General features: G+C 38.7%; 7 protein-coding genes and 5 pseudogenes across 7 annotated transcripts; 2 read left to right on the plus strand and 10 right to left on the minus strand.

The window, feature by feature from the left end:
• The first annotated feature begins 8,966 nt into the window (after positions 1 to 8,966).
• On the plus strand, positions 8,967 to 9,927 carry LOC139187261 (olfactory receptor 8U3-like; annotated as a pseudogene).
• Positions 9,928 to 16,402: 6,475 nt separating this feature from the next.
• LOC139187262 (olfactory receptor 5M9-like) lies at positions 16,403 to 27,621 on the minus strand (annotated as a pseudogene).
• Positions 27,622 to 28,670: 1,049 nt separating this feature from the next.
• On the minus strand, positions 28,671 to 29,603 carry LOC139187204 (olfactory receptor 5M3). The gene has a single exon (XM_070803208.1). The coding sequence runs from the start codon at positions 29,601 to 29,603 to the stop codon at positions 28,671 to 28,673; it is 933 nt and encodes a 310-aa protein (XP_070659309.1).
• A 9,663-nt stretch (positions 29,604 to 39,266) lies between these two features.
• Positions 39,267 to 40,270, minus strand: LOC139187263 (olfactory receptor 5M3-like; annotated as a pseudogene).
• A 12,671-nt stretch (positions 40,271 to 52,941) lies between these two features.
• Positions 52,942 to 53,916, minus strand: LOC139187264 (olfactory receptor 5M11-like). Its single transcript, XM_070803271.1, has one exon. It carries the CDS (start codon positions 53,914 to 53,916, stop codon positions 52,942 to 52,944), a length of 975 nt encoding a protein of 324 aa, XP_070659372.1.
• Positions 53,917 to 62,801: 8,885 nt separating this feature from the next.
• LOC139187265 (olfactory receptor 5M11-like) lies at positions 62,802 to 65,744 on the minus strand (annotated as a pseudogene).
• A 9,967-nt stretch (positions 65,745 to 75,711) lies between these two features.
• LOC139187266 (olfactory receptor 5M5-like) lies at positions 75,712 to 76,647 on the minus strand. Its single transcript, XM_070803272.1, has one exon. It carries the CDS (start codon positions 76,645 to 76,647, stop codon positions 75,712 to 75,714), a length of 936 nt encoding a protein of 311 aa, XP_070659373.1.
• A 13,538-nt stretch (positions 76,648 to 90,185) lies between these two features.
• Positions 90,186 to 91,118, minus strand: LOC139187205 (olfactory receptor 5M10-like). The gene has a single exon (XM_070803209.1). It carries the CDS (start codon positions 91,116 to 91,118, stop codon positions 90,186 to 90,188), a length of 933 nt encoding a protein of 310 aa, XP_070659310.1.
• A 6,521-nt stretch (positions 91,119 to 97,639) lies between these two features.
• Positions 97,640 to 98,536, minus strand: LOC109569133 (olfactory receptor 5AP2-like; annotated as a pseudogene).
• Positions 98,537 to 103,084: 4,548 nt separating this feature from the next.
• LOC139187206 (olfactory receptor 5AP2-like) lies at positions 103,085 to 104,015 on the minus strand. The gene is given in 2 exon segments (XM_070803210.1): positions 103,085 to 103,271; positions 103,273 to 104,015. Coding segments are annotated over 2 exon segments (927 nt in total). The 5' UTR covers positions 104,013 to 104,015.
• An 8,945-nt stretch (positions 104,016 to 112,960) lies between these two features.
• On the plus strand, positions 112,961 to 113,893 carry LOC139187207 (olfactory receptor 5AR1). The gene has a single exon (XM_070803211.1). The coding sequence runs from the start codon at positions 112,961 to 112,963 to the stop codon at positions 113,891 to 113,893; it is 933 nt and encodes a 310-aa protein (XP_070659312.1).
• Positions 113,894 to 127,408: 13,515 nt separating this feature from the next.
• On the minus strand, positions 127,409 to 128,344 carry LOC109569575 (olfactory receptor 2G3-like). Its single transcript, XM_019975070.2, has one exon. It carries the CDS (start codon positions 128,342 to 128,344, stop codon positions 127,409 to 127,411), a length of 936 nt encoding a protein of 311 aa, XP_019830629.2.
• Positions 128,345 to 144,179: the final 15,835 nt, after the last annotated feature.

Consider the following 144,179-nt stretch of genomic DNA (forward strand, 5'->3'; position numbering starts at 1 on the left):
GGAAATTTCACAAACTTTTCTGGGTGTCTAAAAAATAAATAAACATAAAAAAAGAAATTAAGTACAAAAAACTGGGTAAAGAAAATAAGCCTTATGTAACTTGATTTAGGAATTAAAAAACAACAACAAAGAAAACATAACTAAATGGAGTCATTTTTTAGCCACTTTATCTGTAGTTCCTGACACAACTGGGGAGTTGATAAATTATTGTTGAGCAATAAATGAATTTCTCAAAAAGTTTTGGCAGTTTGACTCACAACAATAGCAATCTCATTATTTTCAAAGGATGTTTCCTCTTTTATGTTTATTTTTTTAATTATTAATAAAATTTATATTTTACTAATGATTAACATAAAATTTACTAAAGATTTAATGCTTCCCTTGTGGCTCAGTGATAAAGAATCTGCCTGCCAATGAAGGAGACACGAGTTCAATCCCTGGGTCAGGAAGACCTTCTGTGGAAGGAAATAGCAACCCACTCCATATGCTTATCTGGAAAATCCCATGAACACAGGAGCCTAGTGGGTTACAGTCCTCGGGGTTGAAAAAGAGTTGGAAATGACATAGCAACTAAATAACAACAGTGATTTAATAGGCATAAAAGAGAAAATATTACTTTTAAAGAATGAGCTTGGCAAGTAATAACTATATATATATATATAATTATTAATGTTAGTGCAGAAAAAATGTAAACTGTTACAACTCTGTTGAGAATCTTTATTGAGTCTCCAGTTTGTGTCAACAAATACATATAAAGAGACTGATAAGAGACCAAAACTTCTTCCCACATGATACATAACAGAGAAGACAAAGAAACAAACCAACTAAAAATTTGGTATAATGATAAATGATATTGGGGAAACAAAAGTAAGTTAGGGAAGAGAAGTAATATACTAGCAATTAATGCTGATGTGGCATTTATGATAACACAGACATGATTCTAGATCTTTTACACAATTTACATCCTTCATATTTGCATAGTTTACACACATACATATTTAATCCTCAGAGCCACACCAGAAGCAGTTATTATGTCCATTTTTGTTTCAAAGATGTTGAAAACAAAACACAGGGTGTTATGTGAATAAGTATTGTCACTGCGCATAACAACAAAGCCAGAATTTGGGCCCAGATAATCTAACTTTAGTGTTCTCACATTTCACACTGTGAAAGTATCCAGGGGGTGAAAGATTGAGATGTCAAAGAAAGGTATTCTAGGCAGAGGGAGCAAATGCAAACATGGGGTCTCCCAGGTGGCTTCAGTGGTAAAGAACAAGTTTGCCAATGCAGGAGATATGAGACATAGGTTTGATCCCTGAGTTGGGAAGATTTCCCTGAGGGAGGGCATGACTCATTCCATAGTTCATCAGGCACTCTAATCTATCAGATCTAGGCCCTTAAATCTATTTCTCACTTCCACTGTATAGTCATAAGGGATTTGATTTAGGTCATACCTCGATGGTCTAGTGGTTTTCCCTACTTTCTTCAATTTAAGTCTAAATTTGACAATAAGGAGTTCATGATCTGAGCCACAATTGGCTCCTTGTCTTGTTTTTGCTGACTGTATAGAGCTTCTCCATCTTTGGCTGCAAAGAATATAATCAATCTGATTTCGGTGTTGACCATCCGTTGATGTCCATGTGTAGAGTCTTCTCTTGTGTTGTTGGAAGAGGGTGGTTGTTATGACCAGTGCATTTTCTTGCCAAAACTCTATTAGTCTGTGCCCTGCTTCATTCCGTATTCCAAGGCCAAATTTGCCTGTTACTCCAGGTGTTTCTTGCCTTCCTACTTTTGCATTCCAGTCCCCTATAATGAAAAGGACATCTTTTTTGGATGTTAGTTCTAAAAGATCTTGTAGGTCTTCATAGAACCGTTCAACTTCAGCTTCTTCAGTCTTACTGGCTGGGCATAGACTTGGATTACTGTGATATTGAATGGTTTGCCATGGAAATGAACAGAGATCATTCTGTCATTTTTGAGATTGCATCCAAGTACTGCTTTTCAGACTCTTTTGTTGTCCATGGTGGCTACTCCATTTCTTCTGAGGGATTCCTGCCCACAGTAGTAGATATAATGGTCATCTGAGTTAAATTCACCCATTCCAGTCCATTTCAGTTTGCTGATTCTTAGAATGTCTACATTCACTCTTGCCATCTGTTTGACTACTTCCAATTTGCCTTGATTCATGGACCTGACATTCCAGGTTCCTATGCAATATTGCTTTTTCAGCATTGGACCTTGCTTCTATCACCAGTCACATCCACAGCTGAGTATTCTTTTTGCTTTGGCTCCATCCCTTCATTCCTTCTGGAGTTATTTTTCCACTGATCTCCAGTAGCATATTGGGCACCTACTGACCTGGGGAGTTTCTCTTTCAGTATCCTATCATTTTGCCTTTTCATACTGTTCATGGGGTTCTCAAGGTAAGAATACTGAAGTGGTTTGCCATTCCCTTCTCCAGTGGGCCACATTCTATCATATATTAATGCATATATATGGAATCTAGAAAAATGGTGCTGATGAACCTGACTGCAGGACAGGAATAGAGACACAGACATAGAGAAGGGACTTGTGGACACAGGAGAAGGAGTTGTCAATCAGCCCCTAAACATGTCTGGTTCTTTTCAAACCCATGGACTGCAGCATGCCAGGCTTCCCTGTGTTTCACCATCTCTTGGAGTTTGCTCAAACTCATGTCCATTGAGTCAGTTATGCCATCCAACCATCTCATTCTCTGTCACTCCTTTCTCTTCCAGCCCTCAATCTTTCCCAGCATTGGGGTCTTTTCCAATGAGTCAGTACTTCATATCAGGGGGCCAAATCATTGGAGCTTCTTCATTAGTCCTTCCAATGAATACTCAGTGTTGATTTCCTTTAGGATTGACTGGTTTGATGTTCTTGCAGTCCAAGGACTCTCAATAGTCTTCTGCAGCTCCACAATTGGAAGGCATCAATTATTTAGTGGTCAGCCTTCTTTATGGTTCAACTGTCACATCTTTACATGACTACTGAAAAAATTATAGCTTTGATTATACGGACCTTTGTCAGCAGAGTAATGTCTCTGATTTTTAAGAAGTTGTATAGATTTATTATCTTTTCTTCCAAGGAGCAAACATCTTTTAATTTTGTGGCTACAGTCACAGTCTGCAGAAATTTTGGAGCCCAAGAAAATAAAATCTAGCACTGTTTCCACTTTTTCCCCATCTATTTGCCATGAAGTGATGGGGTTGAATGCCACGACCTTAGTTTTTTGAATGCTGAGTATTAAGCCAGCTTTTTCACTCTCCTCTTTCACCTTCATCAGAAGGTTCCTTAGTTTCTCTTTTCTTTCTGCCATTAGAACAGTGTCCTCTGCATATCCGAGAGAATGGGGCAAATTGAAAGTGGAGCATTGACATGTAAACACCACCATGTGTATAATAGAGACCTAGTGGGAAATTTCTGTAGAGGACAGGGAGCTCATTTGGTGCTCTCTGATGACCTAGAGGATGGGATAGAGTGGGGAACTAGGAGGGAAACTCAAGAGGAGATATATGTCTACTTAAAGATGACTCACATTGTTGTACAGCAGAAATCGACACGACATTGTCAAGCAATTATCTTCCAATTCAAAATTTGAAAAAATTTTAAATTTGAAAAAAACATAAAAAAGAATCTGATTTCTATACTGGGTGAAATGGACAACTATTGGAGGATTCTGGGCCAGGGAATGAAATAACCTAACTTACTTTTTAAATAAATTACTCTGCTTTACTATCGACTGAAGAGAGAAAGGATGGAAACAGGGAACCTAGCTGAAAGGATGATGGATAAAAACATGGAGTAGCATTTTAGCTAGTAAAATAAGTTGGATGCCAGATGAACTGGAAGGTAACACCACTCTGAATTTCTCCAAATCAAGAGTCACTCAAGGTATTTACCTGGAGCAACCATAGGATTCAGAGGACTTAGAGAGGAACAGGCTTGAGAAAGGAAAGGACATGGTATTAGAAACTCAATTATGGACACTAAATCTAAGATACTTAGTGCACTACCAAGTAAAGACATCAATCTGATGTTGAATGTGAGAGTTCAGAATTCAGAATGTACTAAGGTGAAGAGTTACATTGGGAACAATTTGCATATCAGATCAGATCAGTCGCTCAGTCATGTCCAACTCTTTGCAACCCCATGAATCGCAGCACGCCAGACCTCCCTGTCCATCACCAACTCCCGGAGTCCACTCAGACTCATGTCCATCGAGTCAGTGATGCCATCCAGCCATCTCATCCTCTGTTGTCCCCTTCTCCTCTTGCCCCCAATCCCTCCCAAAACATGGTCTTTTCCAATGAGTCGACTCTTCGCATGAGGTGGCCAAAGTACTGGAGTTTCAGCTTTAGCATCATTCCTTCCAAAGAAATCCCAGGGCTGATCTCCTTTAGAACGGACTGGTTGGATCTCCTTGCAGTCCAAGGGACTCTCAAGAGTCTTCTCCAACAACACAGTTCAAAAGCATCAATTCTTCGGCACTCAGCCTTCTTCACAGTCCAACTCTCACATCCATACATGACCACAGGAAAAACCATAGCCTTGACTAGACGAACCTTTGTTGGCAAAGTAACGTCTCTGCTTTTGAATATGCTATCTAGGTTGGTCATAACTTTCCTTCCAAGGAGTAAGCGTCTTTTAATTTCATGGCTACAGTCACCATCTGCAGTGATTTTGGAGCCCAGAAAAATAAAGTCTGACACTGTTTCCACTGTTTCCCCATCTATTTCCCATGAAGTGATGGGACCGGATGCCATGATCTTTGTTTCCTGAATGTTGACCTTTAAGCCAACTTTTTCACTCTCCACTTTCACCTTCATCAAGAGACTTTTTAGTTCCTCTTCACTTTCTGCCATAAGGGTGGTGTCATCTGCATATCTGAGGTTATTGATATTTCTCCCAGCAATCTTGATTCCAGCTTGTGTTTCTTCCAGTCCAGCGTTTCTCATGATGTACTCTGCATGTAAGTTAAATACGCAGGGTGACAATATACAGCCTTGATGTACTCCTTTCCTATTTGGAACCAGTCTGTTGTTCCATGTCCAGTTCTAACTGTTGCTTCCTGACCTGAATACACATTTCTCAAGAGGCAGATCAGGTGGTCTGGTATTCCCATCTCTTTCAGAATTTCCCACAGTTTATTGTGATCCACACAGGCAAAGGCTTTGGCATAGTCAATAAAGCAGAAATAGATGTTTTTCTGGAACTGTCTTGCTTTTTCCATGATCCAGCGAATGTTGGCAATTTGATCTCTGGTTCCTCTGCCTTTTCTAAAACCAGCTTGAACATTAGGAAGTTCACGGTTCACATATTGCTGAAGCCTGGCTTGGAGAATTTTGAGCATTACTTTACTAGCTTGTGAGATGAGTGCAATCGTGCAGTAGTTTGAGTACTCTTTGGCATTGCCTTTCTTTGGGATTGGAATGAAAACTGACCTTTTCGAGTCCTGTGGCCACTGCTGAGTTTTCCAAATTTGCTGGCATATTGAGTGCAGCACTTTCACAGCATCATCTTTCAGGATTTGGAATAGCTCAACTGGAATTCCATCACCTCCACTAGCTTTGTTCGTAGTGATGCTTTCTAAAGCCCACTTGACTTCACATTCCAGGATGTCTGGCTCTAGGTCAGTGATCACACCATCGTGATTATCTGGGTCGTGAAGATCTTTTTTGTACAGTTCTTCTGTGTATTCTTGCCATCTCTTCTTAATATCTTCTGCTTCCGTTAGGTCCATACCATTTCTGTCCTTTATCAAGCCCATCTTTGCATGAAATATTCCTTTGGTATCTCTGATTTTCTTGAAGTGATCTCTAGTCTTTCCCATTATGTTGTTTTCCTCTATTTCTTTGCATTGATCGCTGAGGAAGGCTTTCTTATCTCTTCTTGCTATTCTTTGGAACTCTGCATTCAGATGTTTATATCTTTCCTTTTTTCCTTTGCCTTCGCTTCTCTTCTTTTCACAGCTATTTGTAAGGCCTCCCCAGACAGCCATTTTGCTTTTTTGCATTTCTTTTCCATGGGGATGGTCTTGATCCTTGTCTCCTGTACAGTGTCACGAACCTCATTCCATAGGTCATCAGGCACTCTATCTATCAAATCTAGGCCTTTAAATCTATTTCTCTTCTCACTTCCACTGTATAATCATAAGGGATTTGATTTAGGTCATATGGAATAAGACTGAATGTAATTAACAAGTAAAGGAAAATGTGTAGATATAAACAGATGAAATTTACAAAGACTTGAACTTATGTCTGTCCAACATTTAGAGATCAAGGCAATGAAGAGAAACCAGTAATGAAGCTGAGGATGAACATTCAGGGAAAAAATTCAGGGGGGCATGAAAATTCAAATGTGAGAAAATTCATGAAGGAAGGGAAAACTATGGCAAATATGGGTGATAGTTTAAATAGCATGATCTTCTTAAGTGGACTTTATAGTGAATAATGGGAATAAAAGAGTGACTGGAATGATTTCATGAGGAGTGGGAGGACATACACTAGAGGCAGCATACAAACACAAACAACTTTGCAAAGAACAGCGCTGCTAAAAAGATAATTTTTGCATTAAAATAAGTACAGGGCTATGTTTGTTTGTTTGTTTGTTTGTTTCCAGTTGGAGAAGGCAATGGCACCCCACTCCAGTACTCTTGCATGGAAAATCCCATGGACGGAGGAGCCTGGTAGGCTGCAGTCCATGGGGTCGCTAAGAGTCGGACATGACTGAGCGACTTCACTTTCACTTTGTTTCCAGTAGTCATGTATGGATGAGACGGTTGGACTGTAAAGAAGACTGAGGGTCAAAGAATTTATTCTTTCAAATTGTAATGCTGGAGAAGATTCTTGAGAGTCCTTGGACTGCAGGGAGATCAAACCAATTAATCCTAAAGGAAATTAAACCTGAATATTCATTGGAAGGACTGATGCTGAATCTGAAGTTCCAATACTTTGGCCACCTGATGTGAGAGCCAACTCATTAGAAAAGACCTTGATGCTGAGAAAGTTTGAGGACAGGAGGAGTAGGAGGTGATGGAGGATGAGACAGTTGGATGGCATCACTGACTGAATGTACATGAGTCTGAGCAAACTCTCGGAGATAGTGAAGGACAGGGAAGACTGGCAAGCTGCTTCCATGGAGGTGAAAAGTGATCATGCCATCATGATTATCTGAGTCATGAAGAGCTTTTTTGTATAATGTTTCTGTGTATTCTTGCCACTTCTTCTTAATATCTTTTGCTTCTCTTAGGTTCATACAATTTCTGTCTTTTATTGAGCCCATCTTTATCTAATGCAAAATTAAAACAAATTCTACAACCAGTGGGGTTTGTGTCCCTAATCCTACCCAACTGGTTGTAGAATTTGCTTTAATTTTGCATTAGATATGCAGTTCTTCATCTGAAGAGTCAACCAACTTTGAATAGAGTAGGACTGTAGTAGTATTTATTGAAGAGAAAATGGCATATGAGTGGATCCATGCAGTTCAAACACCTGTTGTTCAGGTGTCAACTATACTTTATTTATGTTCTTAAAAAACATTTTCTTTTCATAAAGTAAAGCATATGTAAAAATGACCTAAAAGTTTTCTAAAACTCTAAACTCATGGATTTTATTGAGATATTTTAGTAAATGAGTTGATACTTTTAAAGTCTTGTTAATTATAAATATAATAAGAAGGAGATAGATTATTTAATTAATAATATTAAGAAAATTAGTTCACAGTGTGGAAAAACAATAGCTTAGATTCTTGCCACAGGTCACACACAAATTAATGCTATGTAATTGTAAAAGCTGAATTTTAATGACATATGATGTAAATAGAGGGTATTTATTGTTCTTAGGTCTACATGTAGCAAAGAATAAAGAAAACAACTTAAGATTTATATTATGGCATCTGGTCCAATCACTTCATGCTAATAGATGGGGAAACAATGGAAACAGTGAGAAACTTTATTTGGGGGGCTCCAAAATCAGTGCAGATAATGACTGCAGCCATGACATTAAAAGACCCTTGCTCCTTGGAAGAAAAGCTATTATCAACCTAGACACCCTATTAAAAAGCAGAAACATTACTTTGCCAACAAAGGTCCTTCTAGTCAAAGCTATGGTTTTTCCAGTAGTCATATATGGATGTGAGAATTGGAATGTAAAGAAAGCTGAGTGCAGAAGAATTGATGTTTTTGAACTTGGACAGCAAGGAGATCCAACCAATCTATCCAAAAAGTAAATCAGTCCTGAATATTCATTGGAAGGACCGATGGTGAAGCTGAAACTCCAGTACTTTGGCCACTTGATGCTAAGACCTGACTCACTAGAAAAGACCCTCATGCTGGGAGAAATTGAAGGCGAGAGGAGAAGGGACCGACAGAGTATCAGATGTTTGGATGGCATTACTGAAGTGATAGACATGAGTTTGAGTAAGCTTCAGGAGTTGGTGATGGATAGGGAAGCCTGGCATCCTGCAGTCCATGGGGCTGCAAAGAGTTGGACATGACTGAGTGACTGAAGTGAACTGAATCAAGGATTAGTGATTTCATGATTACATCATTACAGTTTATTTTTTATATATGTCTGTTAAAACAGATAAAGTATTACATATTAAAATTTTACTCCACTGAGAAGTAAATATTGGGAGCAGGATATTTAACAACATCTTTATTCTCTCCATTATTTAATATAACTAAAAATAATCTAAACCTAAAATATCCCATGTTTTTATAAACATTATTTTTATTAAACCTCAATTTTTGGCTTCAGAAAATTATAAATAGTCAAACAGGAGAGTTTAAGAGGGGATATATTTATTTGTTCTGATATTCTGCTTCAATGAGCAATAATTTCTCAAGTTAAAACATGCACATTTTGGCATCTGATGACAATTCCTCGCTCCTGATAACTTATCTGTCTTTACCTTGTGTCTTTCCCACAGTTCAGAGACTAGAACAAATGATTGAAGAGAATATTACCAGGGTGATGGAATTCATTCTTTTGGGTTTTTCAGTCCAGAGAGAGATTGAAATCCTTCTCTTTCTTCTCATTTTAGTGGTATATTCTCTGACTCTGGTGGGAAACATTGGCCTGATTTCCATAATCTGGTTGGATCCTCACCTTCACACACCCATGTATTTTTTTTTTTCTCAGTAATCTGGCCTTTGTGGACTTTTGTTACTCCTCATCAATAGCCCCAAAGTTCCTGGAGATCCTCCTGACCAAGAACAGGTCCATATCTCTCTATGCATGTGCGACACAGCTGGGCTTTTTCCTAAAATTCTTGGTTTTAGAGATGTTCCTTCTTGCAGTAATGGCTTATGACTGCTATGTGGTCATCTGCAATCCTCTTCTCTACATGGTGATCATGTCCCAAAAGGTGTGCATGCAACTGGTTGCAGGCCCTTACTGATACAGCTTTTTTGTTGCTTTCCTCCACACAGTTGTTACTTTTCGATTGATTTACTGTGGCCCCAATGCTATTAATCACTTCTATTGTGATGATGTCCCTTTGATGGCCCTTGCATGCTCAGACACCAGCCTCAAAGAGATCTTGATTTTTATCTTTGCTGGATTCAACATGATCAGCTCTTTGACCACGGTCCTTATTTCTTACCTATACTTTGTGGCTGCCATCCTGAGAATCCAATCTGCAGAAGGGAGGCGCAAAGCGTCCTCAACCTGTGGTTCTCATCTGACTGTTGTCACTGTATTCTACGGGACTCTGATCTTCATGTATCTGCAGCCCAAATCAAACCATTCCCTTGACACCGACAAAATGGCCTCTGTCTTCTACACAAGAGTCATTCTTATGTTGAACCCCATGATCTACAGCCTGAGGAACCAAGAGGTAAAAAATGCCTTGAGGAAAGCTTTTGAAAAATGTTATTTTCTGTCTCTAATATACATTAGAATGTAACTTGTAACACTGACTGTCTTGGAACTGTACCACATGCCGATATGTTGTTTTTATTATCTTTGATAGGTTAATTTTACCATTTTTGTATGAGCAAAATGACGTTGCACATGTGTTCTATTTTTCATATAATTTATAAGTAAGATAAAAGGTTTAAAAGATTATAATGCACATTTTTAACAAATTGCTATTTGCATATGTGACACTTGATAGTTTTGACCTGGATAGTTTCTATTTAACTGATAGTAAGATTTAGCCACTGCTTTCAAAAATGTTTCTATTTTATACATTGTGGAGACAGAAAAAGGGAGGTGGTAAAGGAAGTTTCTTGTCCATCCCCACGTCATTCCATGCAGCAGCTGTTCCTCAACTGTATCCTGTCTGCTAAAAATCATTCCTCTCTGCTTCTGACCCCCACTAGATTCACTGTTGGTCACTCTCTGTAATTTCTTGGTTCTCATGTTGTTCAAAAAGATGTCATTATTTGCCATGCAGACCTGGGAATCAGGGTCAGCTTTTGGAAAGTCATACTCTCTTTTTCTGTATCAAAACAAAAATGAAGACATAACCCTATATTCCCTCAGCAAAGCTTAAGATCCTTTTATATTTTAGGGATTTGAAGAAATTACAGTGGGTTGAAGGGACAGGAAGCGGTAGTGTAAAACCAAGTTATAAATGTGGTTGCTATGTATACCTGTGGCGGATTCATTTTGATATTTGGCAAAACTAATACAATTATGTAAAGTTTAAAAATAAAATAAAATTAGAGGAAAAAAAAAAAATAAATGTGGTTGCTGTCAGATGTCAGGAATATAGTTTTATGTTGGGGTGGTTGTACAGTGATGTAATCTAAGACCAACTTAAACCGTCAACTGGAATGCTTTTTGTTTTGTTTTTTTAATTTAGATTCAAATATTTGGTGTCTACCATGTGGGTGATATTGTGAGCTATTCTTGTAGGGCAAAATCTAAAACATTCCTGAATATGCTGAACAGCTAGCTATTTTTGGAAATACTGGCAAAAAAAAAAAAAAAAAAAACATGATCATATAAGTTATTCAGAAACATTTTAGCTTATTTTATCCAAGTTATCTTAGTACACATTTCATTGTTAGATTTCAGATTTATGTGAAGACATCAATATTGCCATGTTAAATTATTTATATTAAACTTTATTTTAATATATGCCTCTATTTTAATATATGCCTTTAATATATGCCATTGTTAAAGCAGCAACAAGGTGTTCTAAGTGGAGGTAAATTGTACAAATTCTTAAGAGAAGCAATGAATTATAATCCTGATTTTCAAGTTCTTAAATCAACTTCTTTCAGAGTCAGGGAGCATAGTTGCAGAGAAATCAATCTTGGAAATCATGACTGTCAATTGCCAAAGATAAAACTCAAGAAAAGAGAACATCTTTGTTGTTGCTATATTTTTAATAATTCCAAAAGTATAATTTAAATAGTTAAAAGCACAGCAGCAAGCTTCTATAGTAAACTGCAGAGTAAGGGCTAAACCTGAGATTGGCGATGTGAGAAGGGTTTAAAGGTCAGTGAATCTTTCAAAAGGAACCCGGTGCCCCTTCTGGGTAGCACACTGGATTCAGGGGAGGTTGCTGCAAAACCACACGTTTACCAAAGAAACTTCAGATACAGTTAAAGAGGTCCCAGAGAAGAAAGGATGATAGCCTGGGAGGCTAAAAAAGACTAAAGTAAAACCAAAGTTCTAACATTGAAACAAAACTGTAAAGAAATATATTAGTTTCATCCATCTGCATTAACAAAGTACCACACACTCATTGACTTAGAACAACAAAAATTTATTTTCTTACATTTCTGGAGCCTACAAGTCTGAAGTCAAGGTATTGGCAGAACCAGGCTCTCTATGAAGCTGTAGGGGAGGTTCCTTCCTTGTTTTTTCCAGCTGCTAGTGGTCCCAGGCATTCCTTGGCTTGTAAGCATCTTTCTAGTCTCTGCTGTCTTCTCATGATCATCTTCCCTCTACATCTGTGTCCAGATTCCTTCATTCCTGTAAGGACATCACTCACACTGGATTAACAGTCCACCTTACTTCAGTATGACTTCATATTAATAATTGCATCTTCAACTGCCCTATATCTGAATACTGACCCTATAACCCAATGATCCTATAAACAAACTCTGAAGTTCTTCAGGTTAGGAACTTAACACATCTTTTGGGGGAACAACTGCACTCGTAATAAGTGCATGTAAGTGTGTGCATGCTCAGTTGTGTTCGACTCTGTGTGACCCTATGGACTGTAACCCGCCAGGCTCCTCTGTCCATGGGATTTTCCAGGCAAGAATACTAGAGTGGGTTGCCATTTCCTTCTCCAGGGGATGTTCCCCCAGGGATTGAAACCATGTCTCTTGCCTAGCAGATAATTCTTTACTGCTGAGGCATTGGAGAAGCCCACTAATAAGTAAGGACAGTTAAAGATGTGCTGGCTCAAATGTATGGTGAAAACACACCTTATCTACACCTGCAAGCACAGTGCAGAAAGGAAAAAAAAAAAATAGCTGAGATTTCCTAAGCTTAAGAAAGAGATACGTAAGTACCTAAAAAGGCTAGCAAAATGACCTAGATGACAGGTCAAAAGGGATCCAAAACCATTTAATGTGAAAACTGGAGGTCTTAAGACTTCCCTGCTGGCTTAAAAAGCCCAAGGATTCATCAAGTAGTTAGGACAGAGGGATATATAGCCTAATATCTGAGATAGATCAGAAGTTTGAGTTTTCTCCTTCTGGTTAAGACAGAATACAAGATGACCTTCTCTCAATACCAGAATCGTTTGTGAAGAGACTTGATCATTCTCAGGTAAAAAATCATCCTAGTGAGTGATAAGAGGCAGAGGTTAAGTGCCAAGGATATGTTTATGGAAAGTATTATAAAAGCAAATATAGCACTATAGCTAAGTGAACTCCCAAGATGCAGTGACTTAATAAAGTACTTTATTCCTTTCTCAGGCAACAGTATGAGTTAAGGAGTTTGGGAAGGGCAATTAGACCCTCAATATATGTTTTCCATCTTTATCTAAAAAGTGATCATTTCAGCGGCAACATTTTCAAGTGGGAAGGAAGAGAAAAAAGTCTGTATCTAATGGCTTTAACATACATAAGGTGATCTTTAGGTTCCAGGCATCACTTTCTACTGATGGCTCATTGCCAAGACTTGTCAACATTATGTATCCCACTGACAAGGGGCAATGGGAATGTGGTGAACAGCTGGATGACAAAGGTTTTACTTATAAAATAAAACATCAAATAGTGGACACTGAGGAATATGTCTGCCATAAGCATCACAGAAAATGTGATCTTAAAGGGTAAAATTATAGTGATCTCTGTCAATACGATTGTTTCTTGAGCAGCCTATCGTTTCATACTTGACACCAACTTGTTAGAAGCAAACTTGGGTGATTTGAAAACATTAAAAAACAAAACAAAACTTTGATAATGTAGTTTACAATACTAATCAAATGGTACTCTTTCTTCCTGCTCAGAACCTAAAGTTATGAAAAGGAACTCTCCTCCCACCATTTGCCTTTTCTCAGAACCAATCTGAGGGAATGTGACTTGTGGGCAATTAGTAAATTAGCCTGAGTAACAATATTTTCTGTGCTTAAATGAATACATCTTTCCAGTGATATTACCACAAGTAAATGTTACTTCTCAGAGTCTTTCTACACATGTTCAATTGTCCACCCCTTTTAATTGGATTAGCCCTTAAACAAGAATAAACTCATTCATGAGAAATTACTTCTGCTTCTGATTTGCTTTTATGCTGGTATTATTAGCAAGAGTCAACAAGGACAAAAAATGTATTCCACTTATATTAAGAATGAAGGTAGAATAAGTGGACACCAGTGAACATAAATTGAATAGTAAACTTGTAATCAGATCCCAATGGATACCAGTTTGAGCTGTGCTGATCACATTTTAACACATGTCTAGTGCAATGGCATTCGGTTTTACAGTGATTCTTATCTGGTTGATCCACTCTAGTTATTAAAAGCTTGACTTAGGCAGCTAAACCGGAGAAGGCAATGGCACCACACTCCAGTACCCTGCCTGGAAAATCCCATGGACAGAGAAGCCTGGTAAGCTGCAGTCCATGGGGTCACTAGGAGTCTGACACGACTGAGCGACTTCACTTTCACTTTTCATTTTCATGCATTGGAGAAGGAAATGGCAAGCCACTCCAGTGTTCTTGCCTGGAGAATCCCAGAGACAGGGGAGCCTGGTGGGCTGCCATCTATGGCATCACACAGAGTCAGACACGACTGAAGCAACTTAGCAGTAGCAGCAACAAGCAGCTAAACACAGACCTAAGAATGTAATGTTAGTGATAAGAATTTGGAATCAAACAATAGCTTCATTATAGCAATCAAATGTTTAACAGAACATTCTTCTGATTAAAAGATAGATTTTAAATGACAAAAATCCATATTGCTTCATCTTTTTAAACTATGAGAAGGACATGATAGGCTTTAGTCATAAATATTTCACCTATTTAAATTAATAAAGAGAAAAACAACTAGCCAAAATCCAAATCAAAGAGTAGAATCACAGTGAGTCAACAGATTGTTTGAAACACAAATAGTATTAATTCTAGAGCAATATATACCGAGAATTAATCTTCTGAATTCATGACACTAGTTTTCCAGGGTCCAGTCCCGGTGGATCCAGGGAATTCAAAGGGGAGACAGCTTCGGCGATCAGGATACGATAGAATTTAAGATATAAAGAGTGGTTAAATAAGGATAGCTCAGTGAGAAAATTCAGTGGAGAAAAGAGGCTGAATAACTTGGTTTATGTGGAAAGCTAATAAAATTCCAAGACAAGGAATTTGCGTCACCTACATAGGCCGCAGGCATCCTCCCGTTCTCCCAAAGGAGAGGAGACACTAAGGCCTCCCCAGTCAGATCTTAGAGCCCAGGCATAATTAGTAGGCTTGACGAGCCTCCATTCTCCAGATGGAAATTCAGCCAGAAGGTGAGAGAAAGAGCGACATGGCAAGACCAAGCTTTGGTGAACAAGACCCGCACTTTATTTTCCAAAGTAGCGTTTATACCTTAAGTTGTGCATAGAGGACAATAGGGGAAGGGGTAGAGTCATGCAAGGACAGCAGTCCTTGATCCTTATTGAAGCCAGGCTTTCAAACTTATCATATGCAAAAGTTTAGGTGATTTACATAATCTTCTGGCCAGGAGGCCTGTTAACATTTTATGACCCTTTCTTCAGAAAACTTATTTTTCTCTAAAGGTGATTATTATAAAGTCAGGCGCCACCCTCTGAAAGCATTAGATAAAGTTGCATTCCTATAGGGCAAAGGTGTGGTGGGCTATAACAAGAAAAGAATTAACTCAAGAGTCCAAGGTTACAAACATTAAAGCTACTACTTACATTGCTATATACCAATTATATTAATCAATACACTCCCAGGGACACAGTAGGTAAGGGATATGGAAACTTAGCAGCAAACATTGGCCCAACAAGTGAAAAACCCTTCACCAATACAATTTCTAATCAATCATTTAACTGCTCAGAGGAATCTGTATTTAGACAGTTTAGAACACTCATGCCTTTCATGGTTGGGAGGCTGTAAACAGTTACATGTGTCCAGAAGAACCTATTCAGGCAGGCTAGAGGACTTCCAAAGGAGTTGGTAGGTTGAAACACTCTTGTCATGCCCAGAAACTTTATTAACTGGAGCTGTAAGTTAATTCTTTTTCAGAGAGAGGTGGTGGGGGACAGCCCCCTGTAAAGTCAGAGGTGTAGGTGAGAGCACAAAGCAGTAAAGTAGGCAGACTCTGGTTTTGGGGGTAGGTGCTCGAGAATTTCCAGGGGGACTCCTGAGGCTTGATCCCGCCTTTGCATATGCCGAGCCTCCTTCCTCATGACCTTTGCCAGGGGCAGAGTTCCTCATGCTGACTCCCGGCACTAGTTGAAGATTCTGAATACATTTTTGTTTTCAAAAGTCCATGCATGTATGAATGTTATTGAAAGCTTTCTTGGTAAATGAGAATTCACCAACTTTTGTATTCATGGGAAAGTGATAAAGTCTTAATTTTTCTCATGAACTTATATATTACTTATAAAACAAATGAAGAGCAATTTTATATAGAAAGTATCCTAAGAAATCATATTCAACTCTTACAAAGATACCCTCAAAATTAGCATGTGCTTATCCAAATGTACTTATCAGTTATCTGATGACTACACTTAGCACAATTTTACATACACTGTGACTACCAGTAATAGGTCAGGGTTAGTATGTTTGCACACGTAGATAAAGGAGGCTTAGTCCTGAGAATCCATTCATGGGGTAAACCATCGCTGTGTTAGACTGGACCTCTTAGTATATTTAAGTGTTGCCTGTATACAGTCTATTTTAAACAGGGAATTTATATGCCTGGACATTTATAACAGGAAGTGGCATACACGGAATTATGTACTGCAGGTTTACTGCCTCAAGTTTGCCTTGACGATTGCTTTGTTGACCACCTCTTTCACATCTTTGTTCCTCAAACTGTAGATCATGGGATTCAGCATGGGAATCACTGTGGTGTAAAACATAGCCACCATCTTCCCCTGCTCCACAGACTCTTCAGTGGGCCTCCTGAGATACATGAAGAGGAGAGTCCCATAAAACATTGTAACAGTGGAGAATGCCTTCCTCCTGCCATCGGCAGAGCACATGTGCAGCATGGATGCTCCGCTGAGGGTATAGGAAATGAGAACCACTGAGAGGGAATGTGTGAAATTAATCCCAGCAACAACAATCATGGTGCTTTCTTTGATGTGGACCCCTCCACAAGCAGTCTTGATAGAGGAGGGTCAGCACAGTAGAAGTAGTTGATTTCAAAGTTTCCACAGAAGCACAGGCCATATGTCCACAGTGTGCAGTTTAGGCTGACAGAGAACCCCTAGATGTATGTCAGAAAGATGAGACGATCACAGACAGTCCTGGACATTTTACTGCCATAAAGCAGAGGGTTGCAGATGGCCATGTAGCGATCAAAGGCCATCACAGCCAAGATATATACTTCCACATGGACAAGGGCTATGAAGAAGTAACACTGCACCAAACACCCCACATAGGAAATGGTTTTTGTTTGATAGTAAGTTTTCCAACATCTTCAGAGTGACATTGGAAGAGAACCACACACCCACAAAAAACAAATGACTCAAGAAAAAGTACATGGGGCTCTGAAGCTGGAGGCTGATGTTGATCAAAATAATCATACCAATGTTCCCTATCAGAGTGATCATGTAAACTACTAGAAACACCACAAAAAAGAGAACTTGAAGCTCCTGGTGACTGGTCAACCCCAGAAGAACAAATTCTGTCACATCTGTGAACTTTGGCGTTGCCTTCACTTAGACCCAGTCTGTAGTGCATATGGACAAATTAAAAGAAATGAATGGATTTATTTTATTCTTGAAAATTTTGAGTCATGTTTATTAGTATTCTAGTTCAAATGATATAAAAATCAATGTAGACTTTGCACAAAGTCTAATATAAGACTATATAATCACATTTATTTCCTTTAATAGGCCTTATAGGTAATTATTGCAATATTTATTAGTTTCTTAATTCTAAAAGAGGCAATTACATTCATATACTACTAGTATTAGACACTTATTTTTGCTAAATTATTACAATGATGTTAACCTCATAGAGTTCCAGTAAAAGTAAAGCTAGACTGAGAGTCATTAGAGAAAGACTAAATCCATTTCAACGTATTGTCTTATAGAAAAAGACTTGAGACTCATATTTTAAATATTCAAACAAGGTCAGACAACCACTTTGTGCCGAACAGGGAAGTAAGAAGAGTGAATCATTGAAATTCCATTGAATACTAATTTTGTGTATGATGGTTGCCTCTCATTGTCAGTATTAATACAAATACACATGCAATATTAACTTACTCATTTTCCTTTGACTTGGAAGATATCCTTTTTAAAAAAAAATGTATTTATTTTTGGCTGTGCTTGGCCTCCTCTTGGTTGGGGTGTGTGGGCTTCTCACTGCAGTGGCTTCTCTTGTGGAGCGCTGACTCTAGGTGAGCAGGCTTAAATGGTTATGGCTCACAGGTTCTAGAGCGCAGGCTCAGTAGTTGTGGCACTCGGGCTTAGTTGCTCCATGGCATGTGGAATCTTCCTCCAAGCAGGGATCGAACTTATGTCCCCTATATTGGTAGTCAGATTCTTATCCACTGTGCCACCAGGGAAGTCCAGAAGGTATCTTCTTATCTACACAATTTCACAGGATGATCCTTGGTCTTACAATCTAGTCATTGACATACTTTTCTACACTATGTCAGCTTATGATATCAAAAGCTTTCAACTTATGAAAATCCTAGTCATGTGTTATTTTATTTAGCTATATATTTCACTTGCTTGATTACTGCTGCTTGCAGGATGAGGTAAGAGGTATTTAACAACACGGACCGTATCAGTTTAACAGTTAGAAAAGTAAACTGCAAATGGTTCAATCACCATATCAAAATTATATCAATAGATAAATTCTATATACATATAAAATAAAATTCAGGTGCCATGTTTTTAAAATTACTGTCTTATTTCAGTTTCTACTGCTTTTCAGCAACAATCCATTATTTGTCTAATTATTTATTTTCAAATTTAATGTCATTACAAGGAAAGTGTCCTCAAGGAATATTTTCTCCATTTAATACATTTCCCCAGATAAGTCTTCTGAAAAGTAAACTGCTCTGAGTATTTAGGGATGCATCTGTAGGATTTACATCATCTTTGGAATTCAAGATCCCCATAATAATATTGCTTTAAGAGAATATTATGACATAAAATGGGCTTTAGTTATAATTGCTTATAATAATTTACACACATCAAAACCAACTTTATGTCAAATATATTTGCTATATTATATTTATTATTTATTACTTTAAATCTAGAATTAGTCTAAGTTTTGTAATATGAAATTGAACAAGCTACACGAGATTCTGGTTTGTATCATAATTGTTCAGTCCACTAAGTCGTATTCGGCTATTTGAGACCCCATGGACTGCAGCACACAAGGTTCCTCTGTCCTTCACTATCTCCCAGAGTTTGCTCAGACTCATGTCGTTTAAGTTGGTGATGCCATCTAACCATCTCATCCTCTTATAATTAGTTGTACCAATAATCCAAGTAAAATTTTGTTAATTAGGTAATTATGGATTCACCAAGTAGAGTCAAGAGTTTTTATACATGAAAATTCTTGGTTTTAGCTTTATCTCCCAGTGAAAATCAGCAACTCTCATCTGGCTTAGTATACCCACACTTAGCAGCCGGAATATCTACGATCGTGAAAATATAGGGTACCGGTGAACTCAGACCAGAACTGAAAAATCAGTGCCTATGTTACGTGCCCAAATCGTTTTCTCTATGGTGTATATAATTACCATATGAATCATTTCAGGGGTAGGAAAATACTTCACAGTGATTAATCAAATTCCAAATTGTGAGTTGCTACTAGTTGGAGGGAGACATGAAACAATCACAGAGTTTATACACTTTTTTAAATATTTCCTCTTTTAATTTTTCATATTTTCATTCTCTTTTTCCTCAATATTTTACATGGCTGGCTGCTGCTGCTGTTGCTGCTTCTAAGTCGCTTCAATTGTGTCCAACTCTGTGCGACCCCATAGATGGCAGCTCACCAGGCTCCACCATCCCTGGGATTCTCCAGGCAAGAACACTGGAGTGGGTTGCCATTTCCTTCTCCAACATAGCTGGCTACTGGCACATAACTGAAAAGTCACCTCCTCAAAGAGATCTTTGACCATTCTATGTGCATCCTGCCTCTTCTTATTTCTGTGTTTATCAGCATGCTCTGTTTTTGTCTCACTCCATTCCTTAAATTGCCTCATTTGTATATTTTTCATTCACTCCTTTTCAGTCAGTTCAGTTCAGTCGCTCAGTCATGTCAAACTCTTTGTGACCCCATGAACCGCAGCACGCCAGGCCTCCCTGTCCATCACCAAATCCCGGGGTCCACCCAAGCTCATGTCCATTGAGTCAGTGATGCCATGCAACCATCTCATCCTCTGTAGTCTCCTTCTCCTCATGCCCTCAGTCTTTTCCAGCATCAGGGTCTTTTCCAATGAGTCAGCTCTTCTCATCAAGTTGCTGGAGTATTGGAGTTTCAGCTTCAACATCAGTCCTTCCAATGAACACCAGGATTGATCGCCTTTAGGATGGACTGGTTGGATCTTCTTGCACTCCAAGGGACTCTCAAGAGTCTTCTCCAACACCACAGTTCAAAAGCATCATTTCTTCAGCATTCAGCTTTCTTCACAGTCCAACTTTCACATCCATACATGACCACTGGAAAAACCATAGCCTTGACTATACAGACCTTTGTTGGCAAAGTAATGTCTCTGCTTTTGAACATGCTATCTAGGTTGGTCATAACTTTCCTTCCAAGGAGCAAGCGTCTTTTAATTTCATGGCTGCAATCACTATCTGCAGTGATTTTGGAGCTCTCAAAAATAAAATCTGACACTGTTTCCGCAGTTCCCCACCTATTTCCTATGAAGTGATGGGACCAGATGCCATGATCTTCATTTTCTGAATGTTGAGCTCTAAGCCAACTTTTTCACTCTCCTCTTTCACTTTCATCAAGAAGCTTTTTAGTTCCTCTTCACTTTCTGCCATAAGGGTGGTGTCATCTGCATTCCTGAGGTTATTGATATTTTTCCCAGCAATCTTGACTCCAGCTTGTGCTTCTTTCAGCCCAGTGTTTCTCATGAGGTACTCTGCATATAAGTTAAGTAAGCAGGGTGACAATATACAGCCTTGACGTACTCCTTTTCCTATTTGGAACCAGTCTGTTGTTCCATGTCCAGTTCTAACTGTTTCTTCCTGACCTGCATACAAATTTCTCAAGAGGCAGATCAGGTGGTCTGGTATTCCCATCTCTTTCAGAATTTCCCACAGTTTATTGTGATCCACACAGTCCAGAGTCTCTTGGACTGCAAGGAGATCCAACCAGTCCATTCTAAAAAGATCAGTCCTAATTGTTCTTTGGAAAGAATGATGCTAAAGCTGAAACTCCAGTATCTTGGCCACCTCATGCGAAGAGTTTACTCATTGGAGAAGACTCTGATGCTGGGAGGGATTGGAGGCAGGAGGAGACGGGGACAACAGAGGATGAGATGGCTGGATGGCATCACTGACTCGATGGACATGAGTTTGAGTGAACCCCGGGAGTTGGTGATGGACAGGGAGGCTTGGGGTGCTGTGATTCATGGGATCTCAAGGAGTTGGACATGACTGAGTGACTAAACTGAACTGAACCACACAGTTACACTCATCTCATACACTAGTAAAGTAATGCTCAAAATTCTCCAAGCCAGGCTTTAACAATACATGAACCATGAATTTTGAGAAGTTCAATCTGGATTTAGGAAAGGCAGAGGAACCAGAGATCAAATTGCCATCATCCACTGCATCATGGAAAAAGCAAGAGAATTCCATAAAAGCATTTATTTCTGCTTTATTAACTATGCTAAAGCCTTTGACTGTGTGGATCACAATAAACTGTGGACAATTCTGAAAGAGATGGGAATACCAGATCACCTGACCTGCCTCTTGAGAAACCTATATTCAGGTCAGGAAGCAACCGTTAGAACTGGACATGGAACAACAGACTGGTTCCAAATAGGAAAAGGAGTACATCAAGGCTGTATATTGTCACCCTACTTATTTAACTTCTATGCAGAGTACACCATGAGAAACGCTGGGCTGGAAGAAGCACAAGCTGGAATCAGATTGCTGGGACAAATATCAATAACCTCAGATATGCAGATGCAGTGAAGAGGAACCAAAAAGCTTCTTGATGAAAGTGAAAGAGGAGAGTGAAAAAGTTGGCTTAAAGCTCAACGTTCAGAAAGGAAGATCATGGCATCTTGTCCCATCACCTCATGGGAAATAGATGGGGGAACAGTGGAAACAAGGCTGACTTTATTTTTCTAGGCTCCAAAATCATTGCAGATGGTGATTGCAGCCATGAAATTAAAAGATGCTTACTCCTTGGAAGGAAAGTTATGACCAACCTAGATAGCATATTCAAAAGCAGAGACATTACTTTGCCAATAAAGCTCCGTATAGTAAAGGCTATGGTTTTTCCAGTGGTCATGTATGGATGTGAGAGTTGGACTGTGAAGAAAGCTGAATGCTGAAGAATTGATGCTTTTGAACTGTGGTGTTGGAAAAGACTCTTGGGAGCCCCTTGGAGTGCAAGGAGATCCACCCAGTCCATTCTAAAGGAGACCAGTCCTGGGTGTTCATTGGAAGGACTAATGCCGAGGCTGAAATTCCAATACTTGGGCCACCTAATGTGAAGAGTTGAGTCATTGGAAAAGACCATGATGCTGGGAGGGATTGGGTGCAGTTGGAGAAGGGGACGACAGAGGATGAGATGGCTGGATGTCATCACCGAATTGATGGACATGAGTTTGGGTGAACTCCAAGAGCTGGTGATGGACAGAGATGCCTGGCTTGCTGCAATTTATGGGGTTACAAAGAGTCAGACAGGACTGAGCGACTGAACTGAACTTAGTCATTCAGTTGTATCCAGCTCTTTGTGACCCTGTGAACTTTAGCCCACCAGGCACCTCTGCCCATGGGATTTCCAGGCAAGAAAACTCAAGTTGGTTGCCATTCCCTTCTCCAGGGGGTCTTCCTGACCTAAGGATTTAACCCAGATCTCCTGCATTGCAGACAGATTCTTTACCATTTGAGCCACCAGAGATGCCTCTTCTATTGTATGACTGCTGCTATGTCACTTCCGTTGTGTTCGAGTCTGTGCGACCCCATAGACGGCAGCCCACCAGGCTCCCCTGTTCCTGGGATTCTGCAGGTAAGAACACTGGAATGGGTTTCCATTTCCTTCTCCAATGCATGAAAGTGAAAAGTGAAAGTGAAGTTGCTCAGTCGTGTCTGACTCTTAGTGACCCCATGGACTGAAGTTTACCAGGCTCCTCTGTCCATGGGATTTTCTAGGCAAGAGTACTGAAGGGGGTTGCCATTGCCTTCTCCCTCCACTGCATGAATGGTGTATGCTTAATGCTCTATTATGGTTTTATGTGAGCTTCCCAGGTGGCGCTAGTGGTTAAAACCAAACCAAACAAAAAAACTACCTGTCAATGCAGGACACTTAAGAGATGCTGGGAAGTTAAATCTTTGGGTCAGGAAGACTCCTCTGAGGAGAAGGGAATGGCTACCCAGTCCAGTATTCTTGCCTAGAGAATCCCATGGACAGAGAAGTCAGGCAGGCTACAGTCCAGGTCCATAGGGTCTCAAAGATTCAGACACAACTGAAGTGACTTAGCATGCACGCGTATGGTTATAAGTACTTGGGAAACAAAAATACGTCCTTTGTGGGAATTACCTGGTAGTCCAGTGGTTAAGACTAGGTGCTTTCACTGTCGTGGGCCCAGGTTCCTGGGTGGAGAACTAAAATCATACAGCTTAGCAGCATGCTCCCCACACACAAAAAATGTCTTTTGCACAACTACAAAATCCTTAATAATATTAGTGGTGTATACATTCGATCATTTTAACTCATTGGCCTGGCAATTTATGCCCATCCATCAAACTTGTTTCCTTTCCTCTCCAGATCAGTATACTCATACTGCTTCCCCTTCAGTTCTTATAACAAGAGCCTATTTCTGCTTATGAAGAATTATGAAGGAAATTGCTGATTTTCTTCCAAAGCTATTCTTGATTTTCTGTTGCAATAAACCTTTTATTAGAGAGCCCTGGGCATGACCCTGCCCCAGGACCCATGACACATGGGGCACATGGTAGAAGTGCAAGAAATGTTCATTCAATAAAGAAAACGAGTGATTATCAGACTTTCAAATAGGTGACTGACACAGGTAAGAGAGGCATATATCTAACACTTAGATACACCTCAGGTTAAGGCTGAGAAGCCCTAGTGTTACAATTAAACCATACTTTGGTAATTGGTATAAAATATTTGGTGCGTATAAGTTAGCGCTCTGAGTGGATCTTGAGAGAAAACTTCTAACTTGAGAAAATCCACGTGCTCCCCAGGAATAGGAATCGACTCCTCACAGAAGTTTTGGATCTATTATCTTTCAGAGAAACCTACCTCTGACCCAGGATACTTTTCAACTGCCAATTAATTTTATCACCTTAATGTTTTTCTAAGTTTAATTTTTAAGGCCATCCTCTACAGGACACTAAACAGCCTCATGTGATGCCCTTGGGTTTTATGGTACAAATATGGTTCTCAATATAAGTAACCAGGAGGATCACTCATTTATCACAGAGAAATCTAGGTAGGACAACTCCCTTAGCAAGAGACTGAGTTTCATGATTCTATTCTTCAGGCCCCAAAGATATAGATAAAGCAGAATCTACTTTTGTAATTCATGTAAAAATGACCACCTCTTTCACCACCATTTCCTTGGGGCTACCCACGTAAAGCCTATAACTTCCTCACCTGAATTTCCATGCTGAAAGTGAAAGTGTTAGTTACTCAGTAATGTCCAACTCTTTGCGACCTCATGGACTGTAACCCACCAGGCTCCTCAGTTCAGTTCAGTCACTCAGTTGTGTCCAACTTTTTGCAACCCCATGAACTGCAGCACACCAGACCTCCCTGTCCATCACCAACTCCTGGAGTCTCCAAAAGCATCAATTCTTCAGCATTCAGCTTTCTTCACAGTCCAACTCTCACATCCATACATGACCACTGGAAAAGCCATAGCCTTGACTAGATGGACCTTTGTTGGCAAAGTAATGTCTCCGCCTTTGAATATGCTATCTAGGATGGTCATAACTTTCCTTCCAAGGAGTAAGTGTCTTTTAATTTCATGGCTGCAGTCACCATCTGCAGTGATTTTGGAGCCCCCAAAATAAAGTCTGACACTGTTTCCACTGTTTCCCCATCTATTTCCCATGAAGTGATGGGACCAGATGCCACGATCTTCATTTTCTGAACATTGTTAAGCCAACCTTTTCACTCTCCTCTTTCACTTTCATCAAGAGGCTTCTTAGTTCCTCTTCACTTTCTGCCATGAGGGTGGTTTCATCTGCATATCTGAGGTTATTGATATTTCTCCCAGCAATCTTGATTCCAGCTTGTGCTTCTTCCAGCCCAGAGTTTCTCATGTTCCATGGAATTCTCCAGGCAAGAATATTGGAGTGGGCTGCCATGCCCTTCTCCAGGGGTTCTTCCTGACCTTCTGGATGTCCTGTACCACAGGTAAATTTTTTAGTGTCTAAGCCACATGGGATATTTAGCTCATATTGCTTATACAGTCCTTATTACATTGTATCACATATAATTTCAATTGCCTGATTCATAATGTGAAATTAGAACAATCTGAAAAAATGCACAGTGTTCTATTACTGCACTCTTCATAATTATTTAATACAAAGCATTTGTTAGGTCTTATGAAGGATGCAGGAAGGTGTGTAACATCATATCCTGTTTAAGTGGGGGTAGTGGTAAAGAGTCCTGCAGGAGACACGAGAGACAAGTGTTCAGTCCTTGCTTCAGAAAGATCCCCTGGACAAGGAAATAGCATACCCACTCTGGTAATTTTGTCTGGGAAATTCCATGGACAGAGGAGCCTGGTGGGTTACAGTCCATGGGGTTGCAAAGAGCTGGACATGACTGAGCACGCACACACACACACACACACACACACACACATACACACTTCACACCTATTGAAACACATAGAGACACACTGAACACATACTAGACACACCAAATTCATCCCTACCTATCTTTACCTGGTTTCCCTCGTGGCTCAGCTGGCAAAGAATCCACCTGCAATTTGGGAGACCAGGGTTCAGTCCCTGGGTTGGGAAGGTCCCCTGCAGAAGGGAAAGGCTACCCACCCCAGCATTCTGGCCTGGAGTATTCCATGGACTGTATAGTCCATGAGTCTCAGTCAGACATGACTGAATTTCACTCTCACTTTCCCTTTCTCCCAGAAACTTTGGAGCTTTTTCAACCTAAGAGTATTTGAAATAAATTCTTGGCTTAATATTTTTAAGACAAAATAGCTAATAGAATTTCATGAACCCCTGAGAGCTGAGTTCATGATTGCAATTTCAGTGCCCAAGTATGCAGGAGTCCTCAATTCCTTCTCACTAACTATGGAGAAAATGCATCAGGTAAACTCACTGGCAATAGGTCATTACAATGTAATCTACACTCCCTCAAGGAAATGTAGATTTCAGAAGAAACTGTGGCATTTGTGTGTGTGTGTGTGTGTTAGTGAGGGAGAGATCAAGAAAGAGAGAGGGTGACTGAGAAAGATAAGTACACTTTATCCTGAAGATGCTTAACTATAATGATGTCGGTAAACATAGAAACAAATGTAGCAATGCTGCTGCTGTTGCTAAGTCGCTTCAGTCGTGTCCAACTCTGTGTGACCCCACCAGGCTGCCCCGTCCCTAGGATTCTCCAGGCAAGAACACTGGAGTGGGTTGCCATTTCCTTCTCCAATGCATGAAAGTGAAAGTGAAAGTGAAGTCACTCAGTCATGTCCGACTCTTAGCGACCCTATGGACTGCAGCCTACCAGGCTCCTTTGTCCATGGGATTTTCCAGGCAAGAGTACTGGAGTGGGGTGCCATTGCCTTCTCCGAATGTAGCAATAGCATTCAGTTTTAAAAGCCGTTTTACAAAACTATTCTAAATGAAAACTATCCTTAATTTAAAAGCTTTAAAATTACATTTTAAAATTTATTAGTAATTATCAACTAATTTGGAATGCCAATAGTTTTCCAATAAATGGTGAATAAATAGTCTTACAGACAAAAGGAATTATGTCTAGCTCACCCAAATAGTAACATTAAGTAAGAGCTTAAATTCTTTAGGGAGGTTAAGTTTTGCATTACAGACACAATGATATTATTATAATTTAATCAAAATCCCCAATGTGCTTACATACAAACAGCTTTGAAATGTTGCCCATGATGTATGTGTGAATGAATGGAAATGAGTTTATATGTGCTTCTGCTTTCCCGTGAGGAAAATAAAAACTCACATTGGACAAAGAGGACTTCCCTGGTGGCTCATTGTAAAGAATCCACCTGCCAGTGCAGGAAACATGGGTTGATCCCTGATCCAGGAAGATCCCACCAGCCATGGAGCAGATAAGCCCAAATGCTACAACAGCTGAGCCTGTGCTCTAGAGCCTGGGAGCCACAACTCTTGAGCCCATGTGTCAAAACCATTGAAATCCACATGCTCTAGAACCTGCGCTGGGCAACAGGAGATGCCACTGCAATGAAAAGCACATGAACTGCAACTAGAGATCAGCCTATGCAACTAGAGATACCCTCCACTGGCCACAGCTAGAGAAAAGCCCTCACAGAAATGAAGATCCTACGTATCCAACAATAAATATATGAATATAATAATTAAAAAAGAACACTGGACAAAGAGAAATGTTTGTTCTCCTATACATCATTCTTATTTTATATCTACATCTCTGTAGATAAATTATGAATTTTGTGATGATTTAAATGCATGATCTTAATGTGTGAATGACATTTCAGTGGCTATGTGTTTCTGTGTCGAGATATTAGGATATTTATTTGTTTACCTATATCAGAAGACATAGAAACATTATGGATGTCCAAGTTGTAAACTTGTTGCCTCATCGCTGTACTAGACGAACCGAGCTACAAGAGAGAAGCCAAACTATGTTTACACTATTAAGTCAGGATATGTTATTGTTAAGAAAAAAGAGAGCACCCAAATATTCCTTCTTTCAAGGAAAAAGAATTTAGTATTTGATATAACACTTAGGTCAAAAATGTGCAAAATAATCCACATGAATATTTATTTAATTTGTGAGGAGAAATATGTACCTTTGTACTTGCAAAATGACACTAATTCTGCCTACTTCTGAGTTAGAATGATGGCACTTTGGCTGAGGTACATGACATGTGCACAGTCTGGCTACACAACAACTATTAGAATCAGTAAAAAAGAGACACTTATGCTGTTATGTCTCTTAAATACAAAAACGTTGGAAAAGGATTACATATCATAGTATCTCTATTTTCAAAACAAAGATCTATGAACAAATCTACCTTTCACATTGAAAAAGGCATTAAATATCAGGTTTAAGTTTTTCAGCTACCCAGTGATGTTATTATAATTTGAACAAAATTCCCAATTTGTTTATGGGCAAAGAGCTTTGAAATGTTGCCCATAATGCACGTGTGAGTCAGTGGAGATGAATTCACATGTGCTTCTCGTTTCCCCACAGGAAAATAAAAACCATTAGCAAGACCACCATCTTTATGCACTTACATTAGAGAACTGAATGAAATATGTTGCTATTTCTTCTACCTCAGATTGTAGTCTAGTAGATAAATAGATAAATATTTCCTAAATTCATTACTACATTTTTGAATAATAAAATCAAAATCTTTTTATTCTAACAAGGGATATAAACAATGTCAATACATATACCTGTGAACTTGGGCTGAAATAGTCTTCTCTATTAATTTATTAATTTTAGCTAAGCTTGACTACTTGTATCAATGAGAGAAAATTCACTTTTTCCCTCTGAATTTTAATTTTTTCTTGTTTTTTGTAAAGGGTAAAGTTCTTTTTGTGAATTTTCTAAAGCTGTGTACTAAGCAGTAATCTTTTGACAAATGAGTATTGATGAAATGCAGAGAACAAAAGTAACACAACTTTACTTTGTTAAAATTGTCCTGCTGATCACTTTGTTCATGGCCTCTTTCACATCTCTGTTCCTCAGACTGTAGATCATGGGGTTCAACATGGGGATCACTGTGGTGTAAAACACAGCCACCATCTTCCCCTGCTCCACAGACTCCTCTGTGGGACGTCTGAGATACATGAAAATAAGGGTTCCGTAGAATATGACGACAGCTGTCAAATGGGATCCACAGGTGGAGAAGGCCTTGCGCCTCCCTTCCGCTGAGTTCATCCGTACAATGGCAATGAGGATGAACAGGTAAGATAAGATAACTACAGTTAGAGAATATACGAAGTTAATGCCGGCGAGTATGAGCATTGTATATTCTTTTACAAAGGTTCCAGCACAGGCCATTTTGATGAGAGGTGGGTCTGCACAGTAGAAGTGGTTGATCTCAATCTTCCCACAGAAGTACAAGCCATAGGTCCATAATGTTGCTGCCAGACTAACCAGAAAACCATACACATACGGGAAAGAAATCAGTCGGATACAGACAGTCCTTGACATTTTGCTGCCGTAGAGCAAAGGGTCCCCAATGGCCATGTATCTATCAAAGGCCATCACAGCAAGAATAAAAACCTCTACATGGACGAGAGCAATAAAAAAGAAACACTGTACCAAACAGCCAGCGTATGAAATCGTTTTTGTCTCTGATAACAGGTTTTCCAGCATTTTAGGAGTGACATTGGAGGAAAACCACACATCAACAAATGACAAATGACTCAAAAAAAAGTACATGGGGCTGCTGAGTTGTGGACTGACCTTAATTAACAGGATCATGCAGATATTACCCACCACGGTGATCACGTAGACCAGCAGGAAAATGACGAACAAGAGAACTTGCCATTCCCGACGACTGGTTAGTCCCAAAAGAATAAACTCTGTCACATCCGTGAAGTTGAGCATTTTCTCTGTTCTTGGTCAATATTATTTATAAGCCTCTGTGATAATTAAAATGAAACAAATTTAAAATCAAGTATTTATTACTAATTTATATTTTTATGTCCCCTTTCAATTTTTACTTTATTAAATATCTATGAATGTGTTATTCCATTCTTTTCAACAAATCATGTCTGAACACTTGCCATGTAACAGTCTCTCTGATAATTATGAATACTAGATGGATAAATACACAACTATAATTATATAACAGTTACACAACTCTAATTACATAACAGTTGTATAAAATGTGATTGAACTAGGCTAGTACTAAAATTTGTAACTGGCCAATTGTCCATTAACTACTTTTTAAATATCCCTTGTTTCTAACACTGGTGTATTTGGTAGTCACATATTTTTAAAATATTTATGGAGGGTTAGTTTCTCTTTTAAACACATCACAAATATTACTTTATCTCCTTCTAATTTTAACCATATTATAAATGGAAGCTACTTAATCAGATGTATTATCAGCCCTCAGTTCAGTTCAGTCACTCAGCTGTGTCCGACTCTTTGGGACCCCATGGACTGCTGCATGCCAGGCTTCCCTGTCTATCACTAACTCCTGGAGCTTGCTCAAACTCAACTATCAGCCCTAATTACTAGATAAAAAGTTATCCTTAAACTAAGCCTGCTAGTTGTGCTCATTTAAAGAGAGACAACCTGGTCACAATAGTTATCAAAATAAAGAGGCAAACCTCACATTCAAGCATTATGCATATTCCCTAGCTAAGGACTCTTTCATATCTAACATGCAATTATAATCAACTAGATATCCTCCACAATTATGTGCTGCAGATTAAGAAATAAGTAAGACAAAGAGATTAATGCTAATCTTTAGAGTTGTATTAATGTAATAAAATACTACAATATCATACCTATTCTTCTGCTGCTGCTGCTGCTAAGTCGCTTCAGTCGTGTCTGACTCTGTGCGACCCCATAGACGGCAGCCAATGAGGCTCCCCCGTCCCTGGGATTCTCCAGGCAAGAACACTGGAGTGGGTTGCCGTTTCCTTCTCCAATGCATGAAAGTGAAAAGTGAAAATGAAGTCGCTCAGTTGTGTCTGACCCTCAGCTACCCCATGGACTGCAGCCTTCCAGGCTCCTCTGTCCATAGGATTTTCCAGGCAAAAGTACTGGAGTGGGGTGCCATTGTCTTCTCTGTACCTATCCTAGAGATGATGAATTATACAGGAGGATATACATGGGTTATATGCAAACACTAGGCCATTGTGTAGGAGAGACTTGAATCTCTACAGAGTTTGGTGTCTTGGGGAGAGAAGCAAACCCTGTTGTATACTGAAGGAGGATTGTATCTGTCTCAAATGTGTTCAAGGGTCATTTTGAGCTTCCTGTGAACTTACTTGCCAAACAGGAACAGGAAGAAGAAAATCAGATTACAGATTTACCTGTAAACTGACCAAATAATGCTAGTTTATTAAAAAATTTTAAGATAATGTATTAATTTTTGGAAAAAAAATTGAATACCCTGAACAAGAACACTGGATATTTAGTGTTTGGCAATTTCATAATCAAAGATAAATTGATGAAAATAAGTTGTAGAAACCATCAAAAATAATAGAGGAAACACAAAGGTGAAGGAGAGGTTTCATCCCTGAAAAGGATTGCAAACGTACCTGCAGGGCATCCTGGTATTAAATCAACAGAATGTGCTTGCGGCTGCTAGTGGTGTTCACCCGCATGTGCGACTCACCCTGCAGTGTTCGATCTTCGTTCCCTGAGCAGGGATGTAACCTGTGTCCCCTGAATGGGGAGTGTGGTGTATTAACCACAGGACTGCTAGGGATGTCCCCGCACTAATGCATTTTTAAAGGATAAGCAATAGAGAACAGTTTATTTGGCAAGTCAGATCTAACTGTGTGGTATCAAGGATGATCTAGGGGAAAAAAAAAAGATATGAAAAAACAGTTCAAACCATTCCATCCTAAAGGAAATTAATCTCGAACATTCATTGAATGGACTGATGCTGAAGCTGAAGCTGGACACTTAACTTTGGACACAATGCAAAGAGCCGACTCATTGGAAAAGATCCTGATGCTGGGAAAGGTTGAGCACAGGAGGAGAAGGGGACAACAGAGGATGAGAAGGTTAGATAACATCAGTGATTCAATGGACGTGAATTTGAGCAAACTCTCCAAGAGATAGTGGAGGATTGAGGAGCCTGGCATGCTACAGCCATGGGGTCACAAAGAGTTGGACACAACTTAGCAACAGGAAAAACAAGCAGCAACATGAAAAGGTAGTGGTGTTAGTACTTTGCAAAAGCTAAATACATGAAATTCTGAGTGCTGGTTAGTCTGATAATTGTTACCTTTAGTGAACTCACAGGGAAACTGGAGTGGTCAGATCTGATCTTAGGAGGGATGAGGTTTGGGAAAAAAGTGAAGAGTCTGGGGAACTTAGAAGCGCTTAGATGTTTTTCCTCGCCATCTCCAAGCAAACCTATGGACACAAAACCTCCCATATTGTATTTCTCTGTGTTTCAAATTCAGTTACCTATAAATGTGGATTGTTTTTTCCCCAAGGCCAGGAAAGAGGAAACATTAAGTATTACATTTAAAGAATTCTGTCTCTAAGATTTTTTAATATAAATTTATTTATTTTAATTGGAGGTTAATTACTTTACAATATTGTATTCGTTTTGCCATACATCAACATGAATCTGCCACAGGTATACACGTGTTCCCCATCCTGAATCCCCTTCCCTTATTGTGAGACTTTGAATTTTGGTTCCATGACTTAATTTATGAACTTCGGCAATTTTTATTAATATTGTGTTTTGTCTTTATCTATGTTTAACATGATATAATATTAATATACTGTTAAATTTGTTGTGATATGAAAAGAGACATTGCACATCAATATGTAATAAATACACAAGGCAGAATTACTATTAAATGCACTCCTGTCAATAGTAGCTTCCATCAATAGTTTATAACAGTCAAGTAATCAAACTTCTCCAAAAAATTTCCTATGTCTCTCTCTTTGACAAACATACAAATATACACCTCCAGGCAAGGATAATACATATGGGATAATTAATGTTAATTGATAAATAATAAAAGAAAATAAAAACTAAGGCACAATCCTCCTCTTGCAGCTCTAGATAGATACATTTGTATACCAACCTCAGAATAAAGGGAAGCATTCCCAGTTAAGATGCAGAATTCAAAACAAACTGCTGTATAAGAGATGGCAATATGCAAAAGAGAAACTGGAAATCCACAAGAGAAATTTCCTTTAAATGCTTGCCTTAGGAAAAAAAAAAATGAAGCAATTAAGTTTTCCCTAGAAATTTCCCTAGAAATCTCTGAGGAAGAGTCAGCTCTTGGTTTCCCTACTTTTCATAACAGATTTGAATAATTTTACTTTCCCACAAATCCAAGTTATTTTGAAAGTGTCCTGGGATCAAATAACATACTTTGTTTGGATTTGCATCACACTCAGCTCTGCAATGATGTCGGTCATCCTGCATAAGCCAAGTCCATGCTCTGGGCTGCTTGGTCTGTGCCACTTGAATTTTCCAGTGAAAGATGAAGTGCGTATTACTCCTTATAACCAAAATTATGGCATATAATATAATGTATGAAAAAATTATCTTCAAAATGCATTTTTCAAAGCATGAAGAATGAATCCTTTCCAACTCCCTCATTTTATAAACAAGTAGACCTAGAAACTGAATCACAGCCACAACAAAGCATTTATTACAGTTAGCACATGCCAGACATTATGGTATTTTAATTCTCATAACTACCTCCTGAGGTAATCATTATTATCCATTTTCAGACCAAAAAATTAGTCTTAGAGAAGTTCAGTAACTTGGTCAAGGTCACACTTTCAATGAATCAGGGACAATCCTGATTCCAGAGTTGTGCTGTTAATCATCCCATTCTATTGTCCAATAAATATTAGTAAGTATTAATAGAGCAAAGCAAAACTCAAGTCCTGCCCTTGAAGAGTGTCATTGCCTCTGTATTACTGATGTATTTTCAGTGTTCTACAACAATGTTATGAACTTGGGAAATAAAAATGTGTTCTTTGTACAGCCTAAAAATTATGGATAGTTTTAATGATGCATGCATTTGAGTTGCCTAGGGATTCATGCCCCCCTCTCAAACTTGTTTCCTTTCTTGGCCAGATCAGGATATTGCACTCATACCGCCTCCCCTTCAGTTGCTTCAACAGTAGCCTATTCCAGCTTATGATCTGTGGAGGACATTGCTGCTTGTCCTCCAAACCCGTTCTTCTTCCATTGCAATAAATTTTGATGAGAGGGCCTTGCTCATGGCCCTGCCCCAGGACCTATAACAACACTGGCCACATGGTACATGTACAAGAAATACTTTTTCAGTAAAGCAAATGGGAAATTATCATGTTTTCAATAGGTGAACTATACATGTAAGAAAGGCACATATCTGAGTAATACCTAGATACATCTCAGAATAAGATTGAAAAGCTCCACGCTTACAGTGAAGCCATATTTTGGAATTGAAGAGTGCTCACTAAGCATTTGTGAATCAGTGCTGTATGTGGATCTTCAGAGAAAAAGTGCTGTCTTGAGAGAATCCTTGTGCTCCCCAGGGCTAGGAGTCTACTCCCCATAGAAGTCTGGGGACTAGCATCTTAAACAGTAACCTACCTCAGAGCGCAGAATTTTTATTTCAGTTGCAAATTAACTGTTTATCCCCTCAAATATTTTATTTAGTTTGATTTTTTAAGGCCAGCCTCCATAAGACATGAAATAGCCTCATGGGATTCCTCTGTGTCTTAAGGTACAAACGTGGTTCTCATTGTGAATGACAACCACTCCTTTAACATAGAGAAATCTAGGCAGGGCAACTGCCACAGAGCAAGTCACTGAGTCTTATGATTCTACATCCAGGTCACAAAGATGATGACTTAAGGTGTAGCTATGTGATTCCTGCAAAAACAGCCTTCTCTGTTTCTTTGGGGTTCCCTACATAAAATTAATAATCTCCTCCCCTGAATTTTCTTAGAATTTAGTTCTTGTTGCTTATAGAGTTCTTATTACATTATATCACATGTAAGTGTCTGTTTCAAAACTATGGACAATCTGAGACATGACACAGTGTCTTACTCCTTATTGCATCCTTTATACTCATTTAATACAAAGTGTTTCCCTAGGTCATGTGGGGAGTATCATGTGGAGAATATATAAGGTATATATTCCTATCCTGTTCATTCACATGGGGACACATACCTAGAGACACCCAGAGTATATAATAGATATCCCACATATCCATCTCCACAAATCCCACCCCACATTTCCCCACTCAACTAGCACACACTCCAAAATGCACACGTTCATCCTAGGTGGCAGTGGAACTCAGATTTTGGTTGTGATTCATTTTTTCAGGGGGTTACATCTGTAAGAATTCTTACATATTTTGGATGATGGAATGGACTTCCATTAGAGTATTACATGGGTTTCTACCAGGAAACTTGGAGCCTATTTAGCCTAAGAATACCTTAAATAAAGTCTTATCTTTGTATTTTCAAATAAAATGGCTAATAGAGTTTCAGGAACCTGTGAGAGAAGAGCTGGAGATTATAACTTCAGTGCCCAAGTACCCAGGACTCCTGAGTTTCTTTGCAGTTATTATGGAGAAAGTGACTCATGTCAACACATTTGTACCATGTGTTGTACAATGCAATATGCATTCTCTCAAGAAAAATGTAAATTTGAAAAGAATAAAATGTGATGTGTGTGTATGTGTTTCTGTGTGTTTGTCTGTATTAGAGAAGGAGAGAACAAGGAAGAGAGAGCCAGAGAGAGATAAATACAACTTATATTGGAGAGCTTAACTATAATGAGTTTGATACATGTAGAAATGAATGTAACCATAAGATCTACTTTACAAAGCTATCTCAAATATTCAGCAAGTGGCAAAATTGCTGTAAGTTCTGCTAAAGTATCCAGACTCATGGAAGTTATGATCCAGAAAGATCTTGAGATCAGATGCTACAGTCTACAAATACACTGGATGAACACACAAAAATAAGTGACTCAAAGTGTAAGTTGCTCAGTCATGTCCAACTCTTTGCAACCCCATGGACTATACAGTCCATGGAATTCACCAGGCAATAATACTGGAGTGGGTAGCCTTTCCCTTTACCAGGGGATCTTCCAATCCAGGGATTGAACCCACGTCTCCCGCATTGCGGGCTGATTCTTTACCAGCTGAGCCTCAATGGAAGTCCAAGAATACTGGAGTTGGTAGCCTATCCCTTCTCCAATGGATTAATCTGACCCATGAATTGAACCAGGGTCTCCTGCCTTGCAGGCAGATTCTTTACCAACTGAGCTATCAGGGAGGTGGCTCAATGTTACCCAAAACTTAACTTGAAATTTGCAAAATCAGTAACATTATTTAACATTGACTTTACATCATCATTTTTCATGTAACACTAAACCAACTCTCAAAAGAAAGTAGAGAAAGTGGTACATTTTTGAAAAGAAAAAAAAAAAAAGAGGTAACAAAGGTTATCCAAATCCATTTGCTAATATAGAATTAAAAGGCTTTAATATATATTTTAAAATGTATTCATAATCAGCAACTAATTTGATATATTGAGAGTTTGCAACAAATGATAAACACATGGTCTTACCGCCAAAAGAAATTACTTTTAACTCACTTAGAAAGTAATATTAACTGTGTAAGATCTTAAAATGTTTAAGGGGTTTAAGTTTTCCAACTCTAGACACAGTAATAGTAATATAATTTAATCAAAATTAGCAACGATAGTATGCAAAGAACTTTAAAATCAGATCAGATCAGTCGCTCAGTCATGTCCAACTCTTTGCGACCCCATGAATTGCAGCACGCCAGGCCTCCCTGTCCATCACCAACTCCCTGAGTTCACTGAGACTCATGTCCATCGAGTCAGTGATGCCATCCAGCCATCTCATCCTCTGTCGTCCCCTTCTCCTCCTGCCCCCAATCCCTCCCAGCATCAGAGTCTTTTCCAATGAGTCAACTCTTCGCATGAGGTGGCCAAAGTACTGGAGTTTCAGTTTTAGCATCATTCTTTCCAAAGAAATCCCAGGGCTGATCTCCTTCAGAATGGACTGGTTGGATCTCCTTGCAGTCCAAGGGACTCTCAAGAGTCTTCTCCAACACCACAGTTCAAAAGCATCAATTCTTCGGCACTCAGCCTTCTTCACGGTCCAACTCTCATATCCATACATGACCACAGGAAAAACCATAGCCTTGACTAGATGAACCTTTGTTGGCAAAGTAATGTCTCTGCTTTTGAATATGCTATCTAGGTTGGTCATAACTTTCCTTCCAAGGAGTGTCTTTTAATTTCATGGCTGCAGTCACCATCTGCAGTGATTTTGGAGCCCAGAAAAATAAAGTCTGACACTGTTTCCACTGTTTCCCCATCTATTTCCCATGAAGTGATGGGACCAGATGCCATAATCTTCATTTTCTGAATGTTGAGTTTTAAGTCAACTCTTTCACTCTCCACTTTCACTTTCATCAAGAGGCTTTTGAGTTCCTCTTCACTTTCTGCCATAAGGGTGGTGTCATCTGCATATCTGAGGTTATTGATATTTCTCCCGGCAATCTTGATTCCAGCTTGTGTTTCTTCCAGTCCAGTGTTTCTCATGATGTACTCTGCATAGAAGTTAAATAAACAGGGTGACAATATATAGCCTTGACGAAGTCCTTTTCCTATTTGGAACCAGTCTGTTGTTCCATGTCCAGTTCTAACTGTTGCTTTCTGACCTGCATACAAATTTCTCAAGAGGCAGATCAGGTGGTCTGGTATTCCCATCTCTTTCAGAATTTTCCACAGTTTATTGTGATCCACACAGTCAAAGGCTTTAGCATAGTCAATAAAGCAGAAATAGACGTTTTTCTGGAACTCTCTTGCTTTTTCCATGATCCAGCAGATGTTGGCAATTTGATCTCTGGTTCCTCTGTCTTTTCTAAAACAAGCTTGAACACCAGGAAGTTCACAGTTCACAAATTGCTGAAGCCTGGCTTGGAGAATTTTGAGCATTACTTTACTAGCGTGTGAGATGAGTGCAATTGTGTGGTAGTTTGAGCATTCTTTGGCATTTCCTTTCTTAGGGATTGGAATGAAAACTGATCTTTTCCAAATTTGCTGGCATATTGAGTGCAGCATTTTTACAGCATCATCTTTCAGGATTTGGAATAGCTCAACTGGAATTCTATCACCTCCACTAACTTTGTTCATAGTGATGCTTTCTAAGGCCCACTTGAGTTCACATTGCAGGATGTCTGGCTCTAGGTCAGTGATCACACCATCGTGATTATCTGGGTTGTGAAGATCTTTTTTGTACAGTTTTTCTATGTATTCTTGCCATCTCTTCTTAATACCTTCTGCTTCTGTTAGGTCCATACCATTTCTGTCCTTTACTGAGCTCATCTTTGCATGAAATGTTCCGCACTCATGATATACCTATATCTATGTGGAAATGAATTCATATGCATTTCTGCTTTTCCAGAGGTAAATAAAAATATCCACTTGTACAAAGAAGGTTTATTTTCATAGTGCATCAGTATAATTTTATACTGATATCTTTGCAGCTAATTTTGTGATTAAGTATATAAATTAAATGCACAAATGACATTTCAGTAGGTTTGAATTATGTATTTATTTATATTAGAGGACATAGAAACTTTAGAGAAAACCAAATTTTAAAGTTGTTGCCTCATACTTGTATGACAAAATTTCTCTTGAATTATGAGACAAACTAAATTATGTTAATATTATATGTATGGACATATGTATGGACACACACACACATATATATATATCTCATGTCATTGTTAATAGCAAATAGACAACAACAAATTTTTTATTTCTTTCAATGCAAATAATATTTTAAAATATTTTAAATTTTCAAATAATTATTTGGTCAAAAATAGGCAAAATAATCCACAGGAATATTGATTTAATTTTTTAAGTGGAATCTGGAGAACTGTGCTTTCAGTATGAGAAATTCACTAATTCCGCCCACTTTTCAGTGAGAATGAAGACGCTAGCTGGTGTCCATGAGATGTGTGCGGCCTGGTCCCTGTTGGCCTTAGGTTAGAATATAGAGGTTCTAGGAATCAGTAAAGAGAAACACTTACTCTACTCTGTGTTGTGAACACCAAAAAACTGAAAAAAGATGAAATACAATAGGGTTCCTGTTTTCAAAGCAGAAGTCTCTGAATAGATCCATGTCTCACACTGAAAGTAGCATTAAATATCACACAAGCTCAAAACCATTAGCAAGGCCACAATTTTTACACACTCAGCCTAGAAAACTAAACAAAATGTTATTTTTCTACACCAAATTAACCTCTTAATAGGTGCATTGATAAGCCTTTCCTAAACTCACCCACTGCATTTTTGAATAAAAAAAAATAAAGCAAAATCATCTCATTCTAGCTGAGTGTGAATCACTTCAATGACTAGACCTGTGAACTTAGGCTCAAATAACATATTCTATTAATTTATTTACTAAATTTAAGTCATTTGATTACTTATGTAAGCATGAATCGGTCAATCGACTTCTTTCTCTGAATTTTAGTCTTCCTCTTGATTTTCTTTCTATGCAAGATGTCTTCAGCTATGTACTGAGCAATGATCTGTTGACACATATGAATGAATAGTAGAGGACCGATGTAATACAACTTTATTTTGACTTGTTAAAATTCTTCCAATCACTTTGTTCATGGCCTCTTTCACATCTCTGTTCCTCAGACTGTAGATCATGGGGTTCAACATGGGGATCACTGTGGTGTAAAACACAGCCACCATCTTCCCCTGCTCCACAGACTCCTCTGTGGGACGTCTGAGATACATGAAAATAAGGGTTCCGTAGAATATGACAACAGCTGTCAAATGGGACCCACAGGTGGAAAAGGCCTTGCGCCTACCTTCCGCCGAGTTCATCCGTAGAATGGCAATGAGGATGAACAGGTAAGATAGGATAACTACAATTAGAGAATATGTGAAATCAATGCCAGCTAGTGTGATCATCGTGTATTCTTTTACAAAGGTTCCAGCACAGGCCATTTTGATGAGAGGTGGGTCTGCACAGTAGAAGTGGTTGATCTCAATTTTCCCACAAAAGTACAAGCCATAGGTCGATAATGTTGATACCAGACTAATCAGAAAACCATACACATAAGGGAAAGAAATCAGTCAGATACAGACAACCCTTGACATTTTGCTGCCGTAGAGCAAAGGGTCCCCAATGGCCATGTATCTATCAAAGGCCATCACAGCAAGAATAAAAACCTCTACATGGACGAGAGCAATAAAAAGAAACACTGTACCAAATAGCCAGCGTATGAAATCGTTTTTGTCTCTGATAACAGGTTTTCCAGCATTTTAGGAGTGACATTGGAGGAAAACCACATATCAACAAATGACAAATGACTCAAAAAAAAGTACATGGGGCTGCTGAGTTGTGGACTGACCTTAATTAACAGGATCATGCCGATATTACCCACCACGGTGATCACATAGACCAGCAGGAAAATGACGAACAAGAGAACTTGCCATTCCCGACGACTGGTTAGTCCCAATAGAATAAACTCTGTCACATCCGTGAAGTTGAGCATTTTCTCTTCTCTAAGTCAATATTTGATACAAACTTCTATGATAAGTTTTAGTAAATAAATTTAAAATCAGATGTTGATTATTATCAATTTACATTTTATTCATGCTCTCTTTTATTTTAATTAAATAACTATGACTTCATTTTGACAGTCTTTTTCAGCAATTTTTTTTCTGAGCACCTGCTGTTTAACAAGCTCCCTGAAGGTATCTACATTGACAAATATAATACACTGACCCACTTACATAAGAGTTGTACAAAATGTGATTGAAACATGCTATTCCTAAAAATTGTAATTGTCCAAATGTCCAAGTGTGTATGTGTGTGTGTATTCAGTTGTGTCCGACTCTTTAGGACTCCAGGGACTATAGCCCACCAGAGTCTTTGCAGGCAAAAATACTGGAGTAGATTGCCATTTCCTCCTCAAGGGGATCTTCCCAACCCAGGGCTGAACCGGAGTCTCCTGCATTGGCAGGTGGATTCTTTACCACTTAGCCACCAGGGAAGCTCAAGACTATTTCTTAAATATCCCTTGCTTTCAACTGGCATTTTGGTAATTATTCATTTTAAGATATTTATGGAGGGTAAGATTTCTCTTTTTAATGTCACTCAAAAATAATACTTTTTCTCCATTTTAATATAAGCATGTTCTCCAGGATTATGGGCTTCCCTGGTGGCTCAGACAGTACAGTGTCTTCCTGCAATGTGGGAGACCTGGGTTCAATCCCTGGGTCAGGAAGATCCCCTGGAGAAGGAAATGGCAACACACTCCAGTATTCTTGCCTAGAGAAACCCATGGACAGAGGAGCCTGGTGGGCTGCTGTCCATAGGGTCGCATAGAGTTGGACACAACTGAAGTGACTTAGCATGCATGCATGCATCCAGTACTCTTTCCTGGAAAATTCCATGGATGGAGGAGCCTGGTGGGCTACAGTCCATGGGGTCGCAAAGAGTCAGACAAGACTGAGCGACTTCACTTTCACTTCCAGGATTATAGAGAAAAACCATTTAATCCAATAAACTGTCAGCCCTAAATATCAGATAAAATTTGTTTTTAATCTAACCTCATACTTGGACTCATTTAAAAAGGGACAAACTGTTCCCAGTAATCTTTGAAATAAAGGGTTAAATCACTTACACACTTTCATATATTGTGTGTATTCCCTGGATAAGGACTCTGACAAACCTAGCATGTAATTATAATCTACTAGATACCCTCCACTGTTATGTTCTGCAGATTCAAAGATAAGACCAGATCAGTGTCACTAGTGAGAAGTGGTAGTAATGTAATTAAACCTTGTAAAATCATGATGTATTCCTACAGTGTTATAATATGGGGATACAGCAGGGAATGATTGACTCTTCCGTGGAGATCCAGTGGTCTAAGAAAGCTTCTTGGATAGTTACAAATTTATTTTCAAATACAGATTGTATCATATGAACCTCTCCAGGACAGTACTTCACAAAATATTTTCATGAGAAAATACTAGTGCCTTGCATTCTGTTAATAAGTATTATGGAGGAAAATCCACAAGCGTTTATTCATCAAATAATGAGAAATCTTTGTGTCTTATCCAAATTCTTATAATTATGCAACTTACCTCATAAAATATGCAAAACTGTTTGGGAAAGAATTCTAATACACTTAGTCTAGCTAGCATTTACTTAGCTTTAAATGAGAGAAAGGAGAAAGAGTTAGAGGTGACTTTAAGTATATGAAAGGATGGCATAGGTTTTATGCAATCATGACACCATTGTATACAAGGGACTTGAGTTTCTGCAGATTTGGGGATCCTGGGGGGATAGGGTGGAGGGTGATGCTCTAGAAGCAATCCTTCTGAGATACGAAGGAGAGCCATATTTGTCCTAAATGTGCCACAGTATCATTTTGAGCTGCTTGTGAACCTGCTCAGTCCAAGGGAACCAGAACAAGAAAAATGGAACAAAGAACTGTTTGTAAACCACCCAAACAATGCAACTTAATAAAAAGTTTTAAAAATAGTATGTTATACACAAAAATAAACTCAAAATGGATTAAAGATCTCAACGTAAGACCAGAAACTATAAAACTCCTAGAGGAGAACATAGGCAAAACACTCTCCGACATACATCACAGCAGGATCCTCTATGGCCCACCTCCCAGAATATTGGAAATAAAAGCAAAAATAAACAAATGGGACCTAATTAACCTTAAAAGCTTCTGCACATCAAAGGAAACTATTAGCAAGGTGAAAAGACAGCCTTCAGAATGGGAGAAAATAATAGCAAATGAAGCAACTGACAAACAACTAATCTCAAAAATATACAAGCAACTCCTACAGCTCAACTCCAGAAAAATAAACGACCCAATCAAAAAATGGGCCAAAGAACTAAATAGACATTTCTACAAAGAAGACATACAGATGGCTAACAAACACGTGAAAAGATGCTCAACATCACTCATTATCAGAGAAATGCAAATCAAAACCACTATGAGGTACCATTTTACACCAGTCAGAATGGTTGCGATCCAAAAGTCTACAAATAATAAATGCTGGAGAGGATGTGGAGAAAAGGGAACCCTCTTACACTGTTGGTGGGAATGCAAACTAGTACAGCCACTATGGAGAACAGTGTGGAGATTCCTTAAAAAACTGGAAATAGAACTGCCTTATGATCCAGCAATCCCACTGCTGGGCATACACACTGAGGAAACCAGAAGGGAAAGAGACACGTGTACCCCAATGTTCATCGCAGCACTGTTTATAATAGCCAGGACATGGAAGCAACCTAGATGTCCATCAGCAGATGAATGGATAAGAAAGCAGTGGTACATATACACAATGGAGTATTACTCAGCCATTAAAAAGAATGCATTTGAATCAGTTCTAATGAGGTGGATGAAACTGGAGCCTATTATACAGAGTGAAGTAAGCCAGAAGGAAAAACATAAATACAGTATACTAACACATATGTATGGAATTTAGAAAGATGGTAACAATAACCCGGTGTACGAGACAGCAAAAGAGACACTGATGTATAGAACAGTCTTATGGACTCTGTGGGAGAGGGAGAGGGTGGGAAGATTTGGGAGAATGGCATTGAAACATGTAAAATATCATGTAAGAAACGAGTTGCCAGTCCAGGTTCGATGCACGATACTGGATGCTTGGGGCTAGTGCACTGGGACGACCCAGAGGGATGGTATGGGGAGGGAGGAGGGAGGAGGGTTCAGGATGGGGAACACATGTATACCTGTGGCGGATTCATTTTGATATTTGGCAAAACTAATACAATTATGTAAAGTTTAAAAATAAAATAAAATTAGAAAAAAAAATAGTATGTTAGCTTTTGAATAAGATCAATGCCCTCAACCAAAAAAAAAAAAAAGGATTTTTAAAGATTGAGATATTAATGAAAGATATGTTTTAGACACCATCATAAATGATAGAGAAAATACAAAGATGAAGGAGAGATTCTGAATGTGGAAAGAGATTACAAATATGTTAATAGAGCATGTTGATATTGTGTTAACAAAATGTGCCAGGATTTTGCACTTACTTTTAAAACAGCAGAAGAGGAATTTTTATTTGGAATGTCAGATCTCATTGCATCTAACTGTACCAAGGATGATCCAGAAAGATGATATAAAAGATCAGTGTTGTTAGTACCTCACAAAGGCAAAATAGATGAAAACCTGTGTGGTGGTTAGACAGGTAATTGAGATCTCTGAGGAACTCACAGGGAAAATGGAATAGTCAGGTCTGATCTTAGGAATTATGGAGACTGGAAAAAAGAGAAGGATTTGGAGACAGACAGTTTTGCTCACCATCTTCTTCAGGCAAAAATATGTACAAAAACTACCCATATTGTATCACCCTGGCTTTCAAATTAAGTTACCAGTAATTGTAGATTATTTTCCCCCAGGACCAGAAAAGAGGAAACATTAAGTATTCCAGTTAGAGAATTCTGTTTCTGTTGTAAAGTGGTTTTGAATTCTGGCCCCATGACTTATTTTGTGAACTTAGGCAGGCTTTGCTCTTAGTTTGTTTTGTGTTTCATTTTTCTGTGTCTTAAGATGATGTAACAAGTATTAATTAACAGTATTAACTTCATTGTTTGAGAGTATGAAAAGACATATTCAGATCTCTTGCAACCCCATGGATGGCAGCCCACCAGATTCCTCTGTCCATGGGATTCTCCAGGCAAGAATACTGGAGTAAGTTGCCATTTCCTCCTCCAATAATAAATAAGAAGGTGCAATTATTACTGAATGCACTTGTGGAAACTGTAGCTTCATTAATAGCTTTTAATAATCAAATATTCAAATCTAAATATAAAATTTCTGTCTCTGACAAATAGACACCTCCATACATGGATAATATAAATGGAATAATTAATGAAGAATATAATAAAATAAAATATATAATGAAAGCTTCATCTTCCAGCTCCAGATAGATGTGTTTGTATACCAACCTCTAAATAGAGCAAAGTATTCCCAGGAAGGATGCAGAATGGGAAAGTGAATGTTGTGTAAGAGATGAGATGATGCCAGGTAGAAAAGAAACTGGAAATCCACAAGAGAAGTTTGCCTTATTAAAAAAAAAATTAAGAATCTTCTAGAAATAACCCTGGGGAAAGTATATCTCTAGAGTAAAAGTTGATCACTGAGTTTTTGTTTTGTAACAGATTAGCAAAAAATCCACCTCCCCCATTCAAGTTATTTTGAAAGTATTCTGGGATCAAATAACGTTCTTTGCTTTGGGTTTGCATCACACTAAACTTGGTGATGACGTTCCTCAACATTCATAAGCCCAGCTTGTGTTCTGTGCTTCATGGCTCACAGGACCTTGGCCTCTAGTCCCTTATCATGCCTATGGTCTCATATTCCATTAGTTTTCTCACTGCCCTGGGCTGCAGCCACACTGGCTTCCATTTGTTCTTAAAACTTTCCTTGAACGCTTGCATCTGCCTTTTCCTTAGTTACTCCATCTTCTAAAACACTGCTCCGTAAGGACCTCCATGGCTCATCTCTAAACCACCTTCATGAGATTTTTGTTCAATTATCCTCTTCTCAATGAAATCAACCTTCATTCTCATATCTGAGCCAGAGATCCCCCTTTGCTCCTTTATCTTACAAGATGATTTTTTCCAGATTTTTCTATAACATCACTAATATACTCTAAGATTTATTTATGTATTTTCCTGATGGTTTATGCTTGTTTCACACAAATGGAATATAAGTCTCATGAGATCAAGGATTTCTTTTTCTGTTTTGTTCACTGATAACAAATAACTAAAACAGAGCCTCAAACATAACAGGCACTCAGCTAATATTCGTTGGATAAATAAGTGAATTAATTAATTCAACTGAAGGTTAAAATGCTTAGAAGTAGGCCAAAATAATTATAAATAAGTTTATGTATTTATTATTGGCATTTTAATATGATTAGGGTTAGAGAGACTATTAATTTACTAATGGTAATGTCCTATGAGAATTAGTGTTGGTATCTTGCTTCAGACTGCATGCAAAAACTAAATTGCAAACTATATAAATTAAATATTTAAATATGTGTGTAATGCAATAACTTTTATGTGAATGATTATATAGTTTCTCATAGTACTTAAAATTGCACTAGTTGCATAATTACCTCTGAAATCATATGGCTTTCAAATTGATTAAGTTTTATAATCTAGGGCAAGAATACAGCTAGGTAGAGAAATTAGTTCTGCTGTTGGTAAATTAGGCAGTTTAGAGTTACACACATAAATAGAAGGAGAAAAATAGCATACAAGATTATGTTATTAATGTTGATTATTTTATGTGACAACTAATTTAACCCTGAGGTAAATTCTTAAACAAAATTCCTGGAAAGTATTGATCAAGTTGAATACTCTGGAACATACACATGCACACACATGTGCAAACACACATATAACCTATCTATATATGTGTAACATATATAACATTTATACATACATATATAATGTTGATGGATAATTTTGTTTCATTTGTGGAAATCATTGTGAGGAAAACTTTATTTTTAAAATTTTCTTATAAAATATTGATAAATAAAAGAAAATGAACAGAATTTGAATATTGACAAGAAAGTTTAAGATTCATTCACAATCAAGCAGCTACCTGTGCCTCAAATTTTTCTCATCTTTCAAAAAAAACATTTTGAAAACCAGGCAACAGTATTGCTAAAAACAAAATTCAGGATATCTGCTATATTGATAATGTGTTCATTTTAAAATCAGATATAAAAGAATCACATTACATATGTATGTACTAGGACTAGCAAGTTTTCTGCTAGTTTCTGCTATCACCAACCCCAAAAATATTCTTTAAAAATAAAACAAAATAAGAGTAAATATATTTTTCTATTTTCCAAAAATTGTCTAAAGATAAGTTGTTGAAATATATTTACAGAAACACATTCCAAACTCCAAATCAACAGTGAGATTATATTACCTTCTGATGGTCATTAAAGGTAAGACACAAATGGGCCTTAAATAGAAACCATATAAGTAAAATATGCTTACATATAAATGAGGTTTATTTAATTATTAGTAAACATTTGAAAAATCCAGACTCATCTAGGATACAGTTGCATTGATTAATACTATTGAATGAGGCTTGTAGCATATTTTGAATAAAATATTCCACAATCAGGGATGTTATCTACAATTGTAACAATGAGATACAGTGGAATAACAGTCAATTTAAGCACCTAAAAATAACAGATATTCCAAACCAATATCTATTTTAGGTGCAAGAAAAGACTATTACACTTTCTCTAAAATCAGAATCTAAACAGGGAACACGTGTATACCTGTGGAGGATTCATGTTGATATATGCAAAACCAATAAAATATTGTAGTTAAAAAATAAAATTAAAAAAAAAACAGTGAATTTATAAAAATTGCAAATATTTTACATAAAATTTTTTCCAGTCACACCTACTAAATTTAGATTTCATAGACCCAGAGACTCTTGTTTCAAATGTGCTTATTTTATGTTTACACTATTATTACATTTTCAATTATACATAATCTTCATCTATTCATGGAAAACATAAATGACAAATTTCCTCAAAATTACCCAAAAGAAATGATAACTGTCTACCCCTTCTATTGAACCATGGGTCTCATCATATACTTTAACTTTCCATTTTATTTAGTTAAAGCTGTTCTGCTCCTTCATCTTTGTTGCTGAGACTAAAAATCATAGAGTACAACATTTAGGAATTACTGTGATGTAAAACGTAGCCACCATTTCCCCCTGTTCTACAGACTCTTCAGTTGGACTTCTGAGACACACGAAGAAAAGATTTCCATAAAATATGGGGACCGCTGTCAAGTGGGGTCCACATGTAGAGAAGGTTTTCTTCCTTCTGCTGAGTGCATTCTCAGGACAGCAATAAGGATAAATGTGTTCAGTTCAGTTCAGTTCAGTCACTCAGTCATGTCCAACTCTTTGCAACTCCATGAATCACAGCACGCCAGGCCTCCCTGTCCATCACCAACTCCCGGAGTTCACTCAAACTCACATCCCTCGAGTTGGTGATGGCATCTCATCCTCTGCCGTCCCCTTCTCCTCCTGCTTCCAATCCCTCCCAGCATCAGAGTCTTTTCCAATGATTCAACTCTTCGCATGAGGTGGTCAAAGTACTGGAGTTTCAGCTTCAGCATCATTCCTTCCAAAGAACACCCAGGACTGGTCTCCTTTAGAATGGACTGGTTGGATCTCCTTGCAGTCCAAGGGACTCTCAAGAGTCTTCTCCAACACCACAGTTCAAAAGCATCAATTCTTTGGCACTCAGCTTTCTTCACAGTCCAACTCTCAAATCCATACATGACTACTGGAAAAACCATAGCCTTGACTAGATTAACCTTTGTTAGCAAAGTAATGTCTCTGCTTTTGAATATGCCATCTAGGTTGGTCATAACTTTCCTTCCAAGGAGTAAGCATCTTTCAATTTCATGGCTGCAGTCACCATATGCAGTGATTTTGGAGCCCCCCAAAATAAAGTCTGACACTGTTTCCCCATCTATTTCCCATGAAGTGATGGGACCAGATGCCATGACCTTAGTTTTCTGAATGTTGAGCTTTAAGCCAACTTTTCCACTCTCCTCTTTCACCTTCATCAAGAGGCTTTTTAGTTCCTCTTCACTTTCTGCCATAAGGGTGGTGTTATCTGCAATATCTGAGGTTATTGATATTTCTTCTGGCAATCTTGATTCCAGCTTGTGCTTTTTCCAGCCCAGTGTTTCTTATGATGTACTCTGCATATAAGTTAAATAAGTAGGGTGACAATATACAGCCTTGATGTACTCCTTTTCCTATTTGGAACCAGTCTGTTGTTCTATGTCCAGTTCTAACTGTTGCTGCCTGACCTGCATATGGGTATCTCAAGAGGCAGGTCAGGTGGTCTGGTATTCCCATCTCTTTCAGAATTTTCGAGTTTAATGTGATCCACACAGTCAAAGGCTTTGGCATAGTCAATAAAGCAGAAATAGATGTTTTTCTGGAACTCTCTTGCTTTTTCCATGATCCAGCAGATGTTGGCAATTTGATCTCTGGTTCCTCTGTCTTTTCTAAAACCAGCTTGAACATCTGGAAGTTCACAGTTCACGAATTGCTGAAGCCTGGCTTGGAGAATTTTTAGCATTACTCTACTAGCATGTGAGATGAGTGCAATTGTGTGGTAGTTTGAGCATTTCTTGGCATTGCCTTTCTTCTGGGATTGGAATGAAAACTGATCTTTTCCAGTCCTGTGGCCACTGCTGAGTTTTCAAAATTTGCTGGCATATTGAGTGCAGCACTTTCACAGCATCATCTTTCAGGTTTTGAAATAGCTTAACTAGAATTCCATCACCTCCACTAGCTTTGTTCATAGTGATGCTTTCTTTATAGTCCAACTTTAGTCTCAGCTTTCTTTATAGTCCAACTCTCACATTCGTACATGACAACTGGAAAAACCATAGACTTGACTAGATGGACCTTTGTTGGCAAAGTAATGTCTCTGCTTTTTAATATGGGGTCTAGATTGGTGATAACCTTTCTTCCAAGGAGTAAAGCATCTTCTAATTTCATGGCTACACTCACCATCTGCAGTGATTTTGGAGCCCAAAACAATAAAGTCTGCCACTGTTAGAAATGGACTTGGAACAACAGAATGGTTCCAAATTGGGAAAGAAGTCCATCAAAGCTGTATATTGTCACCCTGCTTATTTAATTTCAATGCAGAGTACATCTTGTGAAGTGCCAGGCTGGATGAAGGACAATCTGGAATCGAGATTTCTGGGAGAAATAACAATATCCTCAAGATGATGACATCACCCTTATGGCAGAAAGAGAAGAACTAAAGAGCTTCTTGATGAAAATTAAAGAGGAGACTGAAAAAGTTGGCTTAAAACTCAGCATTCAGAAAACTGAGATCATGGCATCTGGTCCCATAACTTCACGGAAATAGATGGGGAAGCAATGGAAACAGAGAGATACTTTATTTTGGGGGGAGAGGGCTCCAAAATCACTGCAGATGGTGACTACACCCATGAAATTAAAAGACGCTTGTTCTTTGGAAGAAAAGTTATGACTAGCCTGGACAGCATATTAAAAAACAGAGGCATTACTTTGCCAACAAAATCCATCTAGCCAAAGCTATGGTCTTTCCAGTAGTCATGTATGGATGTGAGAGTTGGATTGGAAAGAAAGCTGAGTGGTGAAGAATTGATGCTTTTGAACTGTGGTGTTGGAGAAGATCCTGAGAATCTCTTGGACTGCAAAGAGATCAATCCAGTCTATCTGAAAGCAAATAAACCCTGAATATTCTTTGGAAGGACTGATGTTGAAGCTGAAGCTCTAATATTTTGGCTACTTTGTGTGAAAAACTGACTCCTTAGAAAAGACCCTGGTGCTGGGAAAGATTGAAGGAGGGAGAGGAATGGATGACAGAGGATGAGATGGTTAGATAGCATCACCGGCTCAATGGACATGAGTTTGAATAAGCTCCAGGAGTTGGTGAAGGACAGGGAAACCTGGCTTGCTGCAGTCCATGGGGTCACAAAGAGTTGGACACAACTTAACCACTGAACTGAACATCACAATGTGGTCAATATGAATAGCACTTCATTTTTCAGCTGCCCAAACCATATAAATGAAACTAATAGACTTATATAATTTGAATAAATGTATAACAATATAGCCAGAAGGCAATGGTGACCCACTCCAGTATTCTTCCATGGAAAAATCCCACAGACGGAGGAGCCTGGTAGGCTGCAGTCCATGGGGTCACGAAGAGTCGGACACGACTGAGCGACTTCACTTTCACTTTTCACTTTCATGCACTGGAGAAGGAAATGGCAACCCACTCCAGTGTTCTTGCCTGGAGAATCCCAGGGATGGTGGAGCCTGGTGGGCTGCCGTCTACGGGGTCGCACAGAGTTGGACACTATTGAAGCAACTCAGCAGCAGCAGCAGCAGCAGCATAACAGTATAGGATGCTTGGGGCTGGTGCACTGGGATGACCCAGAGGCATGGTACAGGGAGGGACGTGGGAGGGGGGTTCAGGATGGGGAACACTTGTACACCCATGGCAGATTCATGTTGATGTATGGCAAAACCAATACAATAGTGAAAAGTAATTAGCCTCCAATTAAAATAAATACATTTATATTAAAAAAATATATAGGGCTTTGATAGTGATTCAGAGGGTAAAGAATTTGCCTGCAGTGCAGGAGACCAGGATTTGATCCCACAGATTGGGAAGAGTACTTGGGGAAAAGAGTGGCAAGGCACTTCAGTATTTGTGCCTGGAGAATTCTTCCATATAGCAATAATAAAAACCCAATTTGTTGGGTTCTTAAAATCCATGCAGCATATTAAAATAGCTTCCTTCATATGTTTGCTTAATTACAGCAATCCTTTGAAATATACACTATACTAACCCATTTTACAATAAAGAAATACAATACAATAAAGAAATTCTTTGGCCTTCTGATTTCAAATCTCATTGTCTTAATTATTAAATATTATGAGGTCTTTGAACAATTGCACTCATCTTGTTAGCATTCAGGTTTATAGTTCACAACATTTTAAGTTACTAAATAAGTTATTCACTCATTTATCTATACACGCTTATCACAAGTTATTATTGTGCATCTTTCAAAACTCAGATGTGATGCTGGAGGCTAGAAGTAAGACGATGGACAAGACAACTGCAAAAGGTTAAGTTAGGTGGATAACCAAGTCCAGAACATTTAACTCTTGGACCCTGGCTCACAGCTCAGTTATAGAAGAACTAGAAGAGGAATCAGATATTATAGTCCCCAGTTTGCTATAGACATCACATACTTCTTTCCTCTGTAACATTCTACCTTCCTAAGGAAGTCCATCTCTTCCTCTCAGTTAAATAGACTGCTTAGGGAAAGACAATATGCTGCCAGAGTGTTAAAATTCAATTTATCTAACACTACTGCCCCCCTGCTGCTGCTGCTAAGTCACTTCAGTCATGTCTGACTCTGTGCAACCCCATAGACGGCAGCCCACCAGACTCCCCCATCCCTGGGATTCTCCAGGCAAGAACACTGGAGTGGGTTGCCATTTCCTTCTCCAATGCATGAAAGTGAAAAGTGAAAGTGAAGTCGTTCAGTTGTGTCTGACCCTTAGCATGGACTGCAGCCTACCAGGCTCCTCCGTCCATGGGATTTTCCAGGCAAGAGTACTGGAGTGGGGTGCCATTGCCTTCTCCGGTTAATTAAGCACTATCATCTAAATAGCACACAAGTTAACAAAGGCACAGAAAAAAATATATATTACAAATTCAGGGATAAAATATAGCAAAGTGAATGACTTTTAGCTCAAGCAATACATATGTGAAATATATAAAGATTTTGCATAAGAAAAGAAACAAGACTCAAAACTATATTTCCAATTTTTGTTAAAAAATCTAGAAAAGAAAGTAAAAGGTAATCCCAAGTAATCTACCTTTTTCAGATCAATGACACAAAAAACATTTTTTCTTTCCCTAGATCTGAGTATGTGTATTCACACTCGCAGATCTGAGGGAGAAAGTAGGTCCCTACAGATCAGAGGCCACAAACCAGATCCACAAACAGCTGTCTAGGAAAAGAATGATTATATTCTTCTCTCTTCTCATTCCAGACTGACCATCAAACAAGTGCATTCATAAGAACCAGAAAGCTATCATGACCCATAGTTCAGTTTTACTTAGTAAGTTAGGGGAAGAGTACAGAAGGTTGGTCTTCTTAAAGATTCATAGCCCCTCAAAATAGATGACAATAAAAAGAAAATAAATTCAAAGAACTGAGCTCACAGCATGTGTATCCTGTTTACTATTATCAGCAGTAAGAGCATACCTGTGCTCCAGGGAATACATAGTAGGAATTTTCACTTAGAGAGGGGCTCCTCAAAATGAAATGACTTCAAAGCACCTAAAATTTCATTCTAAAAGCAGTTCTGAAATAGTTGATCTGAGGTGCAGAACTCTATGCTTCATTTCTAACAATATCCAAGGAGATGTTACTACTGTCAACCCAGGAAAATATATTAAAGGACAGCAGTCTAGACTAAGTACAGCTTATTTATTCTCAGTCCGAAGAACAATTGAAACACAGACACAAAGAATATGAAAACTGATCTTATAAATGTAGAGACATTTGAGCCAAAGATTAAGAGTAACCATTTATTGGAAATTGAGGCATGGCCATCTTAGTGACTATGTTTCTCCTGAGGACTCTCTTCAGTGCTTGTTTTACATATTTGTTCCTCAGAGTGTAGATCAATGGATTAAGTACTGGACTTACAAAGGTGTAGAAAACAGCTATTATCTTGGATTCTTCCACCGTCTTGTCTGTTGGTGGTCTTACATACATGCAGAAGAGTGTCCCATAAAATAGCGTTACAGCCATCATGTGGGAACCACAGGTGGAGAATGCCTTGCGCCTTCCTTCTGCTGATTTGATTCTGAGGATTGCAGTGAGAATTAAGGCGTAAGAAGTCAGGATGATGATGAGGGAGTTGGAGAGATTGAAGCCTGCTGATATCAACATGGCATGCTCTTTGACATAAGTATCAGAGCAAGAAAGCTTGATGAGTGGCGGGTCAGCACAGTAGAAATGGTTGATGATGTTGGATCTACAGAAGGTCAAGTGGAAGGTCAGGATGGCCTGGAAGAGTCCATCTGAGAAGCCATAGACATAAGGAAATGTGGCCAAGCTTATGCAGATGCACCTGGACATCTTCACACTGTAGTGCAGAGGGTTGCATATGGCCACGTAGCGGTCATAGGCCATTGCTGCCAGCATGTAAAACTCAGTGAGGAGAAGTGCTATGAAAAGGTAACATTGTACAAAGCAGCCAGCGAAGCTGATGGTCTTCTTCTGTGATACCAGATTAGTCAGCATCTGTGGGGCTGCAGTAGAGGTATAGCACAAGTCTACAAAGGATAAATGAGTGAGGAAGAAGTACATGGGTGTGTGAAGGTGAGAGTCCAGTCTGATTAACACCATCATGCCCAGGTTGCCTAGGAGGGCGACCAGGTAAATGACCAGAAACAGCATAAAGAGGAGAGGCTGGAGCTCTGGACGATCTGTGAGCCCCAGGAGGATGAATTCTCTTAGTATGGTGTCATTGGTGAAGGGCATTTTCTGCACTTGAAACAGATGGAATCAGAGACATGAAGATGCACTTTTTATTACTATTGAAATGATTTTTATCTATACCTCCAGATCATTCAAAATGAATACTATTGTAAGATGAAGTTTTGCTTCTACTGAGCCATTGTTTCAGCTTCTTTAATACAGAACTATTATTTTATTTCCTTCCTTTATTTCCTTCCTACCTTGTACCTACATCTGTACCTAAAGATAACTATGCTTATAGCTATGTCCATATGTGTAAGTGAACTGCATATTCCGTATCTCCCTGCACTTTCTAAGCTTCTGCATTTTACATACCTTTATAGCCCCAGCTTCAAGGCTGTCCTTTATGAAGTACTTTCACTCCTCTCCCATCATACATAAAACTGAATTACTCCCTTTCTGCTTTTTACTTCCACCACACACCCTATATCCTCTCATTTATTGTTTAGCACATTACATCACTAAAATGGATCCACTTGCTCCTTATATGTTAGTTCTTCAAGGACAGAGTAAATTATTCTTCATTACTGTTCTGTGATTTCTAAGGGCATATTTATATGCTACTTTAATGGCACCCCACTCTACTACTCTTGCCTGGAAAATCCCATGGATAGAGGAGCCTGGTAGGCTGCAGTCCATGGGGTCACTGAGGGTCGGGCATGACTGAGTGATTTCACTTTCACTTTTCATTTTCATTCATTGGAGAAGGCAATGGCAACCCACCCCAGTGTTCTTGCCTGGAGAATCCCAGGGATAGGGGAGCCTGGTGGGCTGCTGTCTATGGTGTCGCACAGAGTTGGACACGACCGAAGTGACTTAGCAGTAGCAGGTAAAATAGAAAAGAAAAAAAAATAGCATGAGCATGAAATACCAAACTACTTGCAATCTTTTATTCTGAATTCCCACAGAATGATTCACAGTGTTATATCTTTCACAGGAAAAACAGGGGCTTACAAACTGACAAAACAATTGCTCCAAGAAGCTTGTTAATCAAGATAATCTACAGAACATCTGTGTCAGAAAGTCTCATGGGACAGTGGAGTCTCACACTTAACATTTATCCCGATGATCCTAACACAGATGTTCCCAGAATCACACTTTAAAAATATAATTACAAACCAAAACACAAAGGCACAGTCACCAGAGTCCTATAAACACATGACAAATCAATGAACAAAGAATTTTTAGATGAAATTAATTCTTACACAGTATTTTGAGGATGGTCTACAACAATGACAGAGTGTTTTCATAAAGAAAAGAAACAAGCTTGGCATAAAAGGTATTTAAGTTATTAAATATGACCTCCATCTATCTAGACATATGACAATTTGTGGCTTACTAGTTCATCGTCACTTCTAAATAAGTACTGAGTCCCCTCTTTTGTACTCCACACATGCTTTTATGTTTTTATTTCTCTCACACTTCATTTTTTTAAACTTGCCCAATTCTTGTCTCATTTCCAAATAAGTCACTAAAATTTACTGTAGTTATAATTTAGAAATACAGTTTTTAAAACGTGCTTTTGTACCTATACCTCCCTTCCATTTTATATTAAGTACTTAATATACATCTATGGAATATGCTAATAGTAGTTACCGATAGTAGATAATGATTCTTACCCGGAAGGCACTTCATTTCCTTATTTTAAATGGAAATAGTAATATCTGTTTTGTTTTACTCTAAAATCTTTACAGAGATCACAGAGTAGTCCAAAAGTATTTATTGATAATTAATACATTATGTATTTATGCACTGTAGATGGAAAAATGAACCAAAGCTTCAAAATCCCTGCCTTTCTGGCATTCACATTCTAGTGGACACAGAAGGATAATGCCACAATAAATCATTAGTGTTTCAGATGACTCTGGCATGGAGGAAAAGAAAGAAAATGAAGGAAAGGTTGTTTAGATTTTAAACAGCAACATTAACAAGGAACTCATGTAAAAGGGACTTTTTAAATAACAATCTGAAAGAGAAAGAAAAATCAATCAGGAATTCAAAGGAGAATATTCTAGGAAGGATAAGGACCAGAGGCAAAGATACCATGTGTGATACATTTGGAAACCTGTAGGTCTATGTGAAGTGGACATGGAACAACACCCTGGATCCAAATCGGGAAAGGAGTATACCAAGGCTGTATATTGTCACCCTGCTTATTTAACTTATATGCAGAGTACATCATGAGAAATGCCAGGCTGGATGAAGCACAAGGTGGAATCAAGATTACTGGGAGATATATTAATAATGTCAGATATTCAGATGACACCATCCTTATGGCAGAAAGTGAAGTAAAACAAAAGAGCATCTTGATGAAAGTGAAAGAGGAGAGTGAAAAAGTTGCCTTTAAACTCAATATTCAGAAAACTAAGATCATGGCATCTGGTCTCATCACTTCATGGCTAATAGATGGGGAAAGAATGGAAACAGCAACAGACTTTATTTTGAGGGGCTCTAAAATCACTGCAGATGGTGACTGCAGCCATGAAATTAAAAGATCCTTGCTCCTTGGAAGAAAAGTTATGACCAACCTAGACAGAATATTAAAAAGCAGAGACATTACTTTGCCAACAAAGGTCCGTCTAGTCAAGGCTGTGGTTTTTCCATTGGTCATGTATGGATGTGAGAGTTGGACTCTAAAGAAAGCTGAGTCATGAAGAATTGATACTTTTGAATTGTGGTGTTGGAGAAGACTCTTGAGAGTCCTTTGGTAAACTAGGAGATCCAACCAGTCCATCCTAAAGGAAATCAGTCCTGAATATTCATTGGAAGGACTGATGCTGAAGCTGAAACTCCAATACTTTGGCCACCTGATGTGAATAACTGGCCTATTGGAAAAGACCCTGATTCTGGGAAACATTGGAAGTGGGAGAAGAGGACTACAAAGGCTGAGATGGTTGTATGGCATCACTGACTCAATGGACATGAGTTTGAGTAAACCCTGGGAGTTCGTGATGGACAGGGAAGCCTGTCTGCTGTGGTTCATGGCATCACAAAGAGTCAGACACGACTGAACAACTGAACTGAACTGCACTGAGGTCTATATGTGCATGTACAGAATTCATACAGAAGAATGCAGAAAGTCAGAGCTGATACCTCCACTAAAGCACAAATGTTTCACTTCACTGAGAGACTGATTTATCTCTGCCTATGAGATTTTATCAAGATACCACAACATTCACTGGAGAAAAAGAAGTTAATTGGTGGTTTATTTCAGCTTTCCTATAAGAAGTGTCTAAAAATGAATAAGCTGAAATCAGGTTATCTGCTTGTATGCCAGCAACAAGGTGGCTTAGGAGATTTTTCATGTTCTTCGACACCCAAGAATACCAGAGAGAGAAGAGGTAGTAGTTATTGGAAGAGAAAATGCTAGAAAGAAAAAGATCAGGATGTAGAAATTTCAGGTTTATTAAGACATGGCAGGAAATTAGACTGAAGGACCACTCCACTATTGCAGAAGGACTTGTTTATTACATGTCACATAATGATTGCTTCTGGGATCTGAAAAGGTCTTGATTCACTGTCTCAGTGACCTGTGTGAATCCAGCCATACCCCGACTGGAGGGCAGCAGGAGTACTGATAGGTGGCGAGATACCAAAACACCTATGGAGAGTAAGAAAGAAAATCACAGCTGACCTGGCTACCTTTTTTAGCCTAGAATGACAGGTGAGCATCTTCTTAATAGGGCATTTGTGGGTTTACTCCCTCACAGCCAAGGAGAGCCTCTCTCTGATGGAGGAAGAGACAGCAAAGGAGCAATTCAAGGACAGTTGCTGCTGCTAAGTAGCTTCAGTCATGTCCGACTCTGTGAGACCCCATAGATGGCAGCCTACCAGGCTCCCCCATCCCTGGGATTCTCCAGGCAAGAACACTGAAGTGGGTTTCCATTTCCTTCTCCAGTGCATGAAAGTGAACGTGAAGTCGTTCAGTCATGTCTGACTCTTAGCAACCCCATGGACTACAGCCTACCAGGCTCCTCCGTCCGTGGGATTTTCCAGGCAAGAGTACTGGAGTGGGGTGTCATTGCCTTCTCTGTCAAGGACAGGAGAAAGCTACAAATTGTTAAACCTGGGTAACTAGGACAATCTACACAATAGACACAATCCAGTAACAGAGAAAATATACAACATCCTTGTTCAAAAATAATTAAGGATTAATTAATTAATTAATTAAGGATAATTAAGACAGTGAGGAAGAACATCATATTTAATCTGTAAAGTTTCTGAAAACAGAGCCCTGTCAACGGCATTAGTTACATGCACATGAAATCAGCCATTCCTACAGCACTCAGGCCAGCAGAACTGACAATAGGGTATATGGAGCAGGAGAGTATCCTGTTCTGCAAAAAAGAAATGGAAGGAAGAAAGAAAGCAAGGTACCAGAGTCCAGGAAGAAGAGTTCAGCTCTGATGAGATCACCCTAGAGAGGAACCCAGCTCAGTGGGCTAGAGCTCGAGATTGAGAACTGGAGGAGAAGGGGGCAACAGAAGAGATGGTTGGATAGCATCACAGACTCAATGAACATGAGTGTGAGCAAACCCCAGGAGATAGTGAATGACAGTGAAGCCTAGTGCACTGCAATCCATGGAGTGGCAAAAAGTCGGACATGATTAGGTGCCTGAACAACAGCTGCTGCTAAGTCACTTCAGTCGTGTCCGACTCTGTGCGACCCCATAGACGGCAGCCCACCAGGCTCCGCTGTCCCTGGGATTCTCCAGGCAAGAACATTGGAGTGGGTTGCCATTGCCTTCTCCAATGCATGAAAGTGAAGGTGAGTCACTCAGTCGTGTCTGACTCTTCGCGATCCCGTGGACTGCAGCCTACCAAGCTCCCCTGTCCATGGGATTTTCCAGACAAGTGAAACATAGAGATTTGCATTTGTATATTTTGGTCAAACAGTGTAAAAGTTGGTGGACCTGCTTGAGATTTTACAACAATCTCCTGTTGACTTAAAAATAAGACAAACAAAGACTTACTTCTGGTTTGGGTATGAACCCATTTTCTCAACGTCTGTTTAGGAAAGTTCATTGATGCCTCTCTAAGCTGAATACCATTGATGTATTTCTAGCAGGATTTGGGAGGTAGGAACCTGTTCTTAAAGCAAATCTCAGAGGTACTTAGCAGCAGCAGAAACAAGTGTGTCATTAGGCATCAGCCCTTCAGGGATTCACTGTAACACTATGGGATCAAAGAGCTAATCATGTGTTTCAGACATATTTTTTCATATTTTCTAAATTATTACTTGCCCTGAGAGTGACATGGAAGGCAAGCAATGATTTCATTTTCACATTTTGAAGATGGTCTTATTTTATGTTTTATTTTTCTTTTATACTGAAACTTCCTCTTCTCCTAAAATCCAGAGCTCTTAGCAATGTCCTTTCTAATGGACATCCATGTCTTGGGCAAGATTAGGCATGAACAGGACTATGAAATAGACTATGAAATTGGCAGTCACCTTATTGAGCACTTCTTGTGTGGAGCACTTTCCCTTGGCAATTTAATTGATTCCTCAAAATGACACTTGGAGGTAGGGACTCCTTCCTGTCATTTCAGCTAAAGAATCAGACCTCCACTAAAGGAAGAGTAAAGCCTATGCCACATGTCTAGACAGTGGCAGGGTAGGTTTTTTTTTTAATTAATTTATTTATTTTACTTTACAATATTGTGTTGGTTTTGCCATACATTGACTTGAATCAGACACGAGTATAGATGTGTTCCCCATCCTGAACCCTCCTCCCACCTCCCTCCGCATCCCATCCCTCTGGGTCATCCCAGTGCACCAGCCCTGAGCACCCTGTATCATGCATCAAACCTGGACTGGTTTAGGTTTTGAATTTCTGCCTTCCTGTACTCAACTGACTAGTTTTTCTTTTTCTTTCTTTTTTTATTTTTTAAGTTATGAAAGTGTGATAACACATATGCAGGAGACTTGGGAAATACAGAATGAAGTGACATATAGTTCCACTATATTTTACAATTATTTTTAAGTATGAAAATAAATTTTTAGTTGAATTTTTAATATCAAACTCTCAAAAATTGATTAAAAAAATACATAGGAACATAGAAGGGTATAGTAGTCCTCAAAACACCCCAAATCAATTCAACATAATTAAGATTTATACAATTTTCACACAACAGTAAGATAAAAATTCTATTCAAGTTCCCACAGAGTATAAACTAAGAGACACTGGAACATATCCAGGGACATAAAAGAGGGTGCAAAATGTTCAGGGTCTGAACGTATTTAAACCATACAGAGTCTGTTCTCTTATTATCACTGGAGAATTATGTTAGAAATTGATATCAAAATATATTTGAAAATAACCCATATATTTTCAAGTGCAATGTGACATTTGCCAAGAGAGGTCTTTGACTTAGCCACTGAAAGCTTCAATAAAGTTAGAAAACTGAAAAAAAGAAAAAGAAAATGGGTGATTGCAGAGAAGAACGCATTTAAATGAGAAATTAATAGCAAACATACTTTCAAAACCACTTTTTCAACTATGGGAAGGGAAGCTGCCTTTCCTTAACGTGAAGTCAGTTTGTCCTTTTTCTCTCACCTTTCTTTAAAATTCTTGTTTCAGTTTCTTTTCAGTCAGTGCTTTCCTTGTTCTCCTCTGGTTCATGTTAATCTTGAAACTAGGAAATGCTTACATGGAAGGATTCTCAGAGGATGCTTTCTTGCCTCCACAGAACTGGGTTTCACCTCCGTCCTCCACTCTGTCTCACCACTTTGCCCCATCCTGGGCTGACACACTCAGTTTTCATCTCCTACTAATATTTCTGTTGCCACCACTACACTGCAATCTCTTATCTGTAAGAACTGTAATCTCCACAGTTTAGCTTGTGCCCTGGAGATTAATACTTGATCAACAAGCACTGATGGGGAGAATCAAGATCCCACATGCCATGTGTCTCATGATGTGGCCCAAAAAAAAAAAAAAAGTTAACAAATATTGATGAATAATTTAAGGAGTGTGTGCAGTGTATAATTCAGCAAATATACTGCACTCCTTGTCTTCTTGTATATTGCTTCCCAGGTATATTTGCATTTATTGAATACACAACCTCATCCCTCATACTTGAAATTCTGTAGGGAGATCATATGGGGTGAGTGACTCTCTTGTTTAACAACTGCAGGGGAAAAAAATGAATGGAAATAATTGATTATGGGTAATAGACATCAAATCCTTAATATGTGTGAGGCATTGACCTCACCACTTTACATGGATTAGTTCAGTCAATCCTCACAAACTCTTTGGGTCATCAGTATTATTATATTCACTTTACAAAAGGGAAACTGAGGACAGTGGAGGATAATTAACTTTCTCTGTCATATTGCTATTAATAAATTTTGAGAAAGGGTTTAAACAGATTAATAGATGGTCTTTAATATCATGTTGTTTAGGAAAGAAATGTGGCAAGCTCACACAGTGCTACATTCTGGGTAGAGGCAATCATTCATTCATTCATTTCTTCATTAATCTATATAGTTAATAAATTTTCAAGGAAAAACTTTTGCTTGCACTTTGCTATGAATATAGAGAGTATAATAGAAACGTAAATGATGATTTGTGTCCTTAAACCATTTCCTTTTCACAGTGGGAAAGGTGAGACATGCATATTTAAAGTCACACAATAGGATTTTAGATTGTTAAGAATTCTTCATGAAGACCATTCTGGAAAGTGGTAGTATGTAGAGATTGCACTTAATTCTCCATAATGAGAAAGGGCTATAATAATAGTTCAAGAAATATTTATTGAGAATCATCTTATTCACAGGTTTTGTGAAAAATGTTCACTTCATTTCAAACAGTGGGCAAAACTACACATGCACCTTGCCTCCATGGAGCTGAGACCTCCAAAGTTATGCTGTTTCTCCTGGTTCATGGACAACATTGAAGGGCAACAGCCTAGACTAATAAGTGTAGTTCATTGTTCCAGACCTGAGTATTTTTTGGTGAAATATTCTTCCATAAAGACATATGTCGGGAGCCGCGTTAGGCATTACTGATAAAATGGAGGTACGGCCCCAACCCCCTCTCCTCATTCCGCAGGCACGGTCCCGGCATGAAGGAGTTAGCTCTTGTGATTCTGACTTGTTTCTTCCTTTCTTTGGTTGAGTTGGCTGGAAAGAATGTTAAGGTGCTTATTGTTCTTGACAGGAGCATGAGAAAGCACAAAGCCTTCTGCAGTTGTGCCCAGAAAATAATCCATAAAGTTAACCACTGACATTTATTCAAGAATCTTTACAAAGAATGTTCCAGGATCAGCACATAGGCCGCAGCTTGAGGCCAGGGGAAGGATTGCTATCTGAGACCTGCTTGTGAGGGGAATGTTTATGGCAAAAGAAGTTTGCTGAGCTTAGGGTTAATTAAGAATAGATAGAAGCCTTTTTAGGAGACAGTGATCTTAAGAAGCCTTTTTAGGAGACAGTAATCTTTAGATACTAGGGGCAAACAGGATCTAGAAAGATAAGAAATAAACTGAGGAATGTAGCATGAGTCACAATGTAATCACAAGTTAAGTATAGGACACATAAGAGGAAGTAGATAGTAAAGCTGATTCTGAGAGAATCGCTGAAGCAGGAACTCTGTTTGTAGGACAACAATGATTTCTGGAGACAATAAATTTGGGTGGGGGAAACTAAAAATGTCAAACCTATGACCTAATGCTTTTGTCAAAGTATAGAAGAAAACCTGAAGCTTGAAATAAACATGTAGTCCTGTACTTTGAGTCAGAGGCTACATCATTGCCCGCCGACACCACTCACCCCTTCAGGCTGATTCCCTGGCTGCTGGAGCTGGACTTCGGCAGATATAGTCATAAAGAACCTGAAAACCCATCACGATAATGCAAAGGCCTTTGAGTCAAAGGTTAAGAGTTACCGTTTATTGGAAATTGGAGGCGTTGCCGTCTGAGTGACCATATTTCTTCGGGATCCTCTTCAATGCTTGTTTTACATTGTTGTTCCACAGGCTGTCAATCAATGGATTAAGTACTGGACGTACAAAGGTGTAGAAAACAGCTATTATCTTGGATCCTTCAGCATTCTTATCTGTTGGTGATCTTAAATATGTGCAGAAGATTGCCCCATAATATAGGGTTACAATCGTCACGTGGGAACCACAGGTGGAGAATGCCTTGTGCCTTCCTTCTGCTGATTTGATCCTGAGGATGACAGCAAGAATGAAAGCATAAGACACAGGATGGTGATGAGGCAGTTGCAGAGGTTGAAGCCTGTTGATATGAGCAAATAAAGCTCTTTGACATGAGTTTAAGACCAAGCAAACTTAATGAGTTGTGGGTCAGCAGAGTAGAAATGGTTGACAACATTTGATCTACAAAAGTTCAAACAAAAAGTCAGGATGGCCTGGAAGAGTCAAGTTTCTGCAGATGCACCTGGACATCTTCACACTGTAGTGCAGAGGGTTGTATATGACCACATAGTGGTCATAGGCCATTGCTGTCAGCATGTAAAACTCAGTGAGGAGAAGTGCTATGAAAAAATAACTGTGCAAAACAACCAGCAAAGCTGATGGTCTTCTTCTGAGATACCAGGTTAGTCAGCATCTGTGGGGCTGCAGTAGAGGTATAGCACAAGTCTACAAGGGATAAATGAGTGAGGAGGAAGTACATGGGCATGTGAAGGTGAGAGTCCAGTCTGATTAAAACCATCATGCTCAGGTTGCCTAGGAGGGTGACCAGGTAAATGACCAGAAACACTCTCTTCTAAACTCTCTTCTAAAAAGAAGAGAGACTGGAGCTTTGGGTGATCCATGAGCCCCAGGAAAATGAATTCTCTTAGTGCAGTGTCATTGGTGAGGGGCATTTTCTACACTTGAAACAAATGCAACCAAAGGAGATAAGAAGGTACACATTTTATTACAATTGAAATGATTTTTCTAATACTCTAGATGTTACTCAAAATGAATATTGTCATACACGGCTGCTTTACTTCTATTAAGCCATTGTTTCAGTTTCTTTCTTTTTTTTAATACTGAACTATTATTTTATTTCCATCTTTTACCTATTCTTGTACCTATAGCTGTATCTATAGGTAACTATACTTCTAACCATAGCTACATTCATGGTCACAAGTGAGGTGCATAATCGTTATCTCCCTGCACTATTTTTTCTTCTGCAACTCTACTTATCTTATAAGGCCAAGTTCAAGGCTAGTCCCTTGTGATGCATTTCTCACTCTTCTGTCATTATACCTGAGATTGAATTTATCCCCTTCTGTTTTATACTTCCCAAATACCCTATAAACTCTAATTTATTCTTCAGCACATTACATCACCAAAGGAGATCCACTTTCTACTCATGTGTTAGTTCTCCAGTTCAGTTCAGTTCAGTTCAGTCACTCAATCGTGTCTGAATTGTTGCAACCCCATGAACTGCAACAGGCCAGGCTTCCCTGTCCATCATCAACTCCCGGAGTTTACCCAAACTCGTGTCCATTGAGTTGGAGAAGACATCCAACCATCTCATCCTCTACCATCCTCTTCTCCTCCTGCCCTCAATCCCTCCCAGCATCAGGATCTTTTCCAATGAGTCAACTCTGCATGAGGTGGCCAAATTACTGGAGTTTCAGCTTCAGCATCAGTCCTTCCAATGAACACTCAGGACTGATCTCCTTTAGGATGGACTGGTTGGATCTCCTTGCAGTCCAAAGGACTCTCAAAAGGCTTATCCAACACCACAGTTCAAAAGTATCAATTCTTCGGCACTCAGCCTTCTTTATAGTCCAACACTCACATCCATATGTGACTACTGGAAAAACCATAGCCTTGACTAGATGGACCTTTATTGACAAAGTAATGTCTCTGCTTTTGAATATGCTATCTAGATTGGTCATAACTTTCCTTCCAAGGAGAAAGCATATTTTAATTTCATGGCTGCAGTCACCATCTGCAGTGATTTTGGACCCCAAAAAATAGTCAGTCACTATTTCCACAGATTCCCCATTGATTTGCCATGAAAAGATGGGACTGGATGCCATAATCTTACTTTTCTGAATGTTGAGCTTTAAGCCAACTTTTTCACTCTCCTCTATCACTTTCATCAAGAAGCTCTTTAGTTTCTCTTCACTTTCTGCCATAAGGGTGGTGTCATCTGCATATCTGAGGTTATTGATATTTCTCCCCACAATCCTGGTTCCAGCTTGTGCTTCATCCAGCCCAAGGTTTCTCATGATATAGTCTGCACATAAGTTAAATAAGCAGGGTGACAATATACAGGCTTGGCTTACTCCTTTTCCTTTTTGGAACCACTCCATTGTTCCATGTCCAGTCCTAACTGTTGCTTCCAGACCTGCATTCAGGTTTGTCAAGAGGCAGGTCAGGTGGTCTGGTATTCCCATCTCTTGAAGAATTTTCCACAGTTTATTGTGATCCACACAGTCACAGGCTTTGGCATAGTCAATAAAGCAAAAATAGATGTTTGGTTTTTTTGTTGTTGTTGTTTTTGAAACTCTTGCTTTTACAATGATCCAGCAGATGGTGGCAATTTGATCTCTGGTTCCTCTGCCTTTTCTAAAACCAGTTTGAAAATCTGAAAGTTCACAGTTCATGTATTGCTGAAGCCTGGCTTGGAGAATTTTGAGCATTACTTTGCTAGTGTGTGAAATGTGTGCAATTGTGTGACAGTTTGAACACTCTTTGATATTGCGTCTTTGGGACCGGAATGAAAATTGACCTTTTTCAGGCCTATAGCCACTGCTGTGTTTTCCATACTTGCTGACATATTGAGTGCATCTTTTTCACAGCATCATCCTTTAGGATTTGAAATAGTTCAGCTGGGAATCTATCACCTCGACTAGCTTTGTTCATAGTGATGATAGTGATACCTCCTGAGGCCCGCTTGACTTCACACTACAGGTTGCTTGAATCCAGGTGAGTGATGATACCATAGTGGTTATCTGGGGCATTAAGGTCTTTTTTGTATAGTTCTTCTGTGTATTCTTGCCACCTCTTCTTAATATCTTCTGCTTTGTTAGGTCCATGCCATTTCTATCCTTTACATAGCCCATCTTTGCATGAACTGCTTCCTTGGTATATCCAATTTGCTTGAGGAATTCTCTAGTCTTTCCTAGTCTATTGTTTTCCATTTCTTTTCACTGATCACTTGGGTTTGCTTTCTTATCTTTCCTTGCTATTCTTCCGAAATCTGTATTCAGATGGATATATCTTTCCTTTTCTCCTTTGCCTTTCACATCTCTTCTTTTCTCAGCTATTTGTAAGGTCTCCTCAGACAACCATTTTGCCTTTTTGTGTTTCTTCTTGGGGATGGTTTTGATCACTGTTCCAGTACAATGTTATGAATCCTCGTCCGTTGTTCCCCAGGCACTCTACCTACCGATTTATTCCCTTGAATCTATTAACCTCAATCAGATCAGATCAGATTAGTCACTCAGTCATGTCCGACTCTTTGTGACACCATGAATCACAGCACGCCAGGCCTCCCTGGTAATCACCAACTCCCGGAGTTCACTGAGAATCATGTCCATCGAGTCAGTGATGCCATCCAGCCATCTCATCCTCTGTTGTCCCATTCTCCTCTTGCCCCCCAGTCCCTCCCAGCATCAGAGTCTTTTCCAATGAGTCAAATCATCGCATGAGGTGGCCAAAGTACTGGAGTTTCAGCTTTAGCATCATTCCTTCCAAAGAAATCCCAGGGCTGCTCTCCTTCAGAATGGACTAGTTGAAACTCCTTGCAGTCCAAGGGACTCTCAAGAGTCTTCTCCAACACCACAGTTCAAAAGCATCAATTCTTCAGCACTCAGCCTTCTTCACAGTCCAACTCTCACATCCATACATGACCACTGGAAAAACCATAGCCTTAAATAGACGGACCTTTGATGGCAAAGTAATGTCTCTGCTTTTCAATATGCTATCTAGGTTGGTCATAACTTTCCTTCCAAGGAATAGGCGTTTTTTAATTTCATGGCTGCAGTCACCATCTGCAGTGATTTTGGAGCCAAAAAAATAAAGTCTGACACTGTTTCCCATCTATTTCCCATGAAGTCATGGGACTGGAAACCACGATCTTCGTTTTCTGAATGTTGAGCTTTAAGCCAACTTTTTCACTCTCCACTTTCACCTTCATCAAGAGGCTTTTGAGTTCCTCTTCACTTTCTGCCATAAGGGTGGTGTCATCTGCATATCTGAGGTTATTGATATTTCTCCCGGCAATCTTAATTCCATCTTGTGTTTCTTCCAGTCCAGCGTTTCTCATGATGTACTCTGCATATAAGTTAAATAAACAGGGTGACAATATATAGCCTTGACGAAGTCCTTTTCCTATTTGGAACCAGTCTGTTGTTCCATGTCCAGTTCTAACTGTTGCTTCCTGACCTGCATATAGGTTTCTCAAGAGGCAGATCAGGTAGTCTGGTATTCCCATCTCTTGAAAAATTTTCCACAGTTTATTATGATCCACACAGCCAAAGGCTTTGGCATAGTCAATAAAGCAGAAATAGATGTTTTTCTGGAACTCTCTTGCTTTTTCCATGATCCAGCGAATGTTGGCAATTTGATCTCTGGTTCCTCTGCCTTTTCTAAAACCAGCTTGAACATCAGGAAGTTCATGGTTCACATATTGCTGAAGCCTGGCTTGGAGAATTTTGAGCATTACTTTACTAGTGTGAGATGAGTGCAATTGTGTGGTAGTTTGAGCATTCCTTGGCATTGCCTTTCTTTGGGACTGGAATGAAAACTGACCTTTTCCAGTCCTGTGACCACTGCTGAGTTTCCCAAATTTGCTGGTATATTGAGTGCAGCACTTTCACAGCATCATCTTTCAGGATTTGAAAGAGCTCAACTGGAATTCCATCATCTCCACTAGCTTTGTTCGTAATGATGCTTTCTAAGGCCCACTTGACTTCACATTCCAGGATGTCTGGCTCTAGGTCAGTGACCACACCATCGTGATTATCTGGGTCGTGAAGATCTGTTTTGTACAGTTCTTCTGTGTATTCTTGCCATCTCTTCTTAATATCTTCTGCTTCTGTTAGGTCCATGCCACTTCTGTCCTTTATTGTGCCCATCTTTGCATGAAATGTTCCCTTGGTATCTCTAATTTTCTTGAAGAGATCTCTAGTCTTTCCCATTCTGTTGTTTTCCTCTATTTCTTTGCATTGATCACTGAGGAAGGCTTTCTGATCTCTTCTTGCTATTCTTTGGAATTCTGCATTCAGATGTTTATATCTTTCCTTTGTTCCTTTGCTTTTCGCTTCTCTTCTTTTCATAGCTATTTGTAAGGCCTCCTCATACAGCCATTTTGGGTTTTTGCATTTATTTTCCATGGGGATGGTCTTGATCCCTGTCTCCTGTACAATGTCACAAACCTCATTCCATAGTTCATCAGGCACTCTAATCTATCAGATCTAGGCCCTTAAATCTATTTCTCACTTCCACTGTATAATCATAAGGGATTTGATTTAGGTCATACCTCGATGGTCTAGTGGTTTTCCCTACTTTCTTCAATTTAAGTCTGAATTTGGCAATAAGGAGTTCATGATCTGAGCCACAATTGGCTCCTTGTCTTGTTTTTGCTGACTGTATAGAGCTTCTCCATCTTTGGCTACAAAGAATATAATCAATCTGATTTCGGTGTTGACCATCTGGTGATGTCCATGTGTAGAGTCTTCTCTTGTGTTTTTGGAAGAGGGTGTTTGTTATGATCAGTGCATTTTCTTGGCAAAACTCTGTACATCTTTGCCCTGCTTCATTCCATATTCCAAGGCCAAATTTGCCTGTTACTCCAGGTGTTTCTCGACTTCCTACTTTTGCATTCCAGTCCTCTATAATGAAAAGGACATCTTTTTTGGGTGTTAGTTCTAAAAGATCTTGTAGGTCTTCATAGAACCATTCAACTTCAGCTTCTTCAGCATTACTGGTTGGAGCATAAATTTGGATTACTGTGATATTGAATGGTTTGCCTTGGAAATGAACAGAGATCATTCTATCGTTTTTGAGATTGCATCCAAGTACTGCATTTCTGACTCTTTTGTTGACCATGATGGCTACTCCATTTCTTCTAAGAGATTCCTGCCTGCAGTAGTAGATATAATGGTCATCTGGGTTAAATTCATCCATTCCAGTCCATTTCAGTTCGCTAATTCCTAGAATGTTGACATTCACTCTTGCCATCTCTTGTTTGTCCACTTCCAATTTGCCTTGATTCATGGACCTGACATTCCAGGTTCCAAAGCAATATTGCTCTTTACAGCATCGGACCTTGCTTCTATCACCAGTCACATCCACAGCTGGGTATTCTTTTTGCTTTGGCTCCATCCCTTCATTCTTTCTGGAGTTATTTCTCCACTGATCTCCAGTAGCATATTGGGCACCTACTGACCTAGGGAGTTCCTCTTTCAGTATCCTATCATTTTGTTTTTTCATACTGTTCATGGGGTTCTCAAGGCAAGAATAATGGTTTGCCATTCCCTTCTCCAGTGGACCACATTCTGTCAGATCTCTCCACCATGACCCGCCCATCTTGGGTTGCCCCACGGGCATGGCTTAGTTTCATTGAGTTAGACAAGGCTGTGGTCCTAGTGTGATTAGATCAACTAGTTTTCTGTGAGTATGGTTTCAGTGTGTCTGCCCTCTGATGCCCTTTTGCAACACCTACCGTCTTACTTGGGTTTCTCTTACCTTGGGCTAAGTATCTCTTCACGGCTACTCCAGCAAAGCGCAGTGGCTGCTCCTAACCTTGGACGAGGGGTATCTCCTCACCGCCACCCTTCCTGACCTTCAACGTGGGATAGCTCTTCTAGGCCCTCCTGTGCCTGTGCAGCCACGGCTCCTTGGACATGGGGTTGGTCCTCCCAGCTGCCACCTCTGGCCTTGGGCGTGTCGGTGTGGGATAGCTCCTCCCAGCCGCTTCCCCTGACCTCAGACGTGGGGTAGCTCCTCCTGGCCACTGCCCCTGACCTCGGACGCCTGGTAGCTCCTCTCGGCCGCCCCCCCAACCTTGGACACAAGGTAGCTCCTCTCGGCCGTTCCTGCGCCATCGCAGCCTGGCACTCTTGGCCTCTGCCCCTGACCTCGGACGTGGGGTAACTCCTCTTGGCCACCGCCCTTCGGGCGTTGTGTCCTCCTGGCTTCTGCCCCTGACCTCAGACGTGGGGTAGCTCCTCTCGGCCACGCTTAGTGCACCGGTCGTCGCAGCCGCCTGCATAGCTGAACAAAAATAAGCCAGAATATAAGACATTTTAAATACTGAAAGCAAGTATCTGTCTTTCTACATTCATACCCAAATAAATTCTCCTCTGAGAATGGACAAGTGATATTCTCAGATAAGTGGATAGAGAGGGACTCTCACTGAAAGAACTGATTAAGGATATATATCACACAGAAGAAAACTAAACCATAAATGAACAATGGGTGCCATATAATGTGAAAGTGAAGTCGCTCAGTCATGTCCAACTCTTTGCAACCCTGTGGACTGTAGCCCACCAGGCTTCTCCTTCCATGGGATTCTCCGGGCAAGAATACTGGAGTGGGTTACTATAATAGTGAGAGAAAAATTGATAAATGTCATGAAAGTTAAAGGAACATGAACATTGAATCACCATTTAATATAACTGTAATCATATACAATAAAGATAATATTTAAAGTTCATTAATAAATGATTTACTATTGATGATTTATTCTATACCTGCAAATGACAGTTTATAAGTTAGAAGCAGGATGAATTCATAATTAAAATATTGTATATTCCTTTTGGGAGAAGGCAATGGCACCCCACTCCAGTACCGTTGCCCAGAAAATCCCATGGACGGAGGAGCCTGGTAGGCTGCAGTCCACGGGGTCGCTAAGAGTCAGACACGACTGAGCGACTTCACTTTCACTTTCCACTTTCATGCATTGCAGAAGGAAATGGCAACCCACTCCAGTGTTCTTGCCTGGAGAATCCCAAGGACGGAGAAGCCTGGTAGGCTGCAGTCCATGGGGTCTCACGGAGTCGGACACGACTGAAGCAACTTAGCAGCAGCAGCATATTCCTTTCATTATTTAATAACAATGTAGATATACTGATTAACGAAGACTAAGTTAAGACAAGTATGCATACACAATTTAAGCGAACTTACTAATAATAGAAAATAGACTGTGTCATAGTCAAACAAGGATTAAAAAGGAAAGAAACTTGCAAAATATGATTTAATTCACAGTAGGTAAAGAGGAGAAAAAGCACAAAAAAGTTTGTGGAAAGCACAAACTAAGTTGTCAGAATTATTCAAAAGTGGCAATATCCACAATAAAATAAGAAATAGTGATCAAAAGGACTCTGGGCCTGAAAATAAAAAGGTAAAAATAAACATACTGGACATAACCAAACAAAAACAAAAAATAACAGTCAAATATATGTGAATATCAGACAAATCAGGCTTTTAGACTTTATACATCATAGAAGGGAAAGAAAGTATAAGTGATAAAAGGAATAATACCAGTTTAGCAGTTGATAAGACCTAATAATATAGTCTAAATAGTTTCAAAAACTACAAAAGAAAATAGGCAAGTCCACATCATCGTTCTCCATTTTCATATCTGAAAATTCAAACACTGAAGATCTGATAAAAAAAATTTACTGGATAGAGTTAATAGGACGCTGCTCTGCTCAGTTCCCATCTCTTCTAAGCATGTTTCAGTGTCATAGTCTTTCCCCCAGATATGCTTCAGGAGGATATGCCAAAGATGAGCCCTAGTGTCCATGACATGGAGAGGTGATGGATCTGAGTTTCTGAAACAATGAAATAAAAGGACCTGCTGTTATAGCACAGGGAGGACTGCTCAATATTCTACAATAATCTAAATGGGTAAACAATTTGAAAAATATAGATTCATGTATAGTTATAACTGAGTCGCTTTGCTGTACACCTGAAAATCACACAACATTGTTAATCAACTATGCTCCAAGATGATAAGAAAGCTGTGGTACATATACACAATGGAGTATTATTCAGCCATTAAAAAGAATACATTTGAATCAGTTCTAATGAGGTGGATGAAACTGGAGCCTATTATACAGAGTGAAGTAAGCCAGAAAGAAAAACACCAGTACAGTATACTAATGCATATGTATGGAATTTAGAAAGATGGTAATAATAATCCTGTATCAGTTCAGTTCAGTCGCTCAGTCATGTCCGACTCTTTTCGACCGCATGAATCGCAGCACGCCAAGCCTCCCTGTCCATCACCAACTCCCGGAGTTCACCCAGACTCACGTCCATCGAGTCCGTGATGCCATCCAGCCATCTCATCCTCTGTCGTCCCCTTCTCCTCCTGCCCCCAATCCCTCCCAGCATCAGAGTCTTTTCCAATGAGTCAACTCTTCGCATCACATGGCCAAAGTACTGGAGTTTCAGCTTTAGCATCATTCCTTCCAAAGAAATCCCAGGGCTGATCTCCTTCAGAATGGACTGGTTGGATCTCCTTGCAGTCCACGGGACTCTCAAGAGTCTTCTCCAACACCACAGTTCAAAAGCATCAGTTCTTTGGCACTCAGCCTTCTTCACAGTCCAACTCTCACATCCATACATGACCACAGGAAACACCATAGCCTTGACTAGACAGACCTTTGTTGGCAAAGTAATGTCTCTGCTTTTCAATATGCCATCTAGATTGGTCATAACTTTCCTTCCAAGGAGTAAGTGTCTTTTAATTTCATGGCTGCAGTCACCATCTGCTGTGATTTTGGAGCCAAAAAAATAAAGTCTGACACTGTTTCCACTTTTCCCCATCTATTTCTCATGAAGTGATGGGACCGGATGCCATAATCTTCATTTTCTGAATGTTGAGCTTTAAGCCAACTTTTTCACTCTCCACTTTCACCTTCATCAAGAGGCTTTCTAGTTCCTCTTCACTTTCTGCCATAAAGATGGTGTCATCTGCATATCTGAGGTTATTACGAGACAGCAAAAGAGACACTGATGTATAGAACAGTCTTTTGAACTCTGTGGGAGAGGGAGAGGGTGGGATTATTTGGGAGAATAGCATTGAAACATGTATAATATCATATATGAAACGAGTCACCAGTCCAGGTTCAATGCACGATACTGGATGCTTGGGGCTGGTGCATTGGGATGACCCAGAGGGATGGTATGGGGAGGGAGGAGGGTTCAGGATGGGGAACACGTGTATACCTGTGGTGGATTCATGTTGATATATGGCAAAACCAATACAATATTGTAAAGTTAAAAATTAAAAAAAATAGAAAAAAATGAAAATGTGGCATTGCGTGATATCCTAACACTGCTAGTTATCCTGACACTGGTAGTCTATACTGCTTTATATTTTGGATGTATGCTGGAAATTGTTCATAACAAAACAAAACAAAAAAATGGAACCTCAAAACTAGTTTTGTGATGGGGATATAGATAGATTAAAACACTTAAAATATATAATAAAAATATTCTGTAGGATATTTAGGATTTACTTCAACAATCTTATGAATGAAGATTCTATTGGACCAGTACTAATAGCTAAAGATATATCTTGGAGTAATAACCTGAGATTCCTAAAGGTTTTCACTTCATATAATTTTAATAAAAAATACAAAAAAAAAAAATCCAACAAGCAAGTTCACATATTTGGTGACTATGGGTAATGTAGATAGAATAATCTGTTTTTTTGCTAATTTTATAGAGCAATGACAATGCTGTTTGGTCTTGTGTCTTAACATATGTGTGGTATTATTTTAATATACTGAGTCAAAACTAACAATTTGATAACATTCTTCCAAGTCTCATAGGTGAATTATAAAAGGAAAAGAATAGTCAATAGGCAAAATGATTTGTTAAATTAAAGTGCTCACTGATTGATCAGAGAATACAGGTATGTTACATGCCAGTGACCAAAATGTCTACACTATTTGGCAAATAGCTTCTCTTGAATTGCTCTTCTTACTGCTTTTTAAACATTTTCTCCACCAGTGGATCTTCCCAACCCAGTTCTGAAACCTGCATTTTCTGAGTCCCCTGAACTGCAAGCAGATCCTTTACCACTGAGCCACTGGAAAAGCCTCTATAACCGTTCTAAAAATTGTAAATCACTATGCTGAACACCAGGCTTTCCTGGTGGCTCGGACTCTAAAGAATCTGCCCGCAATGTGGGAGACCTGGGTTTGATCTCTGAGTTGGGAAGATACCCTAGAGAGGGGCATGTCAACCTACTTGAGTATTCTTGCCTGGAGAATCCCCATGGACAGAGGAGCCTGGCAGGCTACAGTCCATGGGATCACAAAGAGTCCGACATGACTGGGGGACTTTCAAATGTTGTATACCTGAAACTTAAAATTACAAATCAGTTATAAATCAGTTTTTTTTTTTTGTCTTTTACTTTATTTTATTTATTTTTATTTTTTTTCAACTGCACTCACTCTTTTTTTTAACCATAATTCATTTTAATTTTTTAATTTTATTTTATTTTTTAACTTCACAATATTGTATTGGTTTTGCTATATATCAAAATGAATCCGCCACAGGTATACATGTGTTCCCCATCCTGAACCCTCCTCCCTCTTCCCTCTCCATATCCTCCCTCTGGGTCGTCCCAGTGCACAAGCCCCAAGCATCCAGTATCGTACATCGAACCTGGACTGGCGACTAGTTTCATATATGATATTACACGTTTCAATGCCATTCTCCCAAATCATCCCACCCTCTCCTTCTCCCACAGAGTCCAAAAGACTGTTCTATACATCAGTGTCTCTTTTGCTGTCTCATATACAGGGTTAGGGTTAGGGTATTACTCAGCCATTAAAATGAATACATTTGAATCAGTTCTAATGAGGTGGATGAAACTGGAGCCTATTATACGGAGTGAAGTAAGCCAGAAAGAAAAACACCAATACAGTATACTAACGCATATACATGGAATTTAGAAAAATCAGTTTTTTAAAAAATCAACTTGATTTACTTAACAGAACCAAGTTCTGCTCAACTCTCATCTCTTCTGAGTTTTCCAGCATCGTGAGCTTCCCCAACTTGTATGTCCCGGGGGAGACGCCAAAGGTGAGCAGTCAGGTCCATGAAATGGAGATTTGTGCAAATTTGAAATAAGCGTCATTGTGTGAAAACTTAATGATGATTAGTTATGCTTTGAAAAGTGTTCTTTATATCATTCACTATTTTTGTCTGTGAGCTGTTAACAGAGCATAATTTAAAAAAAAAAAAAGTGAAAGCCTAATATAAGTTAGTGCTGGAGGCATATTGGTTAAAAAAAATTTTTAAGAAATAATTTTTAAAAATCTAAAGGAAATTTGGCATTTCTGTCAAACATTTAATCAATGAGGATTCCGTTAGTATAGTTCTTAAGTAATAATTTAAGATACCCAAAGATCTTGGATATATAATGTGAACAAAGGAAAAAACCAACCAACCAAAGAAAAAACTTTCCTCCTTATACGATTGACAAGTTTTGGAAAATAATTTGGAAAATATTAAACCCCTCAAATCAAACAAATTGGCATTGTCTTAGGATCATTGGTAATTCTGCCTTTTATAACTTTCTACCTTTATGAGTACTGTGCACAGAATTATCTGTCCTTTACTAATATTACAAAAATAGCAATGCTGTCTGGTCTTGTCATTGAATTTCCACGTGGTGTTCCTTTTAAATACACTGAAATGACACAAGCTAATGATCTGACAGATTCTTTCACATTTCATAAGTGAATTGCAAAAGGAAAAACTAAGTCAATGACAAAAAGTGACTTATCAATTTAAAATTCTCTCTAATCGGTCAGAAAATACAAATCTATTACATACGTCTGGCCAAATGTGTACCTAATTAAACAAAAATTTTCTCTTGCATTACTCTCCTTATTGCTCTTTTAACATCTTTGTTCCGAAGGCTGTAGATCAAAGGGTTAAGCATAGGACTCAGAAAGATATAAAAAACAGCTGCAATTTTGGTCTGTTCTACAGATGCCTCAGAAGGCGGCCTCAGATACATCCAGAACAGTGTGCCATAAAACATAGTGACAACTGTCAGATGAGACCCACAGGTGGAGAAGGCCTTGTGCCTCCCTTCTGGAGAACACATTTGCAGAATGGCTGTAAAGATGAAAATGTAGGAAATGAGGATGATGGTGAGAGAAAACACGAGATTGGAACCAGCCACCACGAACATGGCAGTTTCATTGACATGAGTGTCTGAGCAGGCCAGGACTAGGAGAGGAGGGTCTGCACAATAAAAGTGGTTGATTTCATTGGGTCCACAGAAGGAGAGGTGGAGCATCAGGATGGTCTGTGCAAGACCGTTTGCAAAGCCGTAAGTATAAGACGTAGCAACGAGAGAGAGGCAGACACCTCGGGACATTTTGCTGCCATATAACAAGGGTTTGCAGATGGCCGTGTAGCGGTCATAAGCCATTGCTGTGAGCATATAGCTATCTGTGAGCCCCAAAGAAATGAAAAAGTCAAACTGTATAAAGCAACCAAGGAAGGAAATAGTTTTTCTCTTGGATAAAAGATTGACCAGCATCTGAGGAGTGACATTGGTGGCATAACAGAGATCTACAAAGGAGAGGTGGCTGAGGAAGAAGTACATTGGAGTCTGAAGCTTTGAGTCAGCTCTGATTAACAAAATCGTGCTCACATTGCCGAAGACTGTGATCAGGTAGATGACTAGGAAGACCACAAAAAGGACAGGCTGCAACTCAACTCGATCTGTCAGTCCCAGGAGGATAAACTCAGTCACTTCTGTGTAATTTTCTCTTAACATTGTGTTTTCTCAGCTTCCAATGATGTCTAAAGTAAATGAAATAAAAATGCATTTGTTTTTTTTTATCATTTTCCATTACTCACATCATCAATGCCTACTTCTTTCAAACTTCTAAACACATATGGCATAAAGAAGTTACATAGAGGACTTTCTAGGTGATCCAGCAGTTAAAACTTCATTTTGCAATGCAGGGAACAAGGATTTGAACCCCTTTTAGGAAACCATGATCCCACATGCCTCATGGCCAAAAAAAAACAAAACATAAAACAGAAGCAATATTATCAGAAATTCGGTAGTCTTTTAAAATGTTCCATATCAAATTTTTCTTTAAATATCCAGAAATAACCTAGTAATCATACACTAGATGCTTCAATATTTAACTTAATATAAAACACAATTACATAGTTTCAAATGCTTTTCTGCAAGTCTTTTCATAGTTGAGAAGCTTAGATCTTTCCTACAAATCATTATCATGAATAGGTCACTTCCAATCCCTTTAAATATTGCTTTTCTTTAAAACTATGATTCTTTGTTTTCAGAATGATTTTGATGTGGTGTCTAAAGAGTCAGTAATTGAAATTCATTTTGTTCCCCCAACAGGTGAATGATTTAGGGAAACAGAACAGATAGATCTTTATAGAACCAGTGTCTGCCTACCTGCCACTCTAACCTCAAGGTTATTTTCAAGCTAGTCCCTCACCCTGTGATGCATGTTCATTTTATCCACACTTGCCTATCTCAGGTTGCCCTTACATTACCAAATCTTACTTCAGTAAGATATCCCAAGCTATCCTTAGCTTTGTATATTTCGGACAATTATTTAGGGCAATAATTGACTTAGCAGCAGCAGCAATTGGCTCATGGGATGCAAAATTAAATTGGTGTTTTTGTATAAATACAGGTAAAAACACAGTACATAAACAATATGTGATTATTTTTATATATCCAGATTTATCAGTGATGTTAAATATTAAAGGAGGGAATAATTGGGATAAAATAATGTATTAAAAATGTCCCCTTGAGGAGAAGACAATTTTTTTAAAAGTGATTGACACACCCATCCCCAAACTGTAATAATTTTGTTGTAGCTTTACCTCATTTTAACTCTTTCATAATGTAAGAATAAGTTGTATGATAGGGATTCAATTTGAGTTCTGTAAATGTCACACTGAGAATAATGATAGTACTTTTTATAAAACTGAGACAGTATGTAATAAATCACAAAGTGCATTTTGCAACTTTTGTACATGATAAAGGAGACCATCTCCTTGGAAGAAAATCTATGATGATCCTAGACAGCATATTAAAAAGCAGAGACATTACTTTGTTGACAAAGGTCTGTCTAGTCTAAGGTATGGATTTTTCAGTAGTCAGGTATGGATGTAAGAGTTGGACCATAAAGAAAGCTGAACACCTAAGAATTGATGTTTTTGAGCTATGGTGTTGGAGAAGACTCTTGAGAGTCCCTTGGACTGCAAGGAGATCCAACCAGTTCATCCTAAAAGAAATCAGTCCTGAACATTCATTGGAAGGACTGATACTGAAGCTGAAGCTCCAATACTTTGGCCACCTGATGCAAAGAACTGACTTGGCAAGGTAGTCTTAGAGAGTAGTGGACAGAAATGGCTTGCGACACTATAAACCTTCCTATTCTTGACAGACGCTCTCGACCTGAGGCTCTGTCTTGTGCCCTTTGATCTCTTTCTTTTTCCATTGTGATACCACTCCATGGTATATTTATAGATATTTGTACTATGAGAAAAATAGAATTTTGCTTAGCTGGTAAAGAATATGCCTGCAATGCAGGAGACCCCGTTTTGATTGCAGGGTCCAGAAGATCCCCTGGAGAAGGGATAGGCTTCCCACTCCAGTATTCTTGGGCTTCCCTGGTGGCTCAGATGGTAAAGCATCAGCCCTCAATGCAGAAGACCTGGGTTTGATCCCTGGATTGGGAAAATCCCCTGGAGGAGGCCGTGGCAACCCACTCCAGTATTCCTGCCTGGAGAATCCTCATGGACAGAGAAGTCTGGTGGGCTACAGTCCATGGGGTCACAAAGAGTCAAACAAGATTGAGTGACTAAGCACACACCACAGCAAACTGTTCAATACCTAGTCCTACCTGAGAAAGAAGGGTGATTTCCCAGTGACAGCACAAATATGAAGTAGCTGAGAAATTTATACCAGAATTGTCACAGAGGGATCAACACCTTAGGGTTCAATTATTTTTCACAGAAAATCATTTAGACTATAAACCACCATGAGTAATTTACTCTTTTTAAAATCTTAAGCCCACTGAGGACATGATTCTTGCCTCTCCCCAGTATCTTCAGGGAATCAAATCTTCTGAAATGGTATACTAATGGGAATCATTTTTTTTAACTTATGCCTAAATGTCTTGATATTTTGAGACTTTACTTGAGTAAGTTATTAAGTTATCATGCAGATAGAAGACTGAATGATATAGGAAAACCATCAGACAGTCAGATAACTTTGGCTGCATTTGAACTACTTATTTACTGATTCTGAACCTTGCTCTTTATATTTTAATTGTTATAATAATAAACACATAGCAAAGGGAACACCATGGATATACAGATAATATAAAAGTGCTAATGATGCTTCTTTTGTCAGTCTAGACCATCTGTACAGTTTACCTTTTTTCTTTTTTTTTTTTTTTTTTTGGTCTACCTGGAGCTTAATCTTTAAATTCCATCAATAGAGCTCCTTGAGTGTCTAGTTTCCATCTGAGTTAGGCCAATGGAAGAAACCAGGAGCATAACAGAAATGAGAGGAAGAGAAAAGTATCCAAATTTCATTTTCTCCCAGTTTCACAATGAAGTGCCAAGGTGGCTGCATCTTTCAAAGAAAATTCCTGCTAAGGTGTGTGTTGAAAAGGTGGCCTGGCATGCTCTTCCTGGATCTTGTGACACTAGAATCCTGACAGAGGCCCTTGTGTTGACTGCTTTGGGACTGGTATGAAAATTGCCTTATGAACTTAGCCTCCAGGTACTTCAAGCTCGTGGACTGATTTAATTAACACTGCCAGTATTCTCCTTATTAAATTAAATTCTTTCCATTAAATTCTCTTCAGTTAAAACATCTGAGTAGGATTTTGTTTTGTCTCACATCCCTGACTCAGACCAGAGGGTTTCACAATAATTACTCAATAAATGTGATTGAAGTGATATTTCTTGCTTCACCATTGCTGGATACTAAAAGGACCATTGAATCATCATCCTTCTGGGTCATGGATCACTTGCAGACTACACACAGGAGTCAGAGATTAAAATTACTAGAATTGTGCTGTACTTATTCACTCAACTAGTCTGACTCTTTGTGACTTCATGGACTGTCAACTACCAGGCACCTCTGTCCATGGGGATTCTCCAGGCAAGAATGTTAGAGTGGGTTGCCATGGCCTCCTCCAGTGGATCTTTCCAATCCAGGGGTTGTACCCGGGTCTTTGCATTGCAGGCAGATTCTTTACTGTCTGAGTCATCAAGGAAGCCCAAGAACACTGGAGTGGGTAGTCTACTCCTTCTGCAGGGGAACTTCCTGACCCAGGAATTGAACCAGGATCTCCTGCATTGCAGGTGGATTCTTTACCAGCCAAAATATCAGCATTATTGGAGATAAAACTGGATATGAGAATGTGGCTTATACATGCTTCTCCACCCCTTTCTTGAGAATTAGAGTCACCTGGGCAAGCAGAATAGTGAGATAATTCTTGCTCCCTCCTCCTCCCCTTTGACATGACCAAGCAGCATCTCTGACTGAGATGGACTGGGTATCAACTACACAGAGCAGAAAAGGACATTTCTATTGATGATAAGACACCTGCAGTTATCTTACATATCTTCATATGTAAAGGACTTATTGTATATGAATACAGTTTTGCTGTTTGTGAGAACATGGATTCACTTGGAGGGCATTAAACTGCTGAAATAATGCCGAAAGAGAAAATACACAAATGTTGTATGATATGGCATGTATGTGGAATAGCAAAAACATAACAAATTTAATAAGTGAACAAAAAAAGAAGCAAACTCACATACATAGAAACCAAACTATGGCTACCAGTGGGGAGAGGGAAGTGGGGAAAGGCAATATAGGGTTAGGGGAAAATTGAGTTATTAGAATATGTAAAATCATGTGTATGAAACTCTTGAAAATTTTAAAACATTGAAGAGTTTTAAAAATCTTTCACTAAACAATGATGGAGGTCCTAAGATGGCAGAGGAATAGGATGGGGAGACCACTTTCTCCCCCACAAATTCATAGAAGGATCATTTGAACGCTGAGCAAATTCCACAAAACAACTTCTGAATGCTGGCAGAGGACACCAGGCACCCAGAAAGGCAACCCATTCTCTTCGAAAGGAGATGTTTTATCATCAGTGTGATATGGATGAAGAAGTCTTGAGGCTACTGTAAGAATAAGACTGAAAACCAGAGGCAGGAGGCTTACATCCAAAATTTGAGAACACCAGAAAACTCCTGACTCCAGGGAACATTAATTGACAAGAGCTAATCCAAAAGCCTCCATACCTACACTGAAACCAAGCCCCACCCAAGAGCCAACAAATTTCAGAGCAAGACATACCAAGCTAATTCTCTAGCAACACAGGAATATAACCCTGAGCATTAATATACAGGTGGCCAAAAGTCACAGCAAACCATAGACACCTCAAAACTCACTACTTAACACTTCATTGCACTCCAGAGAGAAGAGGTCCAGCTTCACCCACCAGAACACCGACGCAAACTTCCCTAACCAGGAACCCTTGACAAGCCACTCATCTAACCCCACCCACAGGGAGGAACCTCCACAATAAAGAGGAACTACGAACTTCCAGCATACAGAAAGGCCACCCCAAACACAACAACCTGAACAAGATGAAAAGGCAGAGAAATATTCAGCAGGTAAAAGAACATGATCATTGCCCACCAAACCAAACAAAAGAGAGGGAGATAGGGAGTCTATCTGAAAAAGAATTCAGAATAATGATAGTAAAAATGACCCCAAATCTTGAAAACAAAATGGAGTTACAGATAAATAGTCTGGAGACAAGGATTGAGAATATGCAAGAAATGTTTCACAAGCACCTGGAAGAAGTAAAAGAGTCAATCAATGATGAATAATGCAATGACAGATCAAAAGCACTCTAGAGAGAACCAACAGTAGAATAACTGAGGCAGAAGATAGGATTAGTGAGGTGGAAGACAGGATGATGGAAATAAATGAAACAGAGAGGAGAAAAGAAAAAATAAATAAATAAAAGAAATGAGGACAACTTCAAAGACCTCTGGGACAGTATCAAATGCCCCAACATTCAAATCATAGGAGTCCCAGAAGAACACAATAAGAAAAGTCATGAGAAATACTTGAGGAGACAATAGTTGAAAAGTTCCCTAAAATGGTGAAGGAAATAGCCATCCGAGTCCAAGAAACCAAGCAAGTCCAAACAGGATAAACCCAAGGAGAAACACACCAAGGCACATATTAATCAAATTAAGATCAAACACAAAGAATGAATATTATCTTTCAATAGAAACTCTTCAGGCCAGAAGGGAATGGCAGGACATACTTAAAGTGATGAAAGAGGAAAGGCTACAACCCAGAATACTGTACTCAGCAAGGATCTCACCCAAATATGAAGGAGAAATCTAAAGCTTTACAGATAAGCAAAAGTTGAGATAATTCAGCAGCACCAAACAAGCTCTCCAACAAACGCTAAAGGATCTTCTCTAGACAGGAAACACAGAAAGGGTGTATAAACTCGAAACCAAAACAACAAAGTAAATTGAAATGGAATCATACTTATTAATAATTACCTTAAATGTAAATGGTTTGAATGCCCTAACCAAAAGACAAAGACTGGCTGAATGGATACAAAAACAAGACCCCTATATATGCTGTCTACAAGAGACCCACCTCAAACCAAGGGACACATACAGACTGAAAGTCAAGGGCTGGAAAAAGATTTCATGCAAGTAGAGACCAAAAGAAAGCAGGAGTAGCAATACTCATATCAGATAAAATAGACTTTGAAATAAAGGCTGTGAAAAAAGACAAAGAAGGACACTACATAATGATCAAAGGATCAATCCAAGAAGAAAATATAACAATTATAAATATATATGCACCCAACACGGATAAGGCAATGGCATCCCACTCCAGTACTCTTGCTTGGAAAATCCCATGGACGGAGGAGCCTGGTAGGCTGCAGTCCATGGGGTCGCTAAGAGTCAGACGCAACTGAGCGACTTCACTTTCACCTTTCACTTTCATGCATTGGAGAAGGAAATGGCAACCCACTCCGGTGTTCTTGCCTGGAGAATCCCAGGGATGGCTGAGCCTGGCGGGCTGCTGTCTATGGGGTCGCACAGGTTTGGACACGACTGAAGCAACTTAGCAGCAGCAGCATGCACCCAACATAGGCACACCACAATATGTAAGGCAAATGCTAACAAGTATGAAAGCAGAAATTAACAGTAACACAATAATAGTGGAAGAGTGTAATACCCCACTTACACCTATGGATAAATCAACAACATAAAACTAGCAAGGAAACACAAACTTTAAATGATACAAGGGACCAGTTAGACCTAATTGATATCTATAGAATGTTTCATCCCCCCAAAAAATGAATTTCACCTTTTTCCCAAGTGCACATGGAACCTTCTCCAGGACAGATCACATCCTGGCCATAAATCTACCCTTGGTAAATTCCAAAAAATGGAAATCATTTCAAGCCTTTTTTCTGATCACAATGTGGTAAGATTAGATGTCAACTACAGGGGGGAAAAAACTATTAAAAATGCAAACACATGGAGGCTAAACAACACACTTCTGAATAACCAACAAATCACAGAAGAAATTTAAAAAAAAGAAATAAAAATATGCATAGAAACTAATTAAAATGAAAACACAACCCAAAACCTATGGGATTCAGTGAAAGCAGTGCTAACGGGAAGGTTCATAGCAATACAAGCTTACTGCAAGAAACAAGATAAAAATCAAATAAAAACCTAACTCTACACATAGATCAACTAGAAAAAGAAGAAATGAAGAACCCCAGGGTTAGTAGAAAGGAAGAACTCATAAAAATTAGGGCAGAAATAAACGGGGAAAAAAAAAAAAAAGAAAGAAAACTATATCTAAAATCAACAAAGCTAAAAGCTGGTTCTTGAGAAGATAAATAAAATAGCCAAACCATTAGACAGACTCATCCAGAAAAAAACGGAGAAGAATCAAATCAACAAAATTAGAAATTAAAATGGAGATATCACAACAGACAACACAGAAATACGAAGGATCATAAGAAACTACTATCAGCAACTATATGCCAATAAAGTGGACAAACCGCAAGAAATGGGCAAATTCTTAGAAAAGTATAACTTTACAAAACTGACCAAGGAAGAAATAGAAAATCTTAACATACCTATCACAAGCACAGAAATTGAAACTATAATCAGAAATCTTCCAACAAACAAAAGCCCAGGACCAGACAGCTTCACAGCTGCATTTTACTGAAAAATTCTACCATTCTACCATTTAGAGAAGAGCTAACACCTATCCTCCTCAAACTCTTCCAGAAAATTGCAGAGGAAGGTAAACTTCCAAACTCATTCTATGAGGCCACCATCACCCTAATACCGAAACCAAATAAAGATGCCACAAAAAAAGAAAACTACAAGCCAATATCACTGATGAACATAGATGCAAAAATCCTTAACAAAAGTCTAGCAAACAGAATCCAACAACACATTAAAAAGATCATACACCATGACCAAGTGGGCTTTATCCCAGGAACGCAAGGATTCTTCAATATTTAAAGATCAATCAATGTGATATACCACATTAACAAATTGAAAGATAAAAACCATATGATTATTTCAATAGATGCTGAGAAATCCTCTGACAAAATTCAACATCCATTTACGATAACAATTCTCCAGAAAGCATTCATAGAAGTAACATACCTCAACATAATAAAAGCAATATATGATAAACCCACAACTAACATTATCCTCAATGGTGAAAGATAGAAAACATTTCCCCTAAAGTCAGGAACAAGACAAGGGTGCCCACTCTCACCACTACTATTCAACATAGTTTTGGAAGTTTTAGCCACAGCAGAAGAAAAGAAATGAAATCCAGATTGGAAAAGAGGTAAAACTCTCCCTGTTTGTAGATGACATGATCCTCTACATAGAAAATCCTAAAGACTCCACCAAAAAATTACTAGAGTTAATCAATGAATATAGTAAAATTGCAGGATATAAAATTAACACACAGAAATCCCTTGCATTCCTATACACTAACAATGAGTAAACAGAAAGAGAAATTAAGGAAACAATTCCATTCACCATTGCAACAAAAAGAATAAAATACTTAGAAGTAAATCTACCTATGGGGGAAAAAAAAAGACCTATATATAGAAAACTATAAAACATTGATGAACAAAATCAAAGATGACACAAATAGATGGAGAAATATACCATGTTCATGGATTGGAAGAATCGATATAGTGAAAATCAGTATACTACCCAAAACAATCTATAGATTCAATGCAATCTGTATCAAGCTACCAACGGTATTTTTCAGAGAACTGGAATAAATAATTTTGCAATTTGTATGGAAATACAAAAACCTTGAATAGTGAAAGCAATCTTGAGAAAGAAGAATGGAACTGGAGGAATCAACCTGCCTAACTTCAGACTATACTACAAAGCTACAGTCATCAAGACAGTATAGCACTGGCACAAAGACAGAAATATAGATCAATGGAACAAAATAGAAAGCCCAGAGATAAATCTACAGATCTTATCTTTGACAAAGTTGGCAAGAATATACAATGAATAAAAAACAATCTGTTTAACAAGTGGTGCTGGGGAAACTGGTCAACTACTTGTTAAAAAAAAAAAAAAAAAGAATGAAACTAGAACACTTTATAACACCATACACAAAAATAAACTCAAAATGGACTAAAGATCTAAATGTAAGACCAGAAACTATAAGACTCCTAGAGGAAAACATAGGCAGAACACTCTGTGACATAAATCACAGCAGGATCCTCTATGACCCACCTCCCAGATTTATGGAAATAAAAGCAAAAATAAACAAGCGGGACCTAATTAAAAGCTTGTGCACAACAAAGGAAGGTGAAAAGATAGCCTTCAGAATGGGAGAAAATAATAGCAAAGGAAGCAACTGACAAAGAATTCATCTCAAAAATATACAAGCAGCTTCTGCAGTTCAATTCTAGAAAAACAAACGACCCAGTTAAGAAATGGACTAAAGAACTAAACAGACATTTCTCCAAAGAAGACATACAGATGGCTAATACACACATGAAAAGATATTCAACATCACTCATTATCAGAGAAATGCAAATCAAAACCACAATGACGTACCATCTCACGTCAGTCAGAATGGCTGCTGTCAAAAAGTCTACAAACAACAAATGCTGAAGAGGGTGCTGAAGAGGGTGCACAGAAAGTGGCAAAGATGATGGATGCCACTTCCATAATTAGGCAATATAAAATTGTGACTTTTGTCTTGCCAGTAGTATCTCTTTCTCTCTGGATTTGAGATAAGCAGATATATTGTGAGTTTCCTTAGGAAGATACCATCGTGACAATGAACTGTGTGTGGACACATTCAGGAGCCATCAAGAAACTGAAGTCAATGAGGTACCATCTCACTCTGGTTAGAATGGCTGCTATCAAAAAGTCTACGAACAATAAATGCTGGAGAGGGTGTAGAGAAAAAGGAAAGCTCTTACACTGTTGGTGGGAATGCAGACTAGTACAGCCACTATAGAGAACACTGTGGAGATTCCTTTAAAAAATGGGAATAGAACTACCAAATGAACCAGTAATCCCATTACTGGGCATACACACCAAGAAAACCAGAACTGAAAGAGACACGTGTACCCTGATGTTCACTGCAGCACTGTTTGCAACAGCCAGGACATGGAAGCAACCTACATGTTCATCGGCAGATGAGTGGATAAGAAAGCTGTGGTACATATACACAATGGAACATTACTCAGCTATTATAAATAATGCATTTGAATCAGTTCTAATGAGGTGGATGAAACTGGAGCCTATTATACAGAGTGAAGTAAGTCCAAAGAAAAACACCAATACAGTATATTAACGCACATATATATGGAATTTAGAAAGATGGTAACCATGACCCTCTGTGCAAGACAGAGACACAGATGTAAAGAACAGACTTTTGAACTCTGTGGTAGAAGGCAAGGGTGGGATGATCTGAGATAATAGCTTTGAAACACGTATATTATTTTTTTTTTTGAATCACGTATATTATTGAAAGGTTGTTATTGACCCACGAAAAGATGCCAGGATTCTTGGCCTCTGGAGGAGAATTCAACCCAGGGCCAGAGACGAGGCTTGATCGCTCAGAGTTTTTGTGTAACAAAGTTTTATTAAAGTATAAAGGAGATAGAGAAAGCTTCTGACACAGGCATCAGAAGGGAGCCAAAAGAGTACCCCCCTGCTAAGTCAGACACAACTGAGCAACTGAACTGAACTGAACTGAGCAGTCTGTTAATGAAAGAAAAGAATGTCTTAAAAGTCAGAATGGCACCAGGCCCCTCATCCATAAGATGCATTTTGGGATAATCTTGGCACCAGAAGATTCATCCTGGGACATAAAACCATTGACTTGAATCTTGTAGAAGGGCAGATTACCATACAAATAGTTTCGTTTACATAGATTCAGTTCATTTCAGTTCAGTCACTCAGTCGTGTCTGACTCTTTGCAACCCCATGAATAGCAGCACGCCAGGCCTCCCTGTCCATCACCAACTCCCGGAGTTCACTCAAACTCATGTCCATTGAGTCGGTGATGCCATCCAGCCATCTCATCCTCTGTCGTCCCCTTCTCCTCCTGCCTCCAATCCCTACCAGCATCAGGGTCTTTTCCAATGAGTCAACTCTTTGCATGAGGTGACCAAAATATTGGAGTTTCAGCTTCAGCATCATTCCTTCCAAAGAACACCCAGGGCTGATCTCCTTCAGAACGGACTGGTTGGATCTCCTTGCAGTCCAAGGGACTCTCAAGAGTCTTCTCCAGCACCACAGCTCAAAAGCATCAATTCTTTGGCACTCAGCTTTCTTCACAGTCAGGGGAACAATATCTGAATATAACATACTGGTTTGTCAAGTAGATTCTGAGCTATTAGGCGGAACCAACTTGAAGACAAAGTCTGGGGTAAATGCATAGTACATTAGCATAGCTTAAGACAAACATTTCCATAAGAAAAATGCATTGGTTAACTCAAGGTTTGAGAATGGTTAACTTCAGGTGAAACCAAATGTCATTAATGGCAACACAGCATTTTAAGAGAAACCTTTTACATTTGTATAGAGAAGGAAAAAAAATATTGCTTGTGTGTTTCCTCCTGCTGCTCAAGAGAGATAAAAATGTCTGACACTTGCAGCCTATTTCCTCCGTTTGGAAACCCCTAGCCTTCCTAATTGTTACCCTCTCATTATCATATGTGAAAGAGATCACCAGTCCAGGTTCAATGCATGAGACAGGGTGCTCAGGGCTGGTGCACTGGGATGACCCAGAGGGATGGGATGGGGAGAGAGGTGGGAGGTGAGTTCAGGATGGGCAACACATGTACACTCATGGCTGATTCATGTCAATGTATGGCAAAACCCACTACAATATTATAAAGTAATTAGCCTCCAATTAAAATAAATTAATTTAAAAATACAGGGAAAATATTACATTTTATATATTTTGGTATTTCTTTGTTTTTCTACAATTAATATGTTCAATTATTTTTGTAACTAAGTTAGTGTGATTTAATTGTTAATATTAACTGCATTAAAAGTGGTGTTCACTGAAAATAGTATCTTTGAAATGTAAACCTTATACTATCAAATGAAACTCAAGATTTATATATAGCACATGATTCCAATTTTTCTTTATCAATTATAATAATATATGTACATAATATTATTGAGAAGCAATATTTAAAAACACAAAGAGAATTCATTCATTGGTTTAGAACACATAACTCATAAAAGTTATTTCTTCACATCTGTTTTTATTTTCTAGTCATTTATAATGAATATGTATGTTTTATAATCTGAAAAATATATTCATAAAATATGGTCAAAATAAATCTTCCACATATCAAAATTGCCTGCTTTACATGGAACAACAAGACAGTTCTATTATATTACCCACAAATTATCCTGAGGACATGTAGAAGAAATTCACATTAGCTGTTATTAGTTATCTTGCTCTCATTACAATCACCATGATCATTTATAGCAATAGACTGGTCAATTCATCACCCCCAACATCCCATCCAGTATTTGTTGTATAATAAGTGGTTTATTAATACACACACAGAGAAGACAAAGAAACATCAATGAAGACATAAACTATATATTTATAGTGAGTAGAAAATATTATTTCTTTTTGTGAGATTATTTTCTGTTTTTAAAACAAGTGTATCAATTACTAAATGAAATTGGCAATAGTTTAAAAAAAAAATAAGCGGTTTAGCTGAGTTCTTCAGGCGGTTCTAGTGCTAAAGGAACCCCCCTGCCAAAGCAGGAGAGGCAAGAGATGCGGCTTTGATCCCTGGGTTAGGAAGGTCCTCTGGAGGAGGCATGGCACCCCACTCCAGTATTCTTGCCTGGAGAATCCCATGGTCAGAGGAGCCTGGTGGGCTACAGTCCACAAGGTCACAAAGAGTCAGACACAACTGAAGTAACTTATCATGCACACAAAAGAGGTGTAGCCACTTCAATATGAATTTGAAAGAGAGAGAATATAAAATCAAATTGCCTTTGTGCTACTAAATGGCTGAATGACTTTGGGTAGACCCTAAGGGTCTCCCTGTGCCTAACAAAGTAAAGCTTATAAATGGAGATGATCATTTTCTCACTAGTTCATTTGTTAGGATTTAATGCATAATGACATAAAAGTGAGAACTCAAATATAATGGTGTTACTTATGATTATTTTCATACATGTTGATGTATACTCTCAAGAATTTCTGAGGTAAGTTTCACACAAAGACTTACAGAGTACGAAAACATAAATCACAAATATAGGTCAATAATTAGAATATTTAAAAATGAGAGACTCCAAATAGGTCAACCATTGGATTAAGAATTGCAAAGACTGAGTTTAAATTTGGGTCCTAAAAGCCACAGTGGTTTTCAAGACTACAAAATTTAGGCAAAATGTTAAGTACTTTACAATGATTTTAAAACACATTTTCAAACTGGATATAAATCTTGACATCAGAATATTCTGTTGGCTAAGGGTGAAACACAGCTCTTTGCTTAACCAAAAGAAGAGATTGCTATATGTCATGTCCCAATGTCTAAATGATTTGATCCTCAAAAAAAAAAAAAAAAAAAGGAACCTGGAGTTCTATCACAGAGTTCTGTGTTACTCATTTCTAATCTCTATAACACAAAGTTGTTATGGACACTTAGTCATATCAAGTGAACAGATGTTTAAACTGCAATTTTATGAAAGATTTCTCTTAATCATTTGCTGCATGGCTTGGATCACATCCTTGTTCCTCATACTGTAGATCAATGGGTTCAACATTGGGCTCAAAAAACTATAAAAGACTGCAAATATTTTAGACTCCTTTACAGACTTCTTAGTTGGAGGCCTCAAGTACATGCAGAAGAGAGTTCCATAAAATAGAGTGACTATTGCCAGGTGGGAACCACAGGTAGAAAAGGCTTTGTGCCTGCCTTCCACAGAATGGATTGCCAGGATAGATGCAATGATGAAAACATAAGACAGGAGAATGATGAACAAAGAGCTCGAGAGAGTGAAACCAGCAACCACAAACATTGCCATCTTTTTGACATAGGTGTCAGAGCAGGCCAACATTATCAGAGGAGGATCAGCACAGTAGAAATGGTTGATCTCAAGGGAGTCACAGAAGGACAAGTGAAAGGTCAGCAGTGCCTGAGAGAGGCCATTGAAGAATCCACAAATATAAGGGACTGTGACTAGAAAGATGCAAACGTCCTTGGACATCCTGGTGCTGTAATATAGAGGGCTGCAGATGGCTACATAGCGGTCCAAGGCCATTGAAGCAAGGAGATAAAACTCAGTGATCACCAGGGCAATGAAGAGAAGGCACTGTGTGAAGCATCCAGCATAGGAGATGGTCTTCTGGTCTGAGAGGAAATTGTGCAGCATATTTGGAGTAACATTGGAGGAATAGCAAAGGTCTACAAAGGAGAGGTGGCTGAGGAAGAAGTACATGGGGGTCTGGAGGTGGGGATTGGTCCTGATCAGCATGATCATGCCCAGATTCCCTGCCAGTGTGACTAGGTAGATCACCAGGAACACCCCAAACAGGGCCTTCTGTAGCACTGGGTCATCTGTGAGTCCCAAGAGAATGAATTCAGTCACTGCAGTGTGGTTAGGGGAAGACATATTCTCATCCCTTAAAAACTGAAAGTGGTAAAGTGAAGAATTCTATCTGATCCTGATTATGCATTTATTCCATTCTTTTGTCATTTACTTTTGACCTATCTCTCTATAAGGAAATTACTCTTCTCAACCAATGCATCAGAGCATCTATGTAAATATTTGCACCTTATCTCTTTGAGATATATTTTTCTATATATATATACTGGAAGCACACACTCACAAACTCACACATTCTCTTTCTCCTTCTTATTTGTAAATCTTGTATACACATATACAATTAAACCTGTTTTCTTGGAAAACTCCATATTCAGTATTTTTTTTTTCAAATTCTGTGAAAAAGAAAGCCAAAAGAATGAAAACCAGGTCTGGAAAGCAGCAGGTCAGTGGCATCATTCAAATGGACAAATGAAGGATGCAGAGTTTCTATGGTCCCTGCACCTCTGATACACTATTGTTTTCGACACACATTAGAAGACATGTTCAATCCAGCATTTTCTCCTGAAACCCATACTTGTCTAGCTTAAATTCATTCAGAAGACATTTAATTAGTAGATGCATCTCTTGACATATGGCTAAGAAGGTACAGAATGAAGAATTGTTCTTTCTGCTTTTTAAATTCACCCACTCATTATTTATGGAGGCTTTTTTTTTTTCTATTCTAGCTTCTGGGGTTACATGAGTGAGCAAATTACCTATCCCGGTGAACCATATATTGTAAGAGAGGTAATAGATATTTAGCACATAGACAAACGTTTACCGCAGTGTGTCACTTAGAAGAAAACACTATGAGGAAAATTAAAGGTGGAGTGCTTTTAGATGGCCATTCAAAGAAAATCTGAGGGGGCAGAATTTGAACAGTAAATAAAGAATTCAAATACCTGAAGAGGAATTTGTTTCCATTATTTTTTAAAACTGACACACCTCTGAATATATTTGTTTAGGAAAACACATCAGGATAATATTTAAATGTAGACTTAGCTCCCAGCTGGAATTATCATTTCTGGTTTTTGTTTTTGTTTTTTTGGGAAAGTAAGATATGACTGGAAGCATTATGCCTCAAGAATCTCACCTTAAGGCTTTTTAAATTTAGTTTTCACATACACATCAGAAGAGCCTGTATATAATACTTGATTTTTCAGAGATGCCATGAAATATTAACATTTGAATAGAAAGTATATATGATGAAAATAATTTTTTCAGTATTGGTGAGAATATTAATTTTCACACAAAATAAAAAACATATTTTTAGTGAACAAATGTAGAAAATGACTTACGTGTAAAACTGAATTACTATATTTTCTAAAACAGGTGGGAAGATTTATAGTGTTTCTTAGGAATATTCCCTAGAGTATTTTTTTTTTAACTCTTATAATCCAATTAAGATAGATTTTGTTCCCTCAAGGGCATAACCTTAATTTCATGTTTTGAGATCTTTAATTTTCCTTCAAGACCAAAATCTGTATGCAACATCTTTGTATGCTGCTTTATACTATGTGGCTGAAATCTTAGGCAAAAATAAAGAAGTTCACCATCACTTTTAATAGTATGAATGGACAAAAATATGGTTGGATGAATTTTGCATTTTTTGTGTCTAAAAGTGACTGAGAACCAGGATCATTCATAAAATTGATGTATCACAAAATTGGTGATTTAGGAGGAAAAGTCAAATATGAGTAAAGAATATCTGAATATTGTTTGATACTGCATTTGTTAGAGAATAAAGGAATCCATAGATGGTCTCAGTAGCCTCTATCTTCCAGGGCATTGATAACTCCAGCCAATTCAATCAAAGGAATTAAAGTAGAGTCTCATTAAGACAAGAGAGGCATCTCTGATTGTTTTAGATTTCCAAATACTGGGTTATAGTCTGAGAAATCAGTCAGTGAAATAAAGCTGTATATCATTATAAAAATGTATATTGTCATCAACTTAGCACATTAGGAGAGATATGAGCATAATGGTGTATTTTTCAGATTGGGGTCAAAAATATTTATTTATCCCAACATTTTCTGTTTTACCTTGATTCCTTGAACAAATTAAATAAAATTTTAAAGTGTAAAATCCTAAATATTCCCATGAAATAAAAGTTTCTTATATGATTGTAAGGCTAATTGTAGGATAGTAGAGCTCTTATTTCCTGACCCCTTAATGTAAAGATTCCTTATCTTGCATAAAGATACCTGAAGGTTTGACCCTTCTTTAAGCTGAATGTCAGCGCTGGTTTCCTAAAGTACTTATATATGTATGTAAGTACATTCTGATATGGGCTTCCCTGGTGGCTCAGATCATAAAGAATCTGCCTGCCAAGCAGGAAACACTGGCTCAAGCCCTGAGTTAGGAAGATCCCCTGGAGAAGGAAATGGCAACCCACTCCAGTGTTCTTGCCTGGAGACTCCCATGGACAGAGGAGCCTGGTGGGCTACAGTCCATGGGCACACAAGAGTTGGACAGGACTCAGTGATTAAACCACCACCACCACTACATCCTGATATACTTTAATATAGAATAATGTTGTAATAATCATAATATTTACAAACAGATTTTTCCAAGAAGAGGTAGGACTAACTCAGTAGCAATTGAACAAGTAAGAAAAAAGTAGTGAATTAACTCTGGAAAGGCAAAATAACAATACTTTTCAGTATGGGATCATTTGATCAAAAGTTCATGCATAAGAAGTAAATGCTTATTTATTTTACATGTATAACAACAAATAATGCTGGAGGGCACAGAATTTACCTATCTACCATTGATACTGGTTAAAAGAAGGATTTTCAGCATTCTTATTTTATTTTCCTAGAAAGCCTTCAGGAGATTCTATTTAATTTATATTTGAAGACACAAATGCCTTAGTTAATATCACTCTGCTTCAATTGCAATGACCAGTTGACACGTGTCTGCTAAAAGAACACATAATTGTTTTAGCTACACAAATGTCAAACAGTCAGATAATTGAAACTATCCCACTGACTCTGCTATTTGTGTTCTTATGATTATTTAATTCACTATATTTTTGGTTATGGCAGATTCAATAATATACTGGAAGTTCTAATCTATGTAATAAAATTGTATTGATTGAAAGGGGAAAAAAATAAAAGCATCCTATTCATAGATCGCTTAATAGTTTATATGCTGCTGCTGCTGCTAAGTCGCTTCAGTCGTGTCTGACTCTGTGTGACCCCAGAGACAGCAGCCCACCAGGTTCCCCCGTCCCTGGGATTCTCCAGGCAAGAACACTGGAGTGGGTTGCCATTTCCTTCTCCAGTGCATGAAAGTGAAAAGTGAAAGTGAAGTCGCTCAGTAGTGTCCGACTCTTAGCGACCCCATGGACTGCAGCCCACCAGGCTCCTCTGTCCATGGAATTCTCCAGGCAAGAGTACTGGAGTGGGGTGCCATTGCCTTCTCCGAATAGTTTATATAGAATCTCCTTTTAAGATACACAAATAAAATGTTAACTAGATTTATTGTGGTGATCATTAAGTTGTACATCCCATTTTTTAATATGCAGAAGAAAAGCTAAGCCTACATAGTGGAAGGTCACAAGGTAAAGATCAATATGCATAGATTATTTATATTGTTATGTAAAAGCCAACCATAACTAGAAAACAAATGCTTCTATATATCACTTGGAGAAGGCAATGGCACCCCACTCCAGTACTCTTGCCTGGAAAATCCCATGGATGGAAGAGCCTGGTACACTGCAGTCCATGGGGTCGCTAAGAGTCGGACACTACTGAGCGACTTCACTTTCACTTTTCACTTTCATGCATTGGAGAAAGAAATGGCAACCCACTCCAGTGTTCTTGCCTGGAGAATCCCAGGGACGGGGGAGCCTGGTGGGTTGCCGTCTATGGGGTCACACAGAGTCGGACACGACTGAAGTGACTTAGCAGCAGCATATATCACTTATAGTAACATCAAAAGAGTAAGCCACTTAAAAATGATTTTTTAATAAAACTTCAAGAGTTACATACTGATAACCACAAAACATTGCATGCATAGAGAAATTAAAGGAGACTTAAATAATGGAGAGATATATCTTCCTTGTGGATTGTAATATTCAGTAGTTTTAAGTCCAATATTTTTAAGTTACCAATTTGTCTAAAATTGATCAATAGTTTTAATGCCAGTTCAGCTTGCTTATTTTTAATAGACAAACTGATTCTAAGGTATATAGTGATTATTAAAAAAAAACATTCTTAAATTATCCAAAACAATTTTGAGACAGAAGAAAAATCTTTAAATGATTTACACTATCTAATTTTAAGAGTTAGTAAGGAACTACAGCACTCAAAACAATAAATTTAGCTACTCTGAACAAGATATTTTCAATATGGGTGAAACAGCTTTATATTGGAAGGAGATGTTATCTAGGACTTCCAAAGCTAAAGAGAAGTCAAAGTTTCAAAGGACAAGGTTTGCCTCACTTCAAACCTTCAAAGGATTGACTGACTCTCTTGTTAGGGGCTAATGTAGCTCAAGGCTTCATTTGAAGCCAATGCTCATTTACCACTTTGAAAATTCTAGGGCCCTTATGAAGTATGCTAAATCTACTCTGCCTCTGCTCTATAAATAAAACAACAGTGTAAGATGATAGCACATCTGCTTACAACATGCTGCTGCTGCTACGTTGCTTCAGTCGTGTCCAACTCTGTGCTACACTATGGACTGTCGCCTGCCAGGCTTCCTCTGTCCATGGGATTCTCCAGGCAGGAATACTGGAGTTGGTTGCCATGCCTACTCCAGGGGAATCTTCCTGACTTAGAGTTTGAACCCACGTCTCTTGTATCTCCTGCATTGACAGGCGAGTTCTTTACCACTAGTGCCGCCTGAGAAGCATGGTTCACTAAATATTTTAAGCTCACTGTTGAGATCTACTGCTCAGAAAAAAATAAAATAAAAGGAAGAAAATGAGATTTCTTTTTAAAGTACTATTACTTATTGACAATGCACCTGTTCACCCAAGAGTTCTAATGGAGATGTACAACAAGATATGTGCTGTTTTTATGCCTGCTAACACAACAGAGCAATCACATTCCCCATCCATTCTGCAGCCTATAGATCAAGATATCATTTCAACTTTCAGATGTTATTATTTTAAAAATATGTTTTGTAAGGCTATGGCTGTTGTAGTTAGTGATTTCTTTGATGTCTGGGCAAAGGAAATTGAAAGCTTCCAGAATGGATTCATTATTGTGAATGCCATTAAGAACATTCATGATCCATTTGGAAGACGTAAAAATACTAACATTAACAGGATTTGGGGTAAGTTGTATCCCACCTTCATGAATGACTTTGAGGAGTTCAAAACTTCAGTGGAGAGAGTAGCTGCAGATGTTGTGGAAATAGTAAGAGAACTTGATTAGAAGTAGAGACTGAAGATGACTGAATTGCTGCAATCTCAGGATAAAACTTTAGTGGATGAGGACTTGCTTCTTGTGGATGTGCAAAGCATATCGTTTCTTGAGATGGAATCACTGCTGGTGAAAAATGTTTTACAGATTGTTGACATGACAACAAAGGATTTAGAATATTACATAAACTTAGTTGATAAAGCAGTGGCAGCCTTTGAGAGTATCAATTTGAGCTTTCAAAGTTCTTCTGTGGGTAAATGCTGTGGAACAGCATTACATGCTACAGGCAAATCTTTTGTGACAATGTCAATTGATGTAGCAAACTTCATTGCTGCATTTTAAGAAATTGTCACCACAACCCACATTTTGAGCAACTGCCACCCTGATCAGTCAGCAGTCATCAGCAGTAAAGCAATATCCTTCACCAGTAAAATGATTGTAACTCACTGAAGACTAGATTTTAATAAAGTATTTTAACTAAAATATATATGCTTTACACATAATGCTGTTGCATACTTGATAGACTATAATATAATATAAATATAACTGTTACATGAGCTGGGAAACCAAAAAATTGTGTAATTTGCTTTATTATGCCATTTATGTATTGCAGTGGTCTAGAACAAAGCCTACACTATATTTTAGGTATGTCTATTTTGGGTTTTATGCTTCTAAATAGGGAGTTGAACTATGATAATTTGTTTTTTCAAGCATATACGTTCTCTGGAATAAATGAGATTTATATAGAGCAATCATATTCCTGAGGATGCTTGGAATATTTGGTCCAATTCCACTAGTAGAAAAAAAAAGCAAAAACAAAACAGGAACCCTCGTGACAGAATGACATGGAGCCAGAGTAAACACATGTGGATTTGACCATTTCTAAGTTCCCTCTGAGCCCTAAAAGCCCACGCTTTGGCAATTCTAAGTACAGAAGCAAAAAGAGAATGTTTTAAAAAGGGCTGGTACACTGGGATGACCCAGGGGGATGGTACGGGGAGGGGGGTTCAGGATTGGGAACACGTGTACACTCATGGCAGATTCATGTTGATGTATGGCAAAACTAATACAATATTGTAAAGTAATTAGCCTCCAATTAAAATATATAAATTTAAATTAAAAAATTTTTTGCCAAAGGAAGTTTTGACCTCCTTATTTCTCAGACTTATCCTCTCAGATGAGAGGATTTAACATGAGGATGACCACCATATAAAACACAGACAGCACTTGGTCTTGAGTATCTGGAGGTCCAGATACTTGAGTATCTGGAGGTCCATTGAGTATCTGGAGCTGGGGTGCAGATACATGAACAGGATTGTGCCAGAGAAGATGGTGACCACCATCAGGTGGGACGCACAGGTGGAGAAGGTTTTGTGCCTCCATCAGCAGAGCGGATCCTCACGACAGCAGTGAGGATGCAGAGATAGGAAGTGAGAATGGTCAGGAGGCAGCTCAGCTCATTAAAACTGGCAAAAGCAAGAATGACAGCTTCATTGACACGAGTGTCTGAACAAGTGAGTTTCAGGAGGGGTGGAATGTCACAGAAAAAGTGGTTGATGACACTGGAGTGGCAGAAAGGCAGCTGGAAGGTGAGGCCATGTGAATGGCAGCATTTATAAAGCCAGTGAGGTATGTGGTCAACACCAGTAGGACATTAAGTTGGGGGGGGACACAGTGGCCGTGTAAAGGCGAGGTTTGCAGATGGCCACATAATGGTCATAGGACATCACGGTCAACAGGAATCCCTCAATGCCAGCAAAAGAACCAAAACAGAAGAACTGAGTGGCACATTCATTGAATGAAATGACTGGGTTCTCTGCCCAGAAATTTATGAGCATTTTAGGGGCAATGACAGAAGAGTAACAGAAGTCAACAAGGGACAGGTTACTGAGGAAAAAATACATTAGCATGTGGAGATGTGAGTCAATCTTGATTAAGAGGATCATGCCAAGATTTCCAAACACAGTGATCATACAGATGACTAGAAATACCATAAAAAGAAGACTGTAGCTCTGGATGATCGCTGAACCCCAGGAGAATAAATTCAGTCACTGTCAAATGGTTGCTCATCCCTTTGTCTCAGAATGGATGATTTGCTTGCTGAGATAAGAAAGAAATTGGTGATATAAATTATGAAAAAAAAAAGAAAATCAAACAGTTTATTCTCTACTGTAGAATTACTTCTAAAATGTCCAAAGAACATGTATATTAACGCTTTTTATTTTTTTAACTGCAGAACAACAAAAAGATTTCTTAAGTGAACTCAGTAACTTTTATTTTAAAATGAGCATTTATCCATGCATGTGTGAAATTGTTGATAATCAGCCCCTGCTTGTCTATATCTTACCTTACCTCCCCAAGTTTTTCACCTCTTCCGTTGACCTTTTTGCCTTCACTGTCTATCATCCAGTTCCTTTACATTCTCTTTGGCAATGAAATGTAAGACATACTTGGATATATAATAAATACTTTCTGAATTCAGTTTGGTTTTTTTCCTGTTTTCTCTTAAGCCCACTCTAATCAAATTTTCACTCCATCACTCCACAGAAATTGTTCTTGTCGAGGTTGTTAGGGTTCTTTATGCTGCTAAATTCAGTGGTCAATTCTCAATCTTCATCTTTTTGATCTATTGATAATATTTGGCAGAGTTAATTGCTAACTACTCCCTGAAAAACTATCATCTCTTGTCTCCCAGGACACACCATTCTGAGTTTTCCTCCTACCATATGGGCTGCTCCTTCTCAGCCTTCTTTGTTTATTCCTCTTTTCTCTGACTGTTAAGATTGGAGTAGCTCAGAACTCATTTTGTGATCTTCTTCTATTTTTTTTTTTTTCCTATTTACACTCTACCTTCATGATCTTATTCAGTCTCATGACTATAAATACTATCTATATATTTACAACTCCTGAATTTATTTCAGCCCCGACCTCTTTCCCAAATCCTAGACTTATAATGCAATCACTTACTCACATTTTCATACTAATATCAAATAATGACTCAACCTAACTCAAAGCTGATTTGCTCATGTCTTCCTTTAATTTTCCCAAACATAACATTGTCTGTCTCAAGTCAGTGACAACTCTCTACTTCCATGTGTTCAAATAAAGAATAAATACAGGCAAATATATATTAAAGAAATTGTTCTTTTCTTTCTCACATACTATGTAACTAGTCTATCAGATAATCATGTTGTCTCTATTTTTGAAATGTCTACGTCAACAAGCCAACTTTATTTATTTCTACCATTAAGGCTCAAGTCAACATCATCTTTCACCTAGATTACTACAATAGTCCTTTAACTGACCGTTCTTTCTCTAAAATCAGTTAAATTCCACCCTATAAAATACCACTTAAAAAAATTCACAGCCATTTTGTAGATCTCTACTTTATACATATAAATATATATACATCTATCTATATGATATAAATTATATCCTATATGACATATATGATCATATATGTGTGTATGTGTTTACATATGTTTATGTATATAGATATATAGATAAAGGCTGACAATTGCAGTAGTTTCTCAAAGTGTGCATATAAGAGCATAAAATAATTTTATTTAATGTACTACACAGTGTATTAAATATGCCAAGTGCCTTGGCACTCTTTCTGCACAAAATTAATTAAATTTCCCTGCTTCATACATGAGAAGGCAATGGCAACCCACTCCAGTGCTCTTGCCTGGAAAATCCCATGGACAGAGGAGCCTAGTGGGCTGCAGTCCCTGGGGTCGCACAGAGTCGGACAAGACTGAAGCGACTTAGCAGCAGCAGCTTCATACACACACAAAAACACACATATATACACAGAGAGATGCATGTGTACATGTGTGTTTGTATGTGTATGCATAGGTTGAATATTCTATAAAGTCCTCATCTCTTATTAGTTGTCCTAAACTTCTTTCTTCTAAAAAAAAAAATTGTGTTAGTTTAGTTGCTAACCTTCAATTCAGTGTTTCAGACACTGCAATTTAGAGACATAGTGTTTTTAACATTTTTATTTATTGATCTTAATTGGAGGATAAGTACTTTACAATATTGTGATGGTTTTTGCCTACATCAATATGAATTTTCCATAGGCACATGTGTGTCCCCTCCATGCTGAGGCTCCCTCCCTGTCAACCCTATCCCTCCAGGTTGTCACAGAGCACTGAGAGGCTTTTGTCTTAATTCCTTGAATGCTTTTTGAATCCTCTTTGAAGCTTTCTATATCTAACCAGTTAGAGATAAATCAAATCATCTTACCTGCTGTCCTTAAGACATACTCACTGAAAGTAGTGGTGTTTATAAGTTTAGTTTTATTTATTGCTTTTTGGAGGAATACAATTTTTTTTCCCCTACAGTGTGAAATTTATAGCTTTGATGAAAATGGAAGTGGCCTAAGGAACTCAGCTGTGACAGACTTAAGATATGGTTAATTAATTCAACAAGGAATATAAGATGCTACTTCTGAATTTGAGGCTGAGGGTCAGATTATTAAGGTTGTGATGATGCTCTTGAGATTTAATCATCTTTGCAAAACACTAAAAAAATGAAAGCCTGAAATATACTAACCCAAAATTAAGACATCCACTTTTTTTTCACTGAGATAATTGAACTATTTTCTCCCCAGGGAGTCACTTATACCTTTGTGAATTAGTTAGGCATTTGAAGTACAAAATGTCTTTTATGGTCTTAAGACTCCATTGTGAATAACACTGAATTAAATTAAATGATATAAAATTTATTAGGTCTTGCCTCAAAAATTCACAATTCCACTGAAAATATAATCCATACTCATATCTATTTTAATAGGCAAGAATACTGGAATGAGTTACCATAATCTACTCCAATTGATCCATCACTCCCGAAACACCTTCCTGAAATTGCAGTTTTTTCTCTCTTTTTATTTGCTTACTCTGTTCCATGTATAATTTGTTCCCTTACTATTCTTTTAACAAACCAAGGAGGATCTCACCTCAGGGCCTTTGATTCACCACAGATATTCATGCAATGTTATTCCTATGCAGGACTTGCTCAAATGTTATTTCCACAGGTTGCTCTACTCCCATACAACCCTTTTCTCTCACTTTAATTTATTTAAAGCACAACTCTTATCCATGTCACACACATGCATCCCACACAAACAGGAGCAAATGCCTGTGCACACATGCATACACACTTTGCTGTTGACAGTAAAGTCTTCCTCACTCAAAAACAAGTTTAATGAAATCAATAATTTTGTTTTCTCACGTGGTGTATCTTCAGCATGTGTTATCTGCTGAATACATTTTTCCACTAATGTCCTTGAGAGAAACGTTGGTTAATAATTAAAAGTGGAATTAACAGGAGATTGGAGGGTTGTTCCTGGGGGATAAGATGAGTTACCTCCTCCTTTGTGGTCTCTAACAAACCTTTTGGGGATGAAGTGGTCTCATTTGGAACATTGGTATTCCACCTTCAGGTCTCTAGTGGAGAGTGGGATGGAAAGACATAGGAAACAGACATTTAGCCGATTTGAAATTATTTCTTCAACATATCATCTCATGAAAGACAGTTTTTTCCCTGTTGTTCCAACATTGACAGCCCTGACCCCACTACAATGAGCAATAAATAAATAATTGTGTTTGATAACTGTTTATTGAAAATTATGTGAAACTTTGGCTGGGCTACAGATAAAAAGTTAGAACACTTTGACTTTGAGATTACTACACTTAAATATTTCAGTTAATTCACAAAGTCAGTAAACTATACCCCCATTATTGCTATGGCACCCTTATTATTAAACAGCTAAGACTTTCTTCTATAGTATTTGGTACTATTGACATCCATGTGAATGGAAGAGTGTTACTATTTACAATAGATGCTGTGATATACTACCCAGATTGGACTTTCAGTATTGAAGTATTTACTTCCCCAGCTTCCTAGGGCATCACAGCTCACACCTCATAGCTGAGCTCTACTCTTGGAATATCCCTGCTGAAAGGCATTGTCATTCTGAAAGTTAGACTGCTTCCAGTGGGTGACCCATATCTAAAGCAGGTTATTATGGAGGTATAAATACCTGTTCAAATTTGAAACATCTCTGAGAAGGATAACCTCAGCTCCAGATCTCCACATGGAACTGGCTGAATACTCTGTTGCAATTTCATCACAAATTAGTTTCTTCTACCCAATCCGTTTTCCCTTACTTCTTTATCAGTATTGTTCCTGGGAACACTCTCCAGTAAATTTCCTAAATACAAATATCTGTCTCAGAGTTTATTTTCCAAGATCCAATCAAAGTCATATATATATATATATATATATATATATATATATATATATATATGACTTATATATGACATATATATATATATAATTAAGAGTGAAAAAGCTCAAATTTGACATTGAGATTTAAATCTAGGCCAGCCAATTCCAAGTATTTTGATATTTTGCCAGACACTGCCTTCCTTCACTGTATTGATTCATACTATAGGCTAATAAATACATATTTAGGACACCAGGAATTTAAGAATGCATCTCATTTTACACAATATACTTTAACACAGAAAAAAAGTTCAAGCAATTAGACAATACAATTAACATGAAAACATTCTTATTCCACATAATAGGGTGATATGTAACATGGCTTCACAGTATCTGTTGCTGTAAGATCTTCTTTAAGGCCCCTTTCACATCCTTATTTTTCAAACTGTAGATGAGGGGATTTAGCATAGTGATCACTACCGTATAAAAGACAGAGACAATCTTGTCCTGCTCCATTGAGTAGCTAGTCTTAGGACGTGAGTACATGAAGAGAATAGTCCCAGAGAATATGGTGAGAGGCACAGGTGGAGAAGGCTCTGTGCCTTCCCTCCAAGGAGGGCATCCTCAAGATGGCAACGAGGATGCATAGGTAGGAAGTGAGGACGATCATAACACAGCCAATGACAGTAACACTGGAGAAAGCCATGATCACGATGCCATTGATGCGGGTATCAGAGCAAGAGAGTTTGAGCAGGGCTGGTGTATCACAGTAGAAATGATTGGTCTTATCTGAGCCACAAAAGGACAACTTGAAAGTCATTCCTGTGTGTATGGCTACATTTCCAAAACCTGCTAGGAATGAGGTAGCTGCTAGCAAGAAGCAAATTCTCCCAGACATGAGAACTGGATACAGCAAAGGGTTCCAAATGGCTACGTAGGGGTCATATGCCATCGTAGCTAACAAGAGGCACTCAGTCCCCAGGAAGGAGCCAAAGAAATAGAACTGGGCAGCACACCCATTAAAAGAAATGGCCTTGCTCTCAGCCACAAGGTTCACCAGCATCTTAGGAGTGACAGAAGAAGAGTAAGAGGCATCAACAAAGGAGAGACTGCTGAGAAAAAAGTACATGGGGGTGTGGAGACAAGGATCCATCTTAATTAACACAATCACCCCCAAATTACCCACCACGGTTGCCATATAGATCAACAGAAATAATCCAAAGAGGATGACCTGTAGCTCTGAATTGTCTGAGAGTCCTAAGAGGATAAATGCTGTCACTTCTGTTTGATTCCTGGTTTGCATCTCTTTCATATATCTGACACGGGCTGCAATAAGAGAAAAGATGGAACATGCTATTTGGTTAGATGAATACACGACTTTTGGGGTTCCCTGCTGGCTCTATGGTAAATGAGCTCGCCAATACAGGAGCTTCAAGTTCGATCCTTGGGTGGGGAAGATCCCCTGGAGAAGGAAATGGCAACCCACCCCAGTATTTTTGCCTAGAACATTCCATGAACAGAGGAGACTCATGGTGAAGCTGAAATGCCAATACTTTGGCCACCTGATGCGAAGAACTGACTCATTGGAAAAGACCCTGAGTCTGGAAAAGATTGAAGGCAGGAGAAGTGGATGAAAGAGGAGGAGATGGTTGGAAGGCATCACCGACTCAATGGGCATGTGTTTGAGCAAGCTCCAGGAGTTGGTGATGGACAGGGAAGCCCGATGTGCTGCAGTCCATGTCACAAACAATCAGACATGACTAAGCGACTGTATGGATGTGAGAGTTGGACTGTGAAGAAAGCTGAGCGCCGAAGAATTGATGCTTTTGAACTATGGTGCTGGAGAAGACTCTTGAGAGTCCCTTGGACTGCAAGGAGATCCAACCAGTCCATTCTAAAGGAGATCAGCCCTGGATGTTCTTTGGAAGGACTGATGCTGAAGCTGAAACTCCAATACTTTGGCCACCTCATGCAAAGAGTTGACTCATTGGAAAAGACCCTGATGCTGGGAGGGACTGGGGGCAGGAGGAAAAGGGGACGACAGAGGATGAGATGGCTGAATGGCATCACCGACTTGATGCACATGAGTTTGGGTGAACTCTGGAAGTTGGTGATGGACAGGGAGGCCTGGTGTGCTGCGATTCATGGGGTTGCAAAGAGTCAGACATGACTGAGCGACTGAACTGAACTGAACGGAAGCGACTGAACTGAATTAATATCAATCTTTTTTTAAAAAAACTTAAAACAGAAGATGAAAGTAACTCAGCACCTGTGCTAATATTGATGTTAAAGGATCTACTGAGCACAGCTTGAGGGAAGGGTGGCAGGATCTGGTTCCATTCTTACAGACACCACTGTACAAGAAGTGCCTAGTCATGCTCAGATCTGCTCAGTTTCCACTGGGACAGGGACTCAATACTCCAATAAGTAAAAAGCCTGGCATTTTTATACAGTACTGTAATTCTTTCAATGTATCACTGCACCCATTATCTTATCTAAACCTCACCACAATTCAGTGAGGGAGATAATCAAGAATAAGCCCATGAGTATTAAGAAGATAATCTTTTTTTTTTTTTAACTTTACATAATTGTATTAGTTTTGCCAAATATCAAAATGAATCCGCCACAGGTATACATGTGTTCCCCATCCTGAACCCTCCTCCCTCCTCCCTCCCCATACCATCCCTCTGAATGGCATTGAAACATGTAAAATATCATGTAAGAAACGAGTTGCCAGTCCAGGTTCGATGCACGATACTGGATGCTTGGGGCTAGTGCACTGGGACGACCCAGAAGATAATCTTTTGTTAGGTGAGGTCAGTGAAGTATAGGAATGTCTCAGCTAATCAGTGGTGAATGCTGGATAGAGCATAGGTCTCTTGATGCCACATTATTTTTTTCCTCAAAACTACACTGCCCCTCTTCTGATTTCACTGGGCAGATATTCAGCCCAGGTCCTTGTCCTTGGACTAAACTTGCTGTTTGAATTTCACAGAAGAGCATCTTCAGCAGGTATTAAAAAGAAGGAAAGGGTCTTTTCCTCTCATCTTCAACATGAAAGCTTCCATGAGAGTACTTTTCCATCAGAAATAGCAGAGAGAATAAAATGCTCTAGAAACTTGTGTGTGTGTTAGGCACATAAAGAAAGGCTACAATGTGTAAAAATAGCAAGTACTAAATTAGGTTACTCATTCCCTATGAGCTGCAAGCTCTGTGTTAAGTATGTTTCCTGCATTATTTTATTTAAATTCTATGAGGTAAGCAGTATTATAGTCCTCTTTTTGCACATGAGAAATGAGAGGTACGAAAGATTGATGACTGCTGCTCAGAGTCCCATAGATCGCCTATGGATGTCTAATTTACATCCAGTCAGTGCAGTTCTCCTTCTCTTAACATTCAAGGTCATTTATAAGGACCTTGTCAATAATAGGTGTGAGCACTAATATACATAGATGTTGATATTGTAATTCTCAGAACTGTATTAATACATTAGAATCCATTTACCTACATTAGGAAAAAAAAGTGTATATCTCCTAAAAACAAAATACAGTGGCTGAAAATTGCCTTTTTCAGAACTCACTCTCATTAATTTGTCTTTTAGCAAAATACCATTTATTTTACATCTAGCATTGTAAATTACATGCCTCATTCTCTCATCTTCCTTAGCAAATACATTTCTTGTTCTTATGAAATATACTCTTTCCCCCAACTGAGAGTTTGCAGTCAACCATTTAGTCCAGAGATTCTTCATCTGGGTTTTCAATTTCTAAGAGTTTGTGAAAATAATAGTAAGATTTCCTTAAAATCTCTGGTGTTTAAAAAAGCATTCAAGTCATATATTATTTATTCTTCTTAGCTTTCTCCTAAAGACTAAGAAATTTTGTGTTGATAAAAATGGACAGAGCAGTTATTTAACATACTTTCTTAGTCATTTAGTATTCTTGGAACCTTGGGTCTGTGGGTAATTGGAGAAATTAACAAGATGGTGAATTTTTCTTGAGATCAGTAAGCTACATGGTACACAACTTTAATATTTTTTTTTCTTACCTTTCTTAATTGGTTGACTTCTACTTGATCCCTTTGCTTGTTCTTATCCAATGCCCAAATTCACCAGAAAAAGAAAATCAGGAGGCAAGAAAACATAAAAACTTTTTAGAAAAGTTTCCTCTAATTGTCCCAGGTTAAACAGTAGACACAGTTGTAAAGGACTTTAGACACCAATCATTACAGAGATGAGAAAACTGAAACACTTATACCTTTCCTGTCATTAGAGAATCTCTCACATTCAGCAGAGACTGAGTCCTCCTTATTTTTACTTTTCCTTTAAGGTAAGAATCCCAATGTGTTAAAATGTAAAATACAATTCAAAATATAGAATACATTGCTGCAGTATATTTGTAATACTGTTTGCAGCTATTTCCAGTTGGAGAGTCCCTAGACCAGAGTCTGGAGTAAGCATCCTGACATTTTAAATAGGATATATTTCTTGTTCTTATGGCTCTGGGGACTGTGTTCCCCATGTCATCTCATTTTAATATACTTGGTTTTTTTTTCCCCTCTGCAACTAAGGGACTCACATGTCTGTTTCATGTTCCTCTCCTTTACCCTTGGGATACCTGGGGCTAAATAGAATGAATTTTCACATGAGTAGTCCTAACCACTGTTTTGATTTTTTTTTTTTTTGATTCATTGCTTCATTGCTATGTCAGACTTTCACTAATTGCCATGAGCAGGGACTGCTCTCTCACTGCAGTACTTCTCATTATGCAGGCTTCTCGTTATTGTGGTCTTTTGTTGCAGCACATGCGCTCTGGTGTGTGGGCTTCAGTAGTTGTAGCTCACAGTCTCCAGGGTGCTGAGTGCTGAGGCATAGGCTTAGTAGCTCCAGCACCAGGTCTTTCTGGCATGTGGGATCTTCCCAGACCAGGGGTCTGAACCCATGTCCCCTACACTGGCAGGCAGATTCCTAATCACTGAAACACCAGGGAAGCCCCGCTAATCACCATTAAACACCCTTTTATTGTCATCCCAACAGTTAGTGGTCTAGTCCCCTTGGGAGCATTACAAGTATCCACAAAAGAGCAGGTTAGTTCAATCTCTGATCTTGCCTTTTATAAGGACTTTGGGTACATAGGGGAAATTATGCTACCTGAATCACTGTAATGGACTAATTGAGGGAGGTAAAGGGATCCATATGCAGAGTATATGCAGAGTACATCATGAGAAACGCTGGACTGGAAGAAACACAAGCTGGAATCAAGATTGCCGGGAGAAATATCAATAACCTCAGATATGCAGATGACACCACCCTTATGGCAGAAAGTGAAGAGGAACTCAAAAGCCTCTTGATGAAATTGAAAGTGGAGAGTGAAAAAGTTGGCTTAAAGCTCAACATTCAGAAAACAAAGATCATGGCATCCAGTCCCATCACTTCATGGGAAATAGATGGGGAAACAGTGGAAACAGTGTCAGACTTTATTTTTGGGGGGCTCCAAAACCACTGCAGATGGTGACTGCAGCCATGAAATTAAAAGACACTTACTCCTTGGAAGAAAAGTTATGACCAACCTAGATAGCATATTGAAAAGCAGAGACATTACATTGCCAACAAAGGTCCGTCTAATCAAGGCTATGGTTTTTCCAGTGGTCATGTATGGATGTGAGAGTTGGACTGTGAAGAAGGCTGAGTGCCGAAGAATTGATGCTTTTGAACTGTGGTGCTGGAGAAGACTCTTGAGAGTCCTTTGGACTGCAAGGAGATCCAACCAGTCCATTCTAAAGGAGATCAGCCCTGGGATTTCTTTGGAAGGAATGATGCTGAAGCTGAAACTCCAGTACTTTGGCCATGTGATGCGAAGAGTTGACTCATTGGAAAAGACTCTGATGCTGGGAGGAATTGGGAGCAGGAGGACCTGCCCCCATCGACCTGACTCGATGGATATGAGTCTGAGTGAACTCTGGGAGACGGTGATGAACAAGGGAGGCCTGGCGTGCTGCGATTCATGGGGTCTCAAAGAGTCGGACATGACTGAGCGACTGAACTGAACTGAACTGAAAGGGAGCCAGCAAGAAAAAGGATTGACCTGACTTTCAGTCGTGGGTATCTATCACTGATTGTGTGATTTTGGATAATGCATCAAACCTCTTTATATATCAGCTTTTTCATTTCTATGTAGGAATACTGATACCCACCTCATAGATTGAATCTGTAGATAAATGGATGAATGCATGTGAATTGTTGCATCAAATACATATAGATAGCTGACTGATAAGCAAGAGTTTCCCCCACCCTGATTCTCCTTCCTACTGTCTAGAATAAGAAATAGTTATCAGTGTATGTAGTCTAGATTGATGCTTACAAGTTTCCCATCACCTAAATGTATCTTTCATATAAGAGATACAGAGTCTCAAATAAATTGATCAACATATTACAATTATTTATATAATCTATGTCACTTTGAGAAGATATCCCAATTAATTTCTCTCATTACAATGTAATCAATGTAATTTGCACTAAATTCTGGGGGACACAAAGACTTAAAAGGTACATTGCTTTATCTCTAGCAATTCAGACAATATTTGCATTATTTTGGTTAAACCTTAGCCTTTTTTTAGAGGGAAAATACAGTAGGCTCCTATCAACACAGAGTCTGAAACATAATTGGCAAACAATGAAGTTTACTTAATAAGTAAATAAATAACCTTTCTTCAATTAATAGTGAGTTCATTATTATACAGGACTGTGAGTGGAAGCTGGAAGAAAGATCACACGGCACTAAGAGATCAATGGTAAGGGATATAGGACTAAAAGAACCCTAGGTGACATCACAGTGGTGGAATGAGACCACTGAACAGCACAGGAGTAATTAATCATGGACAGGATAGGGGACATGTCCTAGTCAGCCCAAGCTGTGAAGCAGAAAGTCTCAAGGAGCTTCAGAATAAGAAAATAATTAATTTCTAAACCCAGTTTAAGTGTCATTCAAAGAGGCACCAGACAGGGACTTCCCTGGCAGTCCAGTGGATAAGAATCCACCTTTCCAGGGGACATGGGTTCAATTCCTGGTCAGGGAACTAGGATCATACATGCCCAGAGCAACTAAGCCTACCCTCCACAGCTACTGGAATCAGCTGGCCTCAACTACTGAGCCCATGTGCCACAACGAGAGTCCATCGCTGCAACGAAAGATCCCACATGAAGCAACAAAGACTCCACATGCTGCAACTATGACCTTGCACAGCCAAATAAATAACTATCTTAGAAAACAGACAGCATTTTATCTCCCTAACCAAGATGAGAACCATCAGAAGTTAGGATGCAATGAGAGCTCCATGGAGTTTTCTGAGAATTCACCTTGGAAATAAGAATGTGAGATTGGCACCATAAAAGAGAAACCACTGACAAGTTGCAACACAGTTTTCATGGAGAGCCATGGGACTTTCAAGTCCAAAAAACAAGCAACTACCATTTACTCATCAAAAAATAGAAGTAATGCTGACTAACGAAGATATGACTTTTCCTCATATGACTTTTCTGATCTCAATCATGGTACCATCAGAAGATTCAATTGACCAAATAAGGAAATTACCCTGCAGAATCTCTGATGAATAAATGCTCAAAAAGTGTTAATTTTCTGCAGCCCATTTTTTTTTTCCTTTTCCTATCCACTAGGCTCTCAAAAAAAGATCAGTCTCAAAAATTTGGGTTTTGTTGTTGTTGTTGTTGTTAAATTTCAGTCTTTTATTCCAGATTCTTTCACATTAAATAGAGAAGTATAGTTTAAATATGAGATGGTTGGATGGCTTCACTGACTCAAAGGATATGAGTCTGAGCAAACTCAGGGAGATGTTGAAGGACAGGGAAGCCTGGCATGCTATAGTCAATGAGGTTGCAGAATCGGACATGGCTGAGTGGCTAAACAGCAACAAAATATGGCCACTCTGTATAGCGTGGAAAGTCTCATCCTCTTTGAAGTGACTTCAGCCATCAGTAAGCAGAACTTTCTAAATTACAGCCAAAATAATATCATGAAGGCAGTTTGGGGATTGTAAAAACAGTGCAGGTAACATTCATCATTGACTCAGTTACCACAACTAGAGAGGCTGAAAAAAATTCCCTTGTGTTTCTTTCTTTTACCACTAAAGTTGAAGGGAGAGAGAGTGAAATTCCATACGGAATGGTAGTTCATCAAATCATTGAGTCTCCTGTGAGTGCAAAAACCATTTCATCATATTTCCTCTGGGAGAAGTGATGACTGAAACTTAAATATTTTCTGCAAATAGAGCAAAAGTGGGATGAGCGGATGGCTCAGGGACAGCAGGAGGGAGATTGCTCATCTTGGGATTCTTCTCAGAATATTTGTTCAGCATAACTCAGTAAGAGAAGAGGAGACATTGGACCTCTCCCCAAAGGTAAAAAACAAACAAACAAACACAAAACCACACAAGTTAGTCCCATGTCAGCATGTTTGGGGCTAAAAATAAATATGACCTGTTCAGAATGGAGTATTATGCTACTAAGTGCTCCTTTGGGCATGGATTTCCTTGGCATCAGGTCCATGCCATCTTAAAGTTTACAAAAGAGATATAGACCATGGGTTTGACTTTTAAATGTCTCACTCTAAGTCAGAATTTAAACTGCTAGAATTGGAAATTTCGCAGATAAGGAAGCTGCATCTCACAGCAATTCATCAAGTTCAAACAATTAATTTAGTTGATGGTGGTATTACTATCAATCACACCAAGATTTAGCTTATTATGAATGTGTGCATACTGTGTGCTAAGTCACTTCAGTCATGTTTGACTCTCAGGATGCAGGACTGCATCCTGCCAGGCTCCTCTGTCCAAGGGATTCTCTAAGAAAGAATACTGGAGTGGATTGCCATGCCCTCCTCTAGGGGATCTTCCAGACCCAGGAATTGAACCTGGGTCTCTTACATCTACCTGCACTGACAGGCAGGTTCTTTACCACTAGCACCACCTGGGAAGCCCATTATGAATGACCACACCCCAGTGAAAGATGCACTATACTTCTCTACTTTCTTGAGCAATAAACCAAATAGAGTAGATTCAGTCTGACTTCTTTCAGGTTTACATCTATATGCACCCTATTTATTTCTAAGTTCATATTTTGGTTTAGTTTGGTTTACTCTTGCCCATTCCCTTCTTAGAATTTTTCAGTGGACCAGTTATCCATAAAAAACAGAGAAAAAGTTTACCAACACATGCTCCTTTGTGTCCATAGAGATGGATAACACTTTCCCTATTCTCCCAAGAGAGGAATCCTTGAATCTTAACTCTGAGTTGAAGCTGTTGGCTAGGCAATAAAATCGTCCAAAGACACAGCAGTGTCTTCATCCTTGTTATGCTCCATGCCAAAATCCTGGGTGCTTCTAAAGATCAGAGAAACCAAAGAACTGATTCCATGCCCATGAATAATAGGCAAGACAGGAAAGAAAGAAAGGTGGGCACAAAAGTAAAGATCTATAACCTCCATCAAATCACATATACACAGAAGATGACAAAGTGAAGTAGATTCTAGAGTCAGATCCAGCTCTGCTACTTACTGGCTCTTGATTGTACAGAAGCTACTTAGTATCTAGCCTTGTTCTTTTCAGATGTAAGATGGAGATAATGTTGGCACCTACTTCATAGAGCTGTGATGAGGATGAAATTACATAATGTGTAGAAGAAATGAAAATTCTGGCATACAGTTAGCATTCTGGCCTTTTAAAAATTATCATTATTCACTGCTTTAATCTTGTATTGCTCACCCTCTGCTCCAAGTATTTCACTTTCTGTGTGTCTGTGTGTCTGTGTGTCTGTGTGTGTGTGTGTGTGGAGAGTGGGGTGGTATGATGTGTTATGTCCTGAGACTCTGGGATCTTTTTGTGTGTGTTTATGTGCCTATATGCAATGAGAGTTAATGTTTGCTCTCTGCTTTGTTTTAGAAAGAAGGGGCACTCAAAATTATTCTTTACTAATTAATTAGGTATATATTCACACCAATCAGGTCAAACATTTGGTACTATGTGGTAAATGACCTCAGAACACCAAGGTTTTTGGAGAAGAAGATTTGCCATCCCTAAGATGCTAACATCTTCTCCTATGTTGACTGAGTTCCTGCAGGAAACCCATGGCCATCACCTTCACCAAAGTCATTTGATTTTCCCTGTGGATCACTGAGTCTAATTACTGGGAGGATTTTTAAGAATCACCTCAAACAATAAGCCAAATCCAGACACACATAAAATTGAAAAGATGGATAAAGAAAACCACTCAATGGTGACTGAGTTTATCTTTATGGGCATCACTCAAGACCCTCAGCTGCAGATCATCTTTTTTGTGATCTTCCTCTTGGTCTACCTGGTCAATGTAGTGGGGAATGCTGGGATGATTATCCTGATCATAACAGACACTCAGCTTCACACACCCATGTATTTTTTCCTCTGCAACCTCTCTTTTGTCGACCTGGGCTACTCCTCAGCCATTGCCCCCAGGATGCTGGCTGACTTCCTAACAAAGCACAAAGTCATCTCTTTCTCCAGCTGTGCCACCCAGTTTGCGTTCTTCGTAGGCTTTGTGGATGCTGAGTGCTATGTCCTCGCTGCCATGGCCTACGACCGCTTTGTGGCCATCTGTCGACCCCTCCACTACAGCGCTCTCATGTCCAAGCGAGTCTGCTTGGCTCTCATGCTGGGCTCCTACCTGGCTGGCTTGGTGAGTTTAGTCGCCCACACTGCCCTCACTTTCAGTCTGAGTTACTGTGGTTCCAACATCCTCAACCACTTCTTCTGTGAAATCCCACCACTCTTAGCCCTCTCTTGCTCAGACACCTACATCAGCGAGATCTTGCTCTTCAGTCTCTGTGGCTTCATTGAATTCAGCACCATCCTCATCATCTTTATCTCCTATGCCTTCATCCTCATCGCAATCATCAGAATGCGCTCAGCTGAAGGCCGCCTTAAGGCTTTCTCCACCTGCGGGTCTCACCTCACTGGTGTCACACTTTTTTGTGGTACAGTCATGTTTATGTACCTGAGGCCAACATCCAGCTACTCCCTGGATCAAGACAAATGGGCCTCCGTGTTCTACACTGTTATCATCCCCATGTTGAATCCCTTGATCTACAGTTTACGGAACAAGGATGTGAAGGCTGCTCTCAAGAAAATAATTGGAAAGAAACCTCAATAATATTAATCACAAAAATGAAAAAAATATTAACACAGGTAAATAATAGTGGTAGAAGGATGTGGCAGGAAATAAAAAAAATTCTAGTAACTTTCTCATAAGCCCTACAACTTACCAACTATTTGCTGAGTCAATCTTCTATTTTTTTTTTTAGTTGAGGTATAGTTGATATGCCATTTTGTATAAGTTTCCATGTACAGCATACTGATTCAAAATTGTTAAAGGTTATACTTCACTTATAGTTATTATAAAATACTGCCTATGTTCCTTGTACTGTACAAAATATTCTTGTAGCTTATTTATTTTTTATGTTTGCTATATTGACTAGTTTGTTTTGTTAGATTCCACATATAAGAGATATCATGCAGTATTTGTCTTTCTCTGTCTGACTTAATTCACTAAGCATTATATCCACCAAGTCAATCCTAAATTCCTAAGGATTTTCAGTAACCTTTAACTCTATGAGCTGAAGAAAAGATAAACTAATATTTTTGAAAGTCAAGCTGAGAAAGATGCATTAGGTTTTTATTTTTTAAAAAATTCTTATTGGAAGATAGATCATTTTCAACGTTGTATTAGTTTCAGGTGTACATTAAAATGAATCTGATATACACATATCCACTCTTTTTTAGATTATTTTCCCATATAGGTCATTAGAGAGTATTGAATAGACCTCCCTATGCTATCCAGTAGGTCCTTGCTAATTATCTATTTTATATACTGTAGTGTGTATGTCCGGAGAAGGCAATGGCAACCCACTCCAGTACTCTTGCCTGGAAAATCCCATGGACGTAGGAGCCTGGTAGGCTGCAGTCCATGGGGTCTCGAAGAGTCGGACACGACTGAGAGACTTCACTTTCACTTTTCACTTTCATGTGTTGGAGAAGGAAATGGCAACCCACTCCAGTGTTCTTGCCTGGAGAATCCCAGGGATGGGGGAGCCTGGTGGGCTGCCACCTATGGGGTCATGCAAAGTCGGACACGAATGAAGCGACTTAGCAGCAGCAGTGTGTATGGCAATCCCAATCTTCCAATTTATCCCTCCTCACATTACCTACTGACATACATGTTTTTTTTTTTGTTTGTTCCTGTTTTTGAAATTGGCTCACAGGTTGATTCGAAATGGAGACAGGACATGAAAGATGAAATAAACAACCAATCACTCTAAAGAATATTTTTTTCAGAGTCAAGAAGAATGATAGATTCAAATGTTGAAAATTTCTCTACTGTGAAAGGAAGTCAGAGAAAACTTAGCTAAATACATGAGGAATGGGACTGATGTGAACGATAACTTAACTCATCCCAGGATCCTTTCACTCATATATTCAGCAAAACCTTATAAATGCCAGATATGTGCCTCTGGAGGATACAAACATGAGACACACATGTGCCAAGGACAGGGGTTTTCTGTGCTTCCAGAGAGAGTATACCGTGTTTTCTCTCTGAGACTCCTGCCACCAACAAAATCAGGAGCTATGCAAAGGGAAAGATTGAGGGCAGGAGGAGAAGGGGGTGACAGGGTAAGATGGTTGCATGACATCATCAACCCAATGGACATAAGTTTGAGTAAACTCTGGGAGACAGTGGACAGGGAGGCCTGACACACTGCAGTCCACGGGGTTGCAAAGGGTTGGACACGACTGAGCAATTGAACAACAATGCAAAGCCCAAGAATAAGAGCTGGAGACTCAGGCTCTGCTAACTAGGTTTGTGAATATTGACAAGACTATTTTCTTTTCTTTTCTTTTTTGTTCCTGTCCTCAGTTTTCCCTGATGCCTAGTGGTTGGTTTCACCTAATAATCACTGGTACCCTATGGTCTCTTCTTCTTAAAATTGAAAGGGGTAGACATCTGAGTTTGGTCAACTTCACATATTTACATCCTTTCAGTCCTCAAAGGATACTGTTTGGATCAATCCCTAAGGCTAATTTTAGCAAGACTGTAACGTCTACAGGACTGGCTGTCCAGCTCTCATCCTTAATTTCCCCTCTGCCTTCCTTTCCCTCTCTTCTAATTGCAAGTAAACTCTAGCCTCTTGGGGCACCAAGAGTCTTCATGTTTTCCACCATCATCCCAAGGCCCTTATCAAAGAATAGTTCCATTAACTCTGACATGTCAATGACTGACGATAGAGAAGGATATAATTTCTCTTTGTGTGTTCTCAATGTTATGGTGTGGGTGCACACGTCTGTCCAATTCTGTGTGATTCCATGGCTGTAGCCCTCCAGGTTCCTCTGTCCATGGAGTTATCTCAGCAACAATACTGAGGTGGGTTACCATTTCCTACTCCATGGGATCTTCCCGACACAGGGATCAAACCCCCATCTCTTGCATCTCCTACATTGGCAGGCAGATTCTTTTTTACCACTGTGCCACTTGGGAAGTGGAGAAGGAAATGGCAACCCACTCCAGTATTCTTGCTTGGAGAATTCCGTGGACAGAGTAGCCTGGTGGCTATAGTCCATGGGGGTCACAACTGAGTGACTGAGCACCTGGGAAGCCTACAAATCTTGAATTAGAAAGCAAGAATGCTAGTATCAGGATAGGGTAAAGACAGAGACTGGGATCTAAGGACACCTAAGTTTTTCTCAGATATGTTGAAATTCCATCACATCATCCATTTCAAATACTTGCACTGTTTCTATCTCAGCCCTTCCTCCAATCCAATACAGTGAAAGGTCAGGGAAACACAATGGTTGCCTTAAAGTATAGAGCATCCACACTCATCATGAAAAGCATCAGAGAGCTTTAGGGATAGAAGCCTCAGAATTTACCAGTCATTCTAATGAGTGTCATTGTATATGAGTTGAAATTGATCTGGTTCAAAATCACTCAATCACATGAGTTCTTAAAATATCACTGGTGTCACATTATGGAGGAAATCATAGGGGTTAATAGACAGATGTAGAGTTGGGAGGAGAAGGAAATGGAAACCAACTCCGGTATTCTCGCCTGGAGAATCATAGGGACAGAGGAGCCTGGCAGGCTGCTATCTATGGGGTCACACAGAATTGGACACGACTGATGTGACTTAGCAGCAGCAGTGTTGGCAGTCCTGAAACAGTCCAGAGATTTAGCCTTCTGTTTTGAGTGTTTTGATTTTTATTTTAAATAATCCAATGAATAATCCTATATGCTATGTGAAAAATAAGAAAATTAGATTTCCCTTCACACTAACTACAAACCAAGTAGTATATGTCATAATTTTTAAAAAAGAAAAGAATAGTAAACAAGAAAGAAAACAAGACCAGGAGCTGACTGTGGCTCAGATCATGAACTCCTTATTGCCAAATTCAGACTGAAAATGAAGAAAGTAGGGAAAACCACTAGACCACTCAGGTGTGACCTAAATCAAATTCTTTATGACTATAGAGTTGAAGTGAAAAATAGATTTAAGGGACTACATTTGATAGAGTGCCTGATGAACTATGGACGGAGATTTGTCACATTGTACAGGAGACAGGGATCAAGACCATCCCCATGGGAAAGAAATTCAAAAAAGCAAAATGGCTGTCTGGGGAGGCCTTACAAATACCTGTGAAAAGAAGAGAAGCGAAAAGCAAAGGAGAAAAAGAAATATATAAGCATCTGAATTCAGAGTTCCAAAGAATAGCAAGAAGAGATAAGAAAGCCTTCCTCAGTGATCAATGCAAAGAAATAGAGGAAAACAACAGAATGGGAAAGACTAGAGATCTCTTGAAAAAAATTAGAGATACCAAGGGAAAATTTCATGCAAAGATGGGCTCGATAAAGGACAGAAACGGTATGGACCTAACAGAAGCTGAAGATATTAAGAACAGGTGGCAAGAATACACAGAACTGTACAAAAAAGATCTTCACGACCCCGATAATCACAATGGTGTGATCACTGACCTAGAACCAGACATCCTGGAATGTGAAGTCAAGTGGGCCTTAGAAAGCATCACTACGAACAAAGCTAGTGGAGGTGATGGAATTCTAGTTGAGCTATTTCAAATCCTGAAAGATGATGCTGTGAAAGTGCTGCACTCAATATGCCAGGAAATTTGGAAAACTCAACAGTGGCCACAGGACTGGAAAAGGTCAGTTTTCATTCCAGTCCCAAAGATGGGGAATGCCAAAGAATGCTCAAACTACCACACAATTGCACTCATCTCACACGCTAGTAAAGTAATGCTCAAAATTCTCCAAGCCAGGCTTCAGCAATACGTGAACTGTGAACTTCCAGATGTTCAAGCTGGTTTTAGAAAAGGCAGAGGAACCAGAGATCAAATTGCCAACATTCGCTGGATCATGGAAAAAGCAAGAGAGTTCCAGAAAAACATCTATTTCTGCTTTATTGACTATGCCAAAGCCTTTGACTGTGTGGATCACAATAAACTGTGGAAAATTCTGAAAGAAATGGAAATACCAGACCACTTGACCTGCCTCTTGAGAGACCTATATGCAGGTCAGGAAGCAACAGTTAGAACTTGACATGGAACAACAGACTGGTTTCAAATAGGAAAAGGAGTACATCAAGGCTGTATATTGTCACCCTGCTTATTTAACTTATACGCAGTATACATCATAAGAAATGCTGGGCTGTAAGAAGCACAAGCTGGAATCAAGATTGCTGGGAGAAATGTCAAAAACCTCAGATATGCAGATGACACCACCCTTATGGCAGAAAATGAAGAGGAACTAAGAAGCCTCTTGATGAAAGTGAAAGAGAGTGAAAAAGTTGGCTTAAAGCTCAACATTCAGAAAATGAAGATCATGGCATCTGGTCCCATCTGTTCATGGGAAATAGATAGGGAAACAGTGGAAACAGTGTCAGACTTTATTTTTTGGGGCTCCAAAATCACTGCGGATGGTGATTGCAGCCATGAGATTAAAAGACGCTTACTCCTTGGAAGGAAAGTTGTGACCAACCTAGATAGCATATTGAAAAGCAGAGACATTACTTTGCCAACAAAGGTCTGTCTAGTCAAGGCTATGGTTTTTTCAGTGGTCATGTATGGATGTGAGAGTTGGACTGTGAAGAAGGCTGAGTGCCGAAAAATTGATGCTTTTGAACTGTGGTGTTGGAGAAGACTCTTGAGAGTCCCTTGGACTGCAAGGAGATCCAACCAGTCCATTCTGAAGGAGATCAGCCCTGGGATTTCTTTGGAAGGACTGATGCTAAAGCTGAAACTCCAGTTCTTTGGCCACCTCATGCGAAGAGTTGACTCATTGGAAAAGACTCTTTTGCTGGGAGGGATTGGGGGCAGGAGGAGAAGGGAACAACAGAAGATGAGATCTCTGGATGGTATCACCGACTCGATGGACATGAGTTCGGGTGAACTTCGGGTGTTGGTGATGGACAGGGAGGCCTGGTGTGCTGCAATTCATGGGGTCACAAAGAGTTGGACACAACTGAGTGACTGAACTGAACTTAACTGAGTAGCTTCACCACCAGAAAGATCTCTGAATATCATTTCTATGTCTCAAATCAATATTCAGTGACTTTAATATTAAAGGACTATCTTTTTTTTCTCTCTCTCTTTCTTCATTGATAGTTGTATCCAGTGAGTAAATGAATCACTTTAAATTTCTTTAGGTTCCTACAACAATGTATAGTGGTAAGCATTATTCCAATTTTAAAGAGGATAAAACCAAAATTCAGAAAGGTCAATAAACTTGTCAAATGTAAGTAATAGAGTCAAAAGTTGATCCAAGGGCTCTACTTTCCACTCTGACCAATGGCAAATATTCAGGCTTTTTGAAAATAGAATTTGAGTATAGTCCTCATATAGATTCTGCTATTTCTTTCTGTTTTAAGACTTTGGACAACTTAATAAGTCTCTATAAGCCTTCATTTCTTTACCTACTAAATGGTAATAATAATGCTTACATTTTAGCATTTGTTCAATAATATGCAGTGATCTCTATTAAAAATCAGTTCCATAAATTATTGAATAAACATAAACTCCTCCTATTTTTGCTTCATTTATATCTTAACTGCAAAAATTTCACTGTAACTGTGATGTGATTAAATGAGGAAACTAAGTTTTTTCCATGTAAGTGGTGGTTGAAGCATTATATCAACTTATAATGAAAAAAGAAAAGTGGATAGATGTTGGATCACCTTAGTCTTAGTCAGTCCCACCAATAATCATGTCAAATAAATCCTGCAATGTCTCTGTAGTTCAGTCTTTTCAACAGTAAAATGAAGGCATTATTTACACTTCATCTATCCTGTTAGTTTGCTCAAATAAGTATACATAAATGTCTGGTGTTTAAAAAGTCTTGAATTATCTTTCATACAGTAAAAACTTCATCCAGCAATACAATCATAATAGAGGTAAGTGTTTTGATTTTTATCATATTCTCTACAATAGACTACATAGACCTTTGAATGGCTATTCCCTTTAATCAACAAAGAACTGGTAAACTCCATACTAAGAGCAACTAAAGGCAAAAACTGATGCAGAAGCAGTTAATACAGAAGATGTCAGAGTGAGATAAAGCTGAGGCTAAATTCAGCTTCTCCACTCTCAAGCAATAAAAGCTCAGGTGAGATTGTTTTTTTAACAGTTGGTGCTTAAATCTATCTATCTGTCTATCTATCATTTCTGACTTCACCTATTTGACATTCAGTTCAGTTCAGTGGCTCAGTCGTGTCTGACTCTTGGAGATGCCATGGACTGTAGCACGCCAGGCTCCTCTGTCCATGGGATTCTCCAGGCAAGAATACTGAAGTGGGTTTCCATGCCCTCCTCCAAGGGATCTTTCCAAGCCAGGGATCGAACCTGTGCCTCTTACACTCCTGCATCTTTACCACTAGTGCCACTTGGGAAGCCCCTTAGAGAGGATACTAGCCATAATTAGGGTCTAAGATTCCTCATCCTATCCCATGGTTGCCCCTATTCCCTAACATGGAAACTGTAAAATTGCCAAAGTTCTTTGCTTAGTAGTCTAAGCCCTCTTCCTTAAACCACTTCTTTGATATTGTTTCTCCCTACTTGTTTTGTGCAAAAATTCTCCTATAAAGTTATTTCTTGAATGGCATTCACATTCTTCTGCCTCTGTATTCTTCCCAGCTTCATACTCTTTCCGTCTCTACTTCCTGCTTCTCTAATAGTCTGAACTCCACGTCTTGGAATATTCAAACTTGTCTCTTCCTTCAAGGATCAGCTTACATACCACTCTCTCAAAAACCCTCATTCTCTGATCTACTGAACCGCTAAAAAAAAACCTACTCTTCTGAATAGCAAATCCTTTCATTGATAAGTTGCACTTGTGGATGCGGTATTTATGCACATATGTGTATAAATGCCTTGAAACACAGACACTAAGTAAGATGTGCCTGGGTGTTGCCATGGCAATAGAAACCTCATAATAGACACTTAGAAACGTTTATGAAAAGAAAAGAATGAGTTGACATATTTGATGCCTGCTGCTGCTGCTGCTGAGTCCCTTCAGTTGTGTTCCACTCTGTGCAACCCTATAGACGGCTGCCCACCAGGCTTCCCGGTCCCTGGGATTCTCCAGCCAAGAACACTGGAGTGGGTTTGCATTTCCTTCTCCAATGCACGAAAGTGAAAAGTGAAAGTGAAGTCACTCAGTCGTGTCCAATTCTTCATGACCCCATGGACTGCAGCCTACCAGGCTCCTCCGTCCATGGGATTTTCCATGCAAGAGTACTGGACTGGGGTGCCAGTGCCTTCTCTGATTTGATGCCTAGACCACTTCAAACAACCAAGTACCAAAACTAAGCAGCCATTTGAGGTGCTCTGAAAACAACTGTTTTGGTATCTTTGTTTTTTTGTTGTTTTTTTTTTTAATTTTATTATTATTATTATTTTTAACTTTACAATATTGTATTGGTTTTGCCATACATCAACATGCATCTACCATGGGTGTACACGTGTTCCCCATCCTGAACCCCCCTCCCACCTCCCTCCCCGTACCATCTCTCTGGGTCATCCCAGTGCACCAGCCCCAAGCTTCCTGTATCCTGCATCGAACCTGGACTGGTGATTCGTTTCTTATATGATATTTTACATGTTTTAATGCCATTCTCCCAAATCATCCCCCTCCTCCCTCTCCCACAGAGTCCAAAAGACTGTTCTATACATCTGTGTCTCTTTTGCTGTCTCGCATACAGGGTTGTCGTTACCATCTTTCTAAATTCCATATATATGCATTAGTATACTGTATTGGTGTTTTTCTTTCTGGCTTACTTCACTCTGTATAATAGGCTCCAGTTTCATCCACCTCATTAGAACTGATTCAAGTGTGTTCTTTTTAATGGCTGAGTAATAATACTCCATTGTGTATATGTACCACAGCTTTCTTATCCATTCATCTGCTGATGGGTTGTTTTTAACTCTACTAGATCAAATGTTAGTGAAATAAGCTTCTTCACCAGACCTGGCTTCTGGAGACAGGAATAGGAGCCCATAATAAAATCAGTGCTATGAATGCCATCTACAGACGACACCTGAAATTCAGCATTTTCAGCTTCATCTTAGGCATTTGCTTTGACAACCCGCCTCTTAGAAATACAAGAAAGTGTTAGTCACTCAGTCGTGCCTGACTCTATGTGACTCTAAGGACTGTAGCCCACCAGGCCCCTCTGTCTATGGGATTCTCCAGGCAAGAATACAGAAGGGGGTTGTCATGCCCTCCTCCAGGGAATCTTCCCAACCCAGGGATGGAATCCAGGTCTCCTGCATTGCAGGTGGTTTCTTTATTATCTGAACCAGCAGGGAAGCCCAAGAAAAAGCGAGTGAGTAGCCTAGTCCTTCTCCCAGGGATCTACCTGGCCCAGGAATCAAACTGTAGTCTTCTGCATTGCAGGTGGATTTTTACCAGCTAAGCTACCGGGGAAACCCCTTAGAAGTACAAGTTACATTGAATTTGAATATACCTTAAAATTTCTTGCTTCTAGTCCTATGCATTGAATAAAACTAACCCACCTAGAAAACACATGCTTCTGTTTTATGTCACAAATCAGTCATTACTTTTTCTAGGACTCACTCCTGAAATCACTTTCCAGATTTTTCTCATCTGTACAGTGGTACCAATAATACCTACAACATGGAGTTTCTGTAAGAAGAAAGCAAGATAATACTACCATGGCCAGTTGTCCCTTTCCTTGAGAGTTTTATTTCTTTGCCTACTATCTTGGAGTAAGTATCAATTGTGCAAACTTTCACTCTCAAAAATGCCCTAATTCAGATATTAAAATATAAGAAAATCCCAAGTAGTGTATTTAAGCATTTTGGGTCTTAATTAATGGCAGCAGTCCTTTGTGCTAGAAAAATACTGCACATGTAATTTTTCTATAACATTAAACCACATACTGTTTTTATATAAAGCCAGTGGTGCCAGTGGTAAAGAACCTGCTGCCAATGCAGGAAACACAAGATGTTGGGGGCCAGAGTGAGGCACTCCGCCCGTGGCAAAGGTCATGAGGAAGGAGGCTCGACATACGCAAAGGCAAGATCGAGCCTCAGGAGTCCCTCTGGAAATCCTCGAGCATCTACCCCCATAACCAGAGCCTGCCTACTTTACTACTTTGTGCTCCCACCTACACCTCTGACTTTATGGGGGGCTGTCCCCCACCACCTCTTTCGGAGAAAGAGTTAACCTAGAGCTCCAGTTAATAAAAACTCCTGGGCGTGACAAGAGTGTTTTAACCTACAAACTCCTCTGAAGGTTCTCTAGCCTGCCTGACAGGCTTGTCCGGCCACATGTGATTGCTCACAGCCTCCCAACCATGAGAGGCACGAGATGCTTTAAACCTTCTAAAAACAGGTTCCTTAGAAAAGTTAGAAAACTATTAGTATAAGTGTAATGGGCTGATTAGAAATTGTATTGGTGAAGGGTTTTTCATTTGTTGAGCCAATGTTTGTTGCTAAGTCTCCACATCCCCTGCCCTTACACACGTTAACGAATATATAGAAGAAATAAATATTAACCTCTGATATTAATCATGTTAGACCTTAGGCTAAGTAAATTCTTTCCTTAACTAAAACCCATTACACCCTCACCCTATAGGAATGTAACTTTATTTGGGTGGCATCTGTTTTAAGAATAATCACCCCTGGAGAAATAAGTGTCCTGGTTGACTGACTGCTGTCACAAGGAAGGGGTCATAAATTGTCAGCAGGCCCCCTGGCCAGAAGATGATGTAACACCCCTAAGACCTCTGTATACATTCGTATGAAGCACCTGACTTTGATAAAAGTCAGGACTGCTGACTCTGCGTGACTTTTGCATAACATCTCAGTGTATAAAAGTAAACCATGGAAAATAAAGAATTGGGATCAGTTTCTTGAAATACTGGTCTCCCCATGTCGCTCTCTCTCTCACTCTGGCTGAGTCTCCATCTGGAGCGCGGAACCCGCCATGCTTACTAATTATGCCTGGGCTTCTAAGATCCGACCAGGGAGGCCTCAGTATCTCCTCTCCTTCAGGAGAATGGAAGGATGCCTGTGGCCTACGTAAGTGGTGCAAGCTTCTTGTCTTGAAGTTTTATTGGTCTCCCGTGTAAACCAAGCTACTCAGCCTCTTTTCTCCACTGAATTTTCCTACTGAGCTATCCTAATTCTATTACTCTTTACATCTTTAATTAATATCTAGTTGAAGCTATTGTATCCTGATCCTCGCCGACACCGTCCCCACTTCGTACTCCCTGGATCAGCCGGGGCTGGACTCTGCCAACAAGAGATTCAAGTTCAACCCCTGGGTGGGGAAAAATCCCCTAGAGTAGAAAATGGCAACCCACTCCAGTACTCTTGCCTGGTAAATTTCATGGGCTGAGGAGTCTGGTGGGCTTCAGTCCATGGGACCACAAAGAGTCAAACAAGACTGAGCACAGGGCATTTACTTGGTAGACTGTGAAACTTTAAGGTAGTCTCTTTTCACCCTCAAACCATATGATATAACAAGATTGAGCTGGTGTCTTCTATGTCTTTTTTGCACTGGCAAGCAGGTTCTTTACCACTAGAGCCACCTTGGAAGCCCAAATGGCATGTTAATGTGCTCTTAAATAGTAGAGCTGGGAAGAGAGCTGACTTCTACTGGTTCCTAGTTCAGTATTCTGAAAACAGAGAAATGTACAGCATTATAGAAAATGATAAGTATGATTAGAATTGAGAAGAGCTTTGGGGAAATTCTATGAAGGTCTGGTACATGGCTGTATTCAATCTGATGTTTTTGATTAAATTGATGAGTCAAGATTTAGACAGTATTGTGTTGTGAAGCATTTGTTGAAAGCACCCCCCATTGCCTATGGTTTATGGTGAGCTGAACCATTGAAAATTCAAATGGGCCAAAAAGGCACTATTGATGTTTAAGTGAAGGAAAACAGCAAAGTAGATGATATCAAAGAAGCAGTTTAGCTTTCAGATGATTTTGGAATAGAGATACTGATAACAAGTAATTTGTTTCCCTGTGACTTTTCTCCTTTTCAATCTTTTACAACCCTCATATTCTCTAACAGTAGTGTTAAATTAATTTGGCCTCTTAAAGGACAAAGATACCTATTGAGAAAGCTGGTACCTGATGTATGATGTATGATAGTAGTGTTTCTGTACCTACAGTGATTCCAATATTGTTCTTAAAATAAATATAGCATGTCCAAAAAGTGAAAACCATTTCAGTAGAAATTTTGACAGATTTATAATATATACATTTTAAAATTATTTTATAATAAATCTGTTCTAGAGAGATTAGAGATATCCAGATAGAGATAAAGAGAAGGTTGATGGCTTTTTACTTTTTTAATGAATTTATTTATTTTTGGTTGCACAGCATGTGGGATCTTAGTTTCTCAACCAGGGATTGAATCCATGGCACCTGCATTGGAATTGCAATCTTAAATAAAAAGCCCCTGCTTTTAATTTTTTAAAACATTCTTTAAACCAGTGATGTTTCCTTCACCTGTTTAACTAGAGATAGTCCTTTTTTTGATTGTGTACAACCTTTGTATTTAGTTAAATGGTTGCATTTAATTATTGGACATCTATAAAACAAATTATCTTCTTTTTATTTTATTCTAAATTGTGAAATAAGCAAGTGATAAAATTTTAGAAACCACTACTTCTGTGCTCAAAGGCCATCTTTAAGCCTTTTTGTTTGATTGGCTTTGCTATTCTCTTAATTTAAAGAATGATTCTTTTCTAAAGATATCAATGATTGAAAAGCTTCAAAATGAAGGAATCGTTTCCACGCATTTATGATACACATGTGTATATCTGTCTGCTATACAGCATTCAGAAAAACCTTTCAAAACTAGTTGTGTCATATAACCCTTCTTGATAATACTTACATATTTCTGAGAATAAATTCCTACTCCTTATCACAATCAGTTTAGTCCTGCATGGTCTGGCTATTGTCTGCTCACCACATACCTCCTGCTTCTCACTAGTTTTCTTTATCCCCTCAGATAGAGAAAGCTGTCTCCAGTCTTTGCCCACAAACCCCCTTTACATAGAAAACTCTTCTCAATGTGACTACTTCTCCTTCCAATCTTTGTATGCAGCTTGTCTGCCACTGCCCCTTGAACAGTACTTCCCTTATTCCATTTATCATAATTTGCCAATATAAGTATCCATATTATATGTATATTATAAATATTTATGTATACATAAGGAAATGAAGTATTTCGATTTTAATTAGCATTGTGTTCTATAATCACTCAATAATACATAGTGAATGAATGAGTTTATTTATTCATTCACATTTAACCAAATCTTCTGCTTCTGACCATTGCTATCCTCCTGTCCATACAATCAGCCTAGGACCACCAGGAATAAGCCTATAGTCAGTTAAAATCAGATTTATTGATCCACTGTAAAGAAGAATATCACACACCAGGATTTAGGGGAAAGAGTAGGGTTAAAGTAAAAGTTAAATGAAGAAATATTTGATAGATTCATTTCAAAGCAGGGCTGTGTGTAATGGGGTCAAAATCAGGTCTAAACCACAAAGTAGCTGCAGGGTCTTGGTTCCTTAGAAACTACAAAATTCATTCATTTTGGATTCATTTTGATATTTGGCAAAACTAATACAATATTGTAAAGTTTAAAAATAAAATTAAATTAAAAAAAAAAAAAACTACAAAATTAAGATAGATGTGAAATGTGGCATCCAAAAACCCTTATCTGAAGTTCTGCATCTGAGTTAAAAACTGAGAATTCTTCTATCAGGCCCCTTTACATACTTCATGTATAATTAAGATAGCCAAAGTTAAGATAATTCACCTTACTGATATGATTTAAAGAGATCACTTACAGAGAGTGTATGATTTTAGAGAAGCAAGTTTTTTCTTGGAGTAAGAAAAGAGTATTCACTTGATAAAGGGTGTTGCTTTGACACATGAAAGATGTGGTTTGTCCTTGGGGGAGCCATGATGCTTGTTGAGTTTGCAGCTGCAATGATGTGTCTTTTATGAGTTGGAAGGGCAGATACTGACCTTCAGAGCTACTTTTCACTCCATCACTTCATATTCAGAAGTCAATCATCTTATAATAACAGCTGACATCGTGTCCCATTGAGAGCTCTTCAGGTCCTCTGTTTTGCCAGAGCTCTTCTTAGAGCCCCTTTTACATCTTGGTTCCTTAGGCTATAGATCAAGGGGTTGAGCATGGGTGTGATCACAGTGTAGAACACTGCAATGATCTTGCCCCCAGCCCTGGAGGTCTTTGACTGGGGTCTCATGTACATGAAGATACCAGTTCCATAGAATAAGGCCACCACTGTCAGGTGGGAACCACAGGTGGACAGAGCCTTGTGCCTTCCAGAGGCTGACCGCATCCTGAGAACTGTCAGAAGGATTCGGGCATAGGAAACAACAATGAGGAGAGAAGGAATGAAGACAATCACGATAGTGAAGATGAAAACAACCATCTCGGTAAATGATGTGTCAGTGCAAGCCAACCTCAGGATGGAAGGAACCTCACAGAAGAAGTGATCCAGGACATTGGGTCCACAGTAGGGTAAGCTCAAGGTGAAGATGTTGATGACCGTGGAACTCAGGAAACTACTGGCCCAAGAAATGCCTGCCAACTGGACACAGGTCCTTTGGTTCATAATGACTGTGTAGTGAAGAGGATGGCAGATGGCCACATATCTGTCATAAGCCATGACTCCAAGGAGAACGCATTCAGTCATTCCCAAGGAGAGGGAGAAGTACATCTGAGTAGCACATCTAGGAAATGGGATGGTCTTCTTTCTGCCCATCATATTGGACAGCATTTGTGGGATGTCAGTGGATGTGTAGCAGATATCCAGAAAGGATAAATTAGTGAGGAAGAAGTACATTGGAGTTTGGAGACGTGTTTCTATCTGGATGACAGTGATAATAATAATATTCCCCACCACGGTTAATAAATAGAAGAACAGGAACATAATAAAAAGAATGAGCTGCATCTTTGGCTGTGATGAGAGCCCCAGGAACACAAATTCAGTCACAGTGAAGTTTGTTGTTATCATATTCATTTTTGAGGCCACCTCTCTTTCACAGAACCATCCACTCACCTAAAGAAGAAATCAAATGCCTTCTAGGTCACAATGTTGGAAATTTAGGATGTAAGTAAGACAGCAAGGAGAAGTCTTGGTCTGATGATATATCTTGAGTATCTGAGTTGTATTACAAGTGGAAAGCATTTCTTCTGCTTTCAAAGGAAATATTCTAAGAGAACAGTCAAACTCAAATACTGATGACATGAAATAGATATTCTTGTCTTTTCTCTAAGGGTGCATGCTTTTGGCTGTTCATAGTCTTTTCAAGGCTTCCTCGGGGGCTCAGTGCTAAAGAATCTGCCAGCAATGCAGAAGACACAGGAGACACATGCTTGATCTCTGGGTCGGGAAGATCCCCTTGAACAGCAACCCATGCCAATATGCTTGCCTGGAGAACCCTATGGACAGAGAAGCCTGGTGGGCTATAGTCTAGAGGGTAACAAAGAGTCAGACAGGACTAAAGTGACTGAGCATGCACACATGCAATCTTTCCAAATTATAACCATTCTTCAAAACTTTACTTATACTTCTCTCTTCAAATAGATCTAATTATTTCTGTGTTCTGCATCTAGCAATAGCATGTTGTAGCACTCAAGTAAAAAGCAGTAAAGGGCTTTGCTTTATGTGCTTCCTGCTAACCTTAAAGTAAAAGCCATAACTGCAGCCTGTGTATCTTCTGTATCACCTTGATGCAGCTTTCTAGTGATTAGACACTCTGATACACTAAGAACAGAGTGTACACACAATCACAAACCAGTGATGGATCACACTAATCGCCAGTTCTCCCAGCTTCACAACTTTCATGCAGAGGGGTCTTGGATGGTTTTATTATATATATATATATATATATATATATATATATACACACACACACACACACACACACACATACTATATACACACACACAATAAGAATAATGATAGAACCAATTTTTTGAGGATTAAATGTGTATAAAGAAAGACAATTTAAGACAATGTTTACACATAAAAGTTTATTCACAAATAATACTTATTATTAATAGCCCTAAAACATACAGTGTTCCTGCATTTATCCAGAATTCATTTCTCTAATAAAAAAACATTTCAGAGAAATAATAGCATTAAAAAGGATCCAGACAAGTTAAACTTACTTGGCCAATTCACTGAGAGCTCCTTAGCTTCTATGCCTCGTGTTTACCTACTCTTAGCTTATGCACAGTTATCAGTAGTGTGTGTGGGTAACTGATTTGCAGCAGATCAAAAGCAGAGAGTTAGAAAGGTATGGAGTAATGAAGAGTCTTAGAGGTAGGCACAGTTACAATATCAAGAAGCTGCCAGTTATTCATCTACTCATTCTTCATTATTTATTTTTCTTTCTTTCTTCCTTTGAAATCTGTCTTTTCAATAATCTAGTATGTACCAGATGCTGGGCTTGCCCTGATAAACACAGCAGACATTTTGATACTCTCATAAACCCTACTGTCCATATAAAGTTGAGATAAAGGAAACCAATTGATTCCCAAGAAAGTGAGGAATCTTCATAAATGTCCCAAGAAGACATTTATGAACCAAGTAGTTGCAGATCATGAAAAAGACTACTTTATGCAAAACATCATTTTCAAATAATATTAATTTGCATGTGACATGTTTTAGACAGTCTTCTTATATTTTGATTTAAATCAAGGCTTTTCAAATCAAACAGCTCAGTGAGCTGATAAACCAAATGATCAAAAATATGAAGTCCCGAGATAAAGGAAGGATGAGTCTGGACAGAGGCCTTTCAGACTCTCCAAACAACAGTCAGAAAGTCCTGAAAATGAGCCATTCAAGTAATGTTAAGAAGTGATTAGCAGAATAGCAAAGGATATGCAGAGTGAGTTTCTCAGTTGACAGCAAGCTGGCACATGGTGAGCAGGGTCCACCACTGGAGAGTTGAGATCACAGGCCTGGCTCCCTTTTCACCAGCTGGGAGGCCTTGCTTGCACAATTCAGACCACCAGTCTGTGCTTAACTTTACTTACCTGCAGGACAGGGGCAAGAGTGGGCATTTTCATAGAGTTGATGGACCAGGTGAATGAGATGATACATGTGAAGCACCTAGAACAGAGTTAGCTATATCTTGTAAGGACTCGAGGTATATTAACTCTATCATTATTTTACATACATATATATGTGATCCTCATTAGGGGATCTTTGTTAAGCGCCCAAGCCAGGAATTATGAGCACTCCTAATCCACTCCAGTACTATTGCCTACAAAATCCAATGGATAGAGGAGCCTGGTAGGCTACACAGTCCATGGGGTCGCAAAGAGTCGGACACAACTGAGCAACTTCACTTTCACTTTAATCTCTACACCACATGATAGATAAACTAAGTATTTTAAGAATAGAAAGAAGGGAATGGCTACCCACTCCAGTATTCTTGCCTGATACCTATTGTAATTCTCTATTACATGGCAAACTGTTTAAGTACTTTGCTGATAGTAAATCATATCTTCGTAACAACTCCAGTAGAATTTATGTCCATTTTAAATATGAGAAAATTGATGGTCAGAGAGTATACAACTGTCTCAAAGTTAGAGTATTTAGCAAAGCCATAAATTTATACTTGAGTTTACCTAAGTCCAAAATGCCCTTTAGTTAAATAATTTATTGCTTTATTTTACTGTTATTATTTTAATATCTCAATAAACAATTTAAATCAGAAACACCACAGATAAAATACCTAAAGCTGTTAAGTGCTGTGTAGAAATAGTCTTCATATCTGTCCTCACCACATATTCATGCAAAAAAAAAGACATAATATCCATGTGTAAAAACTACAATTCCATGAAAATAAAATAAAGCTTCTTCTATGATAACCACAAATGAGATGCTGCTATAATCCAACCCAACCTTTTTATAGATTAAAAATAAAGATAATGAATTCATGCACAGTGAAATCCCTAAGATATTTGAGTTTCCTCATCTCAGTACCTTAGGCTGAACTTTAGATTCTTGAGGGATGATGTCCCAAGACCAGTGATTAAAATTTAATTAATGATTTGTTCTGAGGGAGTCCTGGTTGCTGTGTGTATCGGTTGCTCTCTTCTTTTCCATCTCCTACATTTGAACCATTACCAAGTTAAACAATGCCTTCCAAGTGACCAGGGCATTCTCAACCTTCTGTGTTGCCTAATTCTGGAAATCATAAAAGTAGATGCATTCAACACAAAAACAGCAAACTCTAAAGTGCAGGCATCAAAGACCGTGCACAGAGTCATGTCCTAAAATCAACTGGAATTTAGAGATGATTATACCCTAGTATACTCTCAGTTGTCCATATAGAGTATTTGAACCCTAGATTCTCTTCTCCCTGATCATGCTAAACTCTGGAATCATCCACAATTGCATAGCTGATAAACACATACTGTTTATAAGGAAACAGTAAGGGCAGCATGGAAACTTACTAGTTTTGTAAGCTCGAGTGTATCATCTCACTTTCCTAAGTTGATTCATTTTAAAAATGGACATTAAAATATTCAGACCACTACATCGCTCCCTTGTTATGAATCTAAAGGGAAGAAAAGAAGGACAGAAGGAAGGGAGAAGGAGGGAAGGAGAGAGGAAGAAAGAGCAAACTAGAAAGTTAATATTAATTAAGTGTTTTCAATGTGCAAAGAGCCAGCTGAGTCAAATAATGTCTCCACATAATAATATAACTTAATCTCATGATTCTCAACTCCTGAATGCACTATATTTGGTTGTGGTCGCTTGTTCGATTTTAATATCAATTCCCAGGCCATATCCTGAATCAAAATCTCTGCAGATAGGACTCAGATATAGGTATTTTTAAAAGCTCCAGGGGTGAACACTTGAAATATTCTTTCAACATTTTACTGGGAAAAAAGATACAATTGTGGATTAGATAAAGCTAAGCCTGAAATATGCTGGGAGTTCCATTTGTTACTTCCACTTTTTTTGCCTACTGTGTTCCAGCTTTTAAGAACTGTTGTGTGAAAACCATCTAAAATGTACAACATTCATCTAAGACTTTTCAAAATATCCAATTACATTTTGCTTTAAATGATGCTGGAATCTCCCAGCTTAGATCCCCATTAGTTGTCATCCTCCTCAGAGTGCACTGACCCTGGCATTATGGTGGAAGTTACGCAGTATGCAAAGGAGTAATAGTACATGGTAGACACAGCCTTCTTGAACATAGATTTTCTCATTTGAGTCTCAGGACTCTTGGAAACAGAGGGGACTCTATTAGACTGATATCAGAGCAGATCATGTGATTTGATTTGCATAGTCCATAAGTGATATGAAAAGCGATTAAACATTTCTCATATTAATAGATGTGCTGTCTAGGGCCATGGTCATCCCAAGAACATATTACAAACCCTGGAGGCTTCTTGAGCAACATGAGATTACAAGCTAGTGTGATCCATGGTTTATCATGACACTATGTGTGTGTTTATATGTGCATGTATATATCTTTAAATATGTGTAAACACATGTAAAAAGTTTCCAGGTGGCACAGTGGTAAAGAATCCACCTGCCAATGTAGAAGGTGCAAGAGACAGGGCTTCGGTTCCTGATTGGGAAGGTCACCCGGAGTAGGAGGTGGCAACTTGCTCCTGTATTCCTGGCTGGAAAATCCCATGGATAGAGGAGCCAGGAGGGCTACAGTCCATGGTGTCACAAAGAGTCAGACGTGACTGAGCACATACAAACACACACATAAAAGCTAATACATTTAAATATGATTATATATGTCATTTTAAAAAGAAGAGGATGTAGGGAACAAATTATGCTGAATCTTCTGGATGAGTTCTCATCAAGCTTTAATATACATAGGAATAACATAGTTTTCTTATTAAAATGCAGATTTTAATTCAGTAGTTCTGAGTCAGGGCCCAAGAGTCTTCTTTTCAAACAACATGCTCATGATGCTGGTTTTGAACCATGCTTTTGAGGAGAACAGTTTTAGCTAAATTGTGAGAAGTTTAAGTTTTATTCCAATTTACAATATTTGCAAATTTTAAGCAGTAATACACTATGATCTGATTTATATTTAAAATTGCTTTTACTATTATGGAGAGAGAATTTAGATTAAAAACACAGGGCAGTGGTACCAGTTAGGTGAGAAAATCTGTGGCTCCTCAGTTTAGAATTGTATTGATGAAAATGGCTAAAAATGGAAGAAAAATGAAGAAAAAACAGTTTTATCGAGTTCATGCATGGCCTCCATGCTTGCTGCTATGGTTCATTTGTAATGTTCTCACTATTTAAGTACAGGGCTTTCCAGGGAATAAGGCTCACCAACATTCTCGTTGTGGTTCCTTTTTGCAAAAATGACCCTCCAGTGGACACTTAACAATGGAACATGAATACTGCCTTCACAGTCCTTTCCAGGAGATCCATCCATATGCCACTCCCAGACTTCCCTGTCACTTACTTTCCAGTGTTATTCTGAGACCCTGTTCCGTCAGTCGATCAACTGGTGGTTGTTCTTTAGTTGCTAAGTTGTGTCTGACTCTTTGCAGAATGCCGTTGTGTCCAACTCATGGACTGCAGCATGCCAGGTTTCCCAATCTTTAACTGTCTCCCAGAGTTCATTCAAACTCATGTCCACAGGGTCAATGATGCCATCCAACTTCTCATCCTTTATCGTCCCCTTCTCCTCCTGCCCTGAATCTTTCCCAGCATTAGGGTCTTTCCCAATTAGTCAGCTCTTCACATCAGGTAACCAAAGTACTATCTGTAAAAGTGTAGGGACACATCTCAGACTCCCCTTCTTCCCATGCTAAAAGAAAAGCAAGATATACTTTGTACCCCATGCTATGCTGCATGTACATACTCTGGTCCTTAATTTGTATCCCTAATACTGCTGCCTACCTAAAGGAGTAAAAATTTCTTAGAGGATAGAGCAAGACTGCTTCACAGTGAGAAAATAAATAACTTGTGCCTGAAATATTCTGTTATGTTTAGAAAATGTAAATGCTTCTACAAATGATTGGGGCAGAGACTAAAGAAACCAACTTAAAGAGCTGCCATATCGTAAATATTAAAATAATTTTAACAATAACTGAAAAAGAAATTTCAGTCTCAACTTAGTGAATCAATGAAAACCAAGGACTTTGAGGCTTCTCAAGAAATGAAAAATGTACAGACAGTATAAGAAGAGTAAACATGATAGATTATTTCATTTTTAATGGACTTTAAAGGTTATGATTTAATTAAGTATATGACATAGAAATTCAAATAAATATAGATATGTACGTTTTATTGGTACAGCAGCAAATGATAAGTATAAATAACTATTTTTAAGAAGTTCCAATAAAATTAGAAGCTCTACAAAGAACAATAAAGAAAATCAACATTGATGAATATTAGTATTAATAACAATTAATAATTGTCACATCAAATAAATAAGTTGAGACAAAGTAAATAGATAACAGTTCTTAAATGAAAGCTAATTATGCAGACTTAATCACTGACATTGTAGTGGAGAACTGAGTGTATTTATTAATTAGAATAAAGCTATCAGAAGACTAAGTTATTTTTGAATAATGTTATATATTAAAATAATATATAACATTATTTAATGCTGGCTGACATTTTTAAAAAGAATTTTAGAATGAGATGTCATTTTGCACAAGAAACTATTGTTTAAAATGCTGGACATAAAAAATCATATTGACATTAAAATTTAACTATTAAAAAAGTAAAGGAACCATTTGACACATTGCTCCTATTTTATTTAAGAAAACTGTTCTATTTTTCAATAAGAAACTTCTGCTGGCCCGAGAATATTTTTATTTATTTTTATATTAGTTCAACTCCAAGGAAGGTCTAAATAATATTACTAAAACATAAAAAGATTACATACAAGTATATGAAAAAGTCTTAGCTAAACACTGAATATAGACATAACGAAGAAATTAAGCCTATGGTATTGATGTTAACCACATTTTGCAAGCACTGCACTGGGAATGTTTTGTCTTTGTTAAGTATTTTGAATTTAAACAATTCAAAAGAATCAGTCATGACACATGTTTCATTATAATATAAATTCTTAAGTTTCTTGAGGAAACAGTGAATTCTTGAATCCTATAAGGGTGCACACGTGCTGATAACTTGGGCTTGATTAATCCTTATAGATCATTCTCCTTGGTTTACCACTTTTATAAGCCAGTTCCTTACATGCTTTCCAGACTCTTGCCAATACAGATTAGTGAGAACCCATAACTTTTGTAGTGTGCATTTCCCCTAAGAGCAAGTTCTTTATTTCATCATCTGGGCAAGTGATATTTAACTTTTGCTGTAAAGATGATGTGGAGTGGTCAGGTTAAGTGTTGAGGAGAATTACACGAGCTCATAAGTCCCTAAGTGCAGTCACTGAAAGATTTTTGTCCAGGGGAAAGCTGATTCTTTCAGATAGGGGAAGTTAGGGATTGCCTCTTAAAGCAAGCGATTTTGTTTTTACCTCTGTTCTTGTCTGCCCAATGTCCCTATCCCATTACTTTATGATCTCAATTATTCTCTCCATCATTTCATATCAAGTGAAGTGAAGTGAAGTCGCTCAGTTGTGTCCGACTCTTTGCGACCCCATGGACTGTAGCCTACCAGGCTCCTCAGTCCATGGGATTTTCCAGGCAAGAGTACTGGAGTGGGTTGCCATTTCCTTCTCCAGGGGATCTTCCTGAACCAGGGATCAAACCTGAGTCTCCCTCATTGTAATCAGACACTTTACTGTCTGAGCTACTAGGGAAGCTTGCGATAAAACCCCTAGCATTTAATTAATAGTTCTTTTTTGCAGTTCTTACAATCAGGCCCTGGCTTAAGCCTCAACCTGAACTTTCCTAAAGGACTAAAGCAGTTGGGAAACTCCTTCAAAACTACCGCTGGGGCATTCCAAATGCTCTTTCATGTTCCCAGTAGAATAATCATAGTTTTCAATTTAAAAGGCCCCATGAATTTTACAACCAATATTATCATGGTCATGATGAATGCTACAACCAATTGAATTTTCAGTGCTTTGTTCTCTGACTGCATTTCATGCTATGCCATCACTGGTGATAATTTAAACTATTATGACACTACTACATGCTAGGGCTCACCAGTGTCCCCTTTCTCTGGCAAGTGGCATATCTGCACATTTTTTAACTATGTCAGCAAACTAATCCCAGAGATCCAGTTAAATGGTCTGACTCTAGGGCTACACCCAATGTTAAAAGATGAGATTACTAGGCAACATGTAACCTAACTCCTGATTTTTGCTTTACTGAATGCACATGATGGCTTGCCTGACCTGTTGATTTCTTTCCTGGATTAGAAAGAATAAGAATGAAGAGTTATGTAGTTGAAGAATGATTGACTTTCTACCCACTCCCACCCCTCTTCTTGTCAGCAAATTTGCCACACGGGCAGGTTGGCATCCAACTACAGGTGGACCACATAGGCAAAACAGCATCCAGAGGAAGGTCAGGAGAAGTCAGCAGTCTATACACAATGGAAAAATGATGAAGAATCTAACCTCTTACTTTAATGATTAACCGAGATTATTTCTCCACTTTCCCTTTACAAATTGTCATGGCTGAGCAGGATCTTGGGAATTGGTCTTCAGACAAGAGTTCACCTTCTCCCCAGGTAGCTGGCTTTTCTGAAAAAAGCACCTTTCCAGTATCATGCATCGAACCTGGACTGGTTGCTTGGGGCTGGTGCACTGGGACGACCCAGAGGGATGGTACGGGGAGGGAGGAGGGAGTGGGATTCAGGATGGGGAACATGTGTATACCTGTGGAGGATTCATGTTGATGTATGGCAAAACCAATACAATATTGTAAAGTAATTAACCTCCAATTAAAATAAATAAATTTATATTAAAAAAGCACCTTTCCTTTTTACCAGCATTTGCCCCTTGATCATTGCCTTTGAATGATGAGCATTTGAACCTGAGTTGGTAACAGAAATAGGTATTCTGAACCCAGTCTTTTATTTGTATTTCCTCCCCTCATTGAAAAGTTAACTGACTTAGTTCATGTAGGTTCATCTCCTGGAGCAGAAAGCAGGGTGGCAAACAATGGTAGACCATCCAGAAGGAGAAGTGGAAGCTATCTGAGCACCCCACATACATATAGATACCTATCTGTATATTAATATTCAAAGGTACATAGTAGATATAATCTCTCTCTATATATATACATTTCGATACAGCAAAACTCAATACAGAGGTAACAGAAAATTATGGTTGAATATGTCTATCCCTGGGGAATCACAGTCTTTAAACAAAACCTTTCTGAGTCTTATTTAATAAGACTGACCTGACTTAGTCAATGCATAGTTATGATTAACCTCCTAGCTTGCCTTTCCCCCAAACTACAAAACCAAGAAGAATTCCCTTGGGATCTGCTGTTATCAATGATTCTGAATTCTGGATAAGGTCACACTACAGATGTTTGTATGTTGTGTGATGCAGATTTACTCCTGGCATAGAAATACTGTTTAATTTGTATAACTCAGTAGCCATTTATATTGTTACAATGGGAACTATAAACCAGTATTTCTTTTTTTTTTTTTTTTTGGTTTTAATTTTATTTTATTTTTAAACTTTACATAATTGTATTAGTTTTGCCAAACATCAAAACATAAACCAGTATTTCTTATACCTCATCATTGTCCTATGGCAGTCTCTGAAACTGCCAAGAGTAAAAGTGGGAGACATGACTTCCCTACTATTTGTGGTGACAAAGGACAATTTATATTAAAGGAAGGAAAGGTAAATAAAATGATATAATTGACACAAAAATGCAACAACAAAAAAGCAGTTGAGAATCATTTACACTGGAATACGTTTGTAGCTATTCCAAGAGCCCTAGGGGACAGAAGACTAAAAAAAGCCATCTATGCTCAGGCTCGAAATAAATCACAAAAAGTTTAATTTTTTTAATTTGTTTTTGTCCCAGGGGACACAAGGACAAAATGCACATTTAAAAAGAATGTTAGACAATAGCTGATCATTCCTCTCAGGTTGTCATAAGCTCTGGGTGAGATTGCTGGAAAAGATTTATTTTTTTAAAGTAAAATATTTACCCATGGGAAGGTAACTGTGTTTAAGCTTAAAGGGAAACACAGTGAAAATGTGTGCACTAAGTTGTTTGTGTGTGTGTTTATACTGTGAATTTGAGCATTTTCTTTTTTTTTTAATTAATTTATTTATTTTATACTTCACAATATTGTGTTGGTTTTTGATACATCAACATGCATCCGCCATGGGTGTACACGTGTTCCCCATTCTGAACCCCCCTCCCACCTCCCTCCCTATACCATCCCTCTGGGTCATCCCAGTGCATCAGCCCCAAGCTTCCTGTATCCTGCATCAAACCTGGACTGACAATTCATTTCTTATATGATATTATACATGTTTTAATGCCATTCTCCCAAATCATCCCCCCCCCACCCCACATAGTCCAAAAGACTGTTCTATACATATATGTCTCTTTTGCTGTCTCGCATACAGGGTTGTCATTACCATCTTTCTAAATTCCATATATATGTGTTAATATGCTGTATTGGTGTTTTCAATTGAGAAGATCCACAGAGGTATCAGTGACCCCCAAAAATCCATAGTTGGAGCATAAGACAGAGAACTGCAATCACCAGAAGATGGGTTGAGGCACAATGATAGGCAATTTTAACTCATCAAAAGAGCTCTGGGGTAAAGGAGAATGTGCTTGACTAGCAGAGGAAAAGAGCAAAGGTTGGAAAAGAGCAAAGGAAAATGAATATTTCACCACCAATTTTACCACCTTTGTTCTTTTGCTTAATAGTAATTCTACCACTTAACAATTATATGACATTAATAACTAATGTAACATCAACTAATCAATACTTCATATTGGATCCCAACCATTCTTATCACTTCAATGCATTATCTCTATTAACTCTCCCCACAATTGTAAGAAATGGAGAATTACAGATGAGAAATCATTACATTACAGGTCAGTATACCACCTCAGATTCTCCTAAATAAAGTCAACACACTTTTTGATAAATTGCTGTTTAGAGACTTTCAAAGCTATGAACCCATGAAGTACTTAACAGGTTAAATACACTGGGAACCTTGAGCAAGTATAATTTATCTGGACCCATGTTATGGTCCTGTTGGCTGTGACTGTGAGAGCTACAGGCAAGTGTCATGGTCCTGGGTGAGGTGAGTGGAATATCTCTATACTCATAATCAGTATTGGCTGCCAGTGAAGAGACACAGGACTCTGCCAGAAGGTGATTTGGAAGCTACTTGGAAGCGTTCATCTGATGCCAATGGTATGAAGTACTCACCTGGATAGCCTCTGAATCTCTCGGCATTATTCTATTGTGTTTGAGTTAAGGTCTTATAACTAAAAAGAGAGGGACCCATGGAATGCATAAGCAGCTCTTAACCTAGTATCAGGTATTAAAGGAAGTGGCTTAGAGGTTAAGTACCAGCTCTCTGGAGGAAGACAGCACAATTATTTATTAACTCTGAAATTACTACATGCTTATAAAACCTTGATTTGGTCATCTATAAAATCACAGCTATTAATCTTTAAACATACCTATGATAGATGTTGTGGGAATAAATAGAACAATTCATGTGAAACACCTAGCAAAGCATTTGAGTCAGAGATGTTTTTGAACTGTGGTGTTGGAGAAGACTCTTGAGAGTCCCTTGGACTGCAAGGAGATCCAACCAGTCCATCCTAAAGGGGATCAGTCTTGGGTGTTCATCGGAAGGACTGATGCTGAAGCTGAGACTCCAATACTTTGGCCACCTGATGCGAAGAGCTGACTCATTTGAAAAGACCTGATGCTGGGAAAGATTGAGGGCAGGAGGAGAAGGGGACGATAGAGGATGAGATGGCTGGATGGCATCACTGACTCGATGGAGATGGTTTGTGTGGACTCTGGAAGTTGGTAGTGGACAGGGAGGCCTGGTGTGCTGCAGTTCCTGGGGTCACAAAGAGACACAACTGGGTGACTGAACTGAACTGAACTGAAAGTATTCAAAATACTTATCTAATATTTTTATATATGACAAACTTCTGGAATAATATGAGAATCATAGAATATAAAGGAATGGAATATAGGAATGTTAAAGTGTGGTCCAGGATTGTTCAACACTTTCTCATAGGAAACCACATCTAGTTTTCATGAATCCATGATTTCAAAGATTTTGCCCAGCCACCAAATGTTTTCTGTATATATATTTTTGTATTCAGTTAGAAAAAAACATCCCACAGAACTTTCATGTTAAAGTTACAAATTAAAATAAAATAACAATTGAACTGACATACATTTTCCATCAAAAGCAGATGTGAAAGATTATGCTTTATTAATAATAAAAGGAAAAGAGAATAAGTTAAACTAATGGGATATATGTAATATTAGAAAATAAGCAGTCCTAGTGATAATCATACAAAAGAAAAGGGCTATAAGAATATCAGGAAGCAGAATGAGTTCAGTGATCAGGTGAAAACAGGTGATATTGGTGGCAATGGACACCTGAAAAAAGACAGGGAAATATCTTCTCTGTAAAGATACTTGGGGAAGGGCATTCTAACCACAGGAATGAATAAGTACCAAGGCTCTGAGTGAATCAGTTTATGTGGGAACTGAAAAGAGGGTGGCAGAGCTGGAGTGAGCAGTGAAAGGGAGGACAGCAGAGCCAGAGCAGAAACGTCATAAGTTTTGCACATCTTCACAAAGATTTGGACCTTTACTCTGGAGAAGTTCTGAAGTCGTTGGAGTGTGTGAAGATGAAAAGTAACATAACCTATCTGGTATTTTAAGAGGATCACTCTGGCTTCCTTGTTGAGACACTCACGTGAGGTAAGGACAGAAATAGGGAGGAGGCAGGGAAGCCATTAGGAAACTGCAATAATACAAACGTGAAATGAGAGTGGGCTCGTGTACGGTGGAATCACTGAAACTGGGAGCAGTTGGTTAAGTTCTGGATATATTTTGAAGGTGGAATGAAGATGTTGCCAATTAGCTACAGTGTAAAAAACAAAAAGGAGTAAAAAATGTCTGATAATTTTCCCTAAATTAAGATAATTCCTTTACTGCAGTGAAGAAGATTGAGAGAAAGTAGGCTTAGGAAGGATTGTTAGGAAGACACTTTTCCCTAAGCTTCCCAATAGACATCCTATAAGAGATGTTAAGTAGGCACTTGGATCCATGAGTCTGAACTTCAGGGAAGAAAAATGGTCAGGAGATAAAACGTAGGTAAGTAGATAGATAAATAAGACTATGGAGAGTATTTACAGTCATTAGACTGTATGGTCTACCAGAGAGTGATTGTGAAAAGAGAAGAGAGAAAGCAAAAAGATTTGAGGAAAAGAGAAGAGATTTGAGGGTTGATTCTGGGGTTCTCCAAAATTCCAACCTGGGGGCAATAACACTAAGATCATGTAGCTTCAGAAGGAGAATAAAATCCATGCAAGTTTGATGACCTAGAAATCTGATGAAGAGACTGTTTCAAGCAGGAAAGACTGAGAAACTATATCCAATGCTACTTATAGATTAGGGGTTTCCTTGGTAGCTCAGCTGGTAAAGAATCCACCTGTAATGCAGGAGACCCCAATTCAATTCCTGGGTCCAGAAGATCTGCTGGAGAAGGGATAGGCTACCCACTGCAGTATTCTTGGACTTCCCTGGTGGCTCAGAGAGTAAAGAATCCACCTGCAGTGTGGGAGCCCTGGGTTCCATTCCTGGGTTGGGGAGATCCCCTAAAGGAAGGTCTTGGAGGGATGGCAACCCACTCCAGTATTCTTGCCTGGAGAATTCCCATATACAGAGAAGCCTGGCAGTCTACAGTTCATGGGGCTGCAGAGAGTTAGACATGACTGAGCAACTAAGCACAGCACGGTCCAAGAGATAACCTTTCAGAGGGCTCTGAGAAATTCCTCCAAAAGGAAAGGGGAGGAGATAGGGTATGTAGTGATTTTGCAACAAAGGGCAGGTAGTCTGAGCATCTAAAAATCATTGTATGTCAGAGAGTGTTTTGCCTATGTTCTCCTCCAGGAGTTTTATAGTTCCTGGTCTTATGTTTAGATCTTTAATCCATTTTGAGTTTATTTTTGTGTATGGTGTTAGAAAGTGTTCTATGTAAAGTTTAAAATAAAATTAAAATAAAAAAAATAAAAATCATTGTAAATGAAAGAAAACCAGATATCTCAAGTTAAAGAATTAAGCACTTTTCTATGTATGGGAAGATGCAAGAGTCTGGGCTCTTGGAAATCTGCCTTTGATATGTGCCTCAGCTATCTGGAGCCAGTATTATGTATTTTCACATCCTAAGTTTCTTCAGAGTTCACCATAGGGAGTGACTGCAGTCTCATGGCTGCTGGATGGCAGGTATTCTTTTCTTTCCTGAGTTCCCTCAGGGCTCAACAGTTAACCATCCTGGTGGCTGCAATTGCCAGTTACTGTGACATCCTTTGTTTACTGAAATGGCAGAAAATATTCCATTTTTTTCACCTCTACAGAAATTGACAGACTTTTTGGTTAATTGCCTTTCAAAGGCAATTAAGTCCTGAGGTACTTCAAGAATCATATGCACAGGGGACCCTGAGCAAGTATAACTTATCTGGATCCATCATGTGGTCTTTTGTTGGCTGTGACTGTGAGTTATAGGTAAGTGACCTGGACCTGGGTGAGGTGAGTATAGTGTTTCTGTACTCACAGTCAATGTGGCTGAAACTATAAGAGACATAGGACTTTGCCAAAAATGACTTGGACACACCACTTAGAAGTATTTATCTGAAACCACATGCATGAGGTACTCCTGCTGACAGCATCTGATTCTCTCAGCATTATCTTACTGGTGTTGAGTTCAGGTGTTATAACCAAAAGGACAGGGACCCATGAATCCTGCAAGGAACTCTTAGCCTAGTATCAGGTATGAAAGGAGGTGACTCAGTGGTTAAGTACCAAGTCTCTGGAATAATTTTTAAACATATGTGTAATTGATGTGGCAGAAATAAATTTTAAAATGCTGTGGAACAATAAGCACAGTACTTGACTCAGAGTAAAGCATTCAAAATTAACTATCACTTTATAGATAATAAAATTTTAATATCATCTTGAGAACCAGAGAACAAAATAGAGAATATTGAGTCCAGGGATTTTCAATTTTTTTCCCCAAAGAAATAGAAACCACTTTTAGTAGTCATGGATCCAAGCTTTCAAACATTTTCCCCAGCCACAATATAGTTCTAAATTTGTATTGTGTTTCATGTAAAATAAGCAACCCATAAAACCTCCTAATAAGCTTATGAATTAAGATGAGATAAACATGGAACTCTATGTGTTTTCCATTTAAAGCATACAGGAAGGAATATATTCTAATGGAGGAAAAGAGAAAAAGTTAACCTAATAAAATGTATAAGTGTGTGTGTGTTGCTCAGTTGTGTCTCATGCTGTGACCCCATGGACTATAGCCCACCAGGTCATCTGTCCAAGAGACTTCCCAGGCAAGAATAGTGGAGCAGGTTGTTATTCCCTTCTCCAGGGGATCTTCCCAACCAAGGGATCAAACCTAGGTCTCCAACATTGCAGGCAGATTCTTCACCATCTTAGCCATCAGGGAAGCCCCAATTATATGTATATAATATTAGATAACGAACAGCTTTAAGGAGAATAATAGAGTATAAAAATGATATCAAAAAATGTCAAGGAAGTGGATTACAGTACTTTGATCAGGGAACACCTGAAAAGGGGTGATAGTACCAGCAATTGACACTGTAATAAGGGAGGGTGTTTCTTACAAAGATATCTGAATAAGGGCATTCTAACCACAGAA

The sequence above is a fragment of the Bos indicus genome, chromosome 15 (assembly GCF_029378745.1).
Source record: "Bos indicus isolate NIAB-ARS_2022 breed Sahiwal x Tharparkar chromosome 15, NIAB-ARS_B.indTharparkar_mat_pri_1.0, whole genome shotgun sequence".
NCBI classification, from domain to species: Eukaryota; Metazoa; Chordata; class Mammalia; order Artiodactyla; family Bovidae; genus Bos; species Bos indicus.

What these genes read in the sequence shown, in the direction of transcription:
- LOC109569575 (XM_019975070.2), bottom strand. Translation starts at nt 128,344, where the DNA reads ATGAATATGATAACAACAAACTTCACTGTGACTGAATTTGTGTTCCTG.
- LOC139187207 (XM_070803211.1), top strand. Translation starts at nt 112,961, where the DNA reads ATGGATAAAGAAAACCACTCAATGGTGACTGAGTTTATCTTTATGGGC.
- LOC139187205 (XM_070803209.1), bottom strand. Translation starts at nt 91,118, where the DNA reads ATGTCTTCCCCTAACCACACTGCAGTGACTGAATTCATTCTCTTGGGA.
- LOC139187264 (XM_070803271.1), bottom strand. Translation starts at nt 53,916, where the DNA reads ATGCCCTTCACCAATGACACCATACTAAGAGAATTCATCCTCCTGGGG.
- LOC139187204 (XM_070803208.1), bottom strand. Translation starts at nt 29,603, where the DNA reads ATGCTCAACTTCACGGATGTGACAGAGTTTATTCTTTTGGGACTAACC.
- LOC139187266 (XM_070803272.1), bottom strand. Translation starts at nt 76,647, where the DNA reads ATGTTAAGAGAAAATTACACAGAAGTGACTGAGTTTATCCTCCTGGGA.